The 144,179-nt window shown below is 34.1% G+C and overlaps 2 protein-coding genes and 1 pseudogene across 3 annotated transcripts; 1 reads left to right on the top strand and 2 right to left on the bottom strand.

The window, feature by feature from the left end:
- Nucleotides 1-36,410: 36,410 nt before the first annotated feature.
- LOC129216846 (uncharacterized) lies at nucleotides 36,411-37,180 on the bottom strand (annotated as a pseudogene).
- Nucleotides 37,181-40,554: 3,374 nt separating this feature from the next.
- On the top strand, nucleotides 40,555-100,948 carry LOC129216153 (pescadillo-like). Of its 2 annotated transcripts, none has more exons than XM_054850314.1 (15): nucleotides 40,555-40,648; nucleotides 41,112-41,191; nucleotides 41,299-41,452; nucleotides 45,970-46,079; nucleotides 51,681-51,808; nucleotides 70,243-70,376; nucleotides 74,591-74,707; nucleotides 77,954-78,013; nucleotides 87,388-87,471; nucleotides 87,608-87,741; nucleotides 88,472-88,597; nucleotides 92,357-92,541; nucleotides 96,852-96,947; nucleotides 98,331-98,563; nucleotides 100,685-100,948. In XM_054850314.1, exons 1-15 carry the CDS (start codon nucleotides 40,619-40,621, stop codon nucleotides 100,763-100,765), a joined length of 1,752 nt encoding a protein of 583 aa, XP_054706289.1. In that variant the 5' UTR covers nucleotides 40,555-40,618; the 3' UTR covers nucleotides 100,766-100,948. The 2 variants fall into 2 exon arrangements, with proteins under 2 accessions (XP_054706289.1, XP_054706288.1); XM_054850313.1 differs by having other exon boundaries at nucleotides 98,328-98,563.
- Nucleotides 100,949-101,669: 721 nt separating this feature from the next.
- Nucleotides 101,670-143,206, bottom strand: LOC129217492 (26S proteasome complex subunit SEM1-like). Its single transcript, XM_054851799.1, has 3 exons — nucleotides 142,933-143,206; nucleotides 105,320-105,416; nucleotides 101,670-101,789 (listed from the first exon to the last, which is right to left on the bottom strand). The coding sequence occupies exons 1-3, from the start codon at nucleotides 143,030-143,032 to the stop codon at nucleotides 101,729-101,731; spliced, it is 258 nt and encodes an 85-aa protein (XP_054707774.1). The 5' UTR covers nucleotides 143,033-143,206; the 3' UTR covers nucleotides 101,670-101,728.
- Nucleotides 143,207-144,179: the final 973 nt, after the last annotated feature.

Here is a 144,179-nt window from a genome sequence, read left to right as displayed (position 1 = left end):
CAGTCATCTTACATACAGCAAAGTTAAACTGTCGAAAATCTGGCTAAAGCAGACAAATTAACATTATGAACGTAATTTTCATATTGGTTAAATGGATGGTGACCTAAATGCAATTACCAACTTTAATTTTTACGGAAAATTTTAGCTAGGCTAATGTATTGGCATACAGCGAGCGAGCGAAGCGAGCATGGATCGCGAAGCGATCCACAGGGAACTGCGTAAGCAGTTCCGGGGGTTGGCGAGCGATAGCGAGCAGGGGGCGATAGCCCCCTAGTTTCATTGAAAATGGCTACGGTGGCGATTTCTTATTTGCTAAAAATATCAAGCTAGGACAACACGGCTTCCAATCCCAGTTGAGCCATTGAGTCTCTGGTAAACGTTATCTTGGTTATTTATTTATTTATTTATTCATGTGTTTATTCTTCGTTCTTTTCAGACCGAATATTTTCAGTTAAAAAAATAAAATCATATATTCTGATTTTTATTTCTTGGTAAATTGTTTGTTTTTTACGTTTGCGACAATTTACCATTCCAAACTAACTGAAAAATAATTGTTTCAGGTGACAAACTTATTCTGAGTAACAAAAAACCTTAAGCCTTCATGAATTCTCGCATTTGTTTTCTCATGAAGCTATAATTGCCTACATTTGTATTGTATTTAAAAGTTTGAAATAGTTCTTTTTGATGTATGCTTATATCTTTACATTAAAAAATACGTTCCGTGAAATTTATGCTTGTTATTTTGGTACAGTATTATAATTTTTTAATTTGTTCTTTTGGCGAATAGGTTATTTTCTTTTTGCGCTGTGTGCATGCTTTAATGAAATAAATAAATAAATAAATAAATAAAATAACTAGTACGAAAAGTGCAAAAGTGGCTGCGATGTTTTTATGACTTTGTTAGCCAGTGACTACTATTCAGAATTCCTTAGAGCTTTATTACGTAGCCGTACCTGAAACTTATCGATTCAGGATTACATTCTATTCTTTCACAGTCATTCGACTTCATTGCATTCAGTATTATTCTTCGATACTTCAGAACAGTGATTCTCGACCACAGGAATGGCATCAGTCCGTGAAAAAATTTAAATGTTCCATGGAGATTTTTACCTGTCTGCGATGAAAATGTCCTCCGTATTAAAAATAATAGAATTAAAAGAAATAATACGTAATAAATATAATAAATAATTAAACGTTTTGTGCGATTTTTTGCACAAAGTTTTTCATAACTTATGTGCTTTTTCTCAAAAGTCCAATTATATTTATCATTACTATAATTCTTGTTTTTCAATTAAAATTTTATTGTAAGAACTGCAGTAGTAGAATATTATTCGTTAAATAGGAGTACAAAGATGTCTAATGTTCGTCATGTATATGCAGGGGTCAAGGGTCCCATATGGGGGGGGGGCAAGTGGGGACACAAGCTCCCCCCCCCCCCCTTGAAATGAGAACTTCCTTGCTTTTAGTACTTTTTTCTTTGCAAAAATGTAAAAACATTTCTTCTCCAGATGTTAATGAATAAATTATTAAAAATGTGAAATTTTAATAGCTCTTAATCTATACAGAAATCATTTTCCATGGGGAAAATATCCTGCTAAACCATGCCCCCCCCCCTTAAAATTTTGCATATGGGCCCCCATGGCAGTGGTGGAAGATGATTAACGAAAGCAGATGATTATTTTTATTTTTTTTAGCAAAAGCCTCTTTAATATTCATTGAAAACTAACGAAATTTCACATTACAGACAGGATGTATGACATTGTTTGACAAGGATAAAATTTAAAGCATAATTATGAATAAAGAAATGACCAGAAATCACATTTTTGTAGCATACAAATATAGAAGTTTTTTTATTCATTTATTTATTTTTCAACCTTCAATTCAAAATGGATTAATACAAATAGATAGGATGCGAAGGATAAAAGATAAGGTATTTCTGCATAAAATTGTATTTTTACAGAACCGTAATTTAAAGCAAAAAATTTCTACTAATGTCTGCTAATGGGGAGGAGGAATTTAAGTTAGAAAATCGCTATTCAAAAATCTTTTCGTGTTCTTTGACAGGGCTACAGCTCAGACGAAAAGAGGGATCGAGCTGAAATTTCGCACACACGTTCCTTGTGCCCTACTGATGTGCCTTTTGTGCCATTTGGCCCCCCTCCCCCCTCGTTTCTATCTCTCAAATCATACCTTCCCGGGGGTCTGTAACAGCACCCCGTCCCGGGTCTTTGTTAATTATTTTTTGTATACATATTGTTGGGGAGCCATTGAGGACATATACAAAAATGCAAACGCCGGGGAAATCATGGGCCGGAGTAAATAAAGTTTGAAAATCACCAATTTCCCCAAAATTCTTATGTACTTACTAAAGGACCCGACAGACGTTGTTCTGTTCAAACTTTATTGATATTTTTTAACTATCCAATTTACAAACTATCAAGTGTTTCAACCGTTTTGTTGGAAAAAATAAGTAAAAAGAAAATGTTTTAAGCTGCTTGGTGTCAGAATGCGTATATTTATTACAACTTGATTTATCTAATGCCCACTGAGCATTTACTTTATTAACAATTTTTTCTCCAGTACTTGTTGGTTTGTCCTTTCAGCCATACTCAAAAGATAAAAAGCGTCCTCTGATATTAAGTGTAAAAATTTAACTGCCCATCTAGAACAAACGGGAAATCCCGCTGCAACATCCCCCATATGAAAAAGAATAAAGCAATAGAAACGATATCGTTTAAAAAAATGATAAAGGTAAAAACAGTTCTCTGAATAAGCAAAAATCACTCATCCCCCCCCCTCCCGCTGTAAAATAAACACATTCTTCAACTAAAATGACTAAAAACTCTTTAAAAACGAAAAACAATTCTTTGAAATTTGAAATATTTCGCTAAATAAACAAAAAATACAATAAATTACATTAACAGTATCTTTAAAATGTAAACAAATGATTGCGCAACTCTACTGTTTACAGCCAAAGTCGCCAAGCCACCACGTTACTATAATCCAGCCGATCAGTGAGAGAAGCCAACTCCAACAGATTAGTGGTCCGATCTTTTGAAAAAAAAAAAACTTTTTAAGCTTCATATATTGCCTAATTTGTTCTTTCCACCAAAGATAAAGATCTTCTATTGCACTGATCTTTTGTGTACAGAACTACCCTGTTGTAATTTATCTGAACGAAAATAAAATTTGTTTCGTCTTTAAATTCTATCATCTTTTCCTTTAATAATGTACTGATTAGTTAAATAATCTTTTAAGTATTCTTGACATTGGTGCCAACACTCAGATGGATTTCAGCCGAGAAACAAATGTTGCTAGGTACAGTACTTTCTAATCATTTCGTTAGGAAAACCTAAGGCTCCTATATAAGGGGAACTGACTTATCCGACATTTTGGTTCCAAAATTGTAGGGCGAAAAAAATAGTATTTGTGCAAAAGTCTCATTTCAGAAAAGTGGTGTCAAAACTTTAGATGTGTTGCCTGATTGATGTTTGATTATTTTATTCTGTAGCTGAAGACGATTTAATTTAAACATTTCTTGATACGTTTTTCTTATGTTTGTGAACTAAGTAATCTTTCTAGATTTACCTTAAGTGACATTTTACTCAACTTATCATCAATTGCTTTACGACATAGCAACCAGCGAATATTTTTTTTTTTTTTTGTCGTGTCCATGGACAATTAAATGGCTCCGTGTGTCTTCAAGACCGCGTCCGCTAGCTGCAACGCATCTGTGCTGTAGAGGACCTCTCGAAGTTCTGAAGCCAGTGGCACCATACCCAGCTGCAGAACATGTGGGATAAGGGCCGGGCACTCAAGAATGTGATCCGGAGTCAGTTGGGCATCGGTGCAGTTCTTGCAGGGGATATAAGTTCTCGTTTTGTCGGGAAGAATTTTCATCCCTTTATAGTGGTTTGTTCTTAATCTTGCAATTGTAGATGTTAGGATTCTGGGGCAATCAAAGTCGGTGATGAGGGGCTTCTTAAAGTTATGTGGCAGAAGTCTATGTTTTGCGACAGCATTTGAGTCTGCTAGCGTGATGGTGGTGCAAGGTTTGCCAATGTTTCTGCCTTCTTTTGCTAGGGAATCCGCACACTCATTCCCTTCAATATTCACGTGTGCCGGTATCCATTGCAGCATGCAGGATTTTCCATTGCCGTGCAAGTCTTCGAGTAGGGCATTTATGGCAGAGGTGATGTTCGTTGCTCCGTTTTTGATTGCTTCTAAGGCCGCTTTTGAGTCAGAGAAGATTGCCAATCCATCAGTTGGGACTGAGATCTCTTGATTGGTCATGTAAAAGGTGAGTGCCTCCTTAATCGCAAGAAGTTCGCTGGTGAAGTTAGAAGCAATTATGCCTGTGTTGATTTTATGCGATATTATTATTATTAGCGAATATTATAACGTATTTATAAATACTAGAAACGAGGTTGGATCCAATTTTGTCTTGGAACCAAAATGTCGGATAAATCAGCCTCTCCTTTTCAAGGAGCTCTAGGAAAACCTAAAGCACCGATCCCGTCACATGGTTCAACTACTACCACAGAATACACGTTTTGCGTGAACCTTGCAGTACTTAACTTTAAAATATCACTGGACCTAAAATCGTTGCTTTCAAGAAATGAAGGCTTCACTCTCACGCTCTACGTTTTATCTATTTTCAGTTGACATATCACAGTAGCAAATTTCATTATCAAAAGCAGAGCTGGCTTTCTTATTGTCCTGGGAGATTTTGCCATTCAATGTTTTAATTAATTAATTAATTAACAAAAAAGTTTCCGATTCGATCCATCGTGCTTCGAAACCATGCTTGCCACAGCTTAATTACATACAAAAAGTTTGATCAAAATCGGTCCATCCGTTTAAAAGCCTTATGGTGACAAACGTACGCACAGAAGATTTTTATATATTAAGATTCTCAGCTCAAAGGGTTTGTTAATATTTGTTTGAAATTGCAAGGCTGAAACAGATTTAATATTTATTCAAAAGTTGCCTTAGGAAATGAAATTCAATCAAGACTAAAACAGATCCAACAGTTCATGGCCCATTAGATAGCGCTGTAAGCTTAAGTGAAATTTAGCGGGGTCATGAGCAGTTGCATAAATCTTCTGACGCATCCAAGTTTAATATATTTAATGACTTAGGTTTTTTTTTTTTTTTTGTTTCGCGATATCATACGTAATTTCGTCTTCTTAATGAACTTTAAACAAAACAAGGTTTTTAACAAGACAAAGGGTTCTATTAAAATTAAAAATAATTCGCCAAATAATTAGTATAAGCAGTTAAAATGTAAAATAATCAGCCATTTAAGAAAAGAAGCCATTAAGTGAAGTGAAAAGCTCGATTAAAAAATAATAGTTTAAAAAACTAAAAAAACACGCTTTCGTAGCAAATTGAACTAAAAAGTGAAAAATAATCTTTGAATGATAGTAGTTGACCAATCACTTAATTTTAATGTAATACAAAAAACCGTGGGGTGCTGTCTATTTACATTTTTGCATGGGCAACAAATGGAAGAAATTCAAAGCAACTGATAAGAAGGCCCCCACGCTTTTTTATATTACATTAAAATTAAGTGATTGGTCAACTGCTATCATCCAAAGATTATTTTTCACTTTTTAGTTCATTTTGCTACGAAAGCGTGTTTTTTTTAGTTTTTTAAACTATTATTTTATTTTCTTCTTTTTAGTTTAACTTGTTTTACAAAAAAATATTCATTTCAACATTGTTCAAAATTTTTTATATTCATGAAATTTGGCCAAAAAAGCGACTAAAGGTCTCGGGTTGCATTCGAAACGTGATCACTCCAAAAAGAGCAACTGTACCCCTTAAAGTGTGTGAGCAATGAATTTCCAATTGAAGGCTCACCTAAATTTTGGCATGAAATTAGTTAAAAACAATGATATTTCATGTTCTAATTACCTTGGAACATCGGAACAAATTTTGTCTGATGCAGAAAAATTAAAAGTTTTTGCAGATATTTTAAAATCATTTTTGTGAGCATTTTTTTAAGTATTTTTTTTATTATTATTTCTCTTTTTTCGCATTGTTGGATTTATGCCAAAATATTGGTTAAAATTGGAGGAAACTAACAATTAAAAGAGTTAATTAATTAACTTGATTATAGAATATTGCATTGTCATCGGGTCTGAGGTCGCGTGCCAAATTTCAAAAGAATCTGATCGCAGGAAGCGGGCGAAATTTGAGCTGCATGATTCCGTTACAAGATGCATACATACATACAGGTGAAGCTAATAAAAGCATGTTAATAACCCCGACCAGTACGAAGAAGGCTTTGTACTTTTCCGCTACAGGTACGTGATGTGGCTTATCTTTAAAAGTTTTGGATATTATTTTTATTTTATTCATTGCCGCCATTACTTGTTTAGCGATACCATACGTTATATTGTCTTGAACTTAAAAAAAAAACAAAGACGTTAAACAAGACTATCTGCATTAAAAAGAAAGATAAATCCCAAAACAACTAAAATAAGCCCACACAATGTAAAATTTAAGAAAAGAAGTAATTTAATAAAGCGAAAAGCAATATTAAAATAGCCCACAAGCTGTAATATATAAAAAAAAAATAATGAAAATAATCCGTCAAATAAAGAAACTAATAGAATTTAATGCCAAGTTATAAAATACTCGTTAAACTAAATAATAGAGTATTTTATTGTCCAAGCAGTTTTCTTTGCAACAGAGAGGATATAAAGATTGCAATAAAATTTAAATGGCCCAATTCTCGCCAAACGAACATAGAATCTTGCCGGTCAGAAGATAATATGATGTAAAATTAAGCTTACCATTATTGTTCCTTAAAAACACAAAATACGTTGCTTCAATTGAAAATTTATGACTTGAAATTCTCAATTCTGAAAACATAAAGTAATAATATCTATGCAAAAAGATGTGATATGTGACAAAAACAACCCTGTTGTAAAACTTTCCCCGCCAAGAAAACCTTTATCTCTTCCCTACAAAAAAGAATGCCTTCATCTTAAACCCGAAAAACCCTCAGCCTTAAAAAGTTATGATATCTAATTTTCTCGTCAAATATCTGCCAAGCTACCATCCTCCCTGTTTTCCTCTTTCATCACAACTATTTTCGCTAGAACCTGCCCCCATCACCAACTCCTTACCAGTGAAGATAGATCCTTTAAATTGTTTTCAATGCTCTTCGGCGGGAAGCTTTGTAAAGTGAGGTAGTTGCTGGGTTCACCGGGGACCACCTATCGTATATACACTCCTTTTTGTAAAAATTGCAACACTACGAAGAACTTAAGCGAATGAGCTGAAAATTGCAGGAAATGTTAAGTAGGGCATGGTATCAAATGATTAGAATTGTAGACCGGTAGCGCATGCGCTTGCTGAGCAGTGCCCTCTGAACGGCGGATCGAACCGAATATAAAAAGACGGCTGTAGCGAGGCGTGTATGATTATCGGTGGTTATATGCTAGAGTAAACGTTAACTGAATCTTTACTATGCCTCTTCGACGAAAGAAAGCGGAATTTTAGCAAATTTCGGAGTTTGAACGGGGCAGAATCGTCGGCCTTCGTGAAGCTGGATTGTCTTATCGTGCCGTAGCCGCTCGTGTGCAGCGTAATAGCAGCACAATGAAGCGTGTTTGGAAACAGTGGACGGACGAAGGTCGGACAACTCGGAAATCCAGGAGTGGACCCCGAAATGTGACGTCAGCTCGCGATGACAGACACCTGGTGCGTATGGCACTGACGGACCGCACAGCTTCTTCTAGACAATTGGCAGCACAGTGGTCAACAGCTACAGGTGTTTTGTTGTGTGCTTCATCAATTCGAGACGTCTGTTACAGCGTGGGCTGCGCGCAGGAACTGATTTACGGCAGGGCATTCGGGGCACCAAATTTCTGTCGGCATTTTTTTTTTTTTTTTTTGAGCAAAAAGACAGGAAAAAACTCAAACGGTTTTATGATGGACAATGTGAAGAACTCATATTCGACTCCAAGCAAAGTTTCAAGGTTTCCTGTTTGTATGTAATCTGTGATAATTTGATTACAAAACTAAAATTCAGGATGTCAGCCTATGATGGCATATTAAAGAAATTTTCTTGCTTGTTTGAATGCGACAAGCAAAATATTCGAGAAAGTGCAAAAGATCTTTAAAAATCTTACTCCTGTGCTTTGGAGGAATCTTTTCCTGGTGAATTTATTCATATTAATTCAATCATCGGAAAAGAAAGTTTAATGACCGAAAAGTTAAAAAAATCCATAAACTTGGTAAATGGATACTTTTGCCTATGTAGATACAACCCTGAAATTGTTTTTGACTTTGCCAATCTCCAGTTGTAGTGGAGAACGATCATTTCGCTATTGAAGAGAACTAAGTGTCATTTGCGTACTCTCATTTCTGATAGTAAATTATCTTCATAAGCTCTATTATCAATAGAAGGAAGTTTGACCTCAAAACTTGGTTATAGGGTTATTATAAAAGAATTTATTACAAGAAAACAAAGGAACGCAGAAAGCACATTATGATTTACCTTAACCATCATAGTTTCTCCATCTGCGAATGTAAAAAATTTTCTTACTTGAAAATCAGGAATTTATTTTCGAGTTTTCTTTCTATCAAAATAATATCCAAAAATTACCTTCATATTTATTTGGGGGAGGAGGGGCACCATATTTGTCAGTGCCCCGGGGCACCCAAGTGTGTAAATCGGTCCCTGGCTGCGCGCAAGGATTCTTTTATACATGATTCTTCTCACGCAAAACCATCGCCGCCTGCGGCTACAATGGACCAATGTGCATAGGAGCCGGCGTGCTGATTGGCAGCAAGTCGTCTTTTTTGACGAATCCTGCTTCAATTTGTGGCACCATGATGGCCGAATTCGTGTCAGGCGCTATGCCGGTGAACGGCACATTCTGTAGTGCATTTTCGAACGCCAAAGTGAACGAACACCCGGAGTTATTTTCTGGGGTACCAAAGCATATCATGGACGATCACAATTGCTACGAATTGTGGGCAATTTGAACAGTACCCGATACATAAACGAAGTTTTACAGCCCCAAACTATTCCTTTCTTGCAAGGATTGCCAGGGTCTGTATTCCAGCAGGATAATGCCCGTCCACATGTCGCCAGGACTGTCAAATCCTACCTTGATTCGCAGAAGGTACAGCTTCTTCCTTGACCTGCATATTCCCCTGATATGTCACCGATTGAACGTGTGGGATTTCGTTGGGCGACGTCTCGCTCGTGATCCTCGTCCTGTTGCTTCGACAGACGAACTTTGGTTGAGCATACAAACAATATGGAATACTCTTCCACAGGCAGATATTCAAACTTTGCTTCATTCCATGCCGAGTCGTGCAGCAGCTCTTATTGCGGCGCATGGTGGCCACACAAAATACTAATTTTTATCTCTTTTTATTGTTTGTTTAGTTCGAAAACGTAATCATTTATTTGTACCATTACCATCCAACTGTGTATTAAATTTCATTCAACTATGATGCTTTCTTCATGGTGTTGCAATTTTCACAAACAGGAGTGTACTAAGACTAGGATTATTAGTCGCGATGGGTTAGTATATGCGACCTCTTATTATTAGTCTATGACTCATCGATAGTACCACCTAAAGCCCTGGTTTCCTAGAAGCGAAATCACCGCGCTTTGACGTCGCTGCTTGGCGTGACGCTGAAATCAAAGTCAAGTGATTCCGGCGTGCCACTCACAACGTCGGTTTTGGTCGGGCGCGCATGCTCAGAAGAATCACGTTTTCCTCTCGGCGAGAAGCGACGCCGAAGGTCGCCGATTCCCTCCTAGGAAACCAATGCTTAAGCATCACCACCAGAGGCGTAACGTGGACACGTGAAGTGGGGGGGGGGGGGCGAGCTTTTTTGTTTTTTCAATGAAAATTTATTTGATTCATATTCTGCCATCCAACTAAAATAATGAAAAAAATTACTTTTTCAAAAAATAAATAAATTAAAAAAGTCACAATAACTTTTAATGCAATGTATGTTATTCAGTTTAAACAGAATCGAGCTACAGAGAGTAATGCGCACATACATCCGGAGAAGTTTCAAAAAAATGAAACTTCTCTCCCAAAAAATATGCTGACCCTCTTTTGTTGTTGTGTTTATAGTTTACAGGATCAATGGTGCCAAACAGTTGTGCTTACGTTTTGTAATCCTAAAGTACAAATTTCTTTTTCTAAGTTGCGTTGGTTTTAATTCGCGAATAAGTCCATGGACTATAGAAAGCTAAAGAAATTCTATAAGTACTTTAGAAATGATTTTTCTTTCTTCCGAAGTAGTTTTTCAGGATCCCAGGAATGAAGAATATGTACAGTGTACACCCTGTTTTATCAATGACCTATGCCCTGAACCAAAGTGATATTCTATTTCAGCGACATAACCAGAAAAAAGTTTTAGGGGCAGCGGGGAGGGCACATCGAGAAAGAAAAGAAAAATTGAGATCTGATAAGAAAAGGGGGTCCGGGGGCTTTCTCCCGGAACAGTTTTGAAACTAGTAGCTTTAAAAACGCAATTTTAGACGTGAATGTTAGGGGAACAAAAGGTACGGGGGTCTCAGCGAAATTTCTAGAAATTGAAGCTTTAAAAATGTGATTATAGGCCATCGACGTTAGGGTAACAGATGGAGCTCGAGTGCTGTCCCCGATCGATTTTTGTTTAATAAGTTGAATTCAATTCCTCCATCCTCCTGCTTTCGACATTGAAATTTCAAAAACGCAATTTTAGACAAACGTTGAACATTTTACGGGAAGGAGATTCTGAAGCTCTTCCCTAGTAAAGTTTTCAAAATTATGATGCTAAAATCTAAAGCAATGTTTTGCATTCAGGGGCTATTCCACTTAAAATTTTTGTAAGTGTAGTTTAAAAAACCTAATTGCTTATGATGTTAGAGAAAGGCGGTATAGGGACCCTTGCCCGAATCTTTTCTGAAAGTCAAGTCTTAAAAACGCGATTGTAAGGCCATATTTTGTAGCATTAGAGACAGTAATTTTTCGAAGTTAAAGCTCCAAAAACGCAATTTTAAGCGTTTTTCGATGGTGTTCGGTAGTTGGGGTATTTCCCCTCAAAAATTCGCGAACTTGAAGACCTGAAAATGAAATTTAAGATGCTCCATAATGCTTGGAGTGTGTGACTGGAGAGGAGGGCGCTTCTGAGGAGCAGTATTTTGAACACTTTCTTATTTTTAGACGAACTAGAAAAAAATAAAAGAAATAAGATGAAGGAAGGGGATGGGGATAGCTGATCAATAAGCTGTTACTTTTGAATACTTTTAATTCAAAGATTTATTTTAAAAGAAATTAAGATTTTCCCCTAACATTACTATTAATTTCTAAAAACCACTTTGTTTTCCAAAGACGTGTTCTTTTCTTCTCATCAATAATAAAGGTTTTGAAAAAACATTCAACTCGGCATTCTGGGGGAGGTTGTGGGTCCCCTTTCTGGTTGCGCCACTGTTCTATTTTGACCCGTCAATTACATGGTTGGTTGTTCATTCATGTCAGCGCCAGTTAAAGGATTAAAAGTAAATTTCGCATTAAGAAAAATGCAATACGTCCGCTCTTTTTCGAAAACCCTCATTTTTTTGGGCATGTAATCCTCGTTTACTACCTAAATTTAGTAATCTAGGATTACATGCCTATATATATATTGTGCGGGGAGGGGGAGGTTCATCATCACTTTGGGATCAAGTACACGGGCCTCTTCTGCGCTTCAGATTGCGCTGCTGTGGTGCAGTTCAAAATCAGATAATCTATGGGTTGAAATTACTAATTGGCGGTTGAAGACAAGGGTACAACTTTCGCATATAATTCATAACAACTGCATAGGTAATATGCGAATTACATTTTATTATCGTTTGAAAATAAAGTTTAAATCATTTGACAAACGATTTTAAAAAGTCCTTTGCTTAAAAAAAGCAAAGGGGCACCTTCCCCCCTATGCCCCCCCCTCCTATTTTACGCCAATGATCACCACACTATATATACTGGTGGACAATTGCTAAGGACGAATGATAAAAGCAGCGTTACAAACTACAAAATGGAAGGCAAGAAAATATGGAAATTAGCATAAGTTAGGGACACAGTAAGACGTGTTGTGAGTATGCAAATTTTAGACTCATGAAGTTGCTGGTCACGTGATAGCGCTGATAAGCGATATAAACGATTGGGCGCGTGATGACCATTGTTGTTCAAAAGCAAAGTTTGACGGAAAAGAATCAATTGACGAACTTATATTTTTCGGTTTGTCTTCCCGACATCTCTTAGATGATTTTATGGGTGGCAGTGTGTTTGGCAACATCGAAGAAGGGCAAAACATTTTAGATGTTGTTAGGGGGTTCGATGTCAGCCACAAGGTTGTTTCTAGAGTTTGGAAATCATTTCAAACAAATGGAATGTGTAACAAATGTCACGAGGGAGGTCGTGCATGCAATAGGACGTCAGCAGAAAATTGGTACTTAGTGCTTAGCAACGAAAAGGAACCAGTGCAACACAGCTACTGAGGTAGCAAAGCAATTTCCTGGTGCTACTAGCAAGCAAATATCCCGAAAAACTCTAGCCAGACTTTTGAATGCAGTAAGACTATAAGCCCGTCAGCTTGTTTTGTACATCCCATTGTTTATAAGTCAGTGTTTTGATCGTTGTAACGATGTCTTCAGCCTCGCATTTGGAGAGAAGTCGACTGGGCTTTTGTACTATTCTCAGATGAAAGCAGGTTCAGTCTGTCGTCTAATTGTGGACGACAACTAACCTGGCATGAGAGTGGTTCAGCATACAAGCCGGCAAACGTAAAATAAAAGGAATAGTATCCTACAAGTTGTGTTATGGTTTGGGTAGGATTATGATCAATGTCCGTACGTCGCTTGTGGTGCTTCCAAACAAGACTATGACGGCTAGTGATACATTAAAGTTGTTCTACAGCCTCATGTTCACGTATTCTGTGGTGCTGTGAGCGATAAATTCTTTTTCATTAATGGAAACGTAATATGTCATTAACAATCGCCGTCCAAGTGTGCCTAGCTCAGTCACTCAAAATATTCAACCCATCGGATGGCCAGCAGGTTCTATAGATCTGAATCATATTGAAAATGTTAAGGATGCTTTAACGAGCAGTCGTGTTGGTCGACAGCGCCTTCCAAAAAGCAAGGACACCCTTATCCGTGTCTGACAGAAGAATGGGATAAATTACCCCAACAGCTGCTGGTCAATGTTGTGTAAAGCATCACATGACGTGTGGAAGCTTGCATCACTCTCCATGGTAGCCAAATCCCACATTGACATCTTACGCTGAAACGCCTGGGGGCGGTAATTACATTTTTTCGCTTTTACGTATTCAGCCCAAAATGACCGTTTCGTCCTTTAAACACCTTTCACCGCCTTCTGCATATCAGAGCTTAAAAAGTTATCGTCATTGCAATGTTCTAAAGTTCTGGCATTATTTTATTTCACTTGGCATCGAATTACACTTATTTTCTTACTCGCTACAAAATCCATTTTAATCTGTCCTTAGCAATTGTACACCAGTGTATATACGAGACGACGTATCTGCTTAAGATCATCCATTTTGGATCGTTCGGTAATTGTTCACTGCGATCGATAATTAGCGACTCGTGAATTGCTCATTAAATAAAATATTATTTTTGGCAAATTTGGCGAAACCCGAAACTTTGCTGTGGTAATCCTAGCAGCGCAACACTGAAAAATCCGATCCAAAATGGCTAATCTTAAGCTGATGCGTCGGCCTGTATATATAGCGGCTCTAGTACTACCCATCGAGCTGTGATAAGCTACTATTACACATCGATGGTGCCACCTAAGGCCCGTATATATGCGAGCCGGCGCATCAGCTTAAGATCAGCCTTTTTGGATCGGAGCGCGTGTTTGAGTGGTTGTCTTTTCTGGCAAGGTATTCGGAACTCCAGCGCTCGAATACGCTACCTTGCAGTGATTTACAAAACTGCCGATGAAACTAAAACATTGCCACGTTGCGTTCCACGTGTGTCTGTTGACGTAAACAGAGGCAGTTTGTTCTGAGTATTTATTAACGCAATCGATGAGTCTTAGTTTGCTTTCAGCTACAGAAATTAATTCGTCCCTTAGTAATATTCTCGAGCTTCTCAAAATAATGTTAGTTTTCCTTATTTCCTTCTAAAATATGAGTTGATTGAAAATGGTGAAAGCGAAAACTGGATTAACAAACTTGGATAACGTTATACAAGGTAAAAAATTTTACTGTTTTGTATGAATTTGTAAGAATATGAGTTTTTTTTTATCTTAAATTAATTTAACTAACCATCTTTTACAGCAGCATTTAGTTGGAATGGACGGTATGCAAAATATTTTCTTGAATATATTATCGTAGAACAAAATGAAAAATGTTTCACCGAGAAAGAATTTACTTTATTGCTTTTATTCTCAGCTGAAAGGTTTCGCCAAATTTGTTTAGGGTTATAGTTTTAGTATTGTGCGAGCAAAGTAGCCTTGGCGAGATTTCGCGTTTTTAGTTAAACCATTTTTAATTTTTATCATGAGTGGAATAAAATGGTAGTAAGATTACAGAATTCGATAAGTAAAAAGAAATAATGGTCAATCAACTGAAAAGAAAACTACCACCATATATCCGTAAGAATTCTGTAGATGATTTGCATAACTTGACATAATTGAATCGTAACTCAGAAATTAGAAAAATCGAAACAGAAAAATTTTAAATTAATTGATTCGGGAATTCGAGAGAAATAACTCAGCAACAAATGCAAAACAATAAGCGCTAGCCAAGCAAGACAAAGAAGTACCATCTTCTTTCGATAATAATTTGTAATGTCATATTGAATTTTCTAGCATTAATTGTTGTTCTTGTCAGGCTACAATTATTATTCAGTTTTATCAAGAATTGATAAATATCGAATTCAACATCGTAGAAATAGCTGCTTAGAACTACGAACTACGTAGTTTGCATTAATCTTTGACGTTTAGTAATGCTTCTTGAATTCTCATTTCTTTCTACGTGTGCCAGAATATCCACAAGACTTTGAAAATTAATTTAAAAAGAATAAAGCGAAAAATATCATACATACGAACAAAAATCACAACCTTTTTAGCATTTTCTTCGTTACCACATGCGTTTGTTTTAGTTTTTAAGTCGGCCATTAGACAGTGACTGCAGTGCCCCCTATAGTTCGCTGGACTTGCGAATCGCGTTTGGTGATTGTTCATTGTGAGCAATTATTAGCGGTACGTGATTTGTTTGTTGAATAAACTTTTATTTTCGGCGAAATCAGAAAATTTGCCGTGGCAACCTTAACAGTGCAACAGTGAAAAATCCGATCCAAAATGGCTAAACAAGGGGCCTCAGTGGCCGAACGGTCTGAGTGACTGCTTGACATTGGCACACTTAAGGCGGTGGGTTCGACTCCCACCTTCGCTCCGGTTGTATTTTCTCCTCTTTGTAATGCAAATTCTTTCATGTGTTGCTTATATGTGTAATAAAATATATCATGCATAAGGGAGGCAAAGCACTCAGATTGTAGTCCTCATCAAAATAAACCGGTGCAATTAAGCACCGAAAGAAGAAGAAGAAATGGCTAAACTTAAGCTGATGCGTCGGATTATCTATAGTGCCACCTATCGCATTTCTCACGTGAGATGTCGAATTGAAAATTTTTCCTTTTGTTTTAAAAAATAATAGTAATTCGCAACTCCAACGAACTGTAGGGGGCACTGAAGTCACTGTCTAATGGCGGACTTAAAAACTAAAACAAACGCACATGGTAACGAAGAAAATGCTAAAAGTGTTGTGATTTTTGTTCGTACGTATGATTTTTTCGCTTTATTCTTTTTAAATTAATTTTCAAAGTCTTGTGGATATTCTGGCCCACGTAGAAAGAAATTAGAATTCAAGAAGCATTACTAAACGTCAAAAATTAATGCAAACTACGTAGTTCGTAGTTCTAAGCAGCTATTTCCACGATGTTGAATTCGATATTTATCAATTCTTGATAAAACTAAATAATAATTGTGGCCTGACAAGAACAACAATTAATGCTAGAAAATTCAATATGACATTACAAATTATTATCGAACGGAGATGATACTTCTTTGCCTTGCTTGGCTAGCGCTTATTGTTTCCCATCTGTAGCTGAGTTATTTCTCTCGAATTCCCGAATCGGTTAATTTAAAAATTTTCTGTTTCGATTTTTCTAATTTCTGAGTTACGATTTAATTGTGTCATGTTATGCAAATCATCAACAAAATTCTCACGGATATATGGTGGTAGTTTTTAGGACTCGACCGATGCATCGGCCTGGCCGATGCATCGGCGCCGATGGTTCAACAATTTAGCCATCGGCATCGGCATCGGCGGCCGATGCTAACTTGCAGGAAACATCGGCCCATCGGCCTTAAAAGCATCGAAAAGCCGATGGAATTGGCCGATGTTTTTGAAAAAAAAAAAGGAGCTTTGTTGTTTTACCTTTTAATACAAAGTAAAGGGAGTTATTGTTTTCAAACAAAATTGTTTACTTAAATTTCAGTATGAATTTCTATTTTAGTCACCCCTGGAAGAGATTTTAATACTGCATTCAGGTACTAAACAAGTTAATTATTGCGTTGTTTCTTGCAGCTGGATGTACGTACGTATGTATCTCTTGTAAGTCATAACTCAAAAATGGTAAGCTGTTGAAGGCTAAATTTTCGCATGTGGGATGTGAGCTCGTTCCAGTTGTGCACTTCCTTTTTTGTTTTCGATCGGGTGTTCTAAAAAGCCTATTAACTGATTTTTTATGGCTATTAATTACTTATTTCAACGCAAAACTAATATAGAGTCTCAGACTGACTATCATTTGGTGATATATTGCAGAATTGGAGACCATGGAAACAAATATGAGATGGCGAAACCGGTTTTGTTTCATTTTGTTAGATTCCCGTTGAACCGACGGTAATTTTAATTTTTTGATATTTGTAATATGAACCACAATAATGCAGTCTTTTCTGTATCGCTTCGGCGGAGCTACAAGTTTGGGGCCCGTCGAAATACATTTTGGAGCCCTATTTATCTATCACAGACGTTGTAAAACATTTATCATAAGCATTTTTGTAACTCCTACGGTGCCCCTATGGTTATGGGGTCTCTTGCGCAATTGCAACATTTGCTATATTTTAAGTCCGCCACTGCGCGTCAAAACAAACTCGGGTGCACGTTTTAAAAGGGTTTTTCTGCTCAATGTTTATAATTATTTTGAATTATATTTTTTACGACTATTTTTTGTATTTCCGAGAACACTTGCGTGCCCCTCCTCCCACTCCCTCCATTTCTGAAATTAAAGTCTAGTTGTACTGCTGATTTGTTTAAAACTAACACCATTCATAAAATTAGAGAAATTTTTTTCCAAACTTCATCTATTGTTTAGGAAGAATTTAGAGCATTAATGTAAGAAATTGATTAAAGACGTTTAGAATGGTGACATAATTCGGAAAACAAAGGGACTTTTGAATTTTTTCTTCAGATGTGCTGAAGTAGACTCAGAAACTCTCCCGAGGCGTTGGTGGTAGCGGTTCTGTACTAAAAAAATTAAGTCGAAGTTGGAGCCGAAGCTTAACGTTGTGAGTTACTCCAAAATCAGACCCCCCTAAACCATCCTCGTCGTTTCAAGCATTTCTTAAATACTTAGCAATTATTTATTTTTGTCAAGAAATGTCATTTTGCGTATTTCTTATACTTGTTTCACTTATATTTTGTAATGCGTCATCTTTTTTTGCATCACTAATTGCGATCGAATTTTTTTTCTGTTGTAAGTAACTATTTTTATATATTTATATAAAATCAATGAATAAGTTATTTTCGTGTTCATCATATGTTTAATAATTTTCGTGTTCATCATATGTTTAATAATATGTTATAGAAAAGTTCCAAGGATTTTCTATTATGCAATTTTTTTAAATTTCAGAAAATTATTGTTAAATTGAAAAATTTAATTTGAACTTGTTTGTAGTGCTTCATAAAAGATTAAACAATCTAATTGTTCAATATTACGCTTGTAAACATTAGATCAAGTAGTATATGTATTAAGTTATTATTAACTTGGTATAAATATCGAGTTTGTTTATTGTAGCTGCGTTTTAAGAGCCTCGCTCTTTTCATGACTATTTCTTTTTTCAGCAAAACTTTTGTCATTGTTATAGCTTTTATGAAAAATGCAAACTTTTCTATTCATAAATTTTAAATAAGTATAAAAATATTCATATTATGATTTAATATTGTTATTTATCTGTTACCTTTTTTGTTTAATTTGATGACTAAAAAATATCTATGTGCAGTCTTTCCACTTTAACTGCGTAATTTGTTGATGGTTTCGTAGTTTTATTCTTCTTCTTATTATTATTATTTTTTTGAATGATTAAGCAACACATAATTTAATGTTTTTTTAAACTATGTTTCGTTTACCTAAATCCGTACATTATTACAATATTACTGAAACCTTAGCTATATGTTATATCAAAAAAAAAAAAAAAATCTATTGGTCATTAAACAGTTTTTCTTCCTTTTTTTTTCTTTTTTTGGCTGTTCTTTGTCTTCCATCATACAGCAGTCAAAAAAGGAGAAGCATAACTACACCCTATACAGACTGTACGTAGTACGATTCAAAAGTTCGAGGGACAAGCTGCATAAAATTTTTCCCAGAATAGTTCACATTACCGAAGCACATCCACCTTCAAAAGATCATCTTGAGGGACTATGTACTTCGGCCAGTGTTAATATAATAATTTTTGGAAACACTCCTGAAAGCCATTTTTCGCAACCTTCTGTGATGCAGCTTTATCTTCTCCTGACGTAAGAAAGCGGCGTCCATGCAAATGTTTTTTTTTTGCTGGGAACAGGTAAAAGTCACATGGAACTAAGTCCGACGAAACGGTATGTTATTTGTTTGTCATATCAGAGTATTGACCAATCGAACCGTGCGTCCTCAACATGAAAGTCGCCTTCTTCCCCACGATGAAGTTAAAGCAGCAGCGCAAGAGGCCTTACAGATGGTTACGATAAATGTCTTCTAGGAGCAGGGACTGATTTACGGCGGGGCATTCGGGGCTCGGGCCCGGGGCACCAAATTTCTGTCATCATTTTTTTTTTTTTTTTGAGCAAAAAGACAGAGTGCAAAAAGACAGAAAAAAACTCCAAAACAGTTTTATGATGGACAATGTGAAGAAGTCATATTAGACTCTAAGCAAAGTGTCAAGGTTTCCTGTTTTTATGTAATCTGTGATAATTTGTTTACAAAACTAAAATTTAAGATGTCAGCTTATGATGGCATATTAAAGAAATCTTCTTGCTTGTTTGAATGCAACAAGCAAAATATTCGAGAAAGTGCAAAAGATCTTTAAAAATCTTACTCCTGTGATTTGGAGGAATCTTTTCCTGACGACTTTATTCATATTAGTTCAGTCATCGAAAAAAAAAGTTTAATGACCGAAAAGTTTAAAAAAATCCACGAACTTGGTAAATGGATACTTTTGCCAATGTAGATACAACCCTGAAATTGTTTTTGACTTTGCCAATCTCCAATCGTAATGGAGAACGATCATTTTTGCTATTGAAGAGAACTAAGTGTCCTTTGCGTACTCTCATTTCTGATAGCAAATTATCTTCATTAGCTCTATTATCAACAGGAGGAAGTTTGACCGCAAAACTTGGTTATAAGGACATTACGGAAGAATTTACTACAAGAAAACAAAGGAACGCAAAAAGCACATTATAATTTACCTTAACCATCCTAGTTTCTCCATCTGCGACTGTAAAAAACTTTCTTACATGAAAATCAGGAATTTATTTTAGAGTTTTCTTTCTATCAAAATAATATACAAAAATTACCTTCATATATTTTTTTTTGGGGGGGGGGCACCATATTTGTCAGTGCCCCGGGGCATCCAAGTGTGTAAATCGGTCCCTGTCCTCGAGTACTTCTAAAATCTATACGAACGTTGGCCGAAGTGCATAGTCGTTCAAAGTGACCATTTTGTAGATAGATGTACTTCGGTAATGTGAACTATTCACGGTAAATTTTTATACAACTTGTCTTCGAACTTTTAGAACATACTACGTACGTATGAGTTTTCAACTTACTATTTCATAACGTTTTTGAGTGGTGTAAGTTTACGCGCATGAAGACATCACAAGATAATTTGCTATAATTAACTAAGGAGGCGTTCAAAATGGATATTTCGATCATCTATATGTTCTTATAGGTACATCTACATATGCGCCGAAAAAACTTGTGAAGTTTAAATTGGATTATCGTAAAATAAAAATTTAGGTCGAATTTTTTTTTTTGGGGGGGGGGGATTACAATTCCTTATTCGTAGAAAAGAATAAAGTGAAATGAATCAATGAACCTTTAAATCCCTGACAATCTTATCAATTTATTTCTGTTAGATTTTTTTTTTTTTTTTTGCCATCGGCCAACGGCATCGGCCATCGGCCATCGGCAATCGGCCATTTGGAGGAAAACAATCGGCCATCGGCCATCGGCCATCTTTGAACAATCGGCCAACAATCGGCATCGGCCCATCGGCCAAAAAATGCCATCGGTCGAGCCCTAGTAGTTTTCTTTTCAGTTGATTGACCATTATTTCTTTTCACTTATCGAATTCTGTAATCTTACTACCATTTTATTCCACTCATGATAAAAATTAAAAATGGTTTAACTAAAAACGCGAAATCTCGCCAAGGCTACTTTGCTCGCACTATACTAAAACTATAACCCTAAACAAATTTGGCGAAACCTTTCAGCTGAGAATAAAAGGAATAAAGTAAATTCTTTCTCGGTTATTCATTTTGTTCTACGATAATATATTCAAGAAAATATTTTGCATACTGTCCATTCCAACTAAATGCTGCTGTAAAATATGGTAAGTTTAATTAATTTAAGATTAAAAAAAACCCCATATTCTTACAAATTCATACAAAACAATAAAAATTTTTACCTTGTATGACGTTATCCAAGTTTGTTAATCCAGAATTTTCGCTTTCACCAATTATTAAGGAAATAATGAAAACTAACATTATTTTGAGAAGCTCGAGAATACTACTAAGGGACGAATTAATTGCTATAGCTGAAAGCAAACTAAGACACATCGATTGCGTTAATAAATACTCAGAACAAACTGCCTGTGTTTACGTCAACAGACACACGTGGAACGCAACGTGGCAATGTTTTAGTTTCGTTTGCCGTTTTGTAAATCACCGCAAGGTAGCGTATTCGAGCGCTGGTGTTCCGAATAAAAGAAAAGGCCATCATCGAGACCAAATAGTGTTTTAACGGATAGAGAAACATTTTGATTTAAGCCTTAGTCAAAAAGCATTGTTTGATATACTATTACTGGATTCAAAAATTACAAACTCTTTTGGAAACAGAAAATTGTTTAATAAAATCCAAAACACAATGCAGCTTGAAATGACTTCACATTTATTTCATCTACTATCATTATTTCGCAGTACTTTTTGCTAATGTTTAATACTTCTTCAAATATTTCATATTATCTTTTATTAAAAGCGTCTTCAATCTTCATAAGTTCTTTAAATTCACTGCGTTCTAGCTTTCATCAGTCATTTATGTTTACGAGAAGAGAAATAGTTTCATGAGAAAAAATATATTTTTACTGAATGCAAATGGAAGAAAAAAGTATACTTAATCAGGGCGGAAATAACGATAAGAAGGAAAGAAATAATGAAAGTCGATCGAATAAAGATCTTGCTTTACAAAGCACTAAAAGTTCAACCGTAGAAAAACAGACTGAAATGCGTTCGCCAAAAAAGAACAAAAGTGTTAAACGTAAGTCAAATGAGGACTATGACGATAGTGATTCTGATGATGATCCAAAAGATGCATACAATCCTGATCCTCGGATAATATCTTCAACGCAAAAAAAGTCTTCATCTAGGGAAAAAACTGAAAAAGATACAGATGAAAAAATCAAAAAATTGGATATTGATATTACACAAACAAAAGAGGCAAAAAAGCAGACATATATACCTACACGAAAAAGGAACGAAAATTCAAAGCATAAGTCAAATCAGTCCTATGATGATAGTGATTCTGGTGATGATCCAAAAGATGCACACAATTTTGATCCTCAAACAACACATTCACCGCAAAAAAAGTCACCAAGTACAGAAAAAACTGAGAAAGATTCAAATGATGCGCATTATCCCAATAATCAAACCCTTTCAACCCAAAAAAAGACTACAGCGACAGAAAAAAATACAGATGGCAAATTCAGGAAAGCGAACGTTGATACTACACAAAAAGGAGAGACAAAAAAACAGACAGAAATACATGCATCAAAAAGGAATGAAAATTCAAAGCTTAAGTCCTATGAATCCTTAGCAGACGATATTAATGGTGAGGACAGTGATATCAATGATGATGGTAGTACCGATGATGGCGAGGACGATGAAAAAAGTAACGATGATGACGATAGTGATTCTGATGACGATCTCAAAGATGCACATAATCCCGATCTTCAAACAACCTATTCAACGAAAAAAAGTGATGCATCGGCAGAAAAAGGCAACAAAGATACAGACGGCGAAACTAGCAATTTGGGCACTGAAACTACGCAAACAGTAAATGCCGAAAAAACAGATAAAATATACGAAGGTTCTTCGGAAATAGATGTAACGGGGAAAGAGGTATCTGACGAACATCAAAAACGTTTCCCACAAAGCAGTCTACTTTCAGATAACACCTTAAGCATGCCTGATTCAATTAGCAAAGATCGTTCGCAAATTGTTAAATCGCTTTATGTAACAAAACAAAAACTGAAAGCAGCTCAAAACGACGGTGGAGAACTTCGACCTTGTGGTAGTTGCGAATTCCCTGATCCACATGAAGTTACGAAGACGCTTTTCTGTTTGGGCTGCATTCCCTGCATTTGCATTTCACGAAGAAGAGAGATTTCTGAACTGTGGTTGATAGCTGCTCCGGGTAAAGAAGACACTTGGAATAAACTAAATGCAGTTACAAAATCATATGAGCTGTCAATTAACTACAAATTTCATATTCCTAACTTGAAAGTGGGTACGCAAGATGAATTGATCAGTTCCAGTGAAGAACTGTCAAAATTAGACGGAATGGCTGAAAATGTAGTTCATGACATAGCGTCATTAATGAAGGAGATCGTAGAAGATCATGAAGACAGAGCTTTTGAAAACATGTTAGTAAGAAATTTGGATGCACTGGAGTATTTAACGAGGTTCAGTTGGAACAGAGAGAAATACCCAGTTCAGGCGTATATATCTAATTTAATAACACTACTGTCTTTGAAAATAGAAGGTATCTCAAGTGCGTTTAAAGAAAAACGAAGTTCTTTTGAGGAAGTTAGAATAGCGATGAAAGAATATAAGAACAAAAAGGAAGGGGAACTCACGCATAGATATTTAGGCGATATAGTAACGAAAGACGACTTAGTTTTGGATTCTAAATACCTGACAACGCTTTTAGTGATTGTTCCAAATAGACAAACAAAGTTGTGGTATAAAGAATACACCAATTTAGCAGAGCTGGTTGTCCCGAATTCAAGTACAAAGTTGGTCAAAGACAAAAACTATTCATTATTTAATGTTACCATTTATAAAAAATCCCTCAAAGAGTTCATAACGAACGCAAAGAAGAAACACTTTATGATTCGAGATTTTGAGTATTCGGAAGAAAGTCTTATTTCTGAGCAACAGTATTTAAAAAAACAGAAAAAAGTACAACTTAAAAAGTTGGCATCTTTGTTTAGGTGGGCGAAAGCTTACTTTAGCGAAACATTTGAAATCTGGATTCATTTTAAAGCGCTTAGAGTCTTCGTTGAATCTGCTCTCAGATATGGACTCCCAGCTAACCACCAAGCAATGCTTTTAGCACCCTTGAGCAGACGATATCTAAGATCAGCTTTGGCCAAATTGTTTTCTGACGTAGACACTCATCTTGCTGACGGTGCCCTTGAGAATATACCAACTGGATTGACAGATTTTATAGAAAATGAATATTATCGATACGTCTCTTACACCATAAAATTAGATGGGCTTGTAAAAAAAATATAATCCAAACAGAAATTAGAAGAATTTTGTACAGATAGATTTGCAGTCGTATTTATATTAATGCGACAGTAAACGCTAAATAGTAAAATAGTTAAATTCTTATCGACTAGCTGATTCAATCTTTTTAAAGGAACTTTTCGTTATAGGCACGTCGCTTGACTTGTCGGATTAATTGTTTTCAAACCTTGGCGGAAATTTAAAAATTACTAAAATGTATATGTTACTAGTATGTTTACAACGTTCTATGTTTGGAGAGAATTCATAATGTGGAATATGCCGAACTGGCGAAAAAAATTCACATTGCTAAAACACTGCTGTCATTTTTGCTTGTTTTGCATTAAATTTAATATTTTGTTGTTGTTTCATATGGCTTTATTCAGGAAGATCCATGTAAAAAGCAGCCAGAAACAGGAAAAGTAACTGCAGTAAACAATTGAACATACAACAATACTAGTAGCAACAATTTAAAATCAAAAAGAAATCTGTATAGTAGAGGATTTCACATTTGTAGCAGAGTCGAAGAGAAAATCATTTCAGGGAGCGCAGACTAATAAAGATTTCCGAGTAATTTTAGTTTTTGATCAGTAGGGTCAAGTTTCGAGCAGAAGAGGAGATGAGCTGCTTTCATGTTGTCAGAACCGCAAATTAGACAGATGCTAGATTTTAAGATACCTATATATGCGTGGAGGTGCTCAGATAGGCAATAATGTCTGTAGAGAGCTTAAAAAGGGTCACAGCTTCCACTCGAGGTTCGTGACAGTAAGTCCTCCACATCTCTTGAATTTCGGCCCAAGGTTTGCCGAGTTGGCTTTGTTTCCGGCCGCAAGTCGATCTTGAATTTGGTTTTTGCAGAAACGAGTAAGTGACTCACTAAGTAGGACCGTTCAATGAATAATAGGTAGATAATGGTCTTATTTCAGAGAAGAATCACGTTCTTTTTAATTTATGAGGAGATATTTGATTCGGTGATTTGGATCTTTGTAACTGCCTGGATAGCTGCTCTGGAGTCAAACAAGGAGAAGTCGTTTAGTTTAGATTGAAGATTATGAAGCACCAGGAAAATGGCGTAGATCTCTGTATCAAAGTTTGATTTGTGAGTGCCAACAGGTTCTCGGACGGAGAAAAGATTACTATATACAACAACGCCAGCTTTATTTTGCCAAAGTGAGCCGTCAGTGAAAACTCGCAGTGACAATCGCTGAAACCAGGGCTGCGGAGTCGGAAGGAAAATGGCCGACCCCGACTCCGACTCCTGGATTTTGAAACGTCCGACTCCAACTCCGACTCCGGATTAAAAAAAAAATTTTTAATTGTATTTTTTCAGTTCCCTCTCTCCCTTCAGGGGAAGGGGGAAAACCTCTAAACAGAGATTGAAATATTATTTCTTTTTTATGAAAATTTCGTATTTTGTTTTTTATTGTAAACCCAAGACGCATACAACGTTAGAAATTCAATTCAAAAAATCAAATTTTCCAATAGTTACGAGTTTCAAAGTGAGATGACTTAAAAATCCCTTTAAAAAAATTGAAAAGGATTAGCTGTAATTTGTCTCCCTCCCCCCCCCCTTTAATGTTTAACAAATAGATATTGATCAAATCGTGTGCTTTCAATTTTTGAAAGCTATAACTTGAGAGAAAAAAAAAGCTTTTTTTCAAAATCCAAGTTCTTGAGAGGAGGTGGTTTGGCCCGGGTGACACCCATCTGGTAGATGACACCCAAAGTTAATTTCAGAGTTTATAAAAAATATAAATACGTACTTTAATTCTGAAAAGTTTCCCGAATATATTTTAAATTATATTTCATCAATAAAATTTCAGCAAAAATAGGGCACATATACGTCAGGAGCTAGTTTTACACAAAACGCGGCGGTATACAAATTTGTACGAATAGCTTTTACTATACCTATATTTCTTTGTCGCTAAATTTTTAATTTAAATTTTATTGGCAGCTTTAGAATTAACCTTAATATGAAGATTTTAAGATTAACTGTAATTATTGAGTGTTGTAATTAAGAAATTATTTACACCTATTTATTCCATACTTTTTAATGAGAACCAAGCGAGTGAAAGAAGTGAGAAAATGTCTTAATAAAGAAAAAAGAAAAAAAAAAAAAACAGATTATTTCATCGCATCTTTTGGATTTGTGCTTTCGCGCCAGAGCTTAGTTGAATTTGCCGATCACCTTCAAAAGTTTCCACCTGGGCTACGGGCCTCGATTTACTAAATTGTTACGTTCCTTTTACTATTTTATAACTGAGATCGAACCCAAAACACTATATTTCTATTTTTATTTGAAAGTGATTACTTGAAAATGTTAGGCAACAAAACCGTTTGCTGACAGTTGCTATTAGTTAATTCAAAAAGCAAGCAAACTGAGGAACGGCTACAGAAAGTTCGGTAAGCGCTCAAGCTAGCTGATTGCCATAATGGCAGTTATTTTCTCATTAGTAGCTTTTTATACATTTTTTGTTGCCTAACATTTCAATTGGTAGTCAGTTTTTAAAAAATGCAAGGAGAGTCAAAGAAAATGGAAGAAAAAAAGAAGCCCGGAGTCGGAGTCGGCATGTTTTCTAACGACTCCGACTCCGTCACTTTTACCTCAAAATCAGTCCCCCTCCGACTCTTCGACTCCGACTCCTACTCCACAGCCCTGGCTGAAACTCATGGCAACAAAGAGGACGCTTCGTGGAACACCTGTTTCCATTCATTGGCATTAATTGGTGGATTCAGAAGTTCCTATTAGCGCTTCTTGCGGTCAAAATGGGCGACGTCCAATCAAAAATAAATAAACTTTGAAACATTGACATTGATTGGTGGATGAATGAGCTGCATCGGTTTAGCACAGAAAAGTCATGAATTGTCAAGGCCGGTTAAGCGTCAGCGCCATCTAGTGGGGTCATGATCAGTGCTAATTTTTTAGAGCGATAAATATAAAAATAAATCATTTGAATGTTTAGTTACAGATTAGTTGTCTTCGTAAAAGTATTAAACATTCAAATCAATCGGTTAAGTATTAAATTGCAAACCAATAAAAAAAAAATAGGTTTAGAGCGTCATTAAAACTTCTGTTTCGGACAGTTTCTGAGAGGAGCTCAAGAGAGTCCAACTTCATAAAAAACAGTCTAAAATTCGCTTAGAAAAAAATTCGGGACGGCCACTCCATTTTCTCTTTCTTATTATATGACGAAAAATTGCCTAAAATTATAATTTTCAACAATAATTTTGAAAATTTCAACGGGGGAAGTAAAGCCTCTTCTAACTCTTCCTCTTCTCCATACACCATAAAAGAGTTACTAAAACCGTTTTTAAGACTTTAATTTCCGAAAAATTCTTTGGGCGCTGCTCCGATCAATCGTGCCTTTTCACATGTAGTATTTCTCAATTTTCTTTCCCAATTAAAACTCAATACTGAAATTTGAAGAAAGACGGGCTAGAGCAGGCAGTTTCAATTCCCCCCCCCCCCCCCCGCCACCGAACTATTGGAAAAACCCACCCTGCTCAAAGGTTTCATCAATGGCGCAGTCATCAAATCAGAATTTTCTGAATCGAGACCAGTAATCGAAATCTACTCAAATAATCTAAAGAATGGGGTTGTTTTCTTCAGTAACAAGTACTACTTTCAGTCACTGAAATTGATAGAATAAGCAAGAAAAGAAAAAAGAAAACATGAAGCGAGAAAACAACTTTCATTTTCCCAACGCTTAGTTTTTAATTATTTTTATAAAATGTCCGATTTGGAAAATAAGGCGTGGTCTTTATGACGTCACAAGTAATGCACTTTGGCGCATCTACACTGGCACGCTGAATGCTTACGCTTGCTGTCTATCGCGTTTTCAGTTTATGATAATTCAGAAGCGAATTAAATATTGTGCTCTGCGCTAATGGCATCAGTGAATGGCATTTCATCACTTGTGATGTCATGTGCAGAAGCGTAAAAAATAAAATTGTACCATAAGAAAATAATTGTTAAAAAATATTAAACTTTGTTAAATTGTTTGGTAAATAGTTAAGTTCTATGTTTTTAAGCATGCTCTTTCAGAAAGAAATATTTTTAGAATTATAGAAACAACTCCAATTCTAGTGTTTCGATTCTATGAAGAGAATGGGTCATGTGGAAAATGGAATAGATGGAAAAGGACATTTTCGGTGTTATAAGGAGTGAAGATCTATTTAAAGAGCAGTGCTAGTCAAGAGCATCTAAAAATCCTTGTTCTTATGCAAATGTGCAGAGAAAACAAAGTTTCTGACGAGGAAATACCTTGAGGATTTTTTTTAATAAGAGACGACTTAATTTTAAATGCTTTAAAATTTTTCTATGTAAACTTGACTGAATTATCAACACTATAATTAGTAAAAACGCTTCGTTATTTTTGCCTCCTAATTAAAAACTATTTAAATCATATAACTCATACATAAATCTTGAGGTTATTTATCATTTTAAAAAATTTTTCTGGATTGATAAATATTGAGAGTCGGGAGCAATATGAGACAGCTGCATTTCTGCCGAAATAAAAGATAAACTAATAAGATAAATAAATACCTTTGTGCTGAATAGTAAAGTCAGAACAAACAACGTAAGTAGAAGCACAAATTTGTAAATTTACAAATTTGTGCTTCGACTTACGTTGTTTGTTCTGACTTTAAAAGATAAACTAGTTCTTCTCAAGTAACTGAAGCAATTTATGAGGGGGAAGGAGGGGTTAACAAAAGAGTCGGGAGCAGGGACGTGGCGAGAGGGAGACGCGTGGGGTGTGCTTCCCCCCCCCCCCCCCCAGATTTTTCAACAGTCGGCATTTTCAATAGATCAGTCGGCAAAAGTATATGAATGGTATATTTTATTCTGTACATCGACTTTTGGAAAAAAAAAATACATCAAAAATGCAGAGTTATGAAATGAACGTAAAATATACCAGGGCCAGGGCCGATCCTAGGGTGTCGACCGCCCGTGTGCAAAGATCTAATGTGCCGCCCCTCAAGAGTAATTTCCATATTTTGACTAATCTTTGACGTCCATATAAATATTTCTTAAAATTTCTATATCAAATTCTAATTTTAAAAAGAAAAAAATACAAGAATGATGAACTTATAAAAAAGGAAGAAAAGTTTTATAGTAAGAGACTCTTTAGGTAAAATTTATATCTTTGAAGAAAGTAATAGATACCAAAATTAACCTAGTCGTAAAAACGCATTTTATAGTCTGTCTTCGGTGACATCAGAGAAAGGACGGAGACGGGGGGATTGCTCCCAGAAAATTATCGAAATTAGCGTACGAAAAATAGTTTTAGTAATCCTTAATTGTGTTTGGTTGCAAGGAGAAAAGAGTCGGGTATATTCAAGGTGCATGGCGAAATTTTCGAAATTGACGTCAAATATCGCAATTTTAGGAACTTTTTCGAGACTTCAGGGGAAAAGAAATATTTGAGTTCTCTGCAAAAATTCTTTAAAAATTGAAATCAATTCAAAGCTATTTTTTGTGACCGTAGCTTAGGAAAGATCGGCGCTCTTCCCGAAAATTTTCCGAAACTGAAGTTTTAAACTAACAGCTTTGGGTTGTGGTGATGGTGGTTATGTCAGAGGTGATAAATATTCACTACATAACTCGGTTTTAGTCGATCACTGTTTAATACACATATTTCCACGTTCACTCTTCCAGTGACAATCTTGCTCTGACTGCCAGTGCTGATTCTCAGTTAGCCTTATGGGAGTTTAAGTGGTTGCGCAATTGGGGTTTCCATAGTTGCGCAATTGGGATTTCTCCTTTTGCATGAACTGATCTGATGAATTTATGGGTTTCCCACAGAGTATCCCCCCAGTGACTGAGGGTTGTTAACACAATGGAACGATTTTTTTTTTTTTTTTTGAGAATCAACACTGGAAGTCCTTTCATATTGTTAAAGAAAACATAAGACATACATATATACAAAAATAATTCAAAATTTGAGATTGATATATATATACAAAAACTAATATTTTGCATTGAAAAGAAGATATATTAGGTTATATAAGTTGCTAAGTTTTTTCGAAAATGTACTCGTCTTCCGTATCTGGTGACATATGTTGCAGGTTCGTTTGTAGGTGTTTTATTGATAGTTTTTAGTTTTGTAGTTGCTGGAAGTGGAGAATGGACAGTTTCCGGAATTATATGAGCCGGTTTAACTCGGTCAAGAGAAACTGTTGTGCGTCGACCATTGATGTCTATTGTAATTGTTTTCTCCGTTTTGCTCAACACTTTATGAGGACCAGTATATGGTTGATGTAAAGGTGGTTTCACATGATTAACTCTTAGAAAAATATGCGAAGATGATTTTAGCAACGGATGGGTGTAATACTGATCGGTGCAATGCGCAGATGTCGCATGTCGCAATAGGATTCAGCTGTCTCATTCTGTCACGAAGATCAGTTACGAAATCCGAGTCACATGCAGGAGTGACTGTAGGGTCGATTATGTCACAAAGAAGACGTAAGGTTGTGCCGTAAACCAGTTCTGCACAAGAAGATTGCAAATCTTCCTTAATGGCTGTTCGGATACTCAGAAGAATTACGGGTATTAGTTCTGACCATCTGTCAGTATTTTCATGAGCTTTTAAAGCAGACTTTATATGCCGGTGGAAGCGTTCGACAAGTCCATTTGCAATTGGATAATAACTAGTTGTTCGGATCTTTTGAGTGCCCAGTAAGCGAGTAAATTCAGCGAACATTTAAGAGCGAAACTGGGGACCTTGATCAGAAGTTATTATCGATGGACATCCGAAACGAGAGATCCAAGTGTTGAATATTTCACGGCATACGGTTGGTGCCTTAATGTCAGATATGGGTACTGCTTCTGGCCATCTGGAAAAGCGGTCAATCATAGTGGGAATGTATGTTTTACCGTCAGATGGTGGCAAGGGACCCACAATATCTACATGAATGTGCGAGAATCTGGCATCAGGAAGAGAAAATGTACCTTGAGGCATTTTGGTGTGCATGTGTACTTTTGATTTTTGCCATGATTCACAGCACTGCACCCACTGCGTAATTTGGCACTTCATATAAGGCCATACATATCGCGCACAGATGAGCTGGGTTGAAGCTGCGATTCCTGGATGCACCATGTTATGCAGCTGATCAAATATTAGTTTACGAAAGGAAACAGGAACGAATGGACGTGGAACACCTGTTGAAGTATCACAAAGTAAATTGCAGTCCGCAGTTTGGCATGGTTTGAACTCCAATTTTAAAGAAGATGTATTGTCTTTGAGAAATTTTTGAGTTTCTGGATCATTTCTCTGTGCATTTGCAAACTCTTTAAAATTTAAATTTGCAGCATTGGTAATCGACTCAACTTCGATCCGCGAGAATGTATCTGATACCACATTTTCTGAACCTTTCACATGCCGAATGTTTGTAGAGCACTGCGAAATAAAATCTAAATGGCGTAATGAGGAACCTGCATGCATTTTTTTTACTTTTTTAAATGAAAATTTAAGCCAATTTTTGACGATAGACACCGGTTTCAGTTCATTCGGACCGCTAGTTATTTTTTAATTAATTTTTAAAATCTCCCGATTAGCCCCGCAGCCTTAGTTTCCCCATCTCCGCTGATGACGTCAAGATTCATTCCCGCTCCCCGCTCCTTCTGGCACTGGACGCACGTGCGTGTATAGAACACTGCTATCATTCTCAAGATGCCTACACGCACAAACTGCCGAACTGCAAGTACTATATTTTACCTCATTGAAATATTCAGCATCGTACATAACACGTTGAATATTTTTAGAGTACCAAGAGTTAAAAATAGTGCAATGCCATCAACGCTATTAAAGAGAGAGAGAGAGAAAAAAAACTAAACTGTGTTATTCACTCTTCTGTTGCAAAAGTTACATTACAGAAACTAACAGAATTGTATATTAATTATATAAAATTGTTTTACTTTTCACAAAAGCTATCCGTGATCACTTCTCCTTTTTTTTTTCTTTTTAAATTCTTCGAATTGAAACGAGTTTATTTTCTTTGAGAATAGAATGTTATTTTTCATGTATTGATTTATTTCATTTTGCTCTGCTTCAACTATTGCATTCAAAACAATTATTGAAATCAAAAGTCTCTATTTGAATTTTGAGTAATTTTTAAGATTCAAAAAAAAAAAAAATGAAGAGACTTTTTGAATGATTTGCATCTCTAGGCTGCAAAATTCATGAATAAAAATAATAATGAATAAATAAAATACTTTAAGAGCAAACAATAAAAATGAGGAAGAAACGTATTGAAGAAATGATAAATTCTCAAAAATTTTAAACTTAAAATCATCTATTTTTTTACTTCAAAACATAGCGAAAGAAGTAGAAAATTCGGGAGGAGTTACAATAAAGATTAATATAGTTTTCATTTATTAATTTGTATTACTTTCCTCTGCTCTAACTTCTGTGTCCAAAACCCGGGACGTACGAAAACGTGACGTTACCCTCCCCCGCCCCCCCCCCCCCATGCGACCAGAAAAATTAAGCTGGTTCGTTGTAACTTCAATGCACAATAGACGAACGTCTTCGTAATTTAATAGTTAATAAATAAAAATCTGAATTATATAGGTAGTTAATATTAAAAAAGTAGCAAATGAAACTTTTATTTATGTTTATTAACTGTTAACTTTTCAAAAACAATTTTCGAAAAAAGGAATACTGTTAAAAAACTAAATTATATTTATCTGTAAAATGTCACTACATCAGATAAAAAAGACTCAATCAAAAATTAATTCACTACGCATTTAAATCAATCTGAAAGCATGTATAAGCATTTAAAAGCACAAAAATAATGAATATTAATTAACCTAACACATTACGTGTTATTTTTCAGATCAATAATATCAATTTGTACTGGCCAAAATAAAAGAAAAGATATAAAGAGAATGGAGTTGTTTCCGAAATTTATAAGAAATATTTTTTCCTGAAAGAGCATGCTTAAAAACATAGGATTTGACCATTTTTTTAAAATAATTTGACAAAGTTTAATTTTCTTAAAAATTATTTTAATCGGTGCGCAGATTCAATTTCCTTTTTTTTACGCTTTTGCACATGACATCACAAGTGATGAAATACCATTCACTGATGCCATTACCGCAGAGCGCAATAATTAATTCGCTTCTGAATTATCATAAATTGGAAATGTGCTAGACAGCAAGCGTAAACATTCAGCGCGCCAGTGGAGTGCGTGCCAAAGTTCATCACTTTTGATGTAATAAAGACCAGGCCTTGTTTTAAAAATCGGACGTTTTGAAATATCGATTAAAAATTTAACGTTTTGAAAATAAAAGATTTTCCTGGCTCCATGTTATTTCTTTTTCGTTCTATAAACTTCAGTGATTAAAAGTAGTACTTTTGTCTGATGGAAACAACCGCATTAGGGAAAAAAAAAAGCGCGTAAATTTGACAAAGATAGAAAACAGTAAAGTTGATATCTGTTTAATGTTATAAAGTATTAAATTAAAAAGGTTTATTCCCCCATATTCCATGCGGGGAGAGGTGTCTGCCTAGCTTGACACTAGCAATTTGTTTAATATCTTCTTAATTTATTTTTTGAGCGTCATTATTTTTCATGGCTAAAACGGCAAGTAGTGTTCATTTGCTCTGCCTCATTAATGAACACAAATACTGTTTTATGAATGTCAGCATCTTTTGCAAGCTGTGACAGTCACTCAGGCCTGATTAAGGCACATGTCTACTAGGCCCTGGGCCTGGGGTCAATCTTCCTAAGGGGCTTCGAATTTTAAAAAAAAACCTATGACAGCATTAAAAAATCATGTATTTTTGTGAAAATGAAAAAAAAAATCATGAATCATGTTTTAAGTAAATGTTAAACATTATTTTGCGTTGACTTAAAGTGATAGAATAGAGGGGGGGGGGGGGCTCCAAAGCATTGTAGGCCTTGGCCTCAATTTTAGTTAGTCAGGCCCTGTAGTCATGGCACTGGTCTAGTTTGTAAAATTCTGAGTGGTATCCATAAATATAGAAATAAATCTTTCATTTTTGTTTTCTTTATTAATTTTTAAATTTTACTTTAAAGTGATTTTATTTTGAATTAGTTAATGATGTACAGCTCAAAATGAATTTTCCAAAGGGGGGGGGGGTGTCTCAATAAACCGTACGCCCATGACATATAGAGGGTCAATAAATGCTCTGTATTTAATTTATTGTGCAAACAATTTGAAGTAATTTACTTGTGAATAAAATATTGATGTTCAATTCAAAGTCAGTTTTCTTGTTGTCGGAATTTCGGGGGTTGAGGGTGGGTGATTCAGCTAAGATATATACCTCTTCCTCTTCTGAAGATCAAAATAAGAGCACCTTTGTTTTCAATAAACAACGGCAAACCACGCTGCGCTCCTATCCCCTTCGTTTCGACTCCTTCGGAACCGGTTCTATTGTAACCCAGGAACTGAATCTTGACGTTGTGCATGCTCCTCCTCTTTTTGTGTCACGTGAGCTTCGTTCCGTTTTTAGCTAATTTTAAGCTGTAATTTTGAAGAATCCAAGTCAGTTTTTTAAAAACCGAGTTGATTTTTGGGAGTTTTAAGTAGAAGACTGTTCAAATCAATCAACGTTCCGCGATTACCCGAACCATGCAGGTTCCTCATTGCCATTTATCTGGATTTTGTTTAAAAGCATGAGTAAGTGGCTTTTGGTCTGTATATATTACAAAAATTCTTCACTCTAACATGTGTTTGAATTTTTTAATAGCAGAGTAAATTGCGAACAGTTCCCTGTCATAGGTTGACCATTTTTTTTTTTTTTTTTTTTGACTTTTGTTTAGTTTCATTGAGAAAAAGGCTATTGGTTCCCACAGTCCATGCGATAGTTGTGATAAGGTTCCGCCTATAGCAACCTCTGAGGCGTTTACATATAAGCTTAATTGAGCTCCTGGAATAGGATGTCTCAAAAGAGTGGCTTTAGCAATCGCGATTTTTGCGTCAACAAAGGCTTGTTCTGTTTTTTCGTTCCATTTAAGTTGTTCTGTCGCTTTGCGAACCTTGGAATGAGACTTCTTTTTATTTGTATGTCCTTCTAAAAGTTGTACTATAGGAGCAAGTATATGCGAAGCTTTGGGTATAAAACATCGGTAAAAGTTAAACATAGCTAAAAATCTACGCAACTGGGTTAAGGTATCTGGTTTTAGAAAATTTTGGATACAATGTACTTGATCGGGTAGAGGTTTTATTCCGTTTTCCGAAAGATTGAATTCTAAGAAGTCTATAGTTGACACACCAAATATGCACTTTTGTACGTTAATACAGAGACCGTATTCATCTAATTTTGAAAATATGTTTTTCAAATGTTGGTGATGCTCTTCGGGATTTTTAGATGCTATTAGTATATCATCGACGAAGGCGTAAACTCCTGGTAATCCTCGAGTAATTTCGTCTGAAAAACGTTGAAATGTAACACTCGCGTTACAGGGGCCGAACTGCATCAATGTACTTTCAAATAGGCCAAAAAGAGTACAAATTGCAGTTTTGTGAATATCGTCCGGATGAATAGAAATTTGGTGATACGCTTTTATTAAGTCAATTCGACTAAAAATTTTTGTTCCGTGTAATTCAGCTGTAAAATCCGCAACACAAGGGATGGGATATTTATCTTTTATTGTTTGAGAGTTTAGAGATCTAAAATCACCAACTGGTCTCCACTTTAAAGTTCCTTTCTTAGGAACCATGTGAAGTGGCGAAGCGTAGTTGCTTTTCGAAGGTCTTATATGTCCTAGATGCATCATATTTTGAAATTCTTGCTTAGCAACTTTAAGACGATCTGGAGCTAACCTTCGAGGTTTTGCTACTACGGGAGGACCTTTTGTTATTATGTGGTGAACAGTATTGTGTTTTACTGTTTGATGTGGTTTAGGTAATTTGGTAACAGCAGGAAATTCTTGCAACAGTTCATGATATTCTGTATCCCCAGAAAGAGAAATTTGAACCGAATGTCTTTTCGAATCTTTAATTCGGCGTGCTGATTGCAATTTTGTTTTCGTATCTCTCAGACATTTATTGCGGAGATCTGGCACCAATTCAAAATAATGGAGGAAATCTGCTCCAAGAATAGGTGAACTAACATCTGCAATCAGGAAAGTCCATAAAAAGTTTCGTCTTAAATTCAGATTCAGCGATAAGGTTTTCTGACCAAAAACATTAATGTTGGAAGAATTTGCTGTCATAAGGGTTTGTTGTGTAGCATTCCGTTTCTGGTAGATATTAGCAGGAATTAAACTGACGTCCGACCCTGTGTCAACCAGAAAAGATATATTTGTTGTCCGGTCACGAATGAACAGGCGATGTGATTCCTTAGGCAAAGAATAAGTCGCCGCTATTCCTTGCTCGTTTCGTTTCCCTGCCACTTGCAAGGTTTCACTCATTTTTCTTCTCTACATTTGTCTCCAAAGCGTCAATGATACCAACAAATAGAAAAATCACGTTTACGAGAGACACTAATTTCGCGAGACCCACTGTTTCTGCTATTGGGCGAACGACCGCGAGAATAGGAAAGACGATCAATTCTTCTATTTAACTTTTTAATTTCGCGAAGAAATTTAGCCTCAAGTGTTGGTTCACTTTTATTAGACCTGCAAAAGTCTCTGTGGAAGATGGTTCAACTTCTATGATCCTATCGGCAATTTCTGCAACTTTGTCTGAAGTAAGTTCGGAAACTGCAGCTAAAATTGTTTGGACTGAAGATGGCAGACGCTGCAAAAATAACTCTAGCATCAGATTTTCAGCTACATTTAAAGTTTCGGCGCGCCGTTTCATATTCCGTAGCAATTCAGATGGTCTGCGAGAGCCTAATTCTTCCCCTGAAAGTAACTTTCGAATTTCCTTTTGGGATGATTCCCCAGACCGATTTATAAGTTCTTTCTTAATATGGTGATAAGGATCGGTTTTACCTGGTTTGATTAATACATCTCTTATTAAAGAAACTGTATCAGGAGGCATATGTGCAACTACGTAATTGTATTTTGTTTTCGAATCAGTTATGGGCTTTGGAGTAGCAAGTTCAAAAGTACTTTCGCACATTACAAACCATAAACTAGGATCTGATCTATGGTACTGGGGTATTTGTACTGCACTTATTTCAGACATGGTGCATGGTTCAGTTTTTTTAGGTTCAGACATTGAATGAATCATATTAATGCATATAAATATAGTACTATAAAATAAATGCGTAATTTATACTGTTAATGGGAATTTGGCATTATAATCACAAACGCGACATATATACAACCAAAAAATGCAATGTTAAAAATTATCAAGCCTATTATATTTTTAAAGATAAAACTTCATGAAAATGAACAGTAATCACATGCATGTGAAACATTTTCTTCGACTTTATCATAAGAAAAATACCGAGAGAGCTTAAACTGAAGTTGAGGGAAATAAAGGGGCACCTAAGTGACCTACTTTTCCACGCGAATCAAATGCAAAGCACAGAGAAATGATTTACAGAAATTGCACTTATCTGCGACCTTGAAAGCAAAAGTTCCCCACTGTTGCTTTGGCATTTCTCCTCGGTTGGAACACTTTGAAGGTGCTGTGCTCAGCTTCATCACATAATTTAATCCTTTTTTTTTTTTTTTTTTTTTGAGTTTTTGGGCGAAAATGCAGCACAAATTTAGTTCTGTTGAATTGGGTGTTTAGTCCGAAGGGTAACCATAATGTGGTGATAGTGGTTATGTTAAAGGTGGTATTTTCACTACATAACTCGGTTTTAGTCGATCACTGTTTAATACACATATTTCCACTTTCACTTTTCCAGAGACAATCTTGCTCTGACTGCCAATGCTGATTCTCAGTTAGCCTTGTGGGTTGTCCCTCTCTCTCTGTTTCAAATATCGTTTCAGTTGTTCATTTACATTTACTACTTTATTTTTTTTAAACAACGAAAAGTTTCCCTTTTTCTTCGTTTGTTGCATCGCTAAACGGAAATTGGCTGCCCCATTTCTGTAAAACTGGTGGGGGTGTAGCATCCCCCCCCCTCGGTTCTGCACGTGACACATCCGACTCCAGAACAGATTTGGCATCAATGACTGAATAATCTACAGCAGATAAAACAGACGTCACCAAAACAACGTGTCCGCTAACATCTACCCGCCCTAATTGAAACACCCTACATTTTAAAATTTCTAACAAATGGGAATGGGGATGCCAAAATATGCCATATTCTGCTCTTAACTGCATCCAGCAGAAATATAGAAATCATGGTTCTCATTTTTCTGACCCATTTTGATTGAGATAAATTTTTTGTGACTCACATGTTTCCATATCTTGCTATTGATTTAATCTCGAATTCAGTGTTTAGGAAATTCTTCTGTTGCTTGTTTACTTCTGATGCATGCTGTCGATCTGTTTAGCTTGAGTAAAAAATGTTGCTTTAGCTCTATTCTTTTTCGTTCGCCGCCCTACTTGTACTTGAAAAAAAAATTGTAAAAAGAAATCTATGGTACCTATTAAACTTAAAATAGGTGTTTCTTACAAATTTCGAACAATTCCGTAAAACTATACAATCAAGTATTAAAATGTCAGAGACTAGAAAGTGCAAATGAAGTGTTTTGAATAATTTTAGTTGTTCTCGACACCTTGAAAATAATTAAATGAGTCTTTGAAATTTCTTGAAAAGTGTTTCAATTATATTTCTTATCAAGTGCATTAAATATGAATTGTCCGAATTGACAAGATGCTACTTTATAAATACATTTTTTTCTTAATGTGTACACCATTTCTTTTAAAGCATATTTTACAATTGATCATTTTATATTTAATATAGTGCACTGTTTGTCGGTGGTTTGGAGGAATGGAGGGGGGGGGGGAATCAAAAACTTAACTATACCGAAAGCAGATGTGAGCAAAAATGACAATGCGTGATCATTTCTTTTCCCTCGGTCTTCCTCTCCGTCAGTTAATGTCAACGATTTGTCGAACCAAAAGTAATTTTTATTTTGAACCATCTTAAGTTGTTAAATAGTGTATGACTTTAAAAAAAATCAATTCTCCCATTTTTTTCCCTGATATTTTTGTAGTTCCAAACACTACATGTCCTCAAAATGCAGAATTATACATATAAATTTTCAAAATTTTCTCCAGGAGGTGAACCCCCGGACCCCCTGAAATTACAGATATTTTGTAGCCCCCCTAAAGAAGATCACTGCATCATTCTCCTGCTGCCCTTCCTCTTTCAAGATCAATCGAAAAAAGACAGCGGGAGAATTAAAAAGGAGGAAAATAATAAAATAAAACTACATAGCCTGATGTATCACAGGGAAGAGACACACATAGTGAGAGATGAAACTCGAAAAATGGCCTGTATTGGCACCGACATAACAAGCTGTCTGAACTGCAAAAATACAAAAAGGGGCCCACCCACACCTTAAATAGCTTAGTCTAAAATAGCTGCTGTCTAAATCCGCCACTGTATATATATATATATATATATATATATATATTTAATTATGTGTGTGTGTGTGGATTCGGCAAGTTTTATCATTAGAGTCGGCAGTTTGAGAATTCTGCACCCCCCCCCCCCAAAGTAAAAAGCTCGACACGTCCCTGATCGGGAGCAATGAGAAGCTGCATTTCTGCCGAAATAGAAGAAAAACTATTTCTTCTCAAGTAAATGTAGCAATTTATGAATGGAAAGGAAGGGTTAGTAAGAACTTCTTGTCAAGCTCGAGTAACGTGACTCAACAACGGCGAATGGTTGAAAAGTTTTGTGTGAAGCTAACGAAAGAAACCGGATTTCTTCCAATGCTTTTCTTTTCAATCAGTCACATGAATTGGGGCCATCACTCCCTCCATGGGTGCATTCGGAAACAAGGATCGGTCGCTTCAGTGCCACCGCAAGCGTTCGGAAACGCCTGCGGTGGAACCGGTGACGTCACTTAACCGCGTTCGGAAACGCTGCGGTCGTTTTCTGGCTGCCGACTTGGTAGCAACCTGTCGCACCGCTGTCTGGAAGCGGTTAGCGAGATCACAAAGTCTGTGTTGTCCAATCCGGTCGTGTTTCATGTTTTGCTCGTAACGCAAGTACCTTTCCCATCACGAAAGTTACGCTTTCATTGGAGCGTCGTTTGCTGCTGAACTAGAACTACCGCGGTGTAAACACGAGCGTTCGGAAACACAGCTGTTCGCTGTTCTACCGGAATTCCTAGAGAAATTCCAAATACGTCATAACCACACTGGGCTCGCTCTTCTCAGCGGACGCTTGTGGTACCACCGGTGTGACCGTTCCTTCGTTCCGTACGTACCTTAAATGTCAGTTCATATAAAATCCGAGAACCAGTACTTCTGTAGTAGCCGGCGGTTAGTAACTGGTAATTAGAACACACTCATAAAAAAATCAAGGAACTTTTCCAAAAAAAAAAAAAACAGAAAAAATCTTCCTTTGTCACTCCTACTTTTTTATTTCTCCGTATTTCAATTACTAAAAATATTACTTTCTGGCAACACTCAATTAGCACGTTGTTTTGTTGTTTCGTGTTTCTATGTCTGATGTGTTGACGGCTCTAAAGCATTAAAAAATCAGAAATGGGACGTTTTCACGGTACATTCCGTAAGGTAAAACAAATAATTGTGAAATTATTTCGTGTTTTATTTGAATGTGCTGTAAAAATTGAAGAAAATCTTTCCTGACCTTTTTATAATGGCTTATGTTTAATTTTACCACTGAGTCTGTTTAAAGTTTAATCACATCACATTTCGATTCCCTCCTTTCTCACAGTAAAAAAATGATAATTAGGGAAAGGAAACTAAGCATTTGACAAGCATTTACTATTTTCTTAACTCACGGCTGGATTTAAAACAGAATTCTAAATCCGTTTTATAGACATGCAAACTGCATCTGAAGTTACCCTCAAATGCTGTTGCATCTTCGTTTCCTAAGTCAACTATGAGAGTAATAAACATTTAAAGTAGCATTATCAATACTTTCAACTAAAAATTACTATAAGTTTCTTTGTATTGTGTGTATCAATTTGCTTTCTTTGATTGTGTTATAATTATTCATTCATATTTTTTGTAGGGTGAGGGTGGTATAGCTACGAACTATATAAGTAGAAAGCAAGCTTTAAAGAAGCTCCAGTTATCTTTGAAAGATTTCAGGTGCAGTAAATTTGTTGCATAATGTTAAAAGGTTCTGAAATTGAAATTTGCTATGTGTATGCTCCCTAGGTTTATTACTTATATTTTATTTTATGTCTATATTTCAGGAGATTATGCATTTTGAAAGGTATCTATCCTGTTGAGCCTCCACGCAAAAAGAAAGCTAACAAGAATAATTCCACAAATAAAACATATTACTACACAAAAGATATCAAATTTTTAGCTCATGAACCTTTAATTGATAAGTTTAGGTCATTCAAAGTAAGTTATTTTGTTATGTATGTGTATATCTAATGAAAAATATATATTTATTGATTAAATTGTTGTACAGTCGAATTGGCTTATAAATCGCAAAGGGACCAGGATATTTGCTTGTTATTCAGAAGTTATAAAAAACGGGTTTGTGGAAAAAATCTGTTTTTTTTTTCTTTACAATACCGAAGAAGTTGATTATTTTCTCTGAACTGTCTTATTGACTTTTTTTTAGGAATGTGTATACCTCAAAAAACATTGTCATTTGTGTTTGTGGCTTCAAAATAATTTAGTTTTTCGCCCAATCCAAAGTTGCGGGTGTGACATTTACACTAACTAAATTAGTCATCAGCAAAAATATTTTAGAGTATAGGTTTCAATTTTTATATTTTTCAATAAAGATCACTTGCAGGTACATTGATGCCAATTTGCAAGTTGATTGATATTTTATTTATTTTTTAAAAAAATTAATTTCTACCCGTTGCGGGTGTGACATAAAAAGGACATGCATTTTCACCTTGCGATCAAAACATTCAAAACTCTGTGAATTATATCAACTGATCGAACTGGTTTCTTTTTATGTTAGACAGTAATAGTTAACTAACTATTCTATACAGAAATTTAGATACTCACTCAATTAGTTTCACTGTAAAAAATATTCAAAGTTGCCGTTGCGGGTGTGACTTGTGTGGCCAATAAAATAACAACATACACAAATAGTTATCAATCAGACATTTTATGATTAGCACAGTAATAAATAAGAAAAATTGCAAATAACTAAGGAAATTTTTTTTTACATAAATCTCATTTCCAATCTAGAATTGATGATTTCAGGGGGTGTTAGTTTTCTTATTACAATGTTCTGTTTCTCCCATGATATGTCTGACTGATTGGGCCAGATGTATACATGTTCTGAAAGTTTTTTTTTCCAAGTATTCTACTTGTATGTCTTCTCCATCTATTTGCTTGATTTGACCTCTTTTTTTTTTTTTTTTTTTTGAGGTAGAAAACAAAACTAATTCTACAAAATCTCCAATATCATTTATATTACCAAGGGAGATCGTTTCCGACTGAGGCAGCAATGAAACTATCTTCGGTGCACTTTCTGCAGTTAGTGCCTGCCTCTTGAATTGTACCCATATCGATTGGTACAACATGGTGTACCGATTGTAAGTTTGGTGTAGCTTTGTACAAGACAGCAGCGTGCGTGAAGCATTTTTGCAACATCTTTTGTGATGTCGCTCTCCGCAGAATAAAGTACTCTGATTTTTTTAAGAGCCTTTTCTGCTCAAATGGCAAAATCCGATGCAGAATTGACTTGCTCTACGCTGTAACGGCAAGTGACACCATTTTTTATTTGTTACCGCACCAACACCATCCACAGCTCCTTATCTATGAGTCCTTGCAAAGTATGACCATGCAATTTTAATGTTGTAGTCTTTATGGTTGTATGACATTAACAGAAGATTGTACCTGTCTATGGATTGCATTACCAAAGGTTTGAGCTCTTCAAAAAATTGCCATCGACTCTGCTTCTACAGCTGGAGATGGTGTGGCCCCTTTTGTCGAAAATTTCTTTCTCTCTCTACACTTTCTCTGCCTCTCATTCTGGTTTTGCCTCTACATTTTCTTTTCTTTCATGGCCACAGATATAATTTTTTTAAGTAGTTTCTTTGTAATTTCTATTCTTGCTTTGTTTCTTTCCCTTTCTTTTAGAAAATATTCCGAGTATTTAGCCGAGTTTTCTTTCATCTTTTTACGATGATTTGGGAATCTTTCAGTACTGTTCATTCTTCTGCAAAAAAAAAAAAAAATGTGTAAAGTGAATAAATATAGCACTACAAATCCCAAAATATATTGTTGAACATGTTTTTTTTTTTTTTTTTTTGAAGTTCTTTGAATTTTTTAACCCCAATTGAAATTAAAAACATTAAGTTTTGATTCATTTAAAACTTTAACTGACAGAATTTTATACAAAGTTTTTTTAAATAAATATTTTAATAAAAGTTTCATTACTATTTTTATTATTTCTTTATATTTATTTTGAATTTGAAGTAAAAAATAATCTGTCCCTAATATTACATTATTTGTTTTAAAAAGTAAAGGGGGAAAAAGTTTAATGCTCAAAGCAAAATTATACATTTTTATACATATTAAAAAAGATAAAATATTGTTTTGGTTTTTTAAAGTTTTATTTAAAAAAAAAACAAAGCTTACCTTATTGAATAGTTGCCTTAATTATAAATCAAGAAATACAAAAATGTTTCTTAGGGGAACCAATAATATAGAATACCAAGCTAAATAAATCAACTGCACATGCTCTAAAGATACTAATTTTGAATTAACTGGTATCTAGACAAATAAGTCAAAGGTTAGGTCAAAGGTTAAAACATTAGTGCTGTCATCTACGTGCATTCCAGAATTACATTCGTTTAATTAAAAAAGATGTTGCGGGTGTGACTTGAACTAAATGTCACACCCGCAACAGGAACGTGTCACACCCGCAACGCTTAATAACTCCAATTAAAACATTAATTAATTTTTTTCTGTTTGTTATTCAAAGTACTTTAGTAATCTATTTTAGAATACAAAGTTTCAAAACTTTCAGGCAAATAAATTTTTCTGTGGAAATATAAATGCATTTTTTTGTTGCGGGTGTGACACAATAATTAAGAATAATTAAATATGCTTACCTTTTGTAGTGAAGATTAGTAGACATTTCTCTTCAGGAAAAAACTGTTGCTAATGAATGTCAGATTATGTGTGAAACTTTATAGATTTCTAGAATTATTTGTTCAGCTGTAATAGACCATGCAACATAAGCAGTTTTGGTGCAGTCTAGTTCGCACTGATATAGTTCCACTTTAGTAATTAAAATAAGAATGTTAATGACATAAATGAATTTTTTTTTCAATAAAATATGAAATAGTATACTTTTAACAGTGTGTATGCAAAATTTCAACCATATTGAATGAAATTTGAATTTTCATCCTCATGTCCACTTTTTTTTGGATTGGGCGTTTTCTGCATTTCAGAAGCCATTGAGGGCTGTTGTTCTCAGGATTTATGTCAATGTTATAATGTTCGGCTGAACTCAAAATGTTTATGGACTTTTTTCAAAAATAGAATAATCTTTTCTAAGGTGGTAATTAGCAGAATGCCGAAATTTTGCTTGCTTCAGTTTGCTCATTAAAAGCAAGTTATGTTCCCATAGACTCTTCATTCTACCAACCAAATGGATTTAATTGCTTTGCTAAATCCAAGTTCTCGTGAAATTAAATCCTATGAATTAACACAACCAGCGATTAGAGATAATGCTAGCAACGAAATTAATTTTACTCACTACATTTTTCCTAGTTTGTAGCACTCTACTTTTTTTTTTTTTTTTAAAAAGGAGTTTTTAGTGAGTGATTCACTTTTAATTTTAGTTTCATAAACAGACCTGCCAACTATTGCCTGCCTTGTTACATCCTGGCCTCCGGAAGAAAGAAATATTTCCTGTTTTTTATGGTATTGAAAAGTTATAACTTTTTTGACAGTCAAGAGTACAATCAAGAGTCTCTAATTTTGCATTCATCTCAATATAGTGAGGATTTAGAGAACATATTGACTGACTGTGAAAGAATTGAACGTTTGTCATGCCAAAAATTTTGTCAATATATTCCTGGGAAATGCTAAAGCAGCCACTCTAACAACTTCAAAGAGGCATTAAAGCTGATGTCTGTTATTTTTTAAAATATATGTTTTAGCTTAAGTTAAAAATATAAATGTTATAACTTGTAGATTCTTTTTTTTTTTTTTTTTTTTGTATTTGTATATAAAAACATCAATATTATCTATTTTGTACTAGCATTCGTCTAGCCCCAAAGTGCATATGTTTATTTATCTATTTATTTTTTTCTCCTGCTTTTTTATGGTATAAAGTTGCCAAGTCTGAAGCAAGGTTCAAACAAATCTGAGCAGCAAGCATGTGATTACAACAGCGAGCACAATGATAAAAATTCAAAGCTTTTAAAAATACAAGCCAGACTGACCTATCACTTTTGGCTCCGTTCTTTTTGACACCTTCTATTTGTTTAGCATTATTCATTGATAGAATTCAATTTTCAATCTCAATGTAAGGGAAAAGTGAAAAATTAATGCCCATGTTTTGTTTATCTCAATATGACAGAAGTTGCTTAATTTAGAGACTAACACATCTACAAAAGCTAGCATCCCCTAAAACTAACAGATATATGTCCTTTTCCACCTGTAAACCTTATGTTTGCCTTCCCATCTCATCGGTGGTCAGACAGTATCCAATTTTTTATTGCAAATCTATGTTACATCTAATCAAACTTACAAATTGAGCCACACATTCAATCTAAAATATAAGATTTGCTGTGTGTAGTTTGCACAAATATCATTTATTTTACAGCATGTGAAAATTTTAATTAATCATTTGAAAACTTGATTATTTTTAATTTGAGACACAACTTTTCAAAAATATTATTTCTATTTTAAATGTATCTTGTGATGTTTTCCAGGTATTCATAAATCGTCTTAAAAAAGCCATTGGGAAGAAAGATCAAGATGCTAGTGACCGTCTGAGAAGCAATCAACCAACTTTTAAGCTAGACCACATTGTGAAGGAAAGGTAAATATTTGTAATGGCTATAATTACAACTTTTTTGTGAATTTTATGCCGCAACATAACTGCAAACTCTTTTAATTGGATGTGGAATTTTGATGCCCTCTCCCAAATTTCCTAAAAAATTAAATATCTCCCAAATTTTTATCAGAACGACTAAACTTACTAAAAGAGGCTAATAGCTAGTGACAGATGTCTTCTCATTGAAGCTGAGGTTACCAATAAACTGGTAGTTAAAGTGAAATTAGCACACCAGCAAGAGTGCGCAGCTGTGGTTTGGTGCTCTGCTGAAGGCAAATCTTGGGTAATAAGCATTACAGTGGCCGCCGTTAAAAAACATTCGTTCTGAAAACATTTGATTTTATAAAGTGGCAGATTTTATAAACCAGCATTCCTACGTTTAAAAAAATGAAAGCTGTTTAAATTCTCTAATAAACGAAATTAATTACTCAAAATACAGTTGGCATAATCTTGTTTGGTTAACAGAATTAGATAGCCAATGCTCAATATCGTTTAAAAGTTTTCAAAATGTTTTGTAACCTTCATTATTATATTTTCTTCTTTGCTCTAAAGTTCATAGCGAAAAATTTGGCATTGAGATATCCTCATCTTCTGAGACCGATTCCTTCATTCCTTGGCTCCTCTTCGGCAATGTATGATGTCCAAAAGTTTGATTTTATAAAATGGTGATAATGATTTTATTAAAGAATGGTTTTAACATGCTTTGATACTGCAATGATTCTGTTCTTCCAGATTTCATTTTAAAAAGCGGCTGAATTTATAATCCAGTGATTTTATTAGTGGGCAGGTACTGTACCTCCCTTAATGACCAAGCTGTAGGTATATTGTATGTAATTCTGCCTTATAGCTGGGGAACTAACCGATGAAAAACTGCAAATTATGATAAGAAGATACCACTTAGTAGGAATGTTGTTTATGACTATTAAATGAAATTAAGACCCAGAGGCACTTTCAAAAACCGTTTAAATCCAAGATGGCGGCGTTTTTCAAAATGGCTACCCATATTAGAGTTTTTTTAATATATGTCCTACAAAAGAGGTTTTTATATCAAATTATAGGTTTTTCAGGTCACAGATTTCATTTTGTATGTTGAAAATAAGCTGAATGATCATTTTGGTGCTTTTTTAAAAGATATAATTTTATTTCTTACAAAGGAGATTACGTGCTCAATGTAAAAATAGGAAAATTTTTAAATGCAAATATGTTCAAAGATATTAGTACTATGTCGTTAATCAAGCACTGCTTCATCTTTGCATTAATTTTTGCATAGTAGTGTGCAAGCAACCAACGCTTCTGCAACTGCACTTGTTCTCGTAGATTTTGCAGGTGCAGTTTTTGAGCTCAGTGCATGAATCAGAAATTTCCGGTAACTCCGACCATTTCAGCTGTCATCCAACCCTATTCACTTGGAGATGGTGCACATATGATATCTTTGTGAGCTTGTCCCCAAATGTGTCCAGCCTGGAATACTACGCAATATTTGTTGCTGTAAGGCACCCTTTGTAGCTGGCAAACTTTCAAGTGGCCGATTTTTTTTGTCATAAGCAAGGCTTTCCTTGCATCATTACAATTACGCTATTACTAGAGGAACAGTACAGTAGTACTACTATTTACCTTTCAAAAATGTCAAAAATTTCGCTCGATATAGAACTTTGAAGTTGCAAAATAAATCAAAAACGCATCAGTTGCTTCTTTAAATATCATCCATTCTTTCAAAGTTGATTTTTTGAACTTACCAGTGAAGCTAGAAATGCTGTCACAAAACCTATGAAAGCATGAAATCTTGGTAAAGCAGTTCATTTCCTTTTCTTTTCCAATAGCTACATATATTGCTTGAACTGTAATGAATTTGTTGTTGTTTTCGGTTCCAAAAGCAATCCAAAGCTTATCCAAATTTAATGTTGACAAGCAAAAAAAGTAAGATACAGTCGAGTCCCGACTTACGCGAGGGATGCGTTCCAAGACCCCTCACGTAAGTCGAAATTTCGCGTTGTGGAACAGGGTATGTGTAAAAACTTTTATAAACATACCCAATTGTTTTATACACTTGTAAACACCTCTTCAAACTGTTAAAAACCATTTCTTAACCATACACTACTGTTTCTTATATAAAAAATTGAATTTTATATATGTTTTAAATGAAAAAAACCCGTTTTATTCAACATAAAATACTGCTACGATGCAAAAAAAACAATGATCAATGGAAATGAAAGACATGAAATAAACCAGTACGGTACGTACAGTATGAAGTAAGAAAAACAAATGCACACTAGTTTTATATTTGTAACTTTAGAAAATGAAGATATTGATGATTTAAGTTGCGTGATCAAATTGTTAATTCTAATATATTTTTTAATGCAATTGCTTTGCTGGTTCTTTTATAACGTTTTCATCTATGGCAGCACCCCCATCCCTACTTTCTTAAATTCACAATACAAGAGCATCTTCCTTTTCATATTTTTTGCGTTTTTCTTAGATACTACTTGGTGAACTTTTACGGATTTCCTTTTCTTGACTTTTAATTGTACAAATGGATGATTCACTCACACCTAATTGTCGTACTACCTTTGACGGATTTTATACTTGTTCAATCACATAATCTTTAGCTTTTTTTTAAATGTCAGAAACTTTCTCTTTTTCTTTCAATCTCCACAAGATAAACCTTTACTCTTAGGTGTCATTATATTTTACCAACTTTCATATTTAGAATGAAAAAAAAAATAGAAAATGAGGAGTAAGTTATTTGTATAGGCGATGTATCAGAGCAGTACGGTGTGAGAACTTCCACTCTCAGTGACGCTAAAAGTATGAAGGTCTATTCAGGATTTTTTTTTTTGGAAGCCAATAACAAAGCCAATACTTATACACCACGTTTCCCTTCCAAAAATTTTCGTGTTGTGGGTGAAGAATTCGTGTTATATCTAAAATTCTTTACTGGGAAAAAAATCACGTTATAGCCATTTCGCGTAAGTCGGATCGCGTTGTAGCGGGAGTCGACTGTATTGCTAAAATTAAGACATCTGTATCAACAATGCACATTACAAGTCCTGAAACCGTTTTCTACCTTGTCTTGAAAATGCAGTAACATTCTTGAGCCTGTTACCTCTGGGCCAGGCCAAGTAACATCAATGAGGGAAGTTTTTGCAGCGTTATTTCCTTTAATGTATTCACCTAAAGTCATTAGAACCTGCACATTTGTTATTGTACTTAAAACTAACATACCTAACAGTAGTGGCAGCGGTTGGAGCTTATAAGTGGAGTAATGGGGAGGGGGAGGGGGGCAAAAAAACCACTAAACGTCATGGGATTTTCAGCGGCAGCAAAACGTGGAAAAAAAGTGCATCAAAAAGAAATGACATCACTATGCACATTAACATAGCTATCGATTACGATAATGTCCTGATTTTCCAAAAATGGATTCCAAAGCTCTTTCCAAGTGCTTTAAAGAGATCGAAACTTAGTAAAAAATTTAACTTAAAATGAGTGGTACTGCTCAAGATGGAGTCAACTATTTCCTTCATGTTTTAGCTTAACATCACACTCAAACTCTTCTATCAATTGGCTTCTTTCTGGTTTTAGAAACCATCCAACGCCTAAGTGCTGATGGATCCTGTGTCAAATCTATTGCACCGCCACCCCCTTTAACTATTGCATTATTTTGTTGGTGTGCTTGGTCAATACTGATTACTGAGAATAATCTATTAGATTTTCTTATCTTAAACTATCCAGAAATAAATGTAGTTCTGGTAATTCAATCTCTTCATCAATAAAGATCTTATTAAATGGATTGACAACCGACGTGCATAACTCAAAGCCACAAACCTCTAAAACAATTGTTGATTACTATGAAAACAGCATTAAAACCTTGCGCTTGTAAAGATATTGAGACTTTCCAATGCCAGAGAATTGATTTTATTTGGGACAGATATGTTACACCAACGGTTAAATGTCAAACTGGAGAGAAGTGGGGAGCAGGAATAAGAAGACAAGTTCGTTTACATGGTACTTTACCTAAAAATTGGCAAGGATTTTTAAGAAATTCAAATAAAAAAGAAGGGTTCTTTGCTCTGTTAGATACATTAGCTGTAAGTACCATAACAACTGTGCAGGTTCTAACGACTTTAGGTGAAGACATTAAAGGAAATAGTACTGCAAAAACTTCCCTCATTGATGTTATTGCCCTGGCCCAAAGGAAACAGACTCAAGAATGATACTGCATCTTCAAGACATGGTAGAAAACGGTTTCAGGACTATTGCATTTGCATTGCTGGTACAGAAGTCTTAGTTTTACCAATATTTTACTTTTTTCCTTTGTCAACATTAAGTCTGGATAAACTTTGGATTGCTTTTGGAACAGGAAACAACAACAAAATCATTACAGTTCATGCCATATATGAAGCTATTGGAAAAGAAAAGGAAAAGAAAGGCTTTACCAGGATTTCATGCCTTCATAGGTTTTGTGACAGCATTCCTAGGTTCACTGGTAAGTTCCAAGAAGTAACTTTGGCATTTTTTATTTATTTTGCAATTTCAAAGTTCTATACTGAGTGAAATTTTTGACATTTTGAAAGGTAACTAGTAGTACTGCTGTACTATTCCACTAGTAATAGCTTAATTGCAATACTGCAAGGAAAGCGTTTATGACAAAAAATCGGCCACTTTAAAGTTTGCCAGCTACAAAGGGTGCCTTACAGCAACAAGTATTGCGTAGTATTCCAAGCTGAACACATTTGGGACAAACTCACAAACATATCATACGTACACATTCTCCAAGTAAATAGGGTTGAATGGCAGCTGAAATTGTCGGAGTTACCGGAAATTTCTGATTCATGCACTGAGCTCAAAAAGTGCACCTGCAAAATCTGCAAGAACAAGTGCAGGTGCAGAAGCATTGGTCTGTCCTGCACACTACTATGCAAAAATTAATGCAAAGAATGAAGCAGTGTTTGACTAATAACATAGTACTAATATTTGCATTTAAAATTTTTCCTATTTTTACATTGAGCAAGTAATTTCTTTTGTAAGTAATATAATTATGTTAAAAAAAAAGCACCAAAATGAACATTTAGCTTATTTTGAACATGCAAGATGAAATCTTTGACTTGAAAAACGTATAATTCTATATAAAAACCTCTTTTGTACGACATGTATTAAAAAAACTCTATAATGGGTAGCCATTTTGAAAAATGCCACCATCTTGGATTTAAACAGTTTTTGAAAGTGCCTCTGGGTCTTAATTTCATTTAATAGTCATAAACAACATTCCTACCAAGTGGTATCTTCTTATCATAATTAGCAGTTTTTCATTGATTTTTGTCGTTTAGCTCCCCAGCTATTAGCCTTGACTGAAGGGCAGACACCTACTGCTTATAAATAATTGGTGCTTTTAAAACCGTCACAATGTACTTTATGCAGAAAGTTGAAAACTGGTGTTTTATGTCGCAAAACAAATTCTATTTGAAAAAAAATCCTAATTTTTCATTTATTAATTAAAAATTGGTTATGTTAAAATATAGAAAGTAAAATATATTTTATTTTATGGAAGATTAGGACTTATTCCATTTTCTTTTTTAAAAATTCTTCTAGGTATCCAACCTTCATTGATGCTGTAAGAGATCTAGATGATGCAATTTCTATGTGTTTTCTCTTTAGTACATTCCCTAAAAATAGAGCTGTGAAATCAGAAATCATTCATTTGTGCCGAAGACTTACAGGTTAGTCAAACTTATTCTTAAGTAAACACCCCAGGAAATGTACTGTATATACTCGCAAATTAATCAAGAAATTAAGGGGGGGGGGAATGAGATTACTAGTTAGGGAGCCTGAATTTAAAATAAAGGCTAAATAATTACAGTAAAAGATTAACTATGGAAAAAGTGCAGGAACTGCTGTATTCACGAATTTTCTGTTTAGTTTGTCAAAAATTAATGCTCTTTTGATTAAAAAAAATAATAGCTACAATGTAAAATTTTATTGACAAATTTTCAAAATAAAAGCAACAAGTAACAAAAATTGTAACAATGAAATTGAAGTCATTACAAAAATCTTGATTGCAGAAATGAACCCTTTTTGTACAAAAGAATAAAAATCCCCTGTTTTATAACGTAAGAATGTTCATTATATATCAATTTCTTTCTTTTAAAAAATGTCTATGTTCGAAAATCACTGCAAATGTCCACAATTTTTTCAGGAAGTTGGGGCTCAACTTAAATGCAGGTTTTCGATGTCCTAGTGTTAAAAAGAAAAAAAAAAAAGATGCTGGTGGTAATTTTAGTGAAAGAAATTTTGTGAGTTTTCTGTTGATGAATTTGGTTCAGTTTATAAAAAGAGCATACTTTTGGAGAAAAAACCATGTTTAGTTGCATGAAAAATGCTGTTGACATAGTTTGACATTGAATTATCTCATCTTGCATTGGGAGAAAAAAGACATCTTTTCTGGGGTATATTTTCTTGTGCTTTGAATTTCTATGGGGAAAAAAACATGATATATGTAGTTCATATTGTGAAAATTGGTCAGAAAAGTCAAATGTCAGGCGGCATCTGTATTAATTTTATGCTATAAAATTTCATGATACTATATTTGTTCTGTCTTTTGATAGCTTCTTTGGTGTTGCTATTACTGGGGAAATACATTTGGCCATAAATAGGGGAAAGAGTTATAGGTATCATACCTGCGATTTTTTTCAGCTATTAAATACTTTTTTGTACTTAACTACCTAGTTTTATTGTTACATGGATTTTGATTTGATTACATTCACTCCTGTTAAACCTACTCAAGCTCTATAACCATGTAATTAAACTGCTTTGTGAACTTTTTTTTTGAAAATATTATTGTTCTGCTTATTACAATTATTTTACTAATTTAACAGGTCAGCTGTATTTAAGTCATATGTGTATATTATTCTCTTATATTGAGGCTTGTAAGTTTCCCATATTTTTTTTTGCAAATCAGCCTTTTTAAAGCTATTCTTGCTGATTTTGCTATTGATGTAGTTCTGCTGAGAAATTATGCCCCAAAATGTTGATAACCCCAATTTTTGATACTGCCTGTCTTCTCTTAATATCATAGTTGGCGATACAACCTACTGTTTTACCCTATAACTACACTCTTTGCTAAAAAAAACATTGAGCACTTGAACCAGCTTCTCTTTGCTAATTAATATTTACTAATGCTTAGTGTTCACTCTAGGAAAAAAAAAGCAGGGTGCTGGTATTTGAAAGGGGCACTATTTATTATAAAAAGGGCACTTTATGTTTCAACGTGGTCTTCCCCCTTCCAAGATCAATGAGGCACCTCTCAAAAAGTACTGAGCCCCCCCTCCCCCCAAAAAAAGAAGAAAAATAACATCTTAAAACACTGCGAAAATTTCATCCATTCCTCTGTACAATGACTCCCCCCCCCTCAGGGGCGTAGACAGCAGGGTGGGGGAGAACGGACACCTGTATGCTGATCCTTCAAGGGTGTCCAATATTTTATAAACTAGAGGTGAAATATAGAGGCAAACAACATGGAGGGGGACCCGGAAAAGTCGGTTGTGGTAGGCCCCAAAATCTCTGTGCTAACCCCTGCCCCCCCCCCCCCACTAATTGCCACCGTTGACTTCATTATTGTATATCATTTCTTCCAGAAAATGCACTTGTCTTTAGGGTTAGATTGGCCTCCCCCCCCCCCCTCCCACCAATGCCAACTAAGCACATTTTCCAAACTCCGTAGGAACATTTAGCTAATGCTGAATCTTTGCTTTGGGTGTGTTTCAACCCTTTTCAGGCCTTAATTGTGCCTACTTTTCCTATAAGAATGAAAAATTCTAGGCATTTCAAAATCCTTTGAATTTTAATGTAAAATGAACAATATTTAATTATGGATCCCCCCCCCCCTTCCTATCTAAAAACTGCCTAGTAATGTGCATTATGCCATAAGTATTTTAGTAGACATCAAAATCATAATGAATGTAAATTCAACTTTTTTAAAAAACATTATACTTCAAACAGAATAATTATTAAAATACTGTGTGCAGTGCTTCAAAAATGCAGTTGTAGCAAGGTGCAAAACAAAAAAGGCTTTATTGGAATGCCTAGAGCTGGACTTGACACAACTTCATGACACAGATATGTTTGCAGATGTATGCGCTACCCAAGCAGCTGGGGCCAAAATCCAAGATTTTAATTTCACTTACAATTTTTATGAAAATTTAATACATCAGCATTTTATTTTTGTGATTTTTTTAAAAGCAATATTAGTGTTATATATATATATATATATATATATATATATATATATATATATATATATATATATATATATATATATATATATAAGAAACATTGCAAGATCATTTTAGTTGGGAGAAAGCACAAGTGTGTTAAAAGTATGTTTTTAATTATGTCAATGAGTGTTTTTAAATAATCTGTTAGTATACAAATCATGTTCAAAGATAATACAAATACTCAGCAAAAAGGAATGAATGAATATTTCGCAGCAGAAAATTTCCCTGGCAAATTTCACACAGAACAATATGTTTCCATTTCAAATGTTCTTTTTTTAGGGGGGGGGAGGCTAAAAATTCAAGATAACGAAAAATACCCTTGTATTTTGGTTCAGTAGACTTTGTACTGTGTACTACTCAGAATCCAATTAGAAAATTCACCAATCAGAAACAGATGCAAAAAGATTGCTTCACAACCACTAGCAATGCGCCAAAATTAGTTAAGCCTAATTTCCACGTGCAAACGAAAAACGGGCACAAATGGCTGAAACGCTACGAAAATGGCCTATTCATGTGATGTTTATTGCCCAATTCAACATTCTATTTCAAAAATAATTTTCATTTCGTTGAAGGTGTCGTTTTTGTTACATTATTTTCGTTAATCTTCCGATTTTGTTAGTGCGATTTCGGGGAAGTGATAGTTATAAATGGGGTAAAATCGACCTGTTTTGGACCTTGAAATTGTTAACTAGAACAGTAAATGAGTTTTGAAACAATAATTTCAAACTTAGTTACTTCATTTTTCTTTTCAAATGTTTTTATTTATATATATTTTTTAAAAAATTTCACGAAGTATTTCAACAGGCACCGCGGGCCATAGGTTGTGTATTCCTTAGACTCTAAGGAATTCAAGCACTATGTCTGCTTTCAAAACTTTATCAATCACTTCAAAATAAACGCTTTTTCCAAGCCCTTTACAAGTATTATAAAGAGCATACAAACCCTGCTTCTATTCTGTTTTGCAGGGAAAAAGAAAAACAGCTTGAAATATTTCAGTAAACTTCATATTTTTTCGGCCGGCATCATCGTCAAGAACCGTGTATTTTCAAATCAAGAACCGTTTGCGTTTGCACTCTGACTTTTCGGACAAGAAATGGAGCAGTTCATCTGCATCTGTTCTTGTCTGACAAGTAGTACCCCTTCTACTTTTCCTGGAACTGGCGCCCCCTGGTCCTACAGATGAAAATAATATAGGAAGACTACCTACCACCCTCCCTTTTTCATTGTTGATTCTCAGAAACACAAGAATGGGGAGGAATTAAACAATAATCTCTCCCCCCACCACCATCGCGGACGACTGAACACCTACCCTAACCCTTTCAAACTCATCCTCAGTAGAAGGGAGAAATCTGTTTTTAGTTTCCAACTGATAAATCTGTTAGAATTCCGAGAATCTCATCCCATCTTTGCCTAGGTATTTGCATCTTCTTTTATTCATGGGGCCGTTTTCAGGGTGAACTTCTGGGGACAATGGCAAGACATGAGCGTTTTTGCAGACGATCGCTAGACAAATAAAATTTCCCTGATATCGCGGCGGGTCTTAATGATGGTTGTGGCATCTTTTTAAAAACATAGAACGCATATTGTTATTTTTGAAAAGGGCAGGGCACATTTTGCGATCTAAAAGAAGGGCAGGGCACATTCTGCCGATATGGAAAAGGGCAGGGCGCTGCGTCCTTCAAAAACGGCCTAGCGGGAACACTACTTATGCTTCTGATCCCTAAATTAAACAAAATTCATATGTCCCAATATTCCTAAATATTCTTAGTTATTTTTATTTATTTATTTATTTTTCTTCCTTTCTTTTTTTTTTTTTTGGTACCACAATAAAAAAGAAAAAAGAAAATCAGCTTTTTGCAAAATTTAATACTTTTACGCTTCTAGATCCTCCCCCCCCCATACTGTTTAAACCAATGGTAGTTAACTTGTTTTCTATTGGGCGAAACAGTTTTCTTGGTGGGTGGCAGGGGTTTTGTTCGATACAGAAGCACTTCACCTTGTTTTATTTAATTGATTATATAAAAAAATTCAGAGGAACCTTTTCTCAGGCAGCATTTGGTCGAAAAGCAATTTTCTGAGTTAATATTGTTGTTCCTTTACTCAACATCAACTTAAGTAACATGTATAAAGAAATTAAAGTCAATTTTCAGTTTGATCAATTAGACCCAGTTTGTGGAAACTATATTTATATTGCTTTAAAAGCTGGAAATAATGCTAATCAGAAAGCTTTAATACCAATTTTATTAAAAGCATTGTTCAACAATGACCGTGGTCAACAATGAATTTCTTATTGAAGGCTTACCAACTTTTAGCATGAAATTAGTTAAAAGCATTTATATTTCACTTTACATTGGAACAAATTTTATCTGATGCAGGAAAATCAGGGTTTTCTCTGGTTATTTTATTCTGATTTTTGCAAGCATTTTTTCGCCCTCAAATTAGAAAAATGCCATTTTCAGACCTGCCAACTCTCCCGTTTTCACGGGAGACTCCCGTTTTTTACTCCATCGTTTGAGTATCCATTTCTCCCGTTTTTTTTATATTTTGTTCGGGTTTTTTTCTTTTTTTTTAAATTAAACTTAATTTTCTTCCTTAAAATAGTTACTCACAGCCCTAATAGATGGCGTGGCTAGCAGAGCAAACCCGCACTGCTCAGTGAGCTCACGTTCGACGAGCACGACCGGTTAGTTAATCACGTGACAGCTAATGATCATGTGCTCCAATCAACTGCTTAGAATGGTAACGGATGCAGTAACCGGTTGATTATAGAACGCTGCGGTTAGTAACCGGTTACTTACCGATCGACCGGTGAGGTTCGTCGAACGCAACCAAGGTGAGCGGCAAACATACTCAACGTTAAATCCCGGTTATCACAAATTTGCCATTTCATCTGCGCTTGCGCGCGGACTTAGATGATTTCAAAAATCTTGCTAAAATTAAATACAAATATTTTAAGTTTGGTAATAAATATGAGATAGCAACAGATAAAAATTAGAAATCACAAAGTTTTCTCTGATTTAGTTTTTAGGTCTCGGTAAAGATTGAATTCTGCGTCTTAATTATTAATAGATTCGGTGTCTGTTTTGTTTGTGATGGGTTTTGTAAATATGTCCGATAAATTATCTTTACTTCTGACATATTTAATGTTAAAAACATCTTTATATATTAAATCTCTAATGAAAAACAATTTAACATCGATGTGTTTACTTCTGTGATTTTCAACTGATGATTTTACAAATTGAATAGCAGCTTGATTATCAACAAATAGCGAGGATTTTACTTTAGATTTTACAGTTTTAGTTTCAATACATTCATTCAAAATCCTATCAAACCATATCAATTCTTTGACAGTTTCAGTCATTGCGACAAATTCTGCCTCCATAGTTGAAAGACTTACACATTTTTCTTTAAAAGTGCACCATTCTATGGGCGAATTATCAAGCAAGATAAGTTGACCTCCGACAGATGTTCGGTCATCTCTATTTGAAGTGAAATCTGCATCAGTATAAGCAATGATTTGGATTTTGTTACAATTTAATTTCAATTTTAAATTCTTTGTATTAGAAACATAACCAAGTAATCTTAATAATCCGTTCCAATGGGTAATACCAGGATTGCTTTGAAATTGACTGAAAATGTTAATTGCATAAGATATATCTGGTCTAGTTCGATTTGCAATAAAACTTAAGCATCCTAATAGATTTCTATATGGTAATTTACTCATTTCTTTGATTTCATCGTCATTTTTCGGACAATTTTTAGTTGAGTGGACACAAACTTTACTAATTGGTAATGACGAGATAGAAAAATTATATTTACTAAATCTTTTACATACTTCTTCAATATAATTAGTTTGATGTAGATGAAAGCCATTTTCGCCTTCTTCAAATTCTACACCTAGTAGTTTTCTCGTCTTACCCAATACTTTTAAGTCAAAATGTTTACTTAATAATTTTAAACAATTTTTAATATCATAGTCCTTTTTACCAAAAATAACGATGTCATCAACATATAATAGCAAAATTACAATAGAATTATGAAATACACAATTGCAACATGAAAATTTGTTAAATCCTAATTTTGACAAAACATTGAAAATTTCATTGTACCACAGATGTCCACTTTGATGTAATCCATAAATTGCCTTATTTAATTTGCAATATAAATTTTCCTTTCCTTTTTCAACAAAACCTGGGGGTTGAAACATATATATTTGTTCGTCAATTGGGGCATACAGATAGGCATTTTTTACATCACATTGAACATTTGACCATTTTAAACATACTACTAATAATGTAAAGAAAAACCGAATTATACCAAATTGAACTACTGGGGAAAAGGTATCGTCAAAATTTAATCCTTTAATTTGAGCAACACCCTGAGCACAAAGCCGTGTTTTGAATCTTATAATATCCCCCTGTTCGTTTTTCTTAAGTGTATAAACCCAGCGACTACCAACTGGAGTGGTATTTGCTGGTAATTTGGCCAAAGTCCAAACAATTCTATCATGCATACATTGGATCTTAGACTTCATTGCATTATGTCATTTTTCCCGCTCTGTTGACTTAGGAGTCTGTTTATAAGTGCGTGGAATTTTAATATCATTTTCTAGTCAAGATTCTGTTATACTTGAACTAGAATTATGGCTTGCAATTTCCCCCTGAAAGGTATCTTTCCCTTGAAAATTAAATAAGGATGGTTCAAAAACAAGATTTAATTTATCACAATATTTTCTTACATCATGAACAGATCTTAACCTTTTAGATTGACCCTTTTCAAAATAATATATGTCATTCCTTGACCCATCGGGTCTTGGAACAATTTTTCGGACCCATGTTGGATTCCTCATGATCCTGGACTTGTCATCGTCTGACGTATCCCCCTCAGTATCTGAATCACTATTTGAATCTGAATCACTATTAATGTTAGATTCTCTGTTAGAGATTTCTGGCACGTCAACGTCAGATTGACTCTGCTCCTCCTCAGTTTCTACATCCGTATCACTATCGAGTGGACGAGAGGTTAGAGTCCATGATAAAGTATTATTATCCAACTTAGAATGAAAATGGTCTTTGTAAAAATGACCTTCTTTAAAAGAAACATTAATGGATTCAATTACCGCGTTAGTATCAGGTATCCAGATACGATAACCTTTGGTACTAAACGCATATCCAATCATAATACCTTTTTGGGCTTTAGCATCCAATTTGTTTCTACGTTGTCGTGGAGTGCCCACGAATGAAATTGTGCCGAAAGGCTTAAGATGTTTTACAGATGGTTTATTACCGCCATATAGTTCAAATGGAGTTTTGTCCTGATTGGAGTGACATACCCTGTTCCAAGTGTATGCAAAATACAACATTTCATCTGGCCAGAATTCTTTTGGCAAACCACTTTCTATTAACAAGACACGGGTACAATCAGCGACAATTCTGTTATAATTCTCCGCGGAACCATTTTGTTCTGGCGTGTAATAATTAGTAAGTTCATGTTTAATACCAAGCTTTTCACAAAAATTATCCAAATTATGATTAACAAATTCCCTACCATTATCTGTCCTAATAGCTTTTACTTTCGTATCTAAAAATCTTTCTGCTCTAGTAAAATGCTTTTTGAAAATTTCTGCGACCTGACCCTTTGATTTAATGGGATACAAAGTTGCGCGTCGAGAAAAGTCATCAATGATAGATAAGTAAAATTTTTCACCATTTTTACCAGGTACATTGCACGGGCCCCATACATCAGCATGTAAAAGCTCTAAATTTACTACGGTTTTCAGTCAACGGCTTGAAACTGACTCTTTTAAATTTACCAATTTTACAGTCGTCACACTGAATTTTAGAATTTTTAAACTTTGGTAAACCCCTTGCTCCCTGCAATTTACTAGTTTTCTTAATACTATCAATATTGACATGCGCCAAGCGCTTATGCCAAGTTTCTAAATTTTCAACATGACTAGATTCAGAATTAAAATGACTAGAATTTAAAGGAATTTGATTTGACTTTTTAGAATTTACAATATACACCATTCTTAAGTTTTGCTTTTAAAATTAGACCTTCTTTGTCAGAAACTTCCACAAAACCATTCCCCCCTTTAAATTTAGCTCCTCCTTTGTCGAATTTTGTACCAGATAACAAATTCCGCCTTAATTGCGGGGAATACAGAACATCTTTTAGAACTACAGACCTTTTTCCAAATCTTACTTTAATATCTCCTTTCCCTTCAATCGGGAAGGTCTGATTTTTGATGGCAACAGCCATTTTGCTATTTTTTAAAGGTGTAAAAGTTCTAAACCAGTCTCTGTTTCCAGAAAAATGATCACTGGCAGCAGTATCAAAAAGCCATACAGAGGGCTTTTCCTCTACATGGTTTAAGTTAGCTTCACAAATAAAAAAGTTTTTGTGCTCACATCGGGTGCTTGAAGGTGAACGATTCCTCTCCCTTGAAAAATGTTGTTTCCTCCTATATGGGCTCCGTCCTCTTCTATTGGTTCTGTCCTGGGATCCTTGACTTTTCCTGTTCTGGGCTGAAGAATTCCGATATAGTCGTGGACAATCTCTTTTCAAGTGTCCAGGCTGCTTACAATAGTAACACAACCTTTTTCTGGTTTCAACATAAGCGATTTCTGATTTAGTATTTAAATTTTCACGAAGTGCTAGACGTCCTTCTTCTACTATTAGATCAACTATAATTTCTTCAAATTTAAAAGTTGCATCTGGTCTGATTAATATCGATTGTATTATATGGTCAAATTCTATAGGTAAGTTTTGTAACAATTGAAAAATTAGAAAATCTTCAGGGAAATCTTTGTGTACAATTTTTATCTTCTCGTAAATGCGTCTTAAGCGGGCTGCGTATAGGTTTAAATTTTCTCCCGATTCTATTTTGCAATTATTTAACTCTGCGTACAGTTGCATCTGAATGCAGCGGTTTTCCGGGAAGAAGTGATCTTTGAGCTTTCGCCAAGATAAGGTAGGTTCTTCTATATTTTCAATTATCTTTTTAAATTCTTGTTCGATGTTAAGAAAAATTAACGATAGGGCAAGTTTCTTGCGGTAGTGAAAATCTTTGATATCTCGCTTAGTGACGTCAGAGTCTTTTGAAATTACGGGAAGTTCTTCGGAACCAATGACAATATCCCAGCAATCTTTTTTCATAAGTAGGAATTTGACATTTACCGCCCATTCGGTGTAGTTGTTGCTATTCAATTTTTCTATGGTGTAAGTAGGACCTGCCATTTTCAAAAAAAAATTTCAAATTTTTCTTAAATTTTAACTAAAATAGTCAAAGATGTCGACTCTTGGATTCATCGATTCATTTTGTAAATTAGTGAACGGTCCCCCCCGTCACTAACTATCATAGAAATCTTGAAGAAAGGTAATCTCTTGAAAAAAAGTTCAAATTTGGAACATCAAATCTTGAATAAACCTGTACAAAAAGTTCAATTATCTTGCAAAAAATTCTTCCTAATCTTCTTTTAAATCTTGACACTTGAAAAAGGAATTAAATTTCTGATAATCTGACTTCAGACGACAGCATTATATTTCATCTCGTATTTGACTAACTCTATAATCTGGGCTACCATAACCATTGATAGGCTATAATTCTCCAGCATAAAGCAAGAAAGAGAATAGCCCAAGTTTTGCAAAGAATAATGATAATTCAAAGCTATTAAATTAGCAAAGTGTAATACGCGATTGGAGTAGTCAAACTATTAAATAGAAATTTATCTTCCGCTGCATGAAGAATCTTATATCAAGTGACGGAAAGTCATTCTTTAAAAATATCAACTATTTATTAAACAATTAACAATTGTAAAAGATAAAATGAGAAAATAATAAAGTAATTTGAAGAATCAATAACTCAAAGCCATACGCAAAATTAAAGTATAATCATGAACTTTGTAGACCTATTATATCTATTTACTAATTCTATTAAATATTACCGAATGTTCCATTGAAGATGTTTTCCTGATCTCTATTCATAGATCTCTAATACTAACATTTCAATAATGCATCACAAACACTAAGTTCGGCGAGTTCTAGTAGTATCTATTAGATCACATCTAACTACCGATCAGAAAACTAACTTCCTATTAATCCATTCTAAAAACTGTGAATGGCTATCTCGATAGCTGAAAAGCCAAGAACCGAAAACCCCCAACTGCAACCTGCAAGTTGGCAAACTAAAACATCTATCGTAGATGCGAGGAGTGAAAAAGAGAAAGAGTCATATCACACGAGCGTATAAATACTGCTTTCCCAATTAGCATAACACGTCATCTCAAGTTCGACACGTGCGGAAAAGACGTGTGCAAAAAGCTTCTAGAATGTCTGAGAACGAGTGACGTCATCTGACCTTCAATTCACCGGGAAGCGAAAACAGATTCACTCATTGTTTACGTTTTCATCTGAAGTTGAAGTACGCGGGAAGAATCGCTTGTCAAAGCGAAAAGGATATTACAACGCGAACATGCTAACATGCATAGTAAGTTTACAATTAAATAGCTCTAGTTTGTAAATGATGAGATACATATAATTAAATAATAACATTGTACTTAGGATAAACTTAGTGTTTATCAGTCTGCCCCTTTTCAGGGCCAAATTTTTAACCTCAGGAGTGCATACTAGCCTCACTTCTAATACAAAGCCGAACCCTCAACCTAAATAAAAATGTATAATACTAAGTTGTTTACGCCTAACGTAAAATATTCGCAAAATACGGATTTCTTTACTAATATTCCAATCACTTTTGAAGTACACAACGTGTTTTATATTTGTTAAATAAATATTTCCAAACTAATAAATATTGAAGTGTTATTTTTCTTTTAAGATTATCAGTTATTCATATCCATAGTTTCATATAATATATCACGAAATCGCTGTGAAAATATTCTAATCGCATTAATTAATTTGGTGGAACTCTCACTCAGACTAAATATAAACAAGTCACACGAAATCTTAAAACAGAAAGCCTGAAAAGCTAAGTCCGCGCGCAATTGCAGCTGAAATGGCTGTTAGATTTTTAATTTAAACTTTCACAAAACGTGAAAGAATCACTTAATTTGAAAAAAAAAAAAAAAAAAAAAAAAAACGTTTTTGCATCATGCAGTATCAATCCTTTTTCGATGTAAACATTGCATCACGTTGTGACGTCATGTGTGCGATCGGTTGCAATGACTCAGTCAAGTGAATGAACTTTTGGGTGAACCGAGTCACCAGTTCATTGTGTCTTATAACCGCGAGAATTTTTTTGTAGATTGAGTTACTTTTTGATTGGCAACATATCTTTAACTTTCTTGCATTGGCAACACATCTTGTATTTTGCATATTCTTAATTTGACAGCCATGTGAAGACCTTTAAATACTTCGAGCGATCTTTTTCGCTCTCTCTCTCACCTCACATAGCCGCAAAATGTGTTGTACGTGATTTCGTGATGTCTGCCAGTGCCCTTTACTCCTGGCAGGGCGTAATACAACGTGATGTCTATTTTAAAGTCTTAAAACGCCTTTAGGCTTATTTTTGTATGTTACGTAAATGCCATATATTCCTAGGAATCAGCATGTTCGTAAAAACTGAATGTATCGTTGTATTTTAGCGGCTAATCTTTGTCTATTCGTCTAAATGTTTTTTTTATATCAATGAAGATGTTGTTCGTCAACTTAAGTAATCCTTTGTGGATAATAAATACAGATTTTCCATGAGGAAAAATGCTTCACGTGTTTTTCTTTCCAACTTCAGGCTATGGACATTTTTATTTGCAAGTTCACTTCTACTAGCGGTGTAGTAAGTCTAAATTTCACTACACATAATGCTCACAAGTGGTTATGGGCCCAGGTCACCTGGACTTTGCAATTCCTGGCCATAACCTGAAGAACTTGGAAAATTTGAATTTTTATGCTCTGAAGAATTTTTAAAACATCGTGAAATTTTGAAAGTATGGAAGTCCCTACAATACCTTTACTAAATGCCAATAATTGGAATACTTGGAAGAGAAACATACAAGTTGTCTTGCGTCATTCGGGCAGCTGGGAATTCATCGAAGCTGACGAAAAAGAAAAGAAACCTGAAGAAGAAAAATTGACGTTCCGAGATAAAGCGGAATTGAATCTTAGAAGAACTCGAGCTTATACTACTATTTATCAGTTCCTGTCAGAAGAATTCAAGCCTCTCATCGAATGCACTACTGAAGGAAAGATAGCTTGGGAAATCTTGTGCAAGTATTTTGAACCTGACACCCGTGCCAGATTAATATCCCTGTTGGATAAATTTTTTCAAGTCAAGTTTCAAGACGGAGAAACGGTTGGTCTTTTCATCTGCCGAGTGAAAGCAGCCGCGTCACAATTAAAAGAAGTTGGCCATGCGATGTCCGACCTTTACATAGGTTTCCAGTATATCCGGAGTTTACCCCCTGAGTTTGCATCCATTGTACAGCAAATCTACAGATGGTCTGACGTGGACTTTACCCCATTGAAAATAGAACAAGAACTGTTGCTCGAAGCAAATAGAATTTCTGAAATGAACGTTCCACTACAGACACCTGCTGTGTATGTGACCGTTCCGAATTCGCTACCTGCCGGTAAGATCCATCCTTGTAAAAGTAGTTGTAAACCTGTGTCAAATTTTAGTAAAAATAGATTTAAAGGGAAATGTAATTTTTGTGGGATTTTTGGGCATAAAAAGGTTGATTGTTTTAAATTTAAGGCAAAGTTAAATTCTAAAAATTTTTCTCAAGGGTCTTCTAATTCTCAACATAATGTGAGTGAAATTAATGAGTCAGAAGCTTTGAATATTACTTCATCTGACTCAGATATAACGTGGATTGCCGATTCTGGAGCTACGTCACACGTCACTAAAAATAAAAATCTTTTCTCTGATTTTAGACCAGTTAATAACTTAAAAATGTCTATGGCTGTTGACGGTAAACAAAGCAATATTTTAGGGATTGGTACAATTCAATTGTTGGTCAAAATTAATGGTAGACATAGGAAAATTATCTTGAAAGATGTTCTGTACAATCCTGAAATCCGTCGTAATTTATTGTCATTATCTAAATTGGAACAGGAAGGTAACAAATTTGTCGGTCATAATACCATTCTTAAAGTTTATGACAAAAATTGGAATCAATTATTTTATGCAAAGCGTAGAAATGACATAAATTTATATTTCTTTAAGCCTAATAGATATTTGTATTTGAAAAATAGTGAACATTGTGATAATTCTGAACCTGTTTGTAACATTTCTGAAAAAATTGGTAAAATTTCACCTGAAGATTTATGGCACAAGAGATATTGTCACATTAATTATGAATATATTTCTAGAACTAGCAAAAACAATAGTGTTAGAGGTCTTCCTGAATTGAATAAAAATGTTAACTATTGTGAAATTTGTAAATATACTAAAGCTAGGAGTATTTCTTTTAAATCGATTGGGGCCGTGAGATCTTCTAAACCTTTAGAGCTTATACACATGGATGTAGGTGAAGTCCCAAATTTAACTTTGAGGGGAGAGAAATATTATTTATCCATTATGGACGATTTTTCAAAACGCGTTGCTGTATACCCTATGAAATTGAAGTCGGATGTTTTCAATATTTTTGTAAGATTTTTAAATCGTAATGAAAGGCTTTTAGGGAGGAAAATTAAATCAATTCGTACAGATGGGGGGAAAGAATTTTGCAATCAAAATTTTGAAATTTTCTTGAATAACCGTGGCATTAGGCATGAGAAAACTAATCCCTACACACCAATGATGAATGGCATAATTGAACGGTTTAACCAGACATTAATGGGGGGAGTTAGAGCACTTTTAAAAGAGAGTAACTTACCTTCGAAATTCTGGGGGGAAGCTGCATTTTGTTTTTCTTATGTTTGGAATAGGTCTTGTCATGGGAGCAATCATACCCCGTTTGAACTGTTTTTCAATAAAAAGCCTAGCGTGAAACATCTTAGAACTTTTGGCTGTTTAACTTTTGTAAATGTTCCAAGCCAGAAAAGAAAGAAATTGGACGATAAATCTAAACCAGGAATTTTGTTAGGTTACGCTCAAAATACTAGAGGTTATCGTGTCTGGCTGGAAGACGAACAAAGAATCATAGAAACATGTAATGTCAGTTTTGATGAGGGAACTAAAGGGGCAGATGTCGTACTAGGTTCTGGATCAAGTAGTCCAAAGGTTATGAAATACTTACCTGACAATTTTGATTATGAATATCCTGTAACTTCAAATCAGGGAGTGGATGAGCTTTCCGGTGATAGTCCTAGTGAAGAATTAAAACCTTGTTCCGAAATTAATTGGTTGCGTCAAGCTGTTCCTAGACCATCAGGTGATAGAACTGATATTTACTATAGGATTGAAGGTTCAAATATTCGCTTGCGTTCTTTAAATGAAGTTATTAAATATTGTAATGATAACAAAATTGAATTTGATGAATCATATTTTGACTTTTCGGGCAAAAATTTAAAAGAGGGAAAGGTAATAGAAATTTTAGAGGGAAATCTTGCTGAAATTAAACTTCCATTAAATTTTAAAGAAGCCATTAATTCTAGGGAATCTAAACATTGGATTAACGCGATGGATCAGGAAATACAAACCATATATAATCGCGGTGTATGGGAGTTAGTGGATCCACCTGAACATAGTAAAATTTTGGGAAATCGGTGGGTATATACGGTAAAAGAAGATCAGCAAGGGAATATTGTGAAATACCGTGCTCGGTTATGTGCCCAAGGTTATCTTCAGGAAGCTGGAGAATCATTCCAAGAAGTTTTTAGCCCAGTCATTGATTTTTCTATAATCAGATTGTTTTTCTGTATTTTTGTATGTCTTTTTAAATGGTGTCATCTGCATGTAGACATAAATAACGCTTATTTGTATGCTAATTTGGATACTAATGTATATATGAAACAACCTAGTGGATATGTACTAGAGCCTGGTAAAGTTTGTTTGTTAAAGAAAGCTTTGTACGGTTTACACCAAAGTGGTAGAATGTGGTACTATCAACTCCATGAAACACTTTTGAAAATGAACTTTTCTAGTTTAGATTGGTGTAATTGTTGTTACATATATAAAAATAAGGTTATTCTTCTTTTTTATGTTGATGATATCATACTTTTTGGCAAACTAAAATCTGATTTGAATGAAATTGTAAATTTTTTAAGAAATCATTTTGAATTAAAAATTTTGGGTGAAATAAGAAAACTTCTGGGTGTTGAATTTCAAAACATTGATGGTAATTGGTATATTCATCAGACAACATATATTAATAAAATTGTCGAGTTGTATTCTAGTTATAATATTCCAATTAGTAATGTTCCTATTTCGGTTGGGGTGGTTTATTCAAAAATTGATTCGCCTACTAGTAAGTTAGAAATAGATAAATGTAATTCTTTACCATATCGAAATTTAATTGGCTGTTTATCCTTTTTGGCTAGTAGAACTCGTCCCGACATAACATATGCTCTGAATATATTTTCCCAATTTCAATCTAATTATGGTGAAAAGCATTGGCATGGTTTACTTCGTCTTCTTGGTTATGTTTTGTATACGAAAAATCTTAAATTGAAGTTATCAAATATTTCAAATTTAAATATTAAATGTTATTCTGATTCAGATTGGGCAGCTAGTAGAGATGATAGGGTTTCAATAGGAGGTTACATCATTTTGCTAGATAATGCACCTATCATGTGGAAAACCTTTAAGCATAAATGTATTGCTCTTTCCACTATGGAAGCCGAATATGTCACTTTGACAGAGGCTGCTAAAGAATTTGTCTGGATCATAAAAATTTTAAAAAATGAAAATTTGAATTTAATTTTGAAAAATTGTGAAATATTTTGTGACAACATTGCTGCAATAGATTTTTCCAAAAGTCCTATACAAAATCAAAGAAGTAAACATATTGATATCAAGTATCATTTTTTGAGAAATCTAGTAAATGAAAAATTGTTTAAATTAATGTATGTGAGTTCTAAATTAAATTTAGCTGATGCTTTGACAAAACCTTATACCAAATCTCAACTTGGACATTTTTGTGACATTATTTTTGGGGGGAAAAATATATAACCTAAATTTGAACTTTTTGGGTGTGTAAAATTTTTGTGAAATTCAATGGTGACTTTGTCAATTTGAATTTATTGTGAATTTTTCTGATTGTTGTGCATGTTGCAAAAATGGGGCCGCTTGTTAGATTTTTAATTTAAACTTTCACAAAACGTGAAAGAATCACTTAATTTGAAAAAAAAAAAAAAAAAAAAAAAAAAACGTTTTTGCATCATGCAGTATCAATCCTTTTTCGATGTAAACATTGCATCACGTTGTGACGTCATGTGTGCGATCGGTTGCAATGACTCAGTCAAGTGAATGAACTTTTGGGTGAACCGAGTCACCAGTTCATTGTGTCTTATAACCGCGAGAATTTTTTTGTAGATTGAGTTACTTTTTGATTGGCAACATATCTTTAACTTTCTTGCATTGGCAACACATCTTGTATTTTGCATATTCTTAATTTGACAGCCATGTGAAGACCTTTAAATACTTCGAGCGATCTTTTTCGCTCTCTCTCTCACCTCACATAGCCGCAAAATGTGTTGTACGTGATTTCGTGATGTCTGCCAGTGCCCTTTACTCCTGGCAGGGCGTAATACAACGTGATGTCTATTTTAAAGTCTTAAAACGCCTTTAGGCTTATTTTTGTATGTTACGTAAATGCCATATATTCCTAGGAATCAGCATGTTCGTAAAAACTGAATGTATCGTTGTATTTTAGCGGCTAATCTTTGTCTATTCGTCTAAATGTTTTTTTTATATCAATGAAGATGTTGTTCGTCAACTTAAGTAATCCTTTGTGGATAATAAATACAGATTTTCCATGAGGAAAAATGCTTCACGTGTTTTTCTTTCCAACTTCAGGCTATGGACATTTTTATTTGCAAGTTCACTTCTACTAGCGGTGTAGTAAGTCTAAATTTCACTACACATAATGCTCACAATGGCAAATTTGTGATAGCCGGGATTTAACGTCGAGTGGCAAACATCCGATGGGTGCGTTCGGAGTGTCGACCGAAATGCTTCCGGAGATGGTATTTTGGTTTAACTCAACGTTCGCACTTCCACTTCTATCTCACGCATGCGCCGTTGCCGTTTTCGCGGTATCGTTCAGTTTTCAGACACATGCTAACTGCGCCGCGTGTTTTCATCTTGATCTACAGCGTGCGCTGTAGTTTAACATTCATCTTTAGCGAAGTCTGGAAAAAAAAATCTACAAACAAAAAGAGCGATTATACTAGTGAATTCTCTTTCATGAAAAAATTAAATAAATACTTGTTATAACAGTGTTTTTTACTTATTATAGCATCGTTTAAAATCTCCCTTTTTCTCCCTTAAAGCTTTGACTGGATCTCCCGTTTTTTCTTTTCATAAGGTTGGCAAGTCTGCATTTTCGAGTTCTAAAATTAAAATTCGAATGGTTCAGTACTTTTTTGGCATTTTAAAGCTCCCCTACATTCTTTCTTGGGTGCCCAAACCAAATTTGCTCGAGATCTGATAGTATCTATGGATTTGTGTAGAGAACATACATACATAAAAATTTGCTATTTTATGTATATATAACTCCAAGATGCATTGAGAGTTTGATTCACTACCTCAATAAGCTTAACCTTTGTACATGGAAAAACAATTTGAAGATATGTATCTACTTTTTTTTTTTTTTTCAAAATTAAAGCCAAAAAATAAAGAAAGCTTTTTATTTTTTTAATGAATTTTCTGTTTTTTTAACAGGCATTTCTGATAATTTTCAAATACTATGCAATAATTGTAGTGATGTACTGGATAACTTTCTTATGCTTAATTTATTTAATCTATTGTTTTCCTATAATTTCAGTTGAATTTTTGCATTATATCATGCAAACAAAGTCTTTGCGTAAAGTTTTCATTTCCGTAAAGGGAATTTATTATCAAGCAGAAATAATGGGACAGCTTGTTACCTGGATGATTCCTCATAATTTAGGATTTTCTGTAAGTATTTTATTTTAATTTTACTGGGACAAAAAAAATACTCATGTGTAAACTATTGTTCTTGTGTCTATTCCTTGGAATTTCTTCACACCTACTTTCGCAAATATCTGGTTTTAAGTACGCTGAATGTTATGCTACATACAGTCAACTCTCCATACTTCAACTCAATGCCTTATAACTTGAATGTTCCTTTGAAGTTTTCATTGGGGCCCACTCTTGAAAAGGTTGTGGAAACTTCCTGTAACTAGATCAACCAGTAACTCAACGGTTTTAGTTGGTCCCTTGGGTCTACGAGTGGTAAGGGTTCGGACTTGTGACTGGATGGTTCCAGCTGATGGAAGATCCACTTTTTCTATTAATGGTGACTCGGGGGAGTTAAATATGCTCGCGGTCACAAAGTCCTGCTAGTGAAACGATAGCTCTAGAGGTGCTGAACCGGGAATTGCTCTGTTTCTGGTCTGGATCAAGAAATCAGAGCTGCCTTCGGGGTCCCATACAGTTGATTAAACCATAAATAGTGGTAAGTACGTGGGAAGTCTGGAGTGAAAAGTGGGACTTGGAGTTCTCAAGAATTGGCTGTATGAATCTAGAGACGTTGCAATGACAAATTGACAAAGATCTTTCACTTCTCTCAACTCAAAAAAGGCACACAATACATAACATGTTTAATAGAACATTGCAGTGAAACCCTGATTTTCCGTTTCTCAAGGGGTTGTGGTTAAAAAGCTAAAATGCAGGAAATGCACAGCAGCAAAATCGATAGGACCCAATGAAGAAATGTTGAATGCGGTGAAAATGTAGATCCAGGGGATTTAAAATCGGGGTTTCACTGTTTTTTCATCTACTTTTTCTGCACCAACCGATATCATCAAAAGTAGATTCAATACTTCAACTAAAAATAAACAAAATCATAAGTTTGGTTATATTTCAAACATTGCCTGCTTTGTTCAAAAAAATTTTCAGCTCTACCACTTTTACACTCACATATTTCTCTGATTAAAATTAAATCACCATAACAAGCTAAAATATAAGATCCAGGCACAGTTTACAAGGAATTATGCCAACTGATCTCTACCACATGTCTCAATTAAAGGGAAATAGACAACATAAGTGAATGAGAATCATGTAGAATACAAAGCGCTATAAATATATTCTCAGTAAGTCGCACTTACCCATGTAACAGAATCAGAACTATTGAAATCGCTTCCAAATACAGGTCCGGATCTGCATACCCGCAGACATCGCAGTGCAGGGGACCCACATCTTTAAGGGGCAGCACGGCCCAAGAAATAGATTTTAAAAGCTAGCACTAAGACTTATAACATTGCAAATGTACACTGCTGGCCTCTCTGGAGGGGCCCTACAGATTTTGTTGCAGGGGGGGGGGAGAGAGCCAAAATGTATAGATCTGGGTCAGTCCAAATATTACAAATTGGAGTACTAGGAAAATTATGCGAGAGTTAATGACACCAATAATTGATTTTCCAAATGTTTCCCGAAATCACTCATGGGCTGAGAACATCTTCTAACTACTGTGATGGAAGGAAAACCAAAACATTGGTCTGAAGTCCAACAATACTGACGAATCAAAGAGTGTGCAAGTTCTTTATGTTTGAAATCATTTTGCAGTTCTTAGAGCAGGGTTTAAGCTGGGTTCAAAAGTTCTTTAGCGTAAAAGCTAAAATTGTGGGAAAAGTTTTAGCAAAATGCAAAAAATGTTTCGTATTCTCGTATCTTCCTAAATGCTTCAGTGTGTTTCATCTCCAGTTGAAAATAAAATTCTTATTTGAGGCAGTGAGCAGCAAAGGGATGTAAGTGGCAAAATTAAAAATTTAGAGATGGCCGGTACACCTGGTACGTGAACCTCTCCTCTGTCTTAGTCCAAGAGATAATACTAGTAGCCCTGGTAGTTGCTGCTATACAGCATGATTTAGAAAAAAATTTCAATGAAAGCCTACCTAGGATGTTATCTTTAAACGCATTTTACGCAAAACTTGAAAATGTCCACTTACATACCTTTGCTTCTCATTGCCTCATTTCATCTATGACATCTATAAAGAAACAAGTTTAGCAACTATTTATTAAACGTAAAATAAAAAAGAAACTGCATGTTTGGTTTTTAGAACATTGTACTCCCCTCCTCCTAATAATGCAGTTATTGAGAGGAACTTAATACCAGAAGACTAAATATTGTTGAATAGATTAGTAGTTAAAAGTCTTGGCTTAAGATTTAAAAAAAGATTTTGTTGAGTATCCATGCCATGCTGCTTCCTCTCCTAGATCATTCATTGTTTTTTTTTCTTTTAATTAATTTTTTATTTTAGCAAAAAAGCAAAAATGCTTTCCTTTATTTTTGTTATTGAGATAGTGATTTCGCATTTTGCAAAAAATGACCGTAGCGGAAACCCTGTCTTGGAGTTATTTAGTCTGACATTTGTAAGAAAGGTAACTTCTGCAAGAGATACTCTAAATACCTTATTTGCCATGATGAATGGGATGATTCAAGCATGACCCCACTAGATGGCACTGACGCTTAATGGGCCTTGACAATTTATGACTTTTCTGATGCAGCTTATGCATCTACCAATCAATGTCAACGTTTCAAAGTTTATACAGTTGAACCTGCTTATCTCGAAAGCCTGTATTTCTTGAATATTTTTAATTTCCCTGCATTTGCAGCCAAAGTTCATTGTATTTTCCATATTTATCTCAGAAAAAAAATACAAAAACCTCTATATCTCAAATTCCAGCAATGCGGTCATTTTCGGATTCGAAGCCCAGTAATCTTCAAAACAACTAACAACAACTTCCCTTAAACACAGAAACAGTAGTATATCCTCAAGGGCAGAGAGGGCAGTGTAAAAAAGACAGAAATGCGTCCAGAAATGTTGTTTTTCTAGGAAGACCAACGAAAGGACAGTTGTTTCGAGCACTTTTTCGGAAGCAGAGCAGAGGGCAGAGAGTGGGACAATGAGGTGAGGGATGAACTTGACAGATTTGAAATGTGGAGTGAGTTTCAAGTTCATGGTTAAAGGGCATTCAAATCAAAAGCCGATTATAAGCGTGAAAAAAATAAATTCTAGAATTTTTGAACAGCAATTCATTAATGAAAAAAATAAAATAAAATAAAATGGCTCCTCCAGTGCAAGGACCAACGTGTTCCAGTAAGTGGATAAATGCTACAAAGAAAAGTGGGAGATTTTTCCAATGAATGATTTTTAGCCATTGCCAACCTCAAGAGCATAGTTTTATCCAAAAAAAAAAAAAAAAAATAGGTACCAAAAAACAATAAGAAACTATTTTGCTTGAAAAAGGAAAGCTTAAAATTTCATTACTGTCAAAATGATTTTTTAATTTACAATAAAGTACTTGGTATAAAATAGTAGAATAAATTCTTAACAAAACTAATATGGAAGTATTTTTATGTTTCGCATGTATTGTCTGTAGCATAAAATTCAAACTTTCATCATCAGATTCCAAATTTCAACAAGTTTCTCAAAACCTTCGTATCTCGAAACATCTTTATGTCGAATTTTTTTCCCTCCCCATGAAATTCGAGATAGACAGGTTTGACTGTATTTATTTTTAATTGGAGATCGTCCCTTTTGACCGCAAGAGGCGCTGAACTAAACCCCTGCGCCCTGCGCCCTCCAATCAATGGCAACATAATGGAAACAGGGATTCTCTGTAGTGCTCTCCTTGTTGCCATAAGTTTCATCGATTGTCATGACCTATAAGAATTAAGTGGGGTCATGCTTTAAGTTAATAAATTTCATTTATTAGCTGGAGGAAATACAGTAACAATTTTTTCAATGTTTTAGCAACTTGACGATTAACTTTTAGATAAAATGAAAAAGAGCAGTTAATTCAGAATAAGAAACATTACTATAGGGAGGTGACTTAGTTAAAGGAGTGAGCGGAAGAAATGTGTGTTTAACATTTGTTGAGAGTTTGTAGATTATCATGTAGATGATGCTGTTTATAGAAGTGCAAATTTAATGTTGTCTCTTGTTCAGTTTTATTTTTTAGAGCAGTAAATACACACAATATTAACTTTTTGTTTCATAATTATTAGCTTCATATTTGCCAATATGTATGATGTGTATACATTGTATTTCTATTTCAATAATTTTTGAGTGAAAATGCGTGCCTGAATTTTATGTGACCTGTAGTTAGTCTGAGGTTTTAATAATTTTTTTTTTATTTTTTCATAGCGACCAACAGATGTTGATTTTAAAATCATGGTTACATTTGCACAATTTTATAGTACTATGCTGGGGTTTGTAAATTATAAATTGTATCATTCTATAAATTTGATTTATCCTCCAAAGGTAAGATATTTATAATTATTATTATTATTATTTCTTACTGTTATTAGAAACTTTAAATATTTTTGACTTATCTACCTGTTTTCTGGCATACAAATACTTTGTCATGAATAATTATCTCTTTTTGGAAAATTAAGAATTTTTGAATAAAAGTATTATAAAATGCAAAAAACATCATAGTAAATTGATGTTTTTTGCATTTTAAAAAATGTAACAAAAGAAAGAGGAAGAAAAAAAACTATTATTGTTATCTGTGGTACATCTGAAAAAAGAGAAAGAGAGAGAGAATATTAATTTATATGTATATTTTATTCATTTGTGATAGCAAATCAATTGATTTACAAACGTTTTTTGTTAAAATATATGTATTTATCTCAAATGTTCAACTAATTCAAAATTATTTTATATTTTTCCTGAACTAATGCTATTTCATGTCATTAGCTATTCATTTTTAATCTTCTTTCTAATATCACCTTCTTTTGATTTATATTTCATTTTGATATAAAGCAAAATTTATTCAATTTAACGTCATAAACCACATAATTGCCCACTTTGAAATATAATCTAAATCTTTTCTGGAGCAGTTTCGTTGATTCGTCATCATCAAAAATTCTCATAACTCAAGACATTATTGTTAAGTATTGATGTTCTCAGACAACGTTTATAATATCATTAATTAAAATAATGGACAACAGTGGACATAAAACTAAACCCAAATTAAACTTCATTCCCTTTATTACTTAAAAATCTACACAAACAATATCAGTTAGGTTTCAGTGTTAGGTTTTCTTTTTATGGCCAAGTAAAAGTGCCTTCGAGGTGGGTAACATAAAACCACCCTTCTCTCTCCTCTTTTATTCAATCTGTCTTGTATAAACTGATGTAATCAACAATATATATTGAATTTGCATTATTGTCAGTAGTGAAGATTTAGTAGCTCTAATAATATCTTGGGTCTTGACTATGATAACACTAGAAAGTTGCCCATCAAGGTATGACGGGGGGGGGGGGGGGGGGATATTGCTTTTACTCTTCTACATTTGATTGAAGCAATTGATATTTTGATGTTTGAAATTTTAACCCTAACTCCAGTGGATTAACCCTAAACTCCAGTGGTTAGTGTTAATTTTCAATCACTTTTTTGATTCTTCATTTCCCTAAAATGCCTGTCTTACCAGTAAAACAGTTAAGTTACCGGATTCAGTTCAGCCTTGTCACAATAAAACCTTTCCCTGCATGTCAAACATTACCAAAACATATTATCAAATTGTCATGCCGTGGCACAAGTTTCATTGTTGAAACACGCAGGTTACTCCATCATCGGCTATTATTTATATGAGGATGTTTCGGCTCCTGTATTTTGTTTCTGATGCTGCAAGCGAGCATTAGTAGTGGAGAGTTTAATTAGAAATGTGTTTGGATCATTGAGTGTTTCAATAGAAATATTTGAAATAAACTTTCATACATAAAAAATGCATAACTTTGTTGCAGTTCTGCATTCCAATTTCTGTTGAGTAATTGTATCAGTAAGATAGCTCTATGAATCTCAACTTGTCAACTTTAGTTATTTTTCAAATTGCATCAGGGTTGTAGTTAAAACCAAAACCGATTTTATCCATGCCACTGGTTGAAACCGGTCAAAACTGGATTTTACCATCAAAGAGCTGGCCAAAACTGTGTTGTGTAAAAGCAAATTAATGTGTGTTTACGTATAATTTATATGCATAATGTTGCATTTTGTTGCATAAATATAATTATATGTGTATTTATCAAAACTGAAGTAATTTTTCAAACCAAGTCGGTGATTTAAATTCAACTGTTTTTATATTAGCATTAAAATATTGTTTGCAACAAATAGAAACACTAAACAGTCTGCAGCTATTTTTCACAAAACTTCGAACACATATTCAATTTGTTTAAAAAATAAAGGAAAAGCTTTGAACAAATTTGAAATTCATTTTGTGCTTATGAGACTATGAAACAAGGGTATACTGTATATTATTGTATTTACACTGCTTGAGACATATTTTTCCTGTGATGTGACTTACCCTTTGGAATATGCAGTAGTTTAGTACTTGCATAGTGTGTAAAATTAACTGTAAACTTAAATAATGAATAGTGACTGATTATGGAATTGTTGTTTCATATTTCTTTTGATTATGTATTAATTTATATTCATTTTAACCTTTATTATTTCCTATGCTCTCAACTAATGGCCAAAACGAGACAAAACTGATTTTATCCAAACCAGTTTTATCCCTGCTTAAATCCACCACATCCAAACTGGTTTTATCCGTGGTTAAATCCACCAAAGACGGAAACTCGTATCACACTGAAATGCATTGTATCAGTAAGATTAGCTGTATGAACTTCAGCCAGTCTACTTTATTTATTTATTTATTTTTTTCAAACTGCATTGGTCTTTTTTTATGCCAATTTTTAGTAAAAAGATATAGAAGAACATGCACCCATAGGCATGATTGCAACATATAGTGACAAAATACAATTCCCTACGTGTACCTTGATGCATGGAGATTGAGTCCAATATTATATTTGTATCTATATGTAAGAACACTACACACATTAAGAATGTCCTGATTTTTGTCCTGATATGTTTATAATACTGTACTTTGATTTTTTTCAAAGTCATTACAAAGATCTGCAACCCTCTCCTATACAAAACTTTAAAGCTGTGGTAAATTGCTTTAAGTTGTTCTCTTATGATTCCTCTAATCATTATTTTTAAAAATCCTATAATTATCTGACACTTAACCCACATCCTTAAAGTCGTCAGGACAAATATTCAGTATTCTTACATCGCGTGATCCCTGAAAAATACTCCCATTCTAAGTTCCAAACCTCAAGTATTATATCACTGATCTTGATATCTAGTATTGTGCCGCTGACCATTCCTGACCAATCCAGTTTTTTTTACTAGAACTCCACATATCAATGAACATGAAATGATACTTTTCACAAAGTTTTTTCAGGTATTCATACTTCCCTAGCAAAATTGTATCCCCCCCCCTCCCTTCTCCAATTCTGAATATAACCATGTAGTTTGTTCTTAATTTTATATGATGTTTTTCTAGTGAATATTTCTAGTTTAGTGTTTTAAACAACACTAAACTAGAAAAATGTGGAATTTGTATCAAGTTTTGGGTACCAGTGTCATTTCAATGAATTTTTTACCCAGTTTTGTGAATGTGTTTGTTCTTTATTCACTTTAAAAATTGTTCATTTTTACAGCTTGCGATTGAAAACCCTTCTGGTGAAGATATGCTTGAAGGAGAAGAGGATGCTGTTGAGGTAATTCCTTTTACTGGAGCATTTCTGTTTTTCTTTTTTTTTTTAATTTTTCTGTCATATTTACTTAAATATTTTCACATCACTCAAGCATTTGATTTTCAAAAATTAGATTAACATTAAAAATATTGTTGCTTGATGTAGCTCAACATAAATACAACCGTGAATGCAGTGAATGAAAAATTATATTGCTAAAATTGTGGACAGAGTGGGATAGCAGTTAAGACGCTGGCCTCTCATGCCCAAAGGAGCAGGATCAAACCTGGCTCCAGACGGTGGATTTTCAAGGTGCAGAAAATCAACAGTGTCCATGCTGTATGACTATGGCATGTAAAAGATCCCTTGAGTACTTGTTTGGCATGAAGTATCTCTTGGCAAAATTAAGTTCTTAGTGCAGTTTTGCATCAAATAGAACTCAGGTGCCTTCATTCGGTAGGGAAACTGGGCATCAAAATTCTCGTGACTATGGCATCCCACTGATAGTGGTGCTACGTGAAGGAGTGAACACTATGCTAAGTGATTTCTCACTAGGTCTGCCAAAGGCAATGCCTGTACCGCAGCCCCATTAAAAAGAAAAAATATATTGCTAAAATCAAAGCATCCAATACAGTCAGACCTTAATATCTTGAACCTCCTTGTCTCAAAACCTTTGATGTCACTCTGTAGTATTTTTGGATGCATTTTTTCCAAAGTGTCTACCATTTTTTTTTTCACGTATTGGGGAAAAAATACTATTTTCGTGTAAATCCTGCTCCTGTCATAATTTGTTTCAAGCTTTTTTTTTTTTGTGTGTGTGTGCCAGGCAGGGTTCGCCGATATATATCAGTTGATACATGTCAGGATCAGTGGCGGATGGGACACCATGAATCGGCCCTGGCATTTATAGACCAGCCGGCCCCTTAACAATTGCTCCATAAAGAAGTGACCCCCCCCCCCCCCCCCCGCTCCTCTATTTTTTTTTCAAATTAATGTAAAAGAGAGAGCGGATCTAGCTTTTAGTATCAGGAGGGAGTCATCACTAGAATTTGAGGTTTCAAGTTAGTAGAATTTGCGTTTTGCAAAATTAGAGAAAACGAATAAATAATACGAACACCAGTAAAAGTGTAATTTTCATGTAGAACATGGGGATCCGGGGGCTCCCCCCCCCCCCCCCCCCCCCGAAATTTTTCGAAATTATGTCTCCAAAAACTCAATATTAGACCACTTTCGGATGACCTTATGTGATGTTTGCAGGAGGGGGGATTCGAACAATTCCCCATGAAAATTTTAATGCTTAAATGCACATGTGTAAGCTAACTTTGGAAACACTAGGAGAAGGGGTGGTAATGTTAGAGGAAGAAGAGTTCGGAGAGGGGCTCTCCCGGAAAAGTTTTGGTGACGGTGAGGAAAGGAGAGATTTGGAGTTTTGGCATAAGTTCTGGGCAGGAGAGGGGGGGGGGGGGAACGCTTTCCCGGCCATTATTCGAAATTGAAAATTTAGAAATGCTATTGTTCAATCACTAAATATGTTAATGATAGGATGGCTCTCTTTGGAAATTCTTGATAATTTTAACTCTAAAAACGCATTTTTAGTCTAATTTGACAATGTTAATGAGAGCAAAGATCTGATGCCACTCCCCTCGGGAAGTTTTTTAATTTGTTTTCTAAAAAATGCTTTCTAGATGTCCTTCAGTAATGTTAGAGAGTGAAGAGATTCAGGGGTGCACCCCAGGAAAATTTTCGAAATTGAAATCTAATAAAAAAATTTTGAAAAAAAAAATAAATAGAACCAACTTCAAAATTGCTCTAAAAAGTGAAAAATAATTTTATTCTTTAAACACCATTGATAATACTTTTAAACATAATTTTTGAAGTTGGCTCAAAAACAAAAAGTAAAGTTCATTGTAACCATGCTTGGTTCATATTGTTATCAAAAAATCATCCAAAGTTAGGAACGAAACATTTATATCGTTACTCAAATATGCTGTCATCAATGTGTAATGCATGGGGTAATGAAGAAACTGGGCCTGATTTAATTTATAGTTGTAACTGAGTTATGGCTGTGAATGATTTTATCGATCGTTTTTGCGCCAACTTCAAAAATTATGTTTAAAAGCATTATCGATGGTGTTTAAAGAATAAAATTATTTTTCACTTTTTAGAGCAATTTTGCAGTCGGTTCTATTTTTTTTTTTTTTCAAAATTTTTTTACATTAAAATTAAGTGATTGGTCAACTGCTATCATCCAAAGATTATTTTTTACTTTTTAGTTCCCTTTGCTACGAAAGCGTGTTTTTTTAGTTTTTTAAACTATTATTTTATTTCCTTCTTTTTAGTTTAACTTGTTTTACGAAAAAATATTTATTTCAACATTGTTCAAAATTTTTTATATTTATGAAATTTGCCCAAAAAAGCGACTAAAGGTCTCGGGTTGCATTCAAAACGTGGTCACTCCAAAAAGAGCAACTGTACCCCTTAAAGTGTAATAGCCAAGCTCTAAAAACATTCCAACTTTGCTGATAAACTGCCTGTGGAGTAATTGTCTAATCCAGCTAATCTATCTCAGTCTGAGGTTGCGTGCCAAATTTCAAAAGAATCTGATCGCAGGAAATGGGCGAAATTTGAGCTGCATGATTCCGTTACAAGATACATACATACATACAGGTGAAGCTAATAAAAGCATGTTAATAACCCCGACCAGCAGGGCCGATCCTAGGGTGTCGGCCGCCCGTGTGCAAAGATCTAATGTGCCGCCCCTCAAGAGTAATTTGCATATTTTGACTAACCTTTGACGTCCATATAAATATTTCTTCAAATTTCTATATCAAGTTCTAATTTAAAAAAGAAAAAAAAAAAAAAAAAAAACAAGAATGATGAACTTATAAAAAGGGAGAAAAGTTTATAGTAAGAAAATCCTTAGGTACAATTGATATCTTTGAAGAAAGTAATAGATATCAAAATTAAAATTAAATGTATTTCAGAAATATTAAGAAGTTACTATAACGAAACTTTACCTTATTTTTTTCATAAAAATGCTCCATACTAAAAAAATAAATACACGCCTTAAACTTTAAGCGATTGACAATAAAAATTTATCTTTGTTCCTCGCTGGAATTCATTTGTGTGTTAATTTAATTATAACCATTTAAATATTACGTTTTCCTTAACTAATTTACATTTCACATCATAGTTGCTTTTTGTGCAATCCTGTATCTGGGGCATTCCAAGGTATTTTTGACATTATGTAGAGTCCGTAACGTGACCTTTTTTTGCCATAACTTTTTAATTTACCGTTTGATTTGCAAATAATTTTAATTTGAGCTGGTGTGTTGAGAGGAAAAGATCAAAATAAAATAATATGCTAATCAAACAGTAAATTAAAAATTTATGGCAAAAAAGGTCACGTTACGGACTCTACATAAATGTCAAAAATACCTTGGAATGCCCCACCTCCTTACTCAGCCCAAATCATCTGTTATTGGCATACTTAGATAATGATAAAAATACTACTATAGTTGAAGCAAACCTAACCTAGTAGCATTGTGAAGGCTAAGCAGATCCTAATCACTGCATAAACTGTAAAGAAGAAAAATGAGTAAAACAGCTAATGCTAAATTAACTCCACTTAAAACTGATAAAAATGTAAAATGAAATATTAGATATAAGTAAAGAAAGAAACCTTAGTTTTAAGCCTACATATTGCAATAATAGTATAAGAATATAAAAAACACATAGCAGTTTGCTGCCCTGTTTTCATGTTCTCAGATGGTCTGGAACCCATTGCAGACATGCCAACTTTCCTGCTTTAGAGGTCAATCTCCGGCCTCCTGTCCCCAGCGTAACTTCTGCTTTTTCAGGAATGTAAAAAGTAACTTTGTGGAAAGTTTTAGTTTAGCATTCGTCTTACTAGAAAAAATTTAGAACACCTCGTAACTGTTGATGCAATGGAATCAGATTTTTTTTGCAGCAGAAAAAGAAAGAAAAAGTCTTTTAAAAAATGTTATCTTAAAATTGTATAATATTATATCATTGTATTACTTTTCTATATACTTTATGTCTAACGACAAGAGAATTATGAATTATGCACTAGCATTTATCTGGTTCCAAAGTACAAAATTATTTAAATACTAGCATTACCCGCACAGAGATGCCCATGCTAAAAATTTAATGGAAATCCGTTGAATAAAAAAAATTGACAGCCCCTCCCCCTGATGTGAAATGATCATTTTTCTTTGTATAAAATCCATACACACCTTTTCAAAAAAAAAAAAAAGTTTCTTTGTACTTTAAAACTTTTTGTCAAATCATTAAATTAGATTTACAGCTGCTTTAAAACTATTTAGCGAGTGAAGCAATTTTACTGCAATTTAAAATATTTCGCCAAATAAACAAAAAAAAAAAGAAAAATTAATTTGAATTTTGACATCTTGAATTCAAATTATGTTTTTCGCAATCACGAGTGTGTGTATGTAGGCGTGTGTGTTTGTGGGTAGGGGGTATGTGTATGTGTGTGTAGGCATATGTGTTTGTGTCTGTGTGCAGGCATGAATGTGTGGTAATTATGTGTATGTGTTTGTGTATGTTTGTAGATGTATGTGTTTGTGTGTGTGTGTTTGTGTGTGTGCGTGCGTGTGTGTGTGTGTAGTTGTGTATGTATGCGTGTGTGTAGGACATGGATGCAAACTGGAGACGGCTTTCGCTATAGGAGCAGCATCGGTGATGGTGCGGAGGGTGGCGGTGGGAAAATAAAATGATAGGATATCAAAACAGTCAAGTGAGAACAATAAGCAATCGTGATTGCTCAAAAAACATCATATAATATCTTTCATAATCAAATAATATCATTCCGCAACTCTATTGTTTATCATAAAACTTGCCCAGCAACCACGCTATCATAATTGATCCGTCTAACGAAAAAAAAACATCCCGTGGAACATTCTAAAATTGTCGTCAGAAAAAAAAGGAAAATGTCTTACATTTCACTCAGATAAAAACAAATCAAAAGTTTCTTTTCTTTCAAAACAATGAATTACATTAATGGTTGCTTTAAAACAATAATCCTAGACTGAACTGCTTCAGCGCCTAACGCTCCAAGTGACTACGCTACTGGAACCCAGTCCTTCTGCGATTGAAGCGGATGTTTTTTCTTTTAGCAATAATAAATGTTTCGCCAAACAAACGAAAAGGCATAAAATCACATTACAGTAGTTTTCAAATCTTTATATTAAGAGCTGCGTTCCCCCTGCTTTGCCCGGTTTACCTTGAGAATAAAAATTGTGTCAAGTGACATATATTTAACAATCAGTCTTAAATAAAAGAAAAAAAAACACAATGCAAAATTACCCTTCCAAACAATGACGACATATATTAAAATACTTTAAGAAATTAAAATGCGAAAGATGGATTTTAAAAGCCTAACCATGGAAACATGAAATAACATAAGTTTGAGAAATTAAATGCAAAATAAGGAATGACCAATAAGGATGCCAATGGATTCAAAAAGCATAACCATGGAAACGTGAAAATAAAATGGTTGACAACCTGAAGCAAAATGACATATTTCGAAATTGATTTAAAAATGCTTGCAATTTTTTTCCTTTGAAGATAGAAGCTAATTTTTCAACCATAGGTCGAGAGAGATCTGGAGTAAAAAATCTCGCTTTTTCCAATGCTGTCAAAAAGAAAACTGTGGGACAGTTCCTTCACTTTTTATTGATAGATTTAATGAAGAGAGTAGTGCCTAAATTTCAGCTATGCCTAAAAAAGTTCGAGCTAAAAACGCAAATTACTCCTGCCGTAATTAAGTTAGAGCATTGAAACAAGCTGTTTAGAATGCGGAAAATTCTACCCTTTTCAACGATACATACTATTAATATGTGCAAGTAATTTTTCACCCCTTTAATAGCCAATAATAGGCAATTTACGTGAAATTTGGGCCTAAATTGGAATGAAAAAAGAACTATTTATTGGATTTTTTCGAATTATAGCCTATGTTCCCTGTGGCAGAATTTTATTTTACTTTCTGCGACAAATTTTCTGGGCCTTATTTCTTTCTGCAAGAATGCTCCGTGAAGTGAAAAATGAACTAATGGACAAATTTAAGTGCAGTTCATTTCAAAAAGTGAAAATATTTATTTATTTATCAAGAAATTTCACACACCTTTTTATTTAGGTAAATTCATTTATATGAAAACGAAAAGCATTAAAGCTCAGTATCAGGGCTTCCAACAGATTTTCAGTTTTTGCTAGGGGGAGAAAAGGGGGTGACCTTGAGCTAAATCTATATTGTAAAAAATATTAACACCATGGTAACAGCAATTGGTAAGTGGAGAAAAAAATCAAATCTAACCAAAAGCAATGCAAATTATTATGCTAATTTATGTAATGCTAGTGTAAATTATTATGTTATAGCAGGGGGGTGATTGTTTAAACAGAGATGCCACTCTCATATTTCAGTTTTCAGTCTTAGTCTTTTAGCACTTACTTATCTGTAGTTCTCAATGCCAGAAAAATACAGATGCAACATCTATTCAATACTCAAAGAAATAAGATCCGAAGAAAAAATAATTTTTAATTAAAATATTCATTACAGTTTGGTACTCCCCCCCCCCCAAAAAAAAAGAAACTAAAACATGCATGTGATTTGAAAATATAAATAAGGATCACCCCTCCTCCTCCCATAAAAAAAAATAAATTAAAATATGCATTTTACACAATTAAAACGAAGTATCCCCCTCCCCCCAAAAGGAAAATGAATTTAATTAAAATATGCATTACAGTTTGAAAAAAAAAAAACTAAAACATGCATGTGATTTGGAGGAAAAAATGAATAAATAAAGGGCACCCTCCCATAAAAAAATAATGTATGCAATACACAAGATTATAAACAAAGTATTCCCCTCTCCCCAAAAGGAAAATAAATTTAATTAAAAAACACATTTTAGTCAGAACAAATTGAAAATTCAACCACCCCCCCAGAAGAAAATAAGATTTTATTAAAATACTAAAGCAAAAAAGAAATCCCACCCTGGGGTTGCCCCCCCCCCTAAGGGCCGGACGAACCCCCTTCAATATCGAGGAGACCCCCTAATGAAAAAATACCCCTCAAAACAACTCCCCCCTTACAAATTTTAATGTCTTAGTCTGCACCATGACCCCCCCCCTCAGTTGGGCACCCACCCCTGCCCTCTCCCTCATGTGAAAAAAAGAATTTAAATCAAGTACTGGAGCAAACAAAGTTCCCCCTTTCCATACGAAGAAAAAAAAATTAATTAGAGTATGCATTCAGAAAAAAATCTATGACTCCTCCAAAGAGAGAAGATTTTCATTCAAGTAAGCACATTCAAGTATTATTCAACTATTGGTCAGCCCAAAATAGAACACAATTTATCAAGTATTCCATCTGTTTTTTGTTGCTGCAACTTGCGACACCGCAAATAAGCAATTTTTTGAGGGCTAAATTAATTTTTCAACAGAGGTGAAAAAAAGCAAGTCGGCACGAGTCTTGCATACTACAAACACAAACATGTGCGTTGCCAGCCACTCTTTGATCAACACAGGGTTGCCTTAAAATTGCTCCACCTGGTGAGAAGTTCTGGTTGGAACTGGTTTCTATCCGTGCCATACCTCCCGATCTCCGATGTTGCAGACTACCACAGTCGTCAATGATTTTATTTTTCGTAGGAAATCAGGCCTTTTTCTTAATTCATAGTCCAGTTACATTTTTTACCAAGAAACAGCTATCCTTTGGATTGTTCTGCAGAATGATTTTATTGCTGATCCTTTTTTCCCCCTATCCCATTTTTCCCTCCTTAGTGCAAAATCTTTCTGCACAAACTCTCTCTCATTCTGCGACTATGTCGCCGTGTCGGCAGCTTTCTGCCACGGGGCCTATGTTACTCAGTAAGAAAGCACCTTTCATATAGTGAAAGAATTTTTCAAATAGGTGCAGTGGTTCCGGAGATTACCTCGAGCATATAAACACACAAAAATCTGCCCTCTCTCTTTATAGTATTAGTAAAGATTTTTTCGTATTTTTCTTCTGCTTTTTGGTTTTGTGTTGTTCTTAAGTTTGTCGTTTGGAATTGACATAATCATGAGAGTTGCATAATATCATTTGAGACTTTCGTACTCATTGCGAAATTCATTTGATTCTAAAATTACTTAAGATGTTCATTTGATTGACAGTTGTTAAGTTATAAAAACACTGAAGTTTCACTCAATTATTATTATTGATCATTATTTGATTATCAGGGTGGATGCCCATCGCTAGAGCGCATGTGTGCAAGATCTTCTGTCTTGAAGAAATGACTAAAATGGTAATCAAGATTAACAAAAAAACAACATTTTGATTTTTGAAAAGAAAAAAAAAGAATTTTGTAAATGCAATTTTGGCATTTTAAGCATGTAGTAATATGGATTGTATGTATACTATATTATACCACAGCATATGGTATATGCTGTGGTTTTGTCTGATGGGATTTGTGGGGGGTAGAAAAGTTCAAGACATATTCTGTACTATTGGCACCCACACCACTTTGCCCGTAGTAGAAAATTAAAAGGTCATTTGGTTCGCCTGTATATTTACAAATAATGGATGATGAATTTCTCACCAATTTGCTATGTTATTTGCTCGCCCATGGTCATATATGGTAATTTGGTCGTCCGCATTATGATAATTTGCTCGGTAAAATGTTCTTAAAATTGGAATAGAAGAACAAAATCAAATTTTCGAAAATTCACTTCGAGGTCTCACCCCTACGCTACGAACTAAATTTGTGCCAAGTTTCATGAAAATCAACTGAACGAGCTAGGCGCTGTGCACGTAACAGACAGAGATCCGGACATACAGACTTTCAGCTTTATTATTAGTAAAGATTAGCTAACGCACTCATATTTTCACCCATTTCTTGAAATATCATGCCTTATTTTTCTCAAAACATCATACATATGGAAACAAGCATGGGCACCCATATGCAAAATTTTAAGGGGGGTGGGGGCTCAGATATTTTTTCCATTGTTTAGCAGAATATTTTCCCCCAAGAAAACCGATTTCAGTACATATTAGAATTATTAAGATTTGACATTTTTAATGACATATTCATTTATAGCTGGAAAAGAAATGTTTTCATATTTTTACAAAGAAAAAAGTACTAAAAGCAAGAAAGTTCTATTTTCTAGGGGGGGGGGGCTTGAGCCCCCACTTGCCCTCCTATATGGGCAACCATGGAAACAAGTTTTTTTTATAACTTTTAATTTTGCAAAGAAATTCTTGAACATTTGTTTTATATTTGTTCATTGAACCAGCAGCTTAAAAATAATTTTATATCAGTATAGATTTTTTTCTTTAGTTGTACTGAAGTGCAGTTGTTTAAAACTAATTACTATTTTTTATTTAGTTTGTTGCTGCACTTAACTTATCCTTGAAAAATTCAGTAGAAGAGTGTTCGGAAGAGGATGCTCAGTTGGATGAGTTTGAAGAAGTTAGTATTGTTTTTGTTATTACCTTTTTAATGTTATCCTGTGATAAATGAAGATTTTTTTTTTTAAGTGAATATAAAATAAATCAGTAAAATAATTTAGATTTTTTTATTAATTAATGTTATTATTTTTGAGTAGAGTGAAGACAATGATCAGTTGAAAGAGCAGAAAGCATATCAAGAGAACATTAAGAAGTTACAAAATCTCTTTTCTGGATGTAAAATTTTCTTGAATCGTGAAGTACCTAGAGAGAGTCTTGTATTTATTATTAGGTATGCTACTTTCCTTTTTAAACTGGTTTAAGTCTACACTTAAAATTTTTTATATTATATTTGATATATATGATTATTTTATAATTTACATTATTCTTGTGCTATTCAATGCTTTTATTTTTCAATTCGTTAGGTATGCTAATAAACCTGTTCTCTATTCTTTGGATTGCTTACTATTTCAATTGATGTCTTAGATTATTTTATTCTTGTAAAAAAGAAGGCCCTTAAAGACTTGGTTTGAAAAGAAAAAGAAAATCTTTAAAATAAAGTGGAAAGCTATATTATGTTTCGAGAAAAGCATGTATCATAAAGCTAGATTTTTTTCATGATTCTAATTTAAGTTTTATTTGTTTTATTTCTAACTCTAAAATATGCTGGATAGTGAGCATAGGTACAATTCAAGTATTTGGAGACTTAATTCTTTAAATGATGTACTAAATTTGCTCATGTAATAATCATTTTTGCCTATCAAACTGCTACTTTCTGTGGTCTTCTAAGAATAGTTCTGGGCAGAAATCTAATAGAATTGCTAATCTGGTAAGGGTTATCAGTTTTTGAGAACAAAGTCAACTGATTAGTAATATGGCAAAAATGACAAAAAAAAAAAAAAAAACATAATGAGGATGCTTGGTTTTGGAGAATTTTTCTACTTCAAACATAACCTACGCAATTTACTAGTATTGTGTACGTAAGTACGTTTTGTAGCTTATCAAGCTTGGATTACTTTCAGATGTTTTGGTGGAGAAGTTTCCTTTGATAAAACTGTCTTCGTTGGAGCTACTTTTGATGAATCTGATGAGGCGATTACTCACCAAATAGTAGATCGACCTTCGTTAACAAAACAATACATCAACAGGCAAGTTTTTTCTTTAAATTTGTTAAAATTTTTATTTTCAAGTTTTTCTAATAATTCTTATTGAAATAATACCTAAATTCAAAATAATAGAATACTTCTCACTTTTTGGAAAAAGTTTATTTTAACCGAATATAAGTGCAAATTAGGTATTTAAATGAATGTGCCACCTTTCTTAGACTTTAAAGTGTGAATTTCATTTCAAATATATTCAATTAAAAATAATCTCAGACAGAATAATCCCCAAGTTTATAGGGGTGATGGTTTATATTGAGTCACAAAATAAGAATATTCAAGCTAAAGGGGGGGGGGGAGCATTTTCTAAAGAAACTATCAATACTAGAATGCGTCATTTTTTGCTGGATTCAGTGATTTTATCCTTTCACACACAGATTCTACCACTTGTTTACATTAATCGTTTCTGACACCATTTCCATACCTCTTCAATGCAGCAACGAGCTTAATTTTGATGGCGGGCACCAGGTCTTGAACCGCTGTCATTAGATTTGACGGTACCACAAATTCTCGATCGTATTGAGATTGGTAGAGTTGCTTGACCAGTTTAATACCGACATTCCTCTTTCTGTTTAAAATCTATGAGTCGATTCAGAGACATGACACGGAGTAGAATCTTGCTGAAAGATAAAATGTGTCACTAAATGTGTAACTGCTGTGCCTCAGATGTAGTATCATGGAGTATTATTAATGAACAGCGGAAGTCACGCATTATTTTATTTTAAGATACATGCAGTTTCCCGATTCCAGCAGCCCTCATGCACCCACAAGCCAAAAATAATGTCAAATTGGAGAGAACGTCTTACAAGACTTCTCATACGCTTTTCTTTTTAAACGTCAAAGATTCATCACTGAATATAATACTTTTCCAACCTTGTTGCCCCTATATGAGTTTCTCTTTGCTCCAGGAGCGTCATGCACGTTTCTACTTCATGTTTATCTTTGGTATTACATCGTAGATCCGCAATTGAAACAGCAACTACACCGTCCAAGTGTAGTTGACGTAGACAAGATAAATATACATTCCTTTCAACACTTATGGAGGTAAAAAGCATTTTTCAAGGATTATTTTGGACGATTTACTTTAATCTGAGTTCATCTCTGCCAGGTGCTACAATTTTTCTACCTCGTTTGCTTCGGTTACTTTTTAGTTGATCAGTCCTTCTATATTCCTTTAAAATGCCATAAATTGTAAAACTTTTATTTGAATTGAGTTGGATAGTTTTTTTCTAACTTTAAGAAATGTTACAATATGTAACTTCATTTTCTTCGTATTTATCACCTTAACAACCCATTTTTGAGCAATAAAAGGCTTTTAAAAGAGGGTAAAATTATCCGAGCGCCCAAGTTCCATACTTGTGACAAACTATTGGTTAACAGGTATGCAAATATTTTTGCTACTTTTTAAAATTCACATTAAATGAATAGATTATTCTAATTTTTTGACCCATGTAAAAAATCTATCTATTTTTCCAATGTGTTAATGATTCATAAGTCGTTAAAATAATATCTGAAAAGTTGTTTAAATTGATTTACCTATTCATGAATAAGGATTTTTACTCTTTAGAATTTGCATGCGTTCATTTTTCCTGACTCAAAGATAAGTTTTGTTCAAACAGTTCTGTTATTCTATCTTTTTGAATTTGGGTTGTATATTCTTTATAGGGTAGGAAAATTAATTGGCAGTAATTAGTAATCGGCTGCTTTGCCGATTTCATAATTAGGCAGATTTTGTCAATGCATTGAGGGGGAAAATGTTTTTTAACTACTTTTAAATCTTTAAGCATTCTATGAGCAAGACACCAAGATGAATTATTGATGAATAAGTGTATTCACAATAAATGAATGTAATTTTCTGTAATGATAACTATAGCATGTAGTGTGAAAGTGCACTGCATAAAATTGAATGAAATATTTAAAATAATCCTCACAGCTGACCTTCATGCAAAATTATTATGAAGATTTAAATCCAAGTAGTTTTAAATTGTTTGGCAAAGGACATGATTATTTCAGGACTGTCAGGACATAACCTGTTTCTTGCTGGTTCATATATATTTCCTCCTACACTAAATAATTCTACACTTTGTTTCATTATTTCACTTATCTTTAAGAATTAAAGACTTTAAGACTTTTAAGTACTTAAATAATCTTCATAAAATTCTTAAGACTTTTAAGAATTTTATGAAGATTACTTAAGTTTGTTTTAAATTATTTTTTTTTAAAACAAAATTGATAGTAGAAGTAGGGGCAAAGTGAAATGGTAAAATATTTACTCTGCTTTTAGCGTCTCATATCTAGCAATACACTGGCCTCAAACAGTTACGGTACAACCGGTTATCTGCGTCTAATTTGCATTTTTCATTTTAAGCTTATTTGTAATTTAAATAAGTTGTACAGTTTTTTCAAGTGCATAGGGGGAAAATGAAATAGTTCATTTCATTTACTTATTCAATCCATTTTTAAAATCACTTGCAAATTCATTTATTGATTATTTCTCATTTACATTCCTTCATTTAATAATTCCCTTATTATGTATTATTATTCCCGTATTCCCTTATTATTCCCGTATTTATTAATGCATTCACTAATTTTCTTATTCATTTCACTATTTTATTCACTCATTTATTTTTTCTCATTTATTCACTGATTCTTTTATTTGTTTATTGTTTCCTTTCATTTTCACTTATTCATTCATTCCTTTATTAACTCATTATTTCATCGAAAATATGTTTAATAATCGAAGAGAACATATTTCATTTTTTAAAAAAATCTTATATTTCACTTTTTAAATCCCCAAGAAAAAATGAAGTGAAGAATTGCTACCTTTTTGGAAGTACAAATTTACTGCCAAAAATAAAAAATGATGTTTCAATACAAAATTAACAACAGTAAAACCAACGGTAGTGGAGTCACATCATGCATTTTCATCAAACTCGTTATTTTTTGCGCAAAATGTTTTTCATATCCCATGGGCGATCCCAATGAGTGATGTTTTGTTAAGACTCATTGGACTTTTTTAAAGTACACTTTAGCGTACCAAAAGATAGCCGCTAATTGAGATATGACTTAGTAGTCCTACAGTTGGTGTACGGAACTCGAGATAATGACGAATTCATGTGACGAAGTAGTCCTTCCTAAATAGCAAAACTTTTTCTATTTAACTTTTAGAAGAATAATGTCAATCCCGCGGGACCCCGAGGGATTGGCTCCTTACGATCCCGTAATCCCGGGGGACTGAGATTGGCGCGGGATTGGAAACCCTAATTCCCCTACTGCTAATTTTATCAATTTCATTTTTCTGCTTTGCATAAATATGCATATTTTCAGTTTTGCAACATGCGTCCTATAACAATACTTTTCTCTATGCAATACTTATACTTTGGTGCAATAAGAGAACCTTATAGTTTTTATAAAGGTTATAAGTCTTGGATTAAGTGGTTACAAATAACGAAAAAGGTAGCTACCAAGTTAAAGCATATGCTGTTTTTTTCACGCCTAGCTAACGTAATGTAACTTTATAATAATAATATGGAAATTTGCTCACAGAAATTGAATGAAATTTTGAAACATTATTTTGAAAATGAAAAGAATAAATGGTAAGGGAGAGATGGTAGTATTAAAAAAATCATCATGTCATTTAATTGGCTGACTAATTGACAGCCGATTTATTGGTAATCAGCCCATTTGCTTATTGGTGTATTCCTAATTCTAAATTATGAAAATGTTTTAATATGTTTCTGTGTTTAGATACTATGTTCAACCCCAGTGGATATTTGACAGTGTAAATGCAAAAATGTTGTTACCTGTTGAACTTTATTTTCCTGGTGAAATTCTGCCACCCCATTTATCACCATTTGTGGAAGAAAAAGAAGGAGACTATGTCCCTCCAGAAAAAAAAGCTTTGTTGGACTTTCAGAAAGGAATAACTACTGGTATTTTATAAATATTTTTCTTTTTATTGGATTTGAAACAATTTTTCTGGATTTTTGATAAAATGCACCCAATGCTCTGATGATAATGTGTAAAATAATTTATATTAACAATGTATTAGTTTGTTACTATAAAACACATGTAATGACAAAATCCAAATGTCCGGTAAACCTCAGTAAGACGCTATCACCCCCTGCTCACTGGTACTCTCCAATCCCTAGAATTACTTATGCATGTGCAGTTTCTATTTGATCAATTCATGATCCCAACTCGCTTTGCTTGCTGATTGGACACTAAAATATTTTAGTCTAGCTTTATCACTATCACAGAAGCAGTCGATACTCTGTTAAAAATAAGGCATAGTTAAAAGATGTGACAAAACTCTCAAACTTTAGTTGTATTTGAAAAAAGTATTATTATTCTGCTGGATCTAATTTGGCTTTTGCTGATTTAGACTATTTCGACTCTAAATTGAAAACATGTTGTTTTGGACACCACCTATCTTTTTAGGTACTACTGATGTCCCTGCAATAGTTTCATCTCTAGTTTTTTATTTTTATTTATTTATTTATTTATTTATTTATTTTTTTTTTTTTTTGCATGCTGTGGCTGGGTTATGGTAACTTGGTCCCTTGGCAAGATTGCAATAAATAAGGTTGCTTAATTCAGTTGGTGGAATAATTTACATTTTAGTAAAACTTCTGTTATTTAGTGGCTTGTTTTGGTGGATTATTACTTTCTTCTATATCTAATATATAGAAGAAAGTATTGGATTCGTGCAAATTTTCGAATTTCGAATTTTGACGGATTCGAACGTTTTGAGGTGTGCTGAGTCCATTTCGACCATTTTTGGAAAATGTCTGTCTGTCTGTGTGTGTGTGTGTGTGTATGTATGTGTGTGTGTATGTATGTGTGTCACGTCTGTGTGTGACCAGTTTTTTGTAGCCGCTCTACAACAAAAACTACCGCATGAAATCGAACGAAATTTAGTACACATATGTGCCCCTATGTGAACTTGTGCCCATTAGTTTTTGGCGCGAATTCCTCCAAGGGGGGTGGAGTAATGGGACGTTTTTCGAGTTACGCGTGCTTGCTATTCCTCAGGAAGTTACTGGTGGAATCAAACAAAATTTGGTCCATATGTTGGTATTAACAGGAACAGGTGCTGATTCAATTTTGGTGTCAATAACTCAAACGGGGGTTGAGCTGTAGAACGTTTTTTGTCGTCAATTGTGACTGCTGTATCTCAAGAAGTAATGAACGGAATGAAAGAAAAATTTATCGGCAAGTAGCCCTTAGTGGGTATAAGAACTGATTTTATTTTTGTGTCAACAGCTAAAAGAGGGGTAGCGCAATCACCCTTTCTTTTTTTCCATTTTGAGTGCCCTATCTCAAGAAGTAATGCTACGTTCTGGTTGAAATTTGGAATATATGTGAATCCATATGTAAACAGGCTTTGGTTCAATTTTGACGCCGATCGCTCCAAGAGGTGTTGATTTTTTTTTTTTTTTTGCGAATGAAAATATTTTTATTAATGCAACAATAAGAAAGATAAATCGTAATAGATTGTCGTCTGCGTATTTCTCGTGATTTTAATTGTATGGAAATGATAGGAAATATTATCTCAATGATTTAAAATCTTGAACTGTTGCCATCTTATGTTTGTTAACAAATAAAATATTTCTAATTCATTCAAGCAAGGCTTTTAAAATAACTTTCAATTTTCGCTCTTTGCTTTGCTTTTGCAATAATTCAGACATTGGGATAGTCGTCAAGTTTTTGCTTGGTCATTTTGTTTTTGTTGGGAATATTGCTTCCTCGTCAAGCATGGGGAGGGATCAGGAAAAAAAAAAAGAAAAAGAAAAATATAGAAGAAAGTTTCGTGATGGCCACAACATACTAGTAATTGTATGGAAATGATAGGAAATATTATCTCAATGATTTAAAATTTTTAACTGTTGCCATCTTATATTTGTTAACAAATAAAATATTTGTAATTAATTCAAGCAAGGCTTTTAAAGTAACTTTCAATTTTCGCTCTTTGTATTGTTTTTACAATAATTCAGACATTGGGATAGTAGTCAAGTTTTTGCATGTGTCATTTTGTTTTTGTTGGGAATATTGCTTCCTCGTCAAGCATGGGGAGGGATCAGAAAAAAAAAAGAAAAATATAGAAGAAAGTTTCGTGATGGCCACAACATACTAGTTTTTAATTGTAATGAAACTTTTCGTGGTTTGATCTAACTTACTTTTTTTTTTGTCAAAATTTTGAATTTAAATCAAATTTTTGAAATTGCTGTGCTGGCAAAAATATTTAAAACTCACCTGGACCATCCTACTTCATCTACCCATGCTGCTGTTTCCTTTGCGTCTTGCAAGAAATATTATGATTGCTTTGTTGCAATATAACTATACCCATCAACACTTTTCACTTCAGGGTCCCCCGTACCTACCACTTTTGTGGTTTAACCATTTGGATGGGACCCTGAAGACAACTCTGATTTTTTGATCCAAACCAGAAGCTGAGCAATCCCTGGTCCAGCACCCCCCCCCCCTTCCCCCGAGGTACCGTTCACTTGGAGGACTTTGTGACCACAAGCACAAAGCATATTTAATGTCCCCCCAGTCACCATTAATGAAGACAGGGGATCTGACCGGCTAGGATCAAACCCGGGATGTATATCCATCGACAGTGGCCCCTGGTTTTGAAAATCAGTGGGGGTGCTCAAACGTCGAGTCCAAATGGCGTCCAAACAAGGGCAAATTTTCAAAAGTAATTTACAAGAAAATGCTTTAGGTTTTTTAGAAAACTAAATGAAACACTATAGGGCCTACTAAAGACCTACCCAACTTACTAATTTTTAGATCTACAGTACTTAGGTGCGTAAAAGAGTTGCTGGACCAGTCTTTAAAAAATTTCCGTTGCAATAATGAGCCAGGGTGTGAAATAGGGTTCAATTTCTAGGGGGGGAATGTCCCCCTTTACTTCAGATTCCAGGGGGGATTTTTTGAATTTAAAGGGAGAATTTTTATGAGTTCTGAAAATTTGTTTAGAATTTTTTAATAAATCATTTTTATTTTATTTTCTATTTAATCATTTTTAAATTATAATTTTTTTTTGTGTAATATCAACCCCACATTTTCAAATAACTATTCAGTAATTTTGCAATTTTATTTTATTATTTCATTTTTAATGAAATATTTCACAACTAAGTAACATACATGTACACTCAATTATTTTTTTAAATAGACCATTTTCTGGATCTAATTATCCGAATGGGGTTCAGCTCCCATTGATTAGAAAAATATTTCTGCTGCACAAAGATTTTTTTCTGACGATCAAAAAGTTAAAGTAAAAAATTGCCTATATACCTATTGAAAACAGACTGTCGTTTCCAGCAGCTTTTGGGTCGCCTTTCGACCGGCGGATCGAAATCGGTTGATGTGGGCGGCGGATCGGAATTCATTGATGCCGGCGAATCGGAATTCGTCGATGTAACTTGTATTGCTTTGAATTGACGGACGCTTTATTAAATTTTTTCCATCTTTTTTAAAAAAAAATGGATTTTGAAATATTTTTTATCTTCTCCGCTTTGAGGTTGGTTATAGAGTTTAAGAATTTACAGGGGGGAAATCCCGCATATTGCGACCTTTGGATTGTGCGGGATTTACAGATTTTGTGTGCGTTTTGCGCAATCCCGCGCTCTATTTCAAACCCTGAAAGAGCAATCCTTTTCTAGCTTTTACATACTTATCATTTAAGCTGAAGTTAAAATGTCTGAATGTTATTGATCTTTTTAAACACTATGCATACACTAACAGCGTTTTTACCTAATTTGTGAATTATCCGCGAAATCAATTATTTATGGTTGCTGTATTACCCTATTCTGCAGATAATCAGGAATTTTCAGTCCTAAATTTTTCAAAGCCAAAAATTATATTAAAAATATTTTCCCATTTTGAGAATTTTCTCTGAATTTTTGTTATTTTTCAAAATTTTTTGATATTTCACTGATTAATAAAATTTCCTGATTTCCAGGTTCTGTCGCCACCCTAAATTACTAAATACAGTCGAACCTCATTAATTCAAACATGCTTAAAATGAATAACAGCTAAGAAAAACTACATTTGGGTTGATTGTTGTTCGGATAAGACAAACTACAGTTAAAACAAATTAATTTTAAAAGTTCATTTGAGTTCTTTTTAACAAGGTTGAACTGTAATAGTATTAAATGTTTGAAATAAGATTTTTTTATGATTTTACTATTCAATAATCCTAGTCCCAAGTGTTTGACTTTTCAAAATTATTTAGGTTTACGAAGAACAGAAGAAAGTGAAGATGATGAAAATGATACTTCGGACATTGAGGAAACTAATTTTAAAGATAGTACAATTGTTGAAAATAATAGTAAGTTTTTTTTAAACAATATTTGTGCTATAAAAATTTGTAGTCGCAATACAGTTGTCTCTGTGTTTAAAGACTTTCAAGGGACCACAAGAAATCGTCCTTAAGTAGATAGCGTCCTTAAATAGAATGCTTTTAACCCTATAGTGGACCATCTGGGACCGTGAAAAGCCGTCTTTAAATAGAGAAAGTCGTTAAATAGAGCTCTGTTAAACAGAGAGCCTACTGTATTGTCGGTTCAATGTTCAAAATTTTTGATAAAATTTTTTCAGAAGTTAGGTTATCTTATTTTCTTTAATCAAATTCTGGTATGGGTCATTACATGTCTGATCAACCAAAATATCATCTATATTATCTTGACCATCTATATTTATATGAAACTTGCAGAAATCTTTCTCTTAGACAACTTGAATTTTACAGAATTTTGTAAACGATCTATCATTCACAAACTCACTATCTTTTTACCTTTTTCAAGTTTTAACACAGTATCTTAAGCAAATTTTGAAATAAATGTATAGATTTTAATCGACTTTAATGAGTTCATCCCAAAATTTTCAGAGTGCGACCTTAAAAGGTTCAGCAAAAACGTGTCCTACGTTGTTTGCTTTAACTGCTGATCGCTTCATATTCCCACTCTGAGAATTTTTAGATGTATTCATTAAAATACATGGAATATTTTTATTTTTTTGAAATTTTAGGGTTAATTTTTAGATTAATTAACCTAACATAAATAAAAGTTGATTATATTTTTGTATTTGACATGTCGAGAACTATAACGCATTTGTAAATTTTCAATCATCTTGTTTATGTAACTGTCACATACAACATTCATAAAGCGCAAATTCACAATTCATTGAATCATGTATTTTGAGGTTTCAGGGAACCCTCACCCCGCCCTTTATGCAAAAAGGGAGCATTGGTATGTAAAAATCTTGTAGCTATTTTGCAATTACAGTACAACTCTGAGTTAACGATTTTCTCAATTTAATGATGCATTTCACTTGTCCGGATTTGACTGTATTAAATGTCTATGCTCCTCGATTTAATGATAACTTTTTCCAGACCCTTGGCAATCATTAAATTCAGATTATACTGTAGTAGGTTGAAAAAAGAAGCTTAATTCTCTCTTCAAGAGAGAACTCAATTCTTCTTGTGCGTCAATTTATGCAAAAATGATTTTTTTTTGCAATGTTAAATACCTTGCCTATTGTAGTGCAAAACATTACGCTAGGAATAATAGTTGCTAATAATTTTGGAAAATTACCCCTAAGACATTTTTTGTTGCTTTCTCCCCAATTTGAAGCATTTTAACTGTTTTTTTTTCTTAGCATCAAAATGTGCCCAAATTGAAATTTGTGTTAAAAACAATTCATAATATTTCAGCAGAGCAAAATGATGTTGCTGCTGATAAGAAAAAAAGAAAAACAATAGAAGATAGCACTGAAAAAAAGCGTGCAAAAATGGAAGTTAAGGAAGGAGAGTTTGAAAGAGACAATGCTGCCAAAATTGCACAGAAAGAAGCTGCCGAGGAAAAACGTCTGGCAATTATGATGATGCCAAAGAAACACAAACATCTGTATGATAAAATTATATTTGGACAAAAACGGAAAAACAGAGAGGTAATTTTATCAAGTAGAAATTTTCTTATTTTTTCTTGCAGGTTAAAATATTTTATTCTGTTTTTACGCATAGAATATATTTTTAGAATTCATATTGCCACCCTCTCCAGAAAGGTAGGCTGGGTAGTGTGGTGTTAAGCCGTTGGCCTTCCGCGTTGTGGTTTTGGGATCTGAGCTGCAGTGGTGAGTCTAGATTTTCAAGATGCAGAAAATCGTCAGCGCGCCCATGCCATATTATGCGGCATGTGAAAGATCCCATGAGTATTCGTGGCTTTGAATGCCCTCTGCAAAATTAAATCCCTGGGGGGGGGGGCTTTATTTGCCGTGGTAAATTATTGGCTAGCCATCTTGAGTTTTAAATAAATAATTGCAAATACTTTTTTGTTAAGAAATACTGCAAAATTTAGTGCCATTTATAGAACTTTTCTAGTTATTCATAGGTTTATGAACAACTTATGTGAGGTGTTCCCAAACCGGGTGCAACAGGCTCAAAGTGTCCATAATTTCAATATAGTAAGGTAGGTGCACCAAATAAGGTCAAGTAGACCAAGAAGGCCATCCCATTTTTTCATGCGGCATAACAATTATTTCTAGATTGTGACTTTAATGTCATTACAAAAGCCTAACTGATGATAAAGCGTCATCAACAAAGTTTTTAATAACCAGGCAATAGTTTAGCAAAAGAGTGATGTCAAAACTACCCAATCGTTTTTTACGGCAAGTTTTGTTCTATATGGTTCATTTCCTTAACTAATATAAAAAAGTTATTTACTGTTCTTTAAGCCAAATTAATGTAGTTGACGAATTCTAAAAGAAAAATGTTGCGTTCTCCATTCCTTCCCATGATTTGATAACCTAGAAAAATAAATTACAGCCCAATAAAGCCATGGTTTGCCTTATTAGCACTCGGGTGTTCTTATAATATGACACCAGATTATCGGGTTGAATATCATGTACTGCATATGCTGAAATTATGTGTACGAACTATGCAGTAGTGAAAAAAAACACGCAAAAATTGAAGAATTGCCTTTCTCTTATGCTTAGTCTTTCTCTTTTCCTCGGAAGTAAACATGGAATTTTTGGTGATGCTTTTAGATATCAAAAGTAGTCGAATGTTTTTCGTTTACATTAAAGAATTTTTCAATTCTCTTTTGCTTGATAGTACTTTTTATTTAATAATTTTTGTCTTTAACTCAGTGTGAAGTAATCCTTGCTCTGAGTTAGCCTTATTCAGGACCCATATTCCTAATAAGGCCAAGTTGCATTTCTTAGTTAAAACTGCTGAAGAAACATAAGTGAAACTTAAACGTTCTTTTTGTTTTGAGCTGGACTCATTAGCTGGAGCTCAATCATAAATGGATTAGATATTAGGTTACAAACCTCAGGGTAGTCTTATTTGACGCACTTACCTTATTATTGAGATGGACTAAAGTGAATAAAAAGGTTTACTTCACAGGTTTTACTGTTCAAGAAAATAATTATAACAATTTTATATCTAATATTTCACTCACTTCAAAAGAAACTAAAACAGAGTTTTAGTTGTTTAAATAAAATTTCATTATACATAACATAAATGCTACGCATTAAAATTGCGTCAATTTTGTACTAACTTCCAACTGGGTTGTGAGGCACACGAATCTTGTTTTAGTTCTGTCAGAATTTCTCCTGCATTTGCATTCCTTAACTTGATTGTTAACTAACATAGTAGAAAATCTTGGTAATCTTTTTTTATTATTATTAGTATCAGGATTGATTTCGACTATTTAAGGCTGTAGAATTTATCATGCCAAAGTTTTGTATATTTTAATCATCTATGAAAGAAATTTTTTAATTTCTGTAATTGCATGAAAATATATACTTTTAAGTTTACTACTGTTGCAATTTCGATCAGTCATAGTTAAAAACAAGCATTAATCATGGTCACTGCAGTCTTATTCACCCTAGCTCATTTCAGGAAAACAAAAACTGATTTTGCATCCTAATCCTTAGATTTGGACAATTTGGCACATTTCTGCTACAATCCTGTTAATATTGATAAACAATCTAAACTCTGCAAAAGAATATTTTAATATGTATGTGGTGTATTTTATATGTATGTTTATTTATTTTTTGCACATGTAGGCTTTGAAATTAAAAGAAAAGCGTGAAGAAATTGAAAAGAAACAGAGGAAAAAGAAACGGAAACAAATTGTTGCCAACTAAATATTTTATACTAAAATGTGTTAGTTTTAATGCAGTGAAATATATTGTATGTTAGTAGGCTTATCTAAAACAGTGAAACCTCTCCAAAGCAATCTTCTTGTTTCAGTAAATATCAGTCAAGTGGTTGCTTGCAAATGGTTGGTATTGTGATTTAACCTGTGTATAAGTGTGTTGAAAACAGAATTTTGTTAATAAAATTCCTTTTGTTAAAAAACAGAGCATAAAGTATTTCTTTTAGTGAACAAAAGTTTTCAGAATTGCTGTTGGGGGAAAAGTTCCTAGAATATCTAACATTTTTAGTTTCTAGCATGCTGTAGTTGTAAATTTGGCAGAAGGAATAGTGGCATAAATTAATCATATGTTGAACAGTTTTGAGGGAAGATAGCGGGTAACTTTAATATAAGTTACTTACCATCTTTCCTCTGTAGATTAAAACGTATAAAATAAGTGAGGGAGTCTCCGCATACGTTGGTCTGTTTTTCCCATCTCTTCAAAAAATGAGCAGTTTAATTTTTCTACCATGAGTTGCTACTTTAGCACATGCTACCTTTAATCTTCTCAATTTAATATTTATTTTAGCAATTTATTTTTTATTAATAAATAACTGGTATTTTTAAATTTGTCTCATTAAATCATTTAATGTGCATTTTAAAGTTTTTTTTTTTTTTCAATGCCTTTTATAACATCCTGATTTATGCAAACCCTTTCATATGTTTAAAATGAAAAACAAAGGTCAATATAACATTAAATCAAACCAATTTTTATTTTAGCACTGTTTATGCCAGAGCCAACTAAATTTTCAATGATTATCAACTTCAATGTTAATTTACTGCAATCAGAAGGAGAAAATCAGTTTCCTTGCATTTTTGAGTGGTTATAGTAGACGGAACATTAACTTCAGAAATCATCCTTCAAAATAATTTTATTCAAAAACAATACTTGATCACAAAATTAGAATACGGCTTAAGATTTCATTGGTTCACCACTGCCATTAACACGATGACCACATTTCTCTAGTTCTGCCCTAAAATAAAAAAATAAAATTAAGTACTAATTCCTTAAAGAATAGCACTCAGATACATTGTAAATAATTGGAAATTAGATGAAAAACTGCAGTTATGAACATGGATAAAAGTTAGTGGTAGCCACTCGCCACATGGCGAAAAGTGGTTGTTTAAAAATAATAATGGCCACCCCTGTTGCCACACCTTTTTGCAGTCACTTTCTGCTAGCACATATCAATGTAATCACATTTTGCCCACTGCTCCAAGATTTCCAATGCATTTGTTTTCCCCCATATTATTAGAGGAGGAGGGAGGGAGAAATTCAGCTGCAAGATTATTCTCGACTGCAAGCTTACTTGACAATGAAGAAATAAGCTGAGATCAGTTCCCAGCGCCTTGTACAATATTTGTGTGAAATTACGCTCTTCACTTTAGAAATCGGATTAGTTAGTTAAACCCACGTATACGTAAAGCATGACCATGAAAAGGCAGCGGGTGACCTTCAAGCGAAACATCATTTGTAATAAGTAGAATCTGACGGAAAGCACCAAATAATAAGAGGCATGATCTCGTAAATCCTATCTATTCCAAAATAATAACAACCTATTACAAATGATGTTTTTTGCTTCGAGGTCATCCACCTTCTTTTCGTAGTCAAGCCATAACCTTTTTTAGTCAATTTCTGTCGATCTTTAGATATCTTCAATTTTACGAGCGAAGCAGCACGGAAATTTACATCCATTTGAATCAAACGCGTCAGGCAATAGCAGCTCACAGACAAGTGGAGCTCTTCTCTTATTCGCAAAGCAGGTAGGGTAGGTAGATAGTAAATGTGACATTTTATTTGATAACTCAGTTTTTCTTCTGCTCATCGTGCCGTCACTGCAAGCAAGTATAGTCATTTGCTTTTTGAACACTGCTACCGTCTTGGGAGGAGCAGCCGAAGCAGGTGTTCTGCTGTACTAGTTTATGTTGAGATTGCTCAGCAAAATGACTGTTCAGTGATCAAACGGTGGGAAAACAAAAACACAAAATAGAGGAGAATGATTTATTTTAAAATATTTTTTTTATTTACTTACTTTGAAATATTTTTTTTACATAGAGTTGATTATAATAATCACGTTATAACCTCATCATTAAATCTATAGCTTTTTTTTTTTTTTGTAGTAAATTCGTATTTTCTCCTTTTTAATTTTTCTGTAAGCATATGTTTAATAACTGCTGTCAACAATGTTTTAATTTTTTAAATTGTTCGAAGTGTACTAATAATTTTGCAAATGGGTGGGGAAAAAAGCAAGTCGATGAGAAAGTCGTTTTGCTGATGAAAATTTTCAATCATTAACTTGTTCAACAAATACCAGTGCATGATACTTTAATGCTATAAGTATGAATAATTTCATCTTATAAACCATAGATATCATAAATTTAGTTTACTTAAGACTATGAAATAAATGTTTTACACAAAATAATTTTTCTTAAAATTTGAAATAAGTAAAAAATCTTTGGTGCAAGATTTTTAATGTCTGTTAGCCGTCAATTATAAACTATATTTTTTGAATATATCCTCTAGGATATGATCATGAATAGTTGGTGGGTTACAGATTTATCGTAAACAATGTTTAACATATTATGATAATTTCTTCTATTATCAAGGAAATTTGAAACATAAGTGCAATTTAAAAAAATGGCCACTAATAAAATTAAGTCTACTGCCCACTGGCTACTAACCAAATTTCCAGTTTTCAGCTATGCTTATGAAATAATTTTGCCGTACTAAAAACATCATAAAAATGTCAAATTTTCTAGATGATTTATAAAAATAATTATAATAAAAGCTGCCCCCCTCCCCCCATGCACACAAAAAAATTCACTGCCCCTGTTAATTAATTTTCCTGTTATAGTAAGAATTAAATTGCAGAAGATAACATACAAAAAATATCAAATTTAAAGCTGAGTTCAAAAGTTCACAATAAGCAAATGATATTAGGCTTGTGTAATGGTATTTGTTTTGGTTCTTGAAGTTTTGGTCCAATTAAGCAGATTCCACTGTATTATGAACTTCACACTGACCGTGGCAAAATTATGGAAGTCAATTTTTTTTCTGTAGGGAATTAAGTTTATTCTGAAATGATAAAACGGTGAAAGTTTATTTTCCATTTGCAAGCAATTTTTCCTTTCTAAATTTACTGTAGACCCCATCAGGCTGAATTGAAGGAATTTCTACAAAAAAAAAAAAAAAGGTCTAGCTCTGAATTTCAAAAGGTTAAAATTAAAACTTAAATGCCACTTCACATTCTAATTTTTTTTTTTTTTTTTAAAGAAATTAAGACTTCTGGGAATTTTAGGACCATGGGACATAGGGAGCTAAAGAAAAAAGTGAATTGGTATTTCCAGCACTAATGTAGACCTTTCAAAAATTTTGAAATTGGAGCTTCCCCTTTTTTGCAGCAAACCCTTCAATTGCTGCAAAAAATTCTAAAGCTGCTCTCAACGTTTTGAGCAATTTTTTTAGCAACAGAAATTGAATAAACAAGTCAAACATTTCTTTATAGTAGTTCACAGAAAGATTAAAAAAATACATAAATGCAAAAGCTTGCAACAAAAGTAACATATTTTTCCAACTATATATGGATAAATACAAACATACATTTTAAAAGTTCGTTTATTACAGAACACAATAGTCAATACTAATATAATTTTATCCTAGTCACGAAAAGAATTATTGTGCAATAAAGACATTCACAAAAAAAGTATCTAGGAGTGTAATAACAAAGGAACGGAAGTAGCAAACCCTTGGTTGTTGCAATCTCCTAAGCCAGTCCACTAAGGATTCATTATAGCGGGGTTTGACTATTTTTTTTTTTTTTTTACAATTTTTATCTTTAAAACACTAATATATTCATTGGGGGAACACAATACTCATTAAGCTAAGCTAAAGTACTGTTGAACTTAAAAGAGTAGTTCAAACAGCATGTGTGAGCTAAGATTTATAAAACTAAGTTCAATATCACCATGCTTGCTTCTTCTCTGGGATCTTTTTTCAATGCTAAAGACGTCAATTTGGGGGAAGACTATTCAACAAAAGCATAAGGATTTTGCCAGCTGTTCAAAGCAATATGTAGTTCTTTGTGTATGCATTTTTTTAATCATATTTCTGGCAAAGGTTTGCTTTATTACTTCAATTCACATGGGTTACCTTATTAAATTGTATCGTTACTGGGACTGCTGACTTATTTTTATGAATTTTTACTCCCTTCCTGTACATGCTACCTAACTGATAAATCTTATTATTGGTTATTAAACTCTTTTTCTAAAATATTTGCCACATAAAAGGTTACTCCAAAAACAGCACAGGTATATAGTAAATAAGGGGATGGAGACGGCAGACTCCCCAAATGATACTCTCAATTCATAACTGTTGTTTACTTTTGAGAATTATTTATCGAGAATGTAGCAGCGTTAACGACACCATGCAATCAGACTGAATGGCTTCTGATCGTTTAAAAAAATTGAATGACAAGGTGTAACTTTTTGAGGATTTATACTTTACCGTAACTGATTGCTAAATTCATCTTCAACATTGTCATCATCCCAATTATCTTCCCAGACATTGATGTCTTGTTCATCCTCTTCTTTAGCAGTCCAATCTGCAGGTGAACGAAATAAAAAAGAAATAAATACATTTAATTTGAACTCTCTTAATATGATCACGTGCAATACAAAATCACAGCTAAAATGAACATTTTTGTTCGTTAAGTTTGGTTTACCTCATCACATTAAAATTTTAACATGTAATGTGTACATTAAATTGAAAGTCTCAGCTAAGACGAACAAAAATGTCAGACATCTTTACTTAAAATAATCGTGATTGAATACTGTAATTGTTTTAAAGAAATTTTACATCATTTTGTCTTCCATTCATGTTTTGGTAGAAATACTAAAATGACTCATCAAATAAAAGAAGAAAAAAAGCAAAAGAAGCCAAATACTTCAATAAATACCATAAGTGGCTAGAAAATTTATTTGTAGTTGACTTTAAGAAATTTGAATAAATAGGAGAACATTTTATGAAGATCGCATAAGCAACATCTTATTATTTTGAGCTTTTGAAGCCTCTAGTCTGATATTCATGCTTTTGTAGTGGTGGTGGTTATGTCAGAGGTGATAAATATTCATTACATAACTCGGTTTTAGTTGATTACTGTTTAATGCACATATTTCCACGTTCACTCTTCCAGTGACAATCTTGCTCTGACTGCCAGTGCTGATTCTCAGTTAGCCTTGTGGGAGTTCAAGTGGTTGCGCAGTTGGGGTTTCCATAGTTGCGCAATTGGGATTTCACCTTTTGCATGAACTGATCTGATGAATTTATGGGTTTCCCACACTTTCATGTACACATGTGCAATGAAAATTGTATAGGACTACTATGCGAGTTTAAACTAAGACTTGGCAAAACAACTGAACTAGTTTATTTATACAAGAAATTTGATAAATCACATTGTACAGATGTTGCTTTATATGCCTCCCAGTTTTCAATAGCTTCAAATGCTGCTGTGCCCGCACCTCTCCTGTTCTAGATGAAAGCTGGACAATTGGGACTTGTCGGTGAATTCTTTTCCTAGTTCCTAGTACAGTGAAACCTATGTAAGTTGACCACTTGTGATACACTACTTTAGTGGTCAACTTACAAAGGTTGATTTATATGATAAGGGCTTATTCCATGCCTGAAAAGAGTGGTCAACTTTACAGGTTTTACTGTAACTAGAATTGACAGGCACTTCATCCTTTCTAATAAGATTAGGCTTTCATTTACTCTCCCAGTGACAAGAGCCATTAGGCTAAGACTTAAGCCATTATATCTGCATATTTTTCGGTATATATTATTAAGCCATTATATCTGTATATTTTTGCCATTAAAAATCTTTAAAAGCTATAGGGCAGTTCTCAAAAGGTGGAAGCAAACACAAACCTCAACTTTGAAGCTTTAACACACCAAATAACTTTGATTTTAATTAATTCAAAATTTTTTGAGTTAAATTATAATACTGTGTAGAGACAAGAATTGACATAAATTATGGAAAAAATATTCTTTAAATACCCTTAAAAAATATTTTCTTTGCTAAAAGGCACAATTTTGGACATTCAGAACCAGGGTTCATCGATATATATCCGATATTTATTTTGCAAATATCATGATATTTTGATATTTATTTTTTCAACTACCATATTTTCAATATAAAATTATGTTATTCGTAGCAATATTGTTTATTATTAAAAATAGCCAAAAGGTTATGTACTAAATTTTTATGATGCATTAATACATCATTCATATAACAAAGTAATATAATATTCCTTTTTTACTTGTATTTTATATTCATAAAATTATGAGTAATGTAACAATTTTAATTCACAATAAAAGTGCATAATTAAATATTAAAGATTGATCAGATCTAAAGAAAGTCTTACGACTATGCACCAACTAAAAAATATGTTTTATTTTTGAATAATATACTATACTATAACTGTAAAAGTAGCTAACAGAAGAAAAATTGGTAAAACAGCTATGCTAACAACTTAGCTCCATTAAAATTGATTAAAATGTAAAATGAAATATTAGATGGAAATAATGAAAGAAACCATAATTTTAAGTCCATATATTGTAATAATATAAGAAAATAAATAATGATTTGAGGATACATTTACTATTTTGAAGACTAGTTTGTGCTGATTGAAAATATCGGATAGATATCAAAATATCAGATATTTTCGATATTTTTGAAAATATGATATTCTTGAACCCTGTTCAAAATGTTAACTAAACAAATAGCCCAGTGGTTGAGGAATTGAATAAGGAAGTAATTGGTGGAAAGCTGAAAATTGATTTAATCTATGCTGTATGGGTCTCGTATGACCATACTACGTTTCCCCCTTCTACTAAGTACGGCTACTTCAGCCGTTAGGCAAAAATTAGTGACAAAAAAACACCTGTCTTTTCATTAATATACCAATATCTCAGAAACTACTCTTGCAATTGCTATACATACCAGCAGATAACTTGTAGAGGTTAAAATTCTGGACAAAATGAGTATCTACAATGTATATCTTTGTTTAATACTAAGCGCACAACATAATTTCAAAGCTGGACTCAAATCACTAATCAAGCACCCCCACTGGCTCTCCCCGAGCCAACGTTTTAGAAAACCGAAACAATGAAGCGGTTTCCTACCTACAGAAGCAGCTACACAGCTGCATGATCATCAAGTTGGCATACTAGATGTTGCTGAAAACAATTTATTTCATTACAATGTAAAAAAGAATCCAATCTTAATACATAGCTTGTTTTATTTCTTAAAAGTAGAGACTTACCGAGTACTCTGTAACCAATTTGCCGAGTACTCGGTACTTGGCCAAGTTTTGATCAGATACTCGGCCAATACCGAGTAGTTGCAAAAAATTGAATATTGTCCAAGACAGATATTAAAATTTATCAAAAAGCACAAGCATATATAATATTCTGCAATCATTTACAGTTCAAATTTAAATTTTGAATAATGAAGTTGATTTAAATTTTGAATAATTGAACCGCACTTTTCTTCGTTTGTAGTGTCATTTTCTTGGATTTTCGAAAACTACAGGAATTCTTAAATTATCCTTCTGACCTAGAAAAGTTATTTTGTCCTTTTGAGTGGATTATGAAAAGTGCTTAGTATTTTTTTTTTTTTTAATTCTGTGATTTTATCCTTTTTAAGGTAAATGTATTTCAGAAATGGAATAATTTTACCTTCACGAAACTTTCCCTTATTTTTTTTATATAAATGCTCGGTACTAAAAGGGAAAAAACCTATATATGTGTCAAAAACTTTAAGCAGTTGGCACTAACATTCAATCATTGTTCCTCTCTAGGATTTATGCTTGCTTCAGAGAAGCCTTGATTCAAAATTTTCATTATGATTGCTTTTAACATCACTGTGGCAAGGCAACAAAATATGCAACACTGGGTTTTATATTGAAACATTTAATAGGGAAATCACATGAAATTTGCTGTTTTCCATCCTAACTGAAATAATTTTACTTCAGAATTTTAATTTTTCAGCGCTAAGTTGTACCTTAAGATTAAGTAAATCATTTTATGAAATCCCGAAGCAGTCTTGCATAATATAGACGAACGAGTGAATGACGTTCGCAGAAAATTTTTGGCTTTGCAGAAATGTCTTTCGAACTGCTAATGTTGATTTTTAAAAAATACCAGTTTATTTCTGTTAAAGCTTTTCTCCAAAAGCCTTTTAATGCACATGTGTAAAAAAAAAATAAAGGTTTTGGCAATTTTCTTCCGTTGGTGAAAAATAAGCAAACTATATGTTATTGTTTTAAAAAAAAGGTAAATGATTTAAAGCACTTTTTTTTTGTCTCTTTTATATTTGAATATAAATTTTCTTTATTCAAGGGTGTGTTAGGCAAAATGATTATTTGCAGAAAATTTTCCAGTTAGGATTTGTGTTCGCAGAAAGCTTTTCATTTTATCTAAGTCTGTCATGAAGTCTCTACGTGGTCTAGTTGCAGAGATATAAGCAAAACCAGGCCTCTGATTTGTCCGTGACAATCAGACCAAGTATAATAAAAGTGCTTGAAAACATCTAACCATTATAAATAAATCCATCTTGAACAATTAAATCATGTGAATTTAGGAACACTTTAATTTTGAATGATGAAATAATGAATTCTGAACTTGACTTTTGTTCACCTAGCTTCTATTAATCAAAACACTGTGAGCCTTTCCAGGGATTGATTTACCAGTAGGCCTGTGAGGCCTTGCTTAGGGGCCCCCAATTGTTTTCATCAATATTTTGAATTATGATGAAATAAGGTCTCGAAGTTTGACTAGAATCCAAAGCTCGATTACGTTGGTCTTAGAAAATAGCGTACATGGGCAGTTCTCAAAAGGTGGGAGCAACACAGACCTCAACTTTGAAGCTTCAACACCAAATAACTTTCATTTTAATTAACTCAAAATTTTTTGAGTTAAACTGTAATACTGTATAGAGACAAGAATTGGCATAAATTATGGAAAAAATGCTCTTCAAATGCCCTTAAAAAATATTTTCTTTGCTAAAAGGCAGAATTTTGGACATAACAAAACGTTAACTGAGCAAATGTATCATTAAAAAATATTTTTTTTTAATTATTTCCATACGTTTCAAAAAAAAAAAAAAAAATTAAAGGTATGAATCTTACACTGAATAACTTTTTGTTAATATTTTACACAAATAACAAACGTAAAGATAGATTATTTACTTTGTAAACGATTAAAAAAAACGTAAGTTTGAAATTTGATGTATGTCCAAAAGTTACGATCTTTACAATGCTATTATTTGAGAACTAAGTATATGATGTTTTCATTTTAAAGGTATTTATCGATCCTCAGAATCAATTTTTAATTGTTTAAAAGTGTTTTCATAAGCTTTTATGCAGTATCTTTTGATCTAATGATTTTTCTTAAACATACATGCGAGATGTCCAAATGGCGTTACGATCTTGACGCCGATAATTCTGTCCGTTTATTCATAATTTTTGATGATCCACTGTCTTCTAACCTCAATAAAAAAGGTTATTATAATGTTATCTTCTTTAATCCATTGGTATTTTGCATAATTAATACGCTACACATTGAACAATACATAAATTACAGTAGAAACATGGCTGCTTATGTTCGTAACGAAAGCCATTTTGCGCTAAAATCGCCAAGCAAACCTCCATTGGCGACAACACAACCTAAAGGTTACCAGAGGGAAATTCCAGTTTGACAAATGTAGTTTATCGTCAGCTGCACTAGTTTTGGCGACTTTATCACCTGCGCTAGCAATTTTTTAATTTTTTAGAGTTAAGGCTGTTGTCCCAAGAGATTGGCGCCAAGGGAAAATCAATCTACTTCCGTAATCAAAATCAACAGCAAATAGCCTCCCGATTTTTGTTGCATAAGACGAAATTTTCAGTCTAGAATGGATTGAGATAGTTATCGATGTTCATAAGACTTTGAGGGTTTTATGATAATTTTTAAAGTTCATTTTAATCTATTTTTATATTTTAAAGTGTGGATGTTTTAAAAACTTGTTCAATCTACAGACATTTAGTTCCAACTTCCTCATGCAGATGTCGCTGAAGTAAGAAATCTGAAAAATAACCAGTGTCTGGCACTTTTCCTAATTAACTCTACCATAAATACTTTAGCTTTCTCCCCTTTTTCCCAACGCGAGCCACTAGTGAGTTCCTCCTTTCTTCAAAGTCTGATAACGATGTTTCCCGAGGGCTCAGGGAATCGACTCCCCATCGAGAAGTGGTTGAATGCGTTCCTTTTGCTAATTTCAGCTTTTCACTGAGGCATTTCGCAATTTTTAATTTTGTCGGTCTGTATTTTGTTGTTGTGAATGCCATTCTCTAATAAAATGAAAAAAAAAAAATAGCGATTTTTTGGCTATTTTGAAACGAAAAACATTTATATGTTTTTTTATTTTTATTTATGAGATAAATGAAAAATCATAGTGTAATCGACTATGTGTGAGCAAAAATTTTTAATTTACCTAAATCTGTCACGTTTGCTGTAATTGTATAGTTTGGTTTGAAGTTACCGGTTTATTAACGACTGCTTCGGTTTAGTCACTTAATAAAGAGGATTTCTTCTCTGGAAAAAGCAGGCTCCATCAAATATCTGTTGTTCGATCGACACTCAGAATAATTTCCGAAATTTCAACTTTTCATCATAGTTTTCCTAAACATTCTTGACTTAATATCTCAATAAGAAATAGTATTCGGAACTCCAGCGCTCGAATACGCTACCTTGCGGTGATTTATAAAACTGCGTCTGCACCTAAAACATTGCCACGTTGCGCATCACGTGTGTCTGTTGACGTAAACGCGGTCAGTTTGTTCTGAGTAACGCATTCAACATGTCTAAGAACGCCTTCAACAACAGAAATTAATTCGTCCCTTAGTAGTATTCTCGAGCTTCTCAAAATAATGTTAGTTTTCCTTATTTCTTTCAAAAAAGTATTAAATGGTGGAAGCGTAAACAAGAAAACTCTGGATTAACAAAATTGGATAACGTTATACCAGGTAAAATTTTTTATTGTTTTGTATGAATTTGTAAGAATATGGGGGTTTTTTTAATCTTAAATTAATTAAACTTACCATATTTTACAGCAGCATTTAGTTGGAATGGACAGTATGCAAAATATTTTCTTGAATATATTATCGTAGAACAAAATGAATAACCGAGAAAGAATTTACTTTATTCCTTTTATTCTCAGCTGAAAGGTTTCGCCAAATTTGTTTAGGGTTATTAATTTTTAGTATTGTGCGAACAAAGTAGCCTTGGCGAGATTTCGCGTTTTTAGTTAAACCATTTTTAATTTTTATCATGAGTGGAATAAAATGGTAGTAAGATTACAGAATTCGATAAGTGAAAGGAAATAATGGTCAATCAACTGAAAAGAAAACTACTACCATATATCCGTGAGAATTTTGTTGATGATTTGCATAACATGACACAATTAAATCGTAACTCAGAAATTAGAAAAATCGGAACAGAAAATTTTTAAATGAACCGATTCGGGAATTCGAGAGAAATAACTCAACTACAAATGGAAAAAAAAATAAGCGCTAGCCAAGCAAGGCAAAAAAGTATCATCTTCTTTCGATAACAATTTGTAACGTCACATTGAATTTTCTAGCATTAATTGTTATTCTTGTCAGGCCACAATTATTATTTAGTTTTATCAAGAATTGATAAATATCGAATTCAACATCGTGGAAATAGCTGCTTAGAACTACGAACTACGTAGTTTGCATGAATCTTTGACGTTTAGTAATGCTTCTTGAATTCTCATTTCTTTCTACGTGGGCCAGAATATCCACAAGACTTTGAAAATTAATTTTAAAGGAATAAAGCGAAAAAATCATACGTACGAACAAAAATCACAACACTTTTAGCATTTTCTTCGTTACCATGTGCGTTTGTTGTAGTTTTCAATTCCGCCATTAGACAGTGACTTCAGTGCCCCCTATAGTTCGTTGGAGTTGCGAATATGATTTACACAAACACAAACATCGTATATGGGCCATAAAAGAGAAAAACGAAAGGTGAAAAAATGTGCAGACCAAATCCAAGAAGCTTTCCTGTTTTGAAAGTTTTAGGGTTGTGATTATTTTTCAAGAAAATGAGTAATCTCCTTTCAATAATGGTTTGGAAAAGGATTTGATACTGTTAAATTTAATCTTGTCCCTCTTTTCTTTTTCTTTTTGATTTTTCCTCATGCAAATTGATCACCAACTTAATTTCATCTAAATATTTAACATTTATAACTCCTTTTTGTTCAGTATTTCCGTAATAAATACCTACTCAGCACATAACTGTAAATTTTAGTTCTTACATTTCAAATCCAGTGCAGATTTTCGTGAATGGTATTCTTATTCATTTACTATATCTACATGACAGTGGCGCCTACTCCCTGGAACCTGAGGGGGCCCAAGCCCCCCCCCCCCCCAATAAATCAAGAAAATTATTAGTTACATTATGTTTTCAAAACTCATAAATTTATCTTTTATTTTTCTTGTTTGAAGATAGTTTACCTTGTAAAATACATTCAGTAATGAGTTAAAACAAATAATTATTACGGTTGTGTAAGCAGGTTAACTGAAAACGAGTGGTGTGAATAATGATAGTGTTACAGTGCTGCGAGCACTGTAAACATTTGTCCCAGTGCGCGAACTTACGGGTCAAGTCTGTTGCCGGTGGGCAGCAACTCACCTAAGTGTTGCTGATCTGGGAAAAAATAGATGAAAGTTTGATATATTATATGGGAGGCGTGATAGTTTTGAACACTTTTGGGAATTGTGTTTAAAAGAAAACCTTCACAAAATGATGATCCTTCCCTTCCTCGGAATCGACGTATACCAAAGAAACATGAAAACAACGAAGGCAGCTCACCGCACACTTTCAAAATCCCAAAGGAATACAATTGACTCTCGCTACTTATGCGATATGGCTATAACGTGATTTTTTCTCCTGTATTCAGACCTAATGTGAATTCCTCACCCGCAACACGAAAATTCTCGGAAGGGAATCGTGGTGTATTCGTATCGGCTTTATTATTGGCTACTAAAAAATGTTTTTTCCATGAATGGATCTTCATCCTTTCAGCATCGCTGAGAGTGGAAATTTTCTTTTCATTTTAAATGCGATAGTTAATGAAATATAATGACACCTAAGAGCGCTGTTTCATCTAAAGTTTATGAAGATAAAAAGAGAAAGTTTCTGTCAATTAAAGAAAAGTTAGAGCTTCTTGAAAAGCTGAAGTTCAACTAAAAAATGCGTTGAAGGTAGCACGAGAATTAGGTATGAGTGACTCTTCCATACATACAATTACAAGTTAAGAAAAGGAAATCCGTAAAAATTCACCGAGTAGTGTCTTAGTAAAATGAAAAAATTTATGAAAATGGAAACTGCTCGTGTATTGTGTACAAATGTCAATAATGGATCGACTGTATAGTACAACTAAAGATGCATTTGCTTTTCTTACTATATACTGTGCCTACCGTATACCGGTTTATTTTTTCTTTCTTTCCCATTGATCATTGATTTTATACATCGTAGCAGTATTTTATGTTGAATAAAACAATTTTTTTTTTGTTTTAAATACAAGTAAACATTCAGTTCTTCATGTAAGAAACAGTAATGTACAGTTAATTTAGAAATGGTTTTTAACAGTTTGAGGGGGTGTTTACAAGTGTCTAAAATAATTAGGTACCTTTATAAAAAAATTTACACATACCCTTTTCCACAACGCGAAATTTCGACTTACGCGAGGGGTCTTGAAATGCATCCCTCGCGTAAGTCGGAACTCGACTGTACTACAAGGCAATATATATTGAGGTTTGTAAAATGGTGCAATTTTGCATTATTGGGCGATTTACATCAACTGGACGCACACAGGTCATTGCAGTTGAACAAGAGTGCTTGCTTTTATTAAACAGAGGTGAAAAAGAGGAGAACATTTTGAAAAACCAACTAAGTTTTTCAAAAATGATCTAGACATTGATTGACTGCGTTTACACTTAAATATGTTAGCCGATGTCATTAATGAAAAAACAACTGGCCTTAAAAAGCATGCGTAAATTAAATTACCTTTTGGCAAAAATACCGTGTGTATTTGTGTTTATTTTTTCCTTTTTTCAAAGCCAAAAAATATGTGTCGGGCTTGTCGAGTTTTCGTGGTTCTAATGTTGATTATATGACTTTAAAATGCTTTAAAAAAACTTTTAAAACTCACTATTTTTCATCTCAAATTTAGAAAATTTCCTGCGGCATGCCCCCCCCCCCCCCCCCCGATATTTTTTAAGTCTGCGTCTCTGGGAGTGCCCTTCAATGCAAGTCAAGCGCCCTACCTTTTCCATGTCCAGCTGGCACTGCATGACTCCCCATAAAATAGAACAAAAAAATGTCTCTTACTAAGACAAGTGACATGATCTAGTTGAACCAGAAAAATTTGTATACCAACTTTTGGATTGTTTTACTTTGAAAATGCCATGTCACATACTGTTTGTTTTTTTAAATTATACACATCATAAAATATGTAAATTGGCATTTTCAAGGCACAAAAATCGACCTTTATTTGGGGGGGGGCACCTCCGTGGGATTACATACCCCCTAAACCCCCGGTGATGACTGGCACAGCCCCCTTCCCCCAATAATTTTTGCAAGTCAGCGCCCCTGCTACATGGGCATTGCGGATTCAGGGTGGGGCAAAGGGCTAAAACCTTCTATCTCCTCACACATACACCAAATCTGAACATACACCAGGTAATGTATAATAGTTTATAAATATGGTAGGGTGGGGGGGGGGGGTCTCCTATGTAGTTCAAACTTACAAAATAGTAAACAGTCATCTGCAATGGTACGGAAAGGCTGGGAGAAAGTAATTTATTTCTGCGATCGAGGTATTTTTATCTGAAGTTATTCCCTTCAAATTAAATCAATCAAATACAGATTACTTTGTTCCCAGGATGAGGGGGTTGTATCCCCCACGTCCCTCCCGCCGCTATTTAAGAGGTCAGCCGCCGTTTAACTTACAAAAATTAGACCGAAATTCTGGAGATTCTAATTACTGCAATACTTTTTGAATTTAAGTCGGTACTCAGAGAGAAATATATAAATATATATGCTATGTTTAGCGACATATTAACGAGGGGTGGGGGTTAGAGGGATGTAGCCCCTTCTCCAACTTGATAAAATTTAAAACAGATTCAGTCGTGATTTGCAATGACACGGAAAGGATGAGTTTACACTTTTTCGGCTGACTTTTCATCTTAAAGCTCACACATTCAAACTAGAAATGGGATTCCTTCGAACCATGCACTACGTAAGTTAGTTCTGTTTAGAACTACCTCTAAGGGATTGTACACAATGCAATGTGTAGTTTATGCAGGGGGGGGGGCACCTCCGTGGGATTACATACCCCCTAAACCCCCGGTGATGACTGGCACAGCCCCCTTCCCCCAATAATTTTTGCAAGTCAGCGCCCCTGCTACATGGGCATTGCGGATTGCGCAGGGGTGGGGCAAAGGGCTAAAACCTTCTATCTCCTCACACGTAATCATTCATTCTCTTCAATAAAGAAACGGTTCATCAAATATAAAGTAAATATAAAATCAGAAACATAACCTAATTTTGACAATTTTTTTAACCTGCAATTTGATGACTACTGATAATGAAAAATGTTGCGATGACTATAAATAGACATTCATACTCGAAATAAACGGCTACATTTTGTTGATGAGGGCCTGAGAGGGATTGTACGCGAGGAACTCCGCAGTTTATGCAGTCAATATCACAGGTCACAAGCTGAATATATACATATCATACAAAGAGGAAAATGTTTCACTCAACTGGAATTGATAATTAAATAATACTCGAAATGCATTCTCTTAGAAACGGTTCATCGGATATAAAGTAAATATAAAATCATCAGATACTGAATTTCAGCGATAAAAGTTCCTAGATTTGCAAGATATGTAATTGGCAGAAATTGGGCACATCAGCTGCCCATTATTTTTCTAGAACGTTTCTGAACCGTTTTTACAGTGTATAGGTGTGCAATTGTGAAATTTACTAGTGTATTTTTTTTAAAGCCTTGATAATCTCGATTTTTTTTAAAAAATCTTTCCAAGAGATTCGCAGTTGCACTCAGGGCCTCTGAGAGCTGAGGTGTGCCTCAAACCAATTTGGTCGCCGGGCCCGACTCCAGCCCTAAAAACTGGCCAAATTTATACTACTCCGATTCCGAGCCGGGCCCCCTCAAGGGACGGATCCCTAGTTTCAGATTAGGCTGGCATGGCCTCTTGTCGTTAGACCTATAAGGGAAAATATAATGATAAAAAATGGGGAGATAAAGAGCAACTGAGATTTTTCTTGAATGCTAAGCATGTTAGCATGTTTCACATAAGACAGCACCTTTATTTTGATTAAAAAAAACTAATTTCTTTGTTGTTTCATTGTTTGCTCAAAAAAACATTTTGAATTTAGAAGGAAAAAAAAGAAAAAAAAAAAGATTAGATTCCGAATGAATTTTGTTACTTTTTGGGAGAAAGTTACGTTTACATGCTCTTTTGATCAAAACTGTTTTGAAATCAAATTTAGCTTAATTATTTAATATCTATATCTCTGAATCTTTGATGATAACTGAACTTTAATGTCTTGTGTGTTATCCATTTTATCAGTTGTTTTCTTTATTTATAGCAGGATCTTTATTCTATTTTTATTACCTACGAATCAACGATTTGAATAATTTACTGTTATTACGTTCACTCTCTTGTGGTCTTACCACTCCTCACTGTTCAATGGTATTTCATTAGTAAATTGTAACTGGATTACTTTGAAAAAGTTTCCGCTTTCAAAAACTGCCCAATTGAGAAAAAAAAAAAACATATCATGTTGAAAAAACTTTTAATGACTCTTTTTTGTTCTTTGGTTTTTAATTTAGCATGTTTCCTTTATTTAAAAGCAGTCAGCTTTTTTCACTCGTCATTCATTTTTATTTGTCTCCGAGACTTAATATTAACAGAAAAAGTTTTTTTTATATTAATAATGTAAAAAAATAAACGTCAATCACTCAAGAAACCAGCCCTGAATAATTTATTCAGGGCTGGTTTCTTGAGGCCATGAAACCTGGGGCACCTAAAAAGCAGAAGGTCCTTCCTAGGCCATGCCTTATTCACTAATTAGGCCGTGCAATTACTGTTAGATGAACCTACAAGCTTTGACATATATAATTCTCAAGTTAATCAACCGACCATGTGTTTTACTTACCTTGGGAAGAGGAAATGAGCATAACCAGTTTTCATAATCAAATCACTTGATTTTCGCAGATCATTCGAGCATTCGATTATGAATTCCTAAGCAATGAACTTCTCAAGTACCACATCTCATGTTCTCGTTTATCACTTCCCTGATTTTTCCGCAATGGACTTCGAATTCTCTATACGTCAACCGATCAAGGATGTTGTTTCTTGATCAATTTCAGAACTGAACGGACCTCTCAAATGATTGACTTTTTAAGAAATTCAGTTGCAGGGGTGCCTACAGGGGGTAATGATGCAGACTGCACTATTGAAATTTATTAGTGGTGTTAGCCCTTATAACAAGAATCTTATTGGGGACATAGATCAATAGTTTTTTAAGGTGTACTCAGTCATTCTTAAAAGAATGGACACCATGTGATCTGAATGGTCTTATAATCAAATGATTGCTTCTTCAATTTTTGGTTGTATAGTTTCATAGTAGAATATATGCTGTTAAGTGCTTGGTTATCAAGCAATTCTTTTGGATGATTTGGTAGTCAAATGATATCAGTGATGTTCTCGTCAATTTATCGTAATCCACCAAGTACAATATGTGTATGTGATCATATACATAGTATGTTATAATATGAAATTTTATTACGCTTGAGGGTATACGCTGCATGTCTAAAAAATATTTGAGAGTATATGGCTTATATGGAGAACACCACTGAACAGTATATTTTTACGTGAAAGGTGTTTAAGAATTATCATATCACATACCTAATACAACACTGCTACATCTTCAAAATCTACTTTTTGAGAAAAATCAATTTAAATGTAATACGCCTTAGCTTAAATTCTTATAGTAATACACTGACAATCTCAAAAATAGGGTTTTTTTTTTTTCATTTGTAGTTGGTCTTGCATTTTAATAGAACTAATAAAAATCTGGGAGGTCTGTATTACTCAAAATCAACAATTTTTGACTTGCCGCGGTGTTTTATTATAGGTGTGCAAATGGGTGGGTTTACGAGAGACAATGGTTAAGGGTCCTAGTGCTATAATTCTTAGTAGCAAAGTTACAGGGGGGGGGGCTCGTTGTCTATCACAAAACTATGTAAAGCATTTATCATGTACATTGTTCCGTTGGGACTCCTAACAATTGCGACGTGGCTAATCCGCCATTAGTAGTTCTTGAAGTAAAAATAGGAGGATGCTAACAGGTGACCACAATATCAGTCTTGTGCAAAAAAAATTCCCTATTTTCTCCTATGCATTTTTGAAAGATAAATGACTAAGAATCTTGCTCGATCAGTTTCAGTTACATCTGTACCATTTGCTCGGTAACTCATTTGCAATAATGAGCGACATACATTTTTTACATACACTGTTATCGTTTCAGCCATAGTATAAATTATACAAGCGCTACTGATATTCTTAAGCTACTGCATGCATTAGCATCGTTTTAACCTTTTTTTGCAAATTATCCACGAATTCGCATATCCGCAGTTACCTTGCCACCCTATTCCGCAGATAATCAAGAGGTTACTATGATCAAAATTTTTAGGGGATCTTGACTCTTTTTAATACAATTGATCTCTGGGAAAGTGTCGCAGAGGGTGCACTATTGCTCACAAGGAGGCTAAGCACCAGTCACCAAATATGATACATAATCGAATAATTGTTTTCAAGTGTTTTATTTGAATAGGGTTATAAGTAGTGTCTATCTCCCCCCCCCCCCTCCAAAGGCAATGACACACATTCCTCAAATGTTACAGAAGACCCCTAAAATCAGACCAAAAGCCTTCTCGAATTCAATTTTTGTTTTCAAATCTTTGGTTATTGAGTGATTGTCTTGGTGAATTTGAAAATTGAATAATCAGCTTTCAAGAAAATCTTGTTAATGAATAATCATATTAGCAGGTTTATGGGGGCATAGTTTCTGTCACAGCAAGGCCCCCCATATGCAAAATTTTTTAGGGAGAGCTCAGAAATTTTTCCCATGAGTTAGGAGGGTATTTTCTGCATGCAACCCGATTTTAGGACAGATTGGAGTCATTAAAATATTTCATTTTTAATAACTTATTCATTAATGGCTGGAGAATAAATGTTTTTACATTTTTGAAAAGAAAAAAGTACCAAAAGCAAGGAAGTTCTAATTTCAAAGGGGGGGCTCAAGCCCCACCCTTGCCCCCCTATATGGGCACCCTTGTATCCTAGTGACATCGCCTTGGAAGGAAAGAAGTCTCGAATTTGGGTTAAGATCAGAAAATAAATCAATTAAAAATGTTTGGGGAATCTTCATTTAAAATAATAAAAGTAAGAGTTTCGATGAATGATCCTCATGGGGTGTCCCTACATTCATTATTAGATGACTTGAAATGAAAAAGAAATACAGTACAGTCTCAAAAATCCGAGTTAATTAGGGCTCATTTCACCTCCGATTACTGATAACTCGGATTATCCAGAAAATTCTTCAAGATTGAAAATTGACACTATTCGAACGACATAGAAGGGACACATTTTACTTCCTTGTATAAAGAAAAAGTATATTTTCACGAAAAATTTATTGCTCAAATTTCAACATAATTTTTCACTTTAATTGCGTCTAAACAAATTATGACTTTATTTTTTCACAATATCACTGCATATTTATGTGCGCAGTTTTAAACAACCAAAACACGTATTTTGACTGCACTGGATACCATTTCGACAAGTTTTCTCTATCTATCAGAGTGTATACCTACGAGATGTATCTTGCATAACACAAAAACGATTAGTTGTAAAAGGTTTACTATGTCCAAAATCCGTTACCTACATGACAACAATGTCCAAAATGTGTTACCTACAGACTGCTAATTTAATTTGCTAATTAACAATTTTTACAAATACCTGCTGTCTTTTCATGTTCATATATTGTGTTCTAGGTATGCATACTATAGAATAAAAGCAAAACTGATATCAAATTCGAAAATTTTTGAAATTGCTCAAAGTTAACTTTTTTGTTCCCACCTTTTGAGAACTGCCCAGATACTCTGTATTTGACCAAGTACGTACTCGCCCTGAGTGCAGCTTGGTTCCACACTAGTTGAATGTAAAGTAATTCTGAAAAAGCCCTTAATTTCTACATTGTATGAATGTCAGCGTATGCTATGCTATAATCTCTGTATGGCCCCTGCCACATCAACGCCATCCGAAAAGATGGCAATCATCTTTTGCCCTCCCCCCTCACACAAAGAATAGTAAAGTTCTGAACATTTTTTAAAATTAATTATTGCTTAATTGAACATGTATTCTCAATTCATCAGATCATATGTGACATAAAAGACAAATATTAAATAAGGCCTGGATCTGCGTGCCCGCAGACTTGACAGGGGGGGGGGTGTCCTTAAGGGGTCTGACGATCCAGGAAATTGAAAAAAAAAAAGTAGCTCACTCAGACTTATTAACGTTGCAAATGCACACTGCTCGCTTCCGTGGAGGGGCCCTAGAGATTTTGTTGCCAAGGGGTCCAAAATTTGTAGATTCAGGCCTGAATAAATCTATATCATAGCATTTCAGAAACTATTTTTAAAAAGGAATTATATTGGAGGGAAAAAAAAAACCTTCAAGTACTACGTGGCAAAAGTTTCAATTAATGGGGTTCTCTCTTATCTTGTCACCTGGGGCAATTGCATCCCTTGTCCCCTCTTCGGACAGCCCTGTTCGCAAAATCATGCCAGGAGTCTCTTCTAGTTTCACCAGTAAGTATTCAAGCATAACACTGTGAACTACTTTGACTGGTGTAAAATTTGGTCTTAAAATGACTTTGCGGTCCCTCATTTAATTTTAAATTGAATTTAATTAAATAAATTACTATACATTAAATAAATACCTTTGTGCATAAGAAGTAAAATAGGAAATAGCATCATCAAAAAGCAAACTGCAGATTGCTGCAGTCACGGGTTTCAGCGTTACAAGAAACGCCTTTTTCAATGCAAGAGAAATGAGCTTATGGATTGAAAAAAATAAAGACATCCACTTTTGTCGGGTGTAGGTTTTGATTTTTTTATCTGTTATTTTACCAATTATTACAAGTATATGCTTGAAATCCCAAACTGATATTTTAATAAGTTCAAAATCCTTCTTGTGTATGTCAGTGAATTTTTGTTTAGCTCTATTGATAAATACTACTTAGCAGAATAGCAATGGTTGAAAGTACTCCTTGTTTGGCCTAAGTGCTACTCTGTATGGCACTGCCTAAAGCCCCTTTGTTAAACAGAATTGTATTTTGTGCAAAAGTGGCAACGACTTACATGTAATGTTCTTGTACATAAGAGCAAAAAACTATATTACAGATAGTGGCAGTTCTTTAAAATTTCAAAGTTTCTTGGAAGATTTTCTAATTTCAAATATATACAAAAAGCAGCAAAGGATGTTAACACAACAAACCTATTAATGTTTTGGGTATAGTGTAGAATTTTAAATGTGCTGCTATTGTTGCAATGTGTGTTCGAGTTGTGGTACAACTGATTCGTTTTTTTTTTAATTCAAAAAATTATTTTTATCATCATTTTGACTTAGTTTGTTTTCCAGTTGATTCCGAATTGACTCTGCATACTGAAATTTACAACTTGCTGCAATCTATCTCAGGAATCATATAACTGGTGTCTCTGTCAAAAGTTGAATTTTATCTAAATTGGTTTTCAATTGTATTACTTTGTATTTGTTTTTAAAAGATTAAATTCTGATTATGTACTCAATTAGCTGAAAAAAATTTTACTTGCCTCTGTAACTTATTTTATATTATTAGTTATTTTATACATGAAACACACACACAAAAAAAACTGATTGTCAGTTAAAATTATAATTACTAACTATAAATTATGCTCTGATATCATTAACTCAACAATAAGGTGCCCAAGTTTAATGGGTTCTTCATTATTTTAATGTAACTTATGTTGCTTAGCATTTGAATTGATTTAAAACAGCTTAAATTAAAATCATGGTTTGACTAAAGTGATTAAAAGAAATCAAACAAAATTCAATTATCAATGAACTGAATAAAAAGTCATTGATGACAATCGTTTGTCAAAACATTAGATATATCTTTACTTGTTAATTGATGTTTCAATGTGTTCAAATGTGAAAGATATTGTGTAACGGATTTCAACATTTCAGAATAAATTATTTTAAAAACTGTACACTATTGCTCTTTATGCTTTATATATTCATTGAAATAGTGAATTAAATAAAAGTTTTTTTTAATTTATAAATATTGTCATGAAAGTAAACTTTCAGTATAGCATAAAAAAAATTTTTGTACTTTTAATAGGGAAAGTAAGTAAAATATTAAAAAAAAAAATTCATTTGCACTTGAAAGCATGCTTCATTCTTGTTTTACATTCAGTGCAATGCCGTATAAAAAAGAAAACAGAAATAATGGTTTCCTTTTATAAAAATTAATGTAGTGAATTAGTATAAAACTTAATTCAAGTGCGTCAAAAACCACGGCTGTGGAATTGGAGGGAAAATGACAGAAGAGCATTCGACTCTGACTTCTTTTCTCTGAAATCAATTCGACTCCACTAACACTGCCAGAGTTGCAGGCTTTTGAGGGAGAACGCAACTTCAACTCTTGGAATTTTTACCTCCAACTCCACAGCCCTGTCCAAAACTTAAAAAATCTTATTATTTTCTATTTCTTATTATTTTCTATTTTGATTATGTTTGAAAGTAAAGTTAATGTAAAAATTGTGAGACACGCAGTTACAGTATTGTGGCATTTAATTGAGAAACATCATTTTTTTCTTTTTATCATGCGTAAGTTTATTTGAAGAAGTACTCCAAATCAGCCGAGTTCAAATTGCAGTTATTATCAAAGTAGTAGGTGTTCCTATTCACCTGGTAAGTAGCATCTTGAAATTCTTCCGCCCAAGAGGTAGGTATTCCGCAATGTTGGTATCTCGCTTGTTGTGGGGGTAATTTTTAGCCTCATGGATATCAGCTTAGAAAGTTAGTGATAAATAGATTGCGCTTAGAAAACACTGAAATGACATTAGAAGAAATAGGTAAAATCTGTGGAGTTAGTACAAAAAGTGTCGAGAGGATATGAAAGCATTTTCAGACAACAGGAAATGCTTGAGTCAATTGCACCAGAAAATGCAACCAAAAGGGATAAACTTCGACTCGTGAAGACAAAATTTTATATTGAATGAGTGTTATAAATCCTTGAACAACTTTCCAGGGCCACGGTGGGAGCTGGTGTCAATATTGCACCTTCAACAGTGCGATACGGGCTGTTAGAACACTGGCGGAGAGGATGTTAACCGTACAAGAAACAGCTTCTCACGACTCTTATAAAGAAAAAAAGGTTAAAATGAGTATTGAAATACAAAACATAGACTAAGAAGTTTTTTTTTCTGATAAAACAGATTTTGTGATTCAGGGATTTAAATCCAAGTACGTGAGAAGGAACAAAGGAAAACCTCTTCAGCACTATACCAAATAAGCGCCCAAGTATCCGCCCAAAATCAGGGTGCTCACCCTCCCTAAGAGCAAGGGCTCACCCCGCGTAAGAATCACAAAGATCCCCCCTCCCAAAAACAATAGCCCCCCTACTAAAAAGAGAAATGCCCCTAAAAATTTCAATGGCGCAGTCTGCGTCATAACCCCTTCTAAGTGGGCACCTCTCCTAAAAAAATGTTTCTGGGTTTAAGCGACTACATCTCCTCTTCTCGTAGAAGGAATAACGAACAATACCAGCTACAAAGTTATACTGCCCTGAAAAATGCTTCCAATCGTCTAAACTATGGTGTAAAGGAAGTTGCTTTTTTCAAAAGGCAGCGCACAGTGCCATTTTGAAGCATATTAACAATTTGTGCTCAAAAAACAAACTTACTGTATTGGACTGTTTTGGGAAAACAGAACTTGAATCAGAGAGGAAATTTATGGGCTGTATCAAAAAACAGCCAAGTGAGACGGCACGGATGGAGAAGCTAATTTCCGCCACTATTGGCTTATGGTTAAGATATATTGAACGCAAAACTATACGGACTAGTCTAGTACATACCATGCCGAAACGTGTCTGTGATGTTATGATGTTTAGCGGGGCACACTTCAATTATTAGTTTTGAATATTCATAGAAAATGTAAGTAAAACTGAATTTTATGGAAAAAAGTGCATTTCTTCATGTTGTTGCACATTTATAAGCCATAAAAAGAAAACCATTGAAAATGTCCTTTATTGTTTCTTATTAAATTGATTAATAAAAATAATAAAAAATAATAATGTATCTATATTGAACTTGTTTTATCTGAAATTATTATTACTAGCGATATCCTGGTATGAAAGAGGTTTAAAATAATATTTTTAACCAGATATAACATTTCTTTTATTGGAATAAAATGATTTGTCACTAAAAATTTAGTTTCTTTAAGAAAAGAGATAAGCAGATTAAAATTATCTATCTCCGAAGCTTTATAATAAGTTTAAATTACATCCGTAATTGTGTATGTGTAGATTCAAAGAAATAATTGCAAAAGTAATACATTTGTTTACACTTGAATTTACACAATTGGCTACTCAAATTTAACTCCACGTTTGTACTTACGCCTCTGACTTTTTAGAAAAACAGGGTGGCGACAGGAACTGTGAAAAAAAGTTCCCTGACTTTTCCCTGATTTCCCTGATTAAGTTCACCAAATTTCCCTGATTTACGTTACCAATGATAATGGTTTTCTTTCTTTGCTCTACTTGAAATCCATTGTATGTTTGTATAAAATGCAGTATTTTAAACGTTTTAAGTTGTGTAAAGTTGTTGAACTAAAGATATATTTTAAAAAGATGCTACTTTTTTAATAAAATGGTTAAAATAAAAAGCGTATCAAGTCAACTTTTTATTGGGAAAAAAACTTACAAAACAGTATATTAATTTTTTCTACAATGGAAAGATTATAGAAAATTTTAAAAAAACTTTACTTCCAGAAACACCACTTAGCATAAGAATTTTAAGAAATTATTAAAATTACTCTTAAAAACATAAGTGTATTTATGATAGAATTAAAAAGTAATAGAAATTATTTTGAACTAAATTTTCAAACAGTATAATAATTGTTGCAAGAATAACAAGTAATAGTGAAAGAAGAGAAGCAATGTAGTTATTCTTATATAACTAACTTTGCATAAATATTGACATATTTATGCAAAACAGATGAAACCATTTGACATCCATTCATGGGGAGCTTTTCTCTAATCAAGAACATAGAGTTTAATGAATGAACACAGCATTTTAACAATGAAAAAATAAAGATATTTGCTTAAGTACACAAGTTAACTCTATTTCAAATGATTTCAGTATGTAACGAAAAAAAATCTTAGATTGCTTTTGTTACAAAAAACTTTGAAATGCAAGAAAAAGAAAAAAAGCAATTAGTTAATTTCAAAATATATAAAAGAAGAATACAACTTGGTTATAAAATTAAAGAATCAATTAAGTCTAAAGAAAAGAAAACTTTTATAATCTGCGGAGACAACAAATAGTATAATGGCAACAAAGGTTTTTTTTATTGAAAGTTCAATTTTAGCAATTTAATTAAAAACGCGAAGAAGTAATAACTTTTAAGCTTTTATAGTATTAATTCAAAAGCCAAAGACTTCTTCTTGAAATCGTGATTAGAGTACGCTAATTGCTTCGAGACAATGGAATAAAGGCAAAGGAGCTAAGGCATTAATGAAGGCTTCCTCTTTGCCTGTATGGTTGTTTATTTTACATAGCACTGAAAGCGTAGAAGGAAATTTCAAGCTAGGTAAAATAAACAACCTAACAGACACAGAAGCAATCTTAGGAAGTTCATCCTGTGGTTAATAAGTAAGATTCAATACTTTGACGTTGAGGAAAAAAGATGCACAAATATGCAGCAATGTATAATCGCACCTCATTAATTTTACTTTTTTTTCTGAACAGATAGTTGGCGGAAAATGCGTAGGGAATTAAGGTACTTAATTTTGTAAAGCAAAAAAAAAAACAAATTTTCTTCATAAAATCAATTTTCCCTGATTTTTTGTTATTTTTTCAAAATTCCCTGATATTTCCCTGACTTTTCCCTGATTAATAAAGTTCCCTGACTTTTCCCTGATCTCCCTGATCTGTCGCCACCCTGAAAAACTTTAAATTATATTATTTATTTTGTTTGGTAATGAACTGTATTCAATTACTTTTTTCAAATCAAAGAGAGTAAATGCTATCTTCGTCTCGCTTTACTTTGCAACGCAGCACGGAATGAAACAGCAACAGCGAACGGTCGTTCAAAATGTAAACAAAAAAAGTAGAAAATCATGTGATCATTATTGACCAATAGGATTCGTAGTGTGCTGGCAAAGTTGAGAAACCACGAAGTTGGGAAACTCTGGGGCCTTTTTCGCCGGTGCGTGACCGGTGAATACCGAATATTTCACCTCGTGGTTAAAATCTCAACGCCAAGTTAACGAACCTCGTGGTTAAAGGCGTATGGTTAGGTTAACGGTGAATTAGGCGGTAAGAGGCTTTTGCGGGCTATTTGTTTAGAAAGTGGTTCGGATTGGGAAAAAAGTCTTCCCCTGGCTTTATTAGCTTTAAGGACCGTTACTCATGAAAGTCCGGGATTTTCACCCGCGGAGTTAGTTTTTGGCAGAAATCTCCGAACTCCGGAGACCTTATTATATGAGCAATGGGTTAAACCCGAAGAATTAAATCAACCAGTTACTGAATATGTGTTTGATTTAATAAATAGGTTACAAAGATGTCAAGAAACAGCTTTTAAAACGGTAGAGTCTTTGTAAGAAAACGGAAAACATGGTATGATAGAAACACCGTTAAACGGGAATTTAAAGAAGGTGACCAAGTTTTAATTTTCGCGACTTCCAAACCTAACAAATTAGCACCACAATGGATAGGTCCAGGAACTATTTTAAGCAAATTATCAGAAACCAATTATGTGGTTGGGTTAAGTGGGAAAAAGGAGAGGTCACAGATTTACCACGTGAATATGTTAAAACCATACTATAAACGGGCGGAACTTGTAAATTTTCTGGCATTTGATGAATGTAGTGGAAAATTAGCAGATCAAGATATAGATTTTCTGAACATAGAATACAACCCTACCATTTATGATTTCGAGGATATTTGCCGCACAAATGAACTAGCTGAACGTTTACAGACTGAACAAATATTGCAGCTTAGAGATTTATTGGATAAATATGCTAAGAGTTTTTCAAATGACCCAGGTTTAGCCGATGTAGTCGTACATGACATAGAGCTAGTTAGTGATCAGGTCATTCGGTCTAAACCGTACAGAATGTCTCATAGACAAAATGAAATCTTACGAGGGGAAATACAACGGATGTTGGACTTGAAAATAATAGAGGTGGGAGAGTCGGATTATGTTTCGCCGATGATTTTAGTTGAGGTTCCAGGCAAAGACTCCAGGGCTTGTGTAGACTACCGCCGATTAAATAAAGTTATTCGAACCAAGTTTTACCCTCTTCCAAATATAGAAGAAAGAGTTGAAAGTGTCTCATCAGCTAAATATATTTCGGTATTGGACTTGTCCAAGAGGTATTGGCAGATTCCCCTAAGCTCTAGGGCTCAAAGACTTGCTGCTTTTGTTACAAATTTTGGAACTTACGGACCTCTCAGGATGCCCTTCGGGCTTAAGAACGCCCCATTTTTTTTCAGTAAGATGATGTCCCTTTTACTAAAAGATTATGAGAAATTTGCTCTACCTTACTTGGATGATGTGGCAATTTTCTCTGATTCATGGGAAGAGCATCTTGAACACCTTGATTGTGTTCTAAAAAGAATTACTAAAGCCAAGCTCACCATTAAACCCTCAAAATGTAAATTTGCTCAAAATCATGTTAAATATTTGGGTCACATGGTCGGGAATGGTTTTCGAACGCCGTCAGAGGCCAAAATTCTAAGTGTTTTGAATTTTCCAACTCCTCAAACGAAAACTGAAATTCGGGCATTTTTGGGACTTGCCGGTTATTACAGCAGATATATTAAGATGTATTCTGTTATAGTCCAGGATCTGACAGCACTTCTGTAGGAAAGTCCGAGTAGGGAGAGTTTCTTTTCAAAAATGTTTAGTAGGTGTCCTAGAAAGTATTTTGGACTCGGGTGGACATCCGCCACGTGGTCACTTCTCCTGCTATGACGTCTTCAAAGATGGCGGCCGCTCACTCTCATAAATGCTTAGTACTTCGATAGGAAGATTGAGTACGGAGAATTTTTCTTCAGAAATGTTTAGTAGGTGTCCTAAAAAGTATTTAGAGCTTATGTGGACATCTGATATTTCGTACATTTTTTAGCTATGACGTCATCAAAGATGGCGGGCGCGCGCTTTCGTCCCCATATAATCCCAAATTTATGTTAATACTTAACCAACAAAAATGAAAATTTGGCCAGTAAGTTACAATTAGTGTTTTTAAGGCGAATAGCAATGTATTTTTACTACTGCTTTAACTTAATAACATTTTTATTTATTTATTTATTTTTTTTTTTGTTGCACTTAATAAAATTATATTTAAAAGGGGTTACGAGTTGGTTGCAAACCCGTACTGTTACACTTACAAAAAGAGCAACAGGTCACCTCATTTGCTCTTCAAGTACAGGATGATTTGGCACATTTCAAGCAATTACATGCTCCAATAAAATCAGTTGGAAATCTCTGTAAGTTATTTTCTGGCATCAACTCATTATCTACCACTGCAAAACCAAATTCACAGGATCTAAGTCAACAGCAACATCGTCAATACAATATCGTTGTAGGTATGTGTAAAAATATGATCTTAATAAGTGGCCCTTAGCACTTCTGCTAGTAGGCGGCAAGTTATCAGTGTTAATATTTTTCGCATGATGATACAGTCATATAACCTAAGTTCATCTAAAGATTTACAGAATGACCCTTTTTGCAGTACTTGCACTAAGTATTCTTCTGCAGATTTAAGGCTTTGCTCTATATAAATCCAATCAGATGATACGCCAAAACTCTCCAAATACTCTACAGATGAACAATGAAGAGCAGATTTTTTGGTACCAAATCTACTTGTATAATCTGATCCAGATAGTGCGTGGATGGCAGGAAGCAAGAACATAAGTTTTCACCTATTTTTCGGTGAATATCATTAACAGATAAGAATCGTGTAGAATCACCAACTCCAGTACACATCCAAAGTTACTGAACACCAAATCGTTAAAGAGTAAGATAGTGAAACAAAGCTAACACCATTATATCAGTGTGGGCGCTAACAATAACGATTTTAGTAAACCCACACTGTGATGCATGTTTTGAATGAATAAACATTCTGAAATCAGCTTCCTCTATTGTCAGACAGTTTAATTCTGGGTGATTTATCTGTTTTCCACTTTGCACAAATGTACAGTTAAATATTACATCATCCTCTTCATCACCATGTAAGGCACTAAAAGTGTGGTTTTATTATGAGGTGTTTGAGTCAAAGAAGCTGTTGAACTTTTGCAACATCAGTTTGTTTCTTAAGGATTCCCAAAAACTGCTGAGTTGGACAGGTAATGGAAGATCTTTTGAGATTTTGACCACATCTATAAGGATGCTACTACCTTGTCTTTGCTCCCTTTCAGACTTTTTAGGAGATAATTTGCGATAACTGTCAAAAATGTAATCTACTATTCCACAGTTCTTGGTGATGCTCCCGATGTACGACGAAAAAGCTGAAACAGCTCCACCAAAGGTTTTATTTTCATTTGTCATAACCTTTCGTACAGAGTTCATGACGTCGACTGCAAAGCAGGTTTTATCGTTAGACTTGAACCAGGTATCATCACTGGTGCTACCATAAGATGTTTCCAGCTTTTTTAACGATGCACTTTTTTGTGGTTTTACCATTAGCCATCGGTCATTGAACAATGAACAGTTTTCAGATAGCTCATACCTCGTGTGATACCAGTTTCCAATGAGCATGGTTTAACTGATATATCTTGCTATTTATCTTGGAATAGTACGCACACATTGTCATGAGAGCCTCCTATACCGGATAAAGTAGATTCTTTGTGGTCAAAGTTATTGAAAGCGCCAACCTTATATGAATCTGTCTTAAAATGACTGGGCATTGGCACTGAAATAGGAGACTGTTTAAGAGCATATTGTGCAAGATTATTGTGGTGACGAATGACCTCATTGTAGCTGACACTGAAGCCCAGATGATTCAAGCTTGTTATCAATGTTTTACTTTTGCATTTCTCATGTATTTCTTCGCCCATCATCATATGTAAAGGAGTTTTTTAATTTCCACGATGCATGTTGTAGTACATTATTTGTAATAACGCTTGTGCCTTAAGAAACCACTTCTGAGATTACTTCCTCTTTTCCTCCTCTTCTTGTTGAAATGTCAACTTCTTTCATGGAGTTTGGATCTATGTCAAATAATGTACTGAAAAAGTTTATTAAAACATCAGGTATTTTACTTTTAGTCCAAGATCTTTTAAGGTCTTGCGCACCACCAAATTTATCTCTGAGCTCGAAATTTAGCCCCTGCAATGCGTCTCTTAAGTAGAATGGCGCATTCTGTTACAGGATTGCAGCTTTTAAGGACATCTGCTACTTCTTCTGCTTGAAGATTCGCAGAAAAAAACATAATCGGTTTGTTTGCCTCTTTAGGTTTGGCGAAAGTAATGTCATTTTGAAATCGAATGTAACTGAGCGTGTATCCATTGCCTTCATGCAGTTCAAATTCGATGTCATGAATTATAAGCGAAAAGGCTGCCACCTTTTCTGAAACTGGAGGTGTACTCTTGTCATCTGCTTCAAGTTTTTGTTTGTACTTCAATAAATAACCAGAAATACAATTGTCATGGCACAAAAGATCGGCGCCGAAAGCACTTGATACATCCTCCAAATTACTAGTGCAAGTGAAAACATCATCTTTAATGTGGCTTTTAAAAACTCCTTAGCTCTAGGATACTCACTTATTCTGTACTTCTCGCAAATGCGATTACGTGATACATGGTTACAGATGATTCACAATTGTAATCGATGAGGAATACCTCCTGCTTCCTTCCAGATTTCTTTAAACTTTCCTGCACATTCGACTGAGCAGTAATGATGCCGTCATCTTCTTCTTTTGATTTTTCCTTCTCATTTCGAAGCTCTAAAAGAGGTTCCTTATGACAGTATTGCTTATAGCATGCATTATTCATATGGTAGTACAACAACTCTTCCTTGATAGACATCGGTAAACGATATTTATCCGCGTTCTCATTCCTAATGTAATGTAATATAAAATTAACTTTATTCAAATTAGATTAACTTCTCAACTCTTTCGGCACGTGTAAAGTTTCAGTTTTAGGTTGGCATCCTTTGATGCCCAATCATATGTAAATGAGGCAAGTATAAATAGTGAACGATTCCAATCGTTCTCTCTCTTCTTTTGTGTTCGTCAGCCTCTTGTGAGTTAGGTCCGATAGGTGTTGGGGAGTTGCGAACTCCGCCTCCACTTATGGCCGGGTTTTATTCTTAAGAACTTATTTTTGTTAGTTATATTTATTTTAGTTACTATTGACCAATAAATTCTTGGTAAGATTTTAACAAGTTTCCAATGTTCATTTCTTCACATTAATATTTGATTCTGCACCTTCCACTGTGTGATATTATCTCTGCTTGTATAAGCATGTAACATTGTTGACTGACTTACGAAATTTAGCCCTTCGGCTTTTCGTTTAAACATCGTAAGTTATCATAAGGGTTATGGGCCCAGCCCTACCCAATTGTATCAGAATAATTACGTGTTCAGTATCATGATGTATTAAGATGTTTTCGAATTGTCAGCAGAGTAGAGTATTAGACTTCGTGTTTTTGTGATGAAATGGAATGTTGTAACTGACTTGTCTTTTTGCTGAATCGGTAGATGACAAGTGTTTGGAAATCTTTTCAAATTGTTTTCCCCGCATCGGCGTTGAATGAAAACTGTGAAAATAGAAGCTTTTCTTTTGCCTTTTGGAAATTTGTATCGAATCTTTAAGCCATGTGTAGTGTAAACTTTTCTCAGATGTTTCGTTTGCATTTTATGGGGGGATATAGCTGGTTTGGTGTTAGGCAGAATAGTGGCTGCTAAATTCAGCGGAAGACCTGGACTTGTTCCAGGGGGGAAGCTGTAACAGTTGCACTATTTAGGTTTTTTTCGGGGATATTTTGAGATTTTGTTGGTTGTTTTTTTTGCAATTAGGTTTTTTTTTTTTGGCGTTTTTCATATTCTTATCAATCATGGCATCCCAGAGTGTTCCTATCGAAAAATTAAGGTCTGACAACTATGTGAGTTGGTCATCTGATATCAAATTTGTCCTAATGGAACGAGGTTTATGGAAGATAGCTAATGGTATTGAAAAAGAACCTTTTTCTAATGATGAAAAAAAGGCTACTGAGCAAGAGATTCGTAATTTTCAAAATCGACAGGATGTGGCTCTATCCATAATTTATTTAAATTTGGAGAAAAATTTCAAAAAGATAATCGAAAATCAGGTCAACGCGGCTGATGCCTGGAAGGCTTTGAAAGATCACTTCTTTCCTGACAATCGTTGTCAGCACACGACATTGTTTTCAGAGTTATCCCAATGTCGTATAAAAGAGGAAGAGTCGATAAATCTTTTCGCTGCCCGTACTCGGCAAATTTTCGAAAGAATTAAGGCTATAGACGCGAATTTCTCTGAAAATTATTTGATTTTTCAAATTTTGCGTCATTTGCCCTCAGAATTCGACAATATTTGTCAAGTTATTCTTAGAACTACTGCACAGGAATTCACATTTAATAAAGTAGTCAGCGAACTTATTGCCGAGGAATCGCGAATTCGACTAAAAGATGAGGACGATAAAATTATCGGCAGAGCTAACTTTGTAAAGAAACCGGGTAATTTTGACAAGAAAGGAGTAAAAGGGAAACTAATTTGTTTTAACTGTAATAAACCCGGCCATAAAAGAAATATGTGTCAACATAGAGTTGACAAGGACCTCGAACAACGTAACAGAAAGTCAAGATCACCGATCCGGAACAAGAGGAAGGCGAACAAGAAAACTGCGAGGTGCAGTTCCCCATCAGTGGAAAAGGAAGCATGTGAGTACCAGAACTTTTTCATTTCCGAAGTACATCTAAATGAAGTATCAGAAGACCCTGATGAATTTATTTTCGACACTGGTTCCACCCATCATTTCGTCAACATTCGTAGTGCGTTTGAGGACTTTAAACCATTACGAAACAAAGAAATGGCTGTAGCCGTTAGAAATGAAACTTTCCCCATTTTGGGGATGGGAACTGTGAAATTAAAGTTTGATGATACTATCATTGTTTTAAAAGATGTAATGTACTCTCCTAATCTGCGTCAAAATTTGTTATCGGGTACTAAATTCGATAAGGGGGGTGCTAAGTTTGAAGGGGGAAACGGCTCCGTGGCGATATCTGGTCGAAATGGATTTATATTTAGAGCAATTTTAAGAAATGGCATTTATTTTGTAAAACCTCAAATTTTGTATAATAAATCGTATCAAGAAAGTATAAAACCAAATAAAAGTAATGATCATTTCGAAAATGAGAAAATTGAATGCTCTAATGTAGAAAAATTAGAATTGTGGCATAGAAGGCTGGCACATATTAACACCGATAGTATCAGAAAGAGCGGTGAATTTGAGTGTGTCCATGGCCTGCCTAAATTCAAAAATGTAAAAATAGATTGTGAAAATTGTAAAATTGGTAAATTTAAACGTGTTTCATTTAAACCAATAGGTAAAATACGGTCTAAATGTCCCCTTGAATTACTTCATGCTGATGTGTGGGGTCCATGTAACATTAAGGGAAATAAGGGGGAACGTTTTTATTTATCAATTATTGATGATTTTTCACGTAAATCTGCTTTGTATCCAATTAGTGAAAAGAGCAAAGTACCAGAAATTTTCATAAGGCACATAAAGCGTGCTGAAAGATTTTTAAATCTTAAAGTAAAAGCTGTTAGAACTGACAACGGGGGAGAATTCGTAAATAAAGTTTTTGACAATTATTGTTTGGATAACGGTATAAAACATGAGTTAACCAATATTTTCAGTCCAGAGATGAATGGTCTGGCCGAAGTGTACAATCGCTCAGCCGCTAATGCTGCAACAGTATTATTGGAAGAAAGCGGGCTAAGTAAAAGATTTTGGCCGGATGCTATGCTTTATTTCAATTATACTTGGAATAGGATTTGTCACTCAGGACAAACTAAAACACCTTTTGAGTTATATGGTGGACGTAAGCCAAGTGCTAGGCACGTCAAACCTTTCGGTGTTTTGTGTTATCTTGGAACACCCCGTCAGCAAAGACATAAACTTGATGTTAAAGCCAAAAAAGGTATATTTTTGGGCTATGCATTTAACACTAAGGGTTTTCGTATCTGGATTCCCGAAAGCGGAAAAATTTTTGAAAGTATAAATGTAAATTTTAATGAAAATGTGTATTACAAAGAAGCTTTTAAAAATATATCAGAGAGTGACTCTAGTGGAGCTGTGCTGGGTCCCTGTCTCAAATGGTCAAATATTCAATCAGATTCTCAAAATTCAGAAAATGAATCGAATTCCGAATCGGATAACGGAAGTGAAAGCCCGAGTACGCCGTCTAAATTCTTATCTTCTGATGAGAGTGAAAGCGAGACGAGCGGGGATGAATCAGATTCGAATTCTGACTTGAGTGAAAATGGGGAAAACCCACCACGCGCCCAGCTGCGTGAAACAGAATGGGTGAGGAAAGCAATCCCAAGGTCAGATAAATCTCGTACTGATATTTATTTTTATGAGAAACATTCTTCTAAACGATTACGTTCTTTAAATGATGTTGAAAAATATTGTTCTGAAAATGCTATTTTGTTTAAGCCACATTTATTTGATTTTAATGGTAAAAATCTATATCAAGGTGAAATTTCTGATCAAACTGTTCATTTAAATTTATGTAACTTATGACTAGATGATGAAATTGTAATTCCTAAGAATTACAAACAGGTTCTTAAATCTAAGCAAAAGGACCAGTGGTTAGATTCAATGAGGGATGAATTAGAGGTTATGCATTCTAGAAAAGTGTGGGATTTAACACCTTTGCCTGCAAATGAAAAACCAATCGGATCAAGATGGGTTTTCAATGTTAAAAGAGATGAATCGGGGAAAATTGTTAGATATCGTGGGAGACTTGTTGCTCAGGGATATGCACAATCCCCTGAATCGTACGATCAGACTTTTAGTCCGACGATTCATTTTTCATTGGTTCGATTTTTCTTTTCCTTGAAAATATCAGAAGGTTGGTTCGATTTGCAGTGCGATGTGAAAAATGCTTATTTATATGCACCTCTAAAAGAATGCATCTTTATGAGACAACCACCGGGTTTTGCAATAGAAGGGAAAGAAAATCTAGTTTGTAAGCTTAATAAAGCAATTTACGGTTTGCACCAGAGTGGCCGTATGTGGTTTTTTGAGATAAACAGTGTTTTATTGAAAATTGGTTTTCAGAAATTTGAAGAATGTAATTGTGTTTATATTTATAATTCATGTGTCATTTTATTGTTGTATGTTGACGATATTGTTTTGCTCGCACGGAAAGAAAAGAATTTAAATCATGTTTTAAATTTACTTAGGAAAAATTTTGACTTAAAAGTTCTCGGAAAAACGAAAAAACTGTTAGGTGTTGAATTTGAAAGAACTGAGAATGGTTTGAATTTGTTTCAAACTAAATATATCATTGAAGTTTTTGAAAAGTTCAAACATTTTAATTTTCCGGTTTCATCATTGCCGATTTGTAAAGGTACTGTTTTTTCGAAATCTAATTGTCCTAATACAGAAAATGAAAAATTTGAAATGTCAAAGATTCCTTATCGTAATTTGTTGGGTTGTCTTTCTTTCATTGCGAGCAGAACGAGACCGGACATTTGTTATGCGGTCAATATCTTCAGTCAATTTCAAAGCAACCCTGGTGTCATTCATTGGAACGGTCTTTTAAAACTTCTGGGTTATGTTTTTCAAACAAAAGATTTAAAACTTAAATTAAATTGTAATAGAACCCAATTAATAGCTTTTTCTGACGCCGATTATGTAGCTAATCGAGATGATCGAACTTCACTCGGGGGGCAGTTAATTTTGTTGGATAATGCGCCGATTGAATGGCGAACCTTCAAGGAACGTTGTATTAGCCTTTCCACTATGGAAAGTGAGTTTGTGGCCCTTTGTGAAGTGTCTAAAGAGCTTATGTGGTTTGACTGTGTATTAAACGAATGTTTACGCTGGGGAATTGTTAGAAAAAGTAAAATTAAATCTGTAATGTACGTTGATAATCAATCGGCCATTGACTTTGTTAAATCTCCGATTGAAAATCACCGTACAAAACATATTGATGTAAAATTATTTTTTGTTCGTGATTTGATTCAACGGGACATTTTTACCGTAAAACATGTAGGCAGTAAATCCAATAGGGCCGATATTTTTACGAAGCCGCAGACCCGTTTTGAACTGAATCGTTTTTGTGAACAAATATTTTGTTAATTTTTAATGGTATGAAATTGTTTAGTATAATAAATATAATGGGGTATTAAAGTATAAATGTTTTTGTAACAACTGAAATTCTTTTTCAAATTTCTCGTTGGTTTAATCTTTGAGATGGAGGAATTTGATTCAATGACAAGAGTTTATTTTTGGAAACTAAGCGTTTTAAATGATTTTGTCATTGTGAAAAAAAAAAATTTTTTTTGTAAAATCATTGTGCCCATCTATTTCAAATATACTGTTTCGAGTATTTTTGTCAATTACAGTTTGACAAGATAGTTTGCAGTGGAAATGTTAATCTTGGACTTACTATTTCCTTGGACTGTGGATCATCAATAGGCAAGAAGGACTTTTTTGAGAAAGGACTTCAATCAAATAAGCAGTGATGTATTGAGCTGCAGCTGCTGATGGATGATGTATTATGATGGATATATATCCATATTTGTTTATTGTTGAATTGTTAAATTTTTGTAAAAGATTAAGCCTGGCCCTTTGTGGATTTTTTTTGGGGGGTTATTTTTGAATCTATTAAAATTGTATAAAAATTTAAAGTTTAATAACATTACTGAATGAGAAGGGGGGATATGATAGACATCGGTAAACGATATTTATCCGCGTTCTCATTCCTAATGTAATGTAATATAAAATTAACTTTATTCAAATTAGATTAACTTCTCAACTCTTTCGGCACGTGTAAAGTTTCAGTTTTAGGTTGGCATCCTTTGATGCCCAATCATATGTAAATGAGGCAAGTATAAATAGTGAACGATTCCAATCGTTCTCTCTCTTCTTTTGTGTTCGTCAGCCTCTTGTGAGTTAGGTCCGATAGGTGTTGGGGAGTTGCGAACTCCGCCTCCACTTATGGCCGGGTTTTATTCTTAAGAACTTATTTTTGTTAGTTATATTTATTTTAGTTACTATTGACCAATAAATTCTTGGTAAGATTTTAACAAGTTTCCAATGTTCATTTCTTCACATTAATATTTGATTCTGCACCTTCCACTGTGTGATATTATCTCTGCTTGTATAAGCATGTAACATTGTTGACTGACTTACGAAATTTAGCCCTTCGGCTTTTCGTTTAAACATCGTAAGTTATCATTCCTCACTTAACGCGTTCAAACGCTTAGTAACTACGTCATTTTGAAATTTTGCAGGGGCCCTGATTTTTTCACTACCATTTTCTGTACTTATCACACTATTGTCGCTTTTATTACATATAATGCAAGTCTTTTCAACTGGTTTGAGGTCTCTTATGCTGTCTTTTGACACTCTCGACAGTTTAATAATATCCATATCTCAATTTTATTTCGATAAATCTCGAACAAAAGAAACATTCAGATTAACAGCGTTTCATCACTTCAAGAACCATCCTCTGTTGCACTCATAACACATCATATAATTCAATGGCTGCCAACTTACTACTTCGAAGAATAACAACGCGCTTGAATGTTATGTCTGCGCCGCCTATAGTGGTGCGCCTAAATGGAGCGACTAATAAACATTCTGATTGATTAGCCACACCAGGTGAAAATGGCAAAAAAACATTTTTTTACGTGAATAGCCTTTGAGTATAATTTTAAACGGTTGTTCAACGATTGACAGTTGAAAAAAAAATTTTAAAGAGTGAATTTTAAAAAAGGAAAATAAATAAAAAACAACAAAATAAATTGTTTTTAAAGTACTTTTTCGGGAAAACTTTAACACTGTAACTTAAAAGTAAACTAGTTAATATAAATTAGTATAAAAATGTGCAAGAATCACGCAAAAAAGTCAAGTATTAAAATAAATATGAGCATTTATGTGATCGAGATGCCGCCATCTTTGATGACGTCATAGCAGGAGAAGTGACCAGGTGGCGAATGTCCACCCGAGTCCAAAATACTTTCTAGGACACCTACTAAGCATTTTTGAAAAAAAATTCTCCCTACTCAAACTTTCCTACAGAAGTGCTGTCAGATCCAGGACTATTATAGCTGCACCTTTAACTGACGCTTTGAAGGGTAAGACGAAACATGAAGCGATTACATGGACCGAGGACTGCGAGAATGCATTTAAAGAACTAAAAACAAAGTTAACCAATAAACCCATGTTATACGCTCCAGATTTTAAAAGAGAATTCATTGTACAGACAGATGCTTCAGATGTTGGGATGGGGGTAGTGCTCACTCAGATAAGTGATACAAAGGAAGAGCATCCGGTACTTTTCCTCAGTAAAAAATTTTCAGACGTAGAAAAAAGGTACGGTACTACTGAAAAAGAATGTGCCACCATAATCTTCGCAATTAAGAAGTTACACTATTACATCGACGGGCAGGCTTTTAAGATCACTACAGATCATAATTCTCTGGTTTGGCTTGACAAGAACGCTAGTTCCAATCCCAGGCTAATACATTGGGCATTGGCTTTACAGCCATATAATTTCACGGTATCCCATCGTCCTGGGAAGGAAAATAAAAATGCCGACTCATTAAGTCGGGCACCCCTTCTCTAACTCTAAGGTCAAACAAACATGAACAACAAAGTTAATTTGTAGTCTTTGTTTTGTACTTAGGTATAAATGTGTTAAACAAGAATTTTGTTCCTAAAATTGTTTTTATCTTGCCTGAATGCAATAGTTAAAAAAAAATTTCAAAATTTTGGTTTTGTGTATATGTAGAAGTTTTACTTAATGTATTACGTATGTTATCATTTGTGATTGAATCTGTTCATCATTTGACAAATGATTGATTAATGATTTTTCAGGATTTTTTAATTTTTAAATTGGTTGAAAGTTATTTTAGTGACATTACTAAAAAAATCTGAAAATGTGTTAACTATGCATTTTTAAAGCAACTGCACTGGTCAGGCTATTATGCTATACATCTCGAATGTTTTGAAAGTTTAATTTAAACTAAAATTTTGAAAATTTCAATGAGTTAAGACCAGACAAGCTGTTTATTTTTGTATCACAACCAACTTATGGGAAAGAAATGCTTGATATTTTGATATGAATTTGCATTACGTATTATTGTTTAATTTCTTAATGGATTTGAAAGTTCTAAAGGGGGGAGGAGTTGTGGCATAGTACGCTTTCTATCAACGAATGCTACTGTTTCCCACACTTTTTACTCATTCCCACGCTTTGAAGCCAGCTGCATCGAATTCTTTCAAATCCATAAAATACTAGGTTCTGCCCCCAAGCTGACCTTTGGCCGTTTTGGCTCAAGTTTAACATTCCGTTCCCAGGATGGCCACCTGCATCCATGGACCAGCTGCATCCTTGGGAAAGGAGAGAGAGAATCCCCGTTTATTTTCCAGGAAAAAGGGGAGATGAATTTTGCGGGGGCTGGGGCGCGGCCGACTCGGAAAACGAGGAGAACGATCGAAAACTTTGGAGAGGTCAGTCATGTTTTTCTGACTCTCCAGAAATCTATCTAACTACGAATCAATTGTGTATTTCTGAATCTTGTAAATATCTGTGTAAATAAAAAATGTTAAGTTTACCCCTCGTAACTACTTGCTTTCCACTCAGCATGCCACATATACTACCATAACGCCACACCCCCCTTTTTTTTTCTTTCATTCATATTTAGTGAGGCAAATGTGCAAACTTGCAGACATTGGAAGAGAAACTTTTTGTTCTTCCGATGAAAAGAAAAAAGCGGGAAAGGAGACAAACATAAGTTTTCACCCAGAAACGATTTCAAAGTGAATTCTTTTCTAATAATGTGTGATAACACAAAGGCCGTTTTCTATCTTAAAAATATGAGGTTGTGCTTGAGTCGTTTCGTATCTTCTTTGATTAAAACATGAGATCAGAAGAAAAAAAAAATCACTCAAATGTTTGACGGTTGTGTACAGAATGATATTTGTACTTTGGAAGATGAATTTCATCATTTTATTATGTTTCTCCAAGAAACATGAATACCTTTAAAACAATACCAGATAATCTAGCCACATTGGTTCTCTCTTAATATCACATTAATCATTTCTGAACATGGAAATTAGGTTTTTTCTTCTAACACTTCCACTGACACTCAAATCATCTGGGGAACAATCCTTTTCAGTTTTGAAAAGAGTAAAAAATTATTTACGAAAAAAAATGGGAGAAGAGAGGCTGAATAACTTAGCCGTTTTATATATAGAGCAGGAAATGTTAAACCGCATACTAAGAAAGTAATTGATGATTTTGCTACAAATAATACACGACAAAAATTCATATAAGGTACTGAAATAAAAATTATTACATAACGATATTGCTTTTAATTTTTTTTATCTTTAATTTTTTTTAATTGAAACTTCTATTTTTTACTAAAGTTTGGGGAGCCACAAACTTTTTCCCGCTTAGGGCCCCCACTTCAACTCATCCGTCTCTGATGAGAGCTAGGTTAACTGGTTGCTACTGATGTCATTCTATGATTCTCATTGGTTAATCTACCAGTCGACCGCAATTTAAGCTGGTTGATTGAACCACATGATGTTTTTGACCGATTATACGTATTTTTCACCTGCGTGTTATTTGTCAGCACCATGTCTGTGCAAGTAACCGATGATCAACTGAAAACGTTTGATGAGGCTTTGGTTGGTGAATCTGTTAGTAATCATGATGTCATAAGCTGTCATTTGATCAATCAACTAGTAGCTACTGGTCGAGGACAACCAACGCAACAAAATAGCAATGCGAAACAAATACAAACAATAAGTTAAACATTTATCTACTGGTGAGGAAATGCTTCCAAAATTTATAATTTTTGTTTGGCAACTAACATTTAAATCTGGTACCTTAAACAGTGCGTACGGTCTGAAAATTATTGAAACAATTTGGCAAAAGTGATCAAAACAAAGTGCAGTTAACGATTTGATTTGATTAGTTTTAGCGAAATATTTTGGAAATGCACAGGGTTCCACATAATTCCCCAACAGATTGTTAAAAATTCAACCAGTCAAGTCGGATAAATACTAGATATCAGATGCAACTCCAATTAGAATACATAATTAAAGGCACCGTACACACAACTTTATTAATCTTCCAAATACAGTAAAACCCTTCCTACGGACACCCCTCAAATGCGGACAAAATTAAATTCGCCGATTCCAAGGCAAATAACATTATTACACCCTTGTCCTGTGGACACAGCTCTTTTGTCCCGTTAGTGTCGCATTAGAGGGTTTTTGCTGCATTTCCATTTATATATAGTGTTATCCTTTTTCTATATTTAATGCGTAGGTTACCACACAACATGGAAGAATAAACTAGTAGTTTAATTTTGTAAAGAAAAATGATCCAGCAAGTAATTAATGCCAAAATATTACCCTCAGTTGGGAATTCTTCGAACTCATCATCTTCTTCAAGTAACCCCAAGTCCGTTTTTTTGGTAGTTTCGGTCATTTCAACCTGTGGTTTTACAACCATGACCTAATAAAAGCTCCAGCTAATTTTCACGAAAATTTCACTTCTCTGAACGTAAATCTGTTACAATTTTAATGCCAGAAAATAATTTTCAAGTTAATTTAAGAATTATGACATTCGTTCAAATTTTTCACTGTTTAGTGCGCGAGTGATTGATCAGAAATCAGAATACAAATAGTTGCCAAACCCGTATACACAATTACTACTCAACTGCAAGCACTATGGCTTTGCTGGGCGAACGGTTCGTCCTCCCTAGAGTCCCTATATGAAAACGTAGTTTTCAGAGTTGCGACAACAGCTACGCTCGGAAAGCGCAACCGGTTACAGGAAGAAGATAGGGTTGCCGCCGAGCTGCAAGATTGGCTCCTTGTTCGCTTTCGAGTTTCGTTACAAAAAATAGTCACAAGCGGGAGCGGGAAGAGTGGCTGAAATAGGTTCTGAAGGATGTAAAAGCACGCTGATTCGAAAATGCATGCAGTCAATAAATGAAACGCTCGATTTTGATTCAAACATTAAAAAAAGACAAAATGGCCCTGTGTTAGCAAAATTATGAGCAGATTTTGTTTCTTAAACCTCTCTTTAATACGATCAATTTTAAATTAATCAAAAGATTCCGAGACAACGAAAATTATATTATAATTTTAATTGATTCAAAATGAATGAAAGAATAAACACTGATTAAGAAAATTAAAATAAATAAAAAAGCAACAAATAACGAACATAAAAAATTGCTTGTTTTTGCTACATTAAATTAATTTTTATAAGGATTTTTGAACATAGAAATATTTCTTGTATTGATATCAAAAGCATTACTTATTTTTTTTCTATAAAAGGAAAAATATACACTTTCCTGATTTAAATGGAACAAAGTTTAGCATAAGCTTAAACATTCCGAAAGGAATTATATGCCTAGGATGCCCACCTACGGGGGGGGGGGTGCTGTTAGGGGTGTGGCACCCATGTATATGCAAAGGAAAGTTTTAAAGAGTAATAAAAGAAATATGTAGAAGCTTAAAACAAGGTATCCTATCCAGGCCAGGATCTATACATTTTAGATCTCCCTGCAGCAAAATCTGTATAGCCCCTCCCCAAAGGCCATCAGTTTATATTTGTAACGTTAAACAAGTCTTAGTGCTAGGTTTTTTCAATT

This window comes from Uloborus diversus, chromosome 2 (assembly GCF_026930045.1).
Source record: "Uloborus diversus isolate 005 chromosome 2, Udiv.v.3.1, whole genome shotgun sequence".
NCBI lineage: Eukaryota > Metazoa > Arthropoda > Arachnida > Araneae > Uloboridae > Uloborus > Uloborus diversus.
Note: the sequence above shows the minus strand (reverse complement) of the source record. Positions and strands in the feature narration are given on the sequence as shown.

Excerpts from the sequence above, each read along its gene's own strand:
- LOC129216153 (XM_054850313.1), top strand. The coding sequence starts at position 40,619 with ATGGGACGTTTTCACGGTACATTCCGTAAG. Across the intron at positions 51,809-70,242 it reads TTTGTGCCGAAGACTTACAG|TTGAATTTTTGCATTATATC; the intron begins GTTAGTCAAACT and ends CTATAATTTCAG. Across the intron at positions 78,014-87,387 it reads GAGAAGAGGATGCTGTTGAG|TTTGTTGCTGCACTTAACTT; the intron begins GTAATTCCTTTT and ends TTTTTTATTTAG.
- LOC129217492 (XM_054851799.1), bottom strand. The coding sequence starts at position 143,032 with ATGGTTGTAAAACCACAGGTTGAAATGACCGAAACTACCAAAAAAACG. Across the intron at positions 105,417-142,932 it reads CGAAGAATTCCCAACTGAGG|ATTGGACTGCTAAAGAAGAG; the intron begins GTAATATTTTGG and ends GTTCACCTGCAG. Across the intron at positions 101,790-105,319 it reads GAATTTAGCAATCAGTTACG|GGCAGAACTAGAGAAATGTG; the intron begins GTAAAGTATAAA and ends TTTTTATTTTAG.